The 144,179-nt window shown below is 41.0% G+C and overlaps 1 protein-coding gene and 1 pseudogene across 6 annotated transcripts; both read right to left on the reverse strand.

Annotated features, from left to right (window-relative positions):
* Positions 1 to 17,049: 17,049 nt before the first annotated feature.
* RNASEH2B (ribonuclease H2 subunit B) lies at positions 17,050 to 110,374 on the reverse strand. Of its 6 annotated transcripts, none has more exons than XM_054719781.1 (11): positions 110,049 to 110,371; positions 87,376 to 87,447; positions 82,935 to 83,042; positions 73,383 to 73,459; positions 69,235 to 69,349; positions 52,915 to 52,979; positions 51,064 to 51,169; positions 41,057 to 41,138; positions 39,330 to 39,372; positions 33,142 to 33,222; positions 29,146 to 29,571 (listed from the first exon to the last, which is right to left on the reverse strand). In XM_054719781.1, the coding sequence occupies exons 1-11, from the start codon at positions 110,110 to 110,112 to the stop codon at positions 29,464 to 29,466; spliced, it is 921 nt and encodes a 306-aa protein (XP_054575756.1). In that variant the 5' UTR covers positions 110,113 to 110,371; the 3' UTR covers positions 29,146 to 29,463. The 6 variants fall into 6 exon arrangements, with proteins under 6 accessions (XP_054575760.1, XP_054575756.1, XP_054575759.1 ...); XM_054719784.1 differs by lacking the exon at positions 110,049 to 110,371 and adding an exon at positions 109,073 to 109,089; XM_054719783.1 differs by lacking the exon at positions 110,049 to 110,371 and adding an exon at positions 88,077 to 88,208.
* An 11,526-nt stretch (positions 110,375 to 121,900) lies between these two features.
* LOC129150033 (40S ribosomal protein S3a-like) lies at positions 121,901 to 122,704 on the reverse strand (annotated as a pseudogene).
* Between the last annotated feature and the right edge of the window lie 21,475 nt (positions 122,705 to 144,179).

Below are 144,179 nucleotides of genomic sequence, written 5' to 3' on the forward strand. Positions count from 1 at the left end.
TGGCCCTGGTTGAAAATGGAAAGGATTTTGTTCAGTGTTTATTACAGGCGTCCTCAAACTACGGCCCGCGGGCCACATGCGGGTGTTTTTGCCGTTTTGTTTTTTTACTTCAAAATAAGATATGTGCAGTGTGCATAGGAATTTGTTCATAGTTTTTTTTAAACTATAGTCCGGCCCTCCAACGGTCTGAGGGACAGTGAACTGGCCCCCTGTTTAAAAAGTTTGAGGACCCCTGGTTTATTATGGATGAAATAATCATTTCCCACCGTAAACGCACGGCTATCTCCTGCATTTGGTGTCCCCAGGAGCCTACCATTTACTCTGGAACAAACACTGTAGAGTCCAACTTCAGGGCCCAGGGAGTCCAGCCAGGCGGCTGGTCTGCTCTGTGGCTCCCAGGGGAGCGTTCTCTCTCGGGTGCACCTGTCCAGGTTGGAGCCCTCTGGAGCCCCTGAGTGTGTGAACATCCACTGAGCCTGCAGAGTAGCTCTTAGGACGCCTGCCCCTCTGCAGCCTCTGCAAGTGCTCTAACTCCAGCCTCCGGTGTCTGCTTGGTGTCCATCCGCCGGGCCTCTGGCTGTCTTTCCAGAGAACGGACTTGTTTATGAGAAGTGAATGCCTTGCTCAGCCGGGAAGGCAGGATGACTCCAGGCTGAGCCCTGCTCCAGCCTTAGGACCTTCCAGGCCAGGCATCTCCCTCTACCGAAAACCTGTTACATTCATTTTACCCGGAACCCTGTCTGGCTCCAAGCCCCTCAGCTCCCTCCACCCCAGGGCATAGCCCAGGGGCAGGGCAGACTCTGATCCAAGCAGATGGCTGGTCTGGCTTCTGACCTGGTCCAGCAGGCCAGACTATTACAAACTCACAGGCCTCCAGCCCGTGAAGAGAGATGGAGATTTTCATTAGTAAGAACTTAAAAACTGTCCACCATCCTTCCCCAGGGGAGTCCAGAGCTCCATCCCATGTGCCTTCAGCTGGTGCTGCCCACCTCTCATCCTCTCACACAGCAAGCCTCTGGAGGTGGAGTTCATGGCCGAGAGCAGAGGGGTAAGGATCTGTCAGGGGCCCTTTGCCTCCCCTTTCTCCTTCCTTTGTGGACATCCGAGTCCTGTTTTCGAATGTTTGGGCCTGGCCAGGGGCTGGCATCTCACCCCTCCGCTGGGCTATGACTGGCTCATTCTTTGTAACAACCCAACCTCCCCCACCCCTTCTTTTTCACCCTTTCTTCTTTTCCAACTTTCCTTCAGCTGGAGTCGTGTGTGAGAGAAAGAAGGCAAATCGTGTATGTGCCCGGCTGAGGAATGAGATCATTGCTCTCCCTTCTCAGCGGGCTTGCCGTCTGCTGGTCGGGGTCACTGGGAGAAAGCGGGGCCGCTCCCTTTCCACAGAGAGCCATCTGGCTCCACCAGACTCACACGGATGCTAATCTGTCGATTTCCTTGACGTTATTCTTTTTTGTTGGTGGTGTTGTTCCCAAGGACCACTTCACTGCAGCTGTAAATTCCGGCCCGGTCCAGCTGAAGGCGAGGGTGCGCTTGGCATCACGCCCCCCGGGCCGCCTTGTAGGTGTCAGCACGTCATTGTTATCACGGGTGGGTCCATGTAGTTGTAATGTCAGGGCTGCACTTTCAAATGGAAATCAGGCAATTATGCTGCGCATGGGGCAATCTGACAGAGGCAGAGGTTTTACACCACTGGTCCTGTCACGGGGACAAAGGCAGCCAGTGCTCCCAGGGGATGGGTAAATAAATAAAATATGTTTTAAGAGCCCAGAAAAATCCAGGAATAATGAACTGCGTGATGGGAGTTCATAGGTCCTGTGGCTGTTTAACGTCAGAATGTGATGATGATATGTCAATGGATCGCTTCACTCACCTTTACAAAGGCAGCATTAGAACACTGATTTCAATGTGCATTCAAACGGAGGCAGCCGCTGCCCTACGCATCTGCTTTCCAGTTCCCAAATGCAAAGCTTTTTAACTTGTTTCGCTTCCACCACAGAGGGGGTGGGGGGGAAGGGCTCCAGTTGGCTTAAGGAGAAGAGGGGCTGATAGCAGCCTGATGTGTACCTCACGGAGCAGCTTCCTGTCAACATTTAGTGTAGATTCATAGGCGCTTACACAGAAAAGTATGGTAACAGGATCATGGCTACCAGTTCAGTACCTGAGTACTTGTTATGGGCCAGGCCCCAGCCCAGTGCTGTAGTTCTGTGCGTGTGAGGTAGGCATGCTGTTACCCATGTTTTACAGACAGGGTGCTGGCACCAGCGGTAGGTGGGAGAGCTGGGTTTCAGATCTCGCCTTGTTGGTCTTTGGTCTTAGCTCTCAGCCACTGAGTGGCCCCCTCTCCAATGTTTCAACAGAGAATAGAAAGAAGGATACACACTCACTCATGCACCCTTCACAAGCACCCTATGTCAGACACATCCAGGTGGAGTGAATTACTAAATAGGAGAGACTTCAATAAAACTTAAAACTTAAGTTTTCCCCTAAAATACCCCACTGTTTAAACAAATGGTTAATTTGGAGCCTGAAACCTGCGGTAAGATTCAACACTCAATGTGTCCCAAACTGGACTTATATGAACTTACATTACACTTACAAAAAGGAAAGTGCTCCCAAATCCTGGCCATTTTTCTCTTCTGTAACAGAGGAAGCAACTCAGAACAAGCTTAGGTCCATGGCTTTGAACTCTAACAGTCCCTGAATTTCTTTATATGCCGCTGCCGTAGACTAACTACAGCTGATGCCAATGAGAGCGGAGATAGACAGCGAAGACATTTTATCTCTCAGAAAAAGTACTCTTAAACTAAGCATATGACAAACTAAATAAAACAGGTTTACATGGGAATCTCCGATGATTTCTCAGATGAATATGTTCCCTGTGAAAGTCCACGAGGCCCACTGTAGTTAGAATGCATCAATCAAATAAAACTGGAAGTTTCAAGAGACAAAATGTCTACTAATTTGCTACTAACTAATAAACGCAGATCACACACACAGCACCCTCTGATCATGACTTGTTTTGCCTTATCCACGGGTAGAAAAACATTTAGACCATTAGCTTTGTCTTATGTTGGGGAAAAATTAAATTTCTGCTTATGGAAAATTAGTTTTTCTGGTTTCATCTCTACTGAACACATTTGTTTGAAAATATTAGAATAATAAGCTCACATTGCAGAAATAATATCATTAAAGCATACTCTTCATTAAAGATCTTAATTAAAAAGGGTTGAAAACACTAGTGATGAGCACAAAAGAGACCAAAGTCACAAGTCACTCAAGAATGGATCACTCAACAGAGCAATGGAGCTCAACAGAGCAATCAGAGCATCATCCCATGGGGGGGGCCAGCCAGACCCAATCACCCACTGACACAGCAAGGCCTCGTTCCACATAAACCAAGGACTGATGCTCTAAGAAGAAAAAATCAGAGGGGAAAAAAAAAGGTGAAAATCAACTAAAAATAAAAATTTTAAAAATTAAGAGCTACAATGGAGGTTAACAACCTCAAAATATATGTCATGGCTAAAGTCATTCATTTAGTTAATGTTCATGATCAGTTATTAGCATATATCTTTCCCACAACAAATTTTGACTTCATTATAAATTCTTTATCCATCAGTATTTCAAACTAAGCATTTGACAAAAAATAATCAATTAACAGACATTTCTAACACTTTCCCAGATTTAAGAAGTGCCATTTTGAAAGTTCAAGATGCCCCAATTTGCAGAGAAAATTTATTAACTAAACCTGGTGTCCATGATTAATGAGCATCAGAAACACACACACACACACACACACACACACACACACACACACACACACACACATTTGTTATTCCAGCTTCCCAAATATAGAAAAATCTTTTGGGCCATTAAATTATCTTATCATAGAAAAAAATTTTTAAACCCTCTGATTAAAGAGAAATTAGGTTTGCTTTTTCCTTCTCTTTTTTAACACACTTATTTGAAAACATTATTGTAATAATCTTGTGATTGTGATTGATTAGAAATCACAATCACAAGATTGAAAATTAGAATTGATTTTGACCCAACTCTTTCAAAAAATAGTGTGTGTGTGTGTGTGTGTGTGTGTGTGTGTGTGTGTGTGTATTTAATATTAACCAAGCTTTCAGGTAACATATGTATTGTGACTGTGTATGCATATCACCATAATACTTAAGAAAAGTAAAGCAAATTGCTGGCCAACAAGTGTACAGATAAATCAGTAGGGATGCAACAGTACAGAAAAGCTTTCCATTAGTCATTACAATACAAACCTCTCAAACTTTCTTACACTTGATCATGGACAGTGTGAACTTGGAAAAACCATGCCATTTATTAGAAGAAAGGAAATGAGGCTGTGGGCAGACTATATAAAAAACACAGATCTTCTTTAGGAGCTGGAATTATGGGTGACTTTATTTTTCTTCTTCATGTGTTTCTGAGTTTTCCAATAACATGTGATGGGTCTCCAGCATGATGCTTAAATGAGTGGGCACTGGAGCCAAGCCACCAGATTGGGAGCCTGGCTCTGCGGCTCATTGGCTCGTGCAAATCACTTTCCACCTTGAATTCTCAATTTTCTCTCCACAGAATGGAAACCATTATAGTGCCCACTTCACGAAGGTGTTATGATGCTTAGTGAGATAATACTCACAAAGTATGTAGTGCCTTGCACATATAACTGCAATAAAATGTTAACTACTTAAGGAAAATCCTTATACAGCCCATGTCAGTACTTGTTCTTACAGTAACAGAAAAAGTGGAAATCCTAAGTCCCATTGATAAAATGAATATAATTTTCATATGCCACATTGCTGGATCGATCACCTGGTGTAAACAACACCCTCCAGTTCTTTCTCTGCCGAACTTACCTGTGTTTTATTTATTTATTTATTTATTTATTTATTTATAACACTCATTGCAACATGAAATTAGTTTATTTGTTTATATTCTGGAATCAGTCACCATGGTTGATTTTAAACTCTGAATGGTTTAACAAATGGCTTGCAAAACTCCTGAATATGCAACAACTGGCTCTCATGAGCCAGCATACCACCAGCTAATCTACTCTGACAATTTCAACATTTTAAAGGGTAGTTTGGGTTTGACAATGAAGGAAAATAACCCTCTACCCCATACCCTCAAGCCAGCACAAATATGACAATTAATTGGTAGGCAGTATCATCAGTGGAGGCTGTTAGCTGTAACTAAACTTATAACCATGTGGACCATTTTCTGGGTTGATTTTTATTACAGTGGTGGTAAAATGTTAGATTCCTTGGAAACTGATGAAACTGCAAAAATAGGATCCATTATTACTTTCCCAAATAGCTCCAGCACCCCAAGGAAATGAGCAAGATTGAGCATTTTTGGAATTAAGATCTAAGTACTTTCTCTTTCAATTCATTTTGAAAATCAAAATAATTTTAAAAGGCATACATTAAGATGTCTCTCTCCTACCTCTGAACCTATCCACCCATGCTCTCATTATTGACAATCATTTGTTTGATTTCTTGTGTAAATATATATGCATGCACACAAGTCCTTTGGTTGATCTCTCCCCCCTCCCCCCAACCTCCCCTATCCTCCCTCTGAGACCCGATAGTCCGATCGATGCCTCCTTATTTCTGGTTCTGTTCTTGTTCATCAGTCTATGTTGTCCATCATTTCCCCTAGATGAGTGAGATCATGTGTTACTAGAAATATAAGAACCGAATGTGAGACGAGCAATAATAGTTATGCTGACAGGCAGATGGATCAGTCTGTAGTGAGTTTCTTTCTGGACCAACAGTTCTTTTGAGACCCAATTTCAATGTCACCAGTTCCTTATGTGTACATGTCAGCACTGACCCCTCAGCTCTGGTTGTGGACAAATGGTGGTAACGGAGGTCCGACTCCCTCTGGTTTGTCTCGGCCGGACCCAGGGGCACGGCTTCACCCGGTCTCAGGGGCACGTGGCCTCACCCAGACCCAGGGGCGCGTGGCCTCTCCCATGAAAATAGAAGCAAACACACATAGGTATTTTTATGCCCCAGTCCTGTTTTGCACAAAAGGTATTGTTCACATTGTTCCGTACTTAGCTTTTTTCACTTAACAATAAAACTTAGGTTTTCCATGTCAGTATATAGAGAACAACCTCATTTTTTTTTTACAACTGTGTATATTTTCATTATGTAGCACATTAAAGATGGCCCCAAATTCTTTGCTCCTCTTCCATTGAGAGGCAGATTCTAGTTCCTTCCCCTTGAGTATGTGCTGGCCTCAGAGAATAGTGCAAGGGAGGCTATGTCAGTAGGTCAGGCATGAAGAGGCTGGCCACTTGCACTTCCTGCCACTTAGGACACTCCTGGGGCAAGGAGGATGGATGCTTAAAGAGAAGTCTGACTCCGCTGAGACCACCATGCTGTGAGGAAGTCCAAGCGGCAAGCCCCCAGCTATTTCAGCCATGTTGGCCTTTGCACCAGGAATGGCAATGAAGACAGAGGAGGCTTCAGATGATTCCAGCAAGCCAACATCTGACTGCAATTCCATGAGAATTCCTAAGTGAGAACCACCGAGCTAACCCACAGAACTATGAGAGAGAATAACCCACTGCTGTTCTAACCACTATATTTTGAGGTCACTTGTTACATAGAAATTGATAACCTGAATACATTATGAAGGTACATATAGTTTGTTTAATTAGCCCTGTATAGATAAACATTCAAGTTGTTTCCAATGTTTTGAAAAAACATTCAAGTTTTTTCCAATTTCAACCAATGATTTAATGAATAATCTTGAGTATAAATTGTTTTGCACAGTTGCAGGTATATACATTTCCAGAACCATGTTAGTCAAAAGAAAAATGCATTTGCATTTTAGTGTACTTCCATTCATTTAGTGTCAATTTCCTTGCTTATTTTTCTATTGGCTTATTCTTTTACTTCTCAATTTCTAGAAAATTAGTTCTTTGTGACATGAGGTACAAATATTTTTTCCCAGTTATCTTGTCCTTTGGATTTTGTTTATGTTGATTTTTTCCATGAAGAAGAATTCTATTTTTAAGACTCCTCTATATTTTCTTCATTACCTCTACCTTTTAACATTTAATCTTTGATCCATTTGGAATTTGTCCTGATGAATGCATCTAACTTTATTTTTTTTCTAAATTGCTATTTAATTGTCTTTAAATCATTTATTTAATCTATATATTTTATACTGATTTCAAATGCTACTTTTATCACATACTTTTAGTATGCATATGGGTCTATGTGTATTTCTACTGATTATCTATCTTAATTTTTGTACATTAAAAATATATTTTAGCCGAAACCGGTTTGGCTTAGTGGATAGAGCGTCAGCCTGCGGACTGGAAGGTCCCAGGTTCGATTCCGGTCAAGGGCTTGTACCTCAGTTGCGGGCACATCCCCAGTAGGGGGTGTGCAGGAGGCAGCTGGTCGATGTTTCTCTCTCATCGACGTTTCTAGCTCTCTAGCTCTCTCCCTTCCTCCCTGTAAAAATCAATAAAATATATTTAAAAAATATATATATATATATATTTTAACATGTGAGATGGCTAGTGTGTGCTTATCCTTGTTTTAAAGAAGTCTTCTGAATATTTTTCCTAATTTTCTCATATGAATTTTAGAATCAACTTGTTGAGTTACAAGAATATCCTGGTAGTGCATTAATTGAAATTACACACAAGGAGATTTAACATTATTATGACATTCACTCCTTTTATCCAAAACTATGGTATGCTTTTGCATTTAAGACTGCTTTTTTTTTTTTTTGTAATCCTCACCTGAGATATGTTTTTTATTGATTTTAGAGAGAGAGTGGGAGAGAGGGAGAAAAAAACAAACATCGATGTGAAAGAATGTGAGAGAGAAACATTGATTGGCTGCCTCCCACATGTACCCTGACTGAGGATCAAACCCACAACCTGGGTGTACTGGCCAGGAATTAAACCCATGACCCTTTGGTGCATGGGATGATACTGCATACAACTAGGCACACCAACCAGGGCTGTTTAAGACTGCTTTTTGTCTCTCAGGATCAATTTAAAGCATTTCTCATATACAGTAGATCTGGAATAATTACTAAGCCTATTCTTGGTTATTCTAGCTTTTTGTTTTGTTTTGTTATTATAAGTGTAAAAATGTCTTTTCATTTTTTATTTCTTCTAATTATTTGTTTAAATGTATGAAAGCTTTTGAAAATTATATAGTGATTTAATATTAAGCCACCTTACTGAATTCTTATTTTATAACCTTTTTCAGATGATTCCCGGGTTATTCAAGTATAGAAATAGGTAATTTGCAAATAATGATAATTTTGCTTCTTTTCAATTTTTGCGTGTCCAATTTCTCTCTTTCCTGTTTACACATTTATATTTTATCCCTGACTTAGTAGAAATGCTATTGGAATTTCTCCTTTAAACATAATGTTGATTTTCAATTAGGTTTATGTTAGGAAAGTAAACATCTATTGCTTTTTCATTACATTTTTTTAAAGATCAAAAATGAAAGTTGCATTTTACTAAGCATTTTTAAGCATCTAAAAAGATAAATACATATTTTTGTAGCCATTAATATGGTGAATTCATATAGACTTCCTAACATTGAATAAATCTCATGTTGTTACATTTTATTACTCTTTTATTGAGTTGCTTGAATCTATTTTATATATATTTTTATGTTTATTTTATTATTTTATTTGTTTTAATTTAAATTATTTATTGTTTATAGTATTACATAAGTCTCCTTTTCCCCCCATTGACCTCTCCCTGACCACCCCAACCCACCCAGTACATCCTCCCGGCCCCGCCCCGTCTGTGTTCATTGGTATTTTATATTTTGTTTTGTAATTTTGAATCAGTATTTTTAAAGTGACTTTGGTTTTTTAATAGCACAATTATTACTAGGTTTTTCTATCAATATTATGCTCTTTTTGAGTCTTTCCTGTTTAATAAATCTTTCTTATATCCATTTCATTTTGCTTGGTTTTCTCGTTTTGATCCTCTAAGCTCCTTCCTGTGCTTTTATTGTGGTCTATTTCCCTTCCAATTCCTCCTGTTCCTTTGATGTTTTATATTTTCTCCCAGTTCTACCCTGAATCTCGCCAGCTCATACATTGTCTCTTGTCTCACTATCACTGCCAATGGCTCCTTTGCTTTGTGCCCAGGCTTCATCCAGGTAACTGATTCATTAAATATTTTACATTTGTAGTAAAATACTTTTTGCTATTTCCACCTGCTATTTGGCAACATTTAATCTACCATTCAATTTTCCTAATCTTTTTCTTGTTTTATTTCTTGAATCTTTCAAATGACTTGGGTTGGTTCTTTTTGATGTCTCACCTTTGAGACAAGTAAGTTTGTCTTGGACCAAATATTTACAGGACCACAACCCAGAGCAGTAGGAATCCTTTTTATGGGCCAGGGTTTTAGATCCATTTTCCCCAGCCAGTAAAGAAAGGCAGCTATGAGGTTTTTCAAAACCCATCTTTCTTTCTTCCTGTTGCTTACCAAGGGGCATTCCCTACAAGTGTGTGATTTTTTTTTTTAACCCCATAACCCCTACTTTTCACAACTAAATTAGGTTCAAGAGATTCCTGCTTCCCTATTTGTATGTTGTTCCTTCTGTAGAAGCATGAAACTTAGATTCTGTTCCTCACCCCTTCTCTCCCCTTTAAAAATATGTTTTCCTGACTCATTCTGATTTCTGCAATCATGTGCTCATCTCTCCTCTTCCTCCTCCTGTATGCTCCCTTGCTTTCCGGAGCCCTTCCATCTACTCTGTTCTTTGTGGTTTTAACTCCCTCCTAGTTTTGCTGAAAATGAACATCTTGTTTTCATTTCTTATTTTCTTTTTGCTTTCCACAACTTCCAATAAGAGAAGGGGAAAGACTGATTTCCCACCTTCCTCTTCAAATAAAGAAAGTACATGGGCACCAATATTTCATATTTTAATGTGAATAGTCTAAAGGATTGAAGTAGCTAATGCTGAAAATATTTTAAAGAAAACCAGTATGGGGCTCACTCTCCAGAGCATATATTTTGAAGCTTCCAAGTGAATTTAGGTACTCAAGGTCTTCTCTTAGCTTGTCCTTTGGGAAAGTTATCTTATCTCTCTGGACCTCATTTTTCCAAAGAGGGGAAAGGATCTCTAAAGCCTTAAGGCAGAGTGGTAACTCCAAGAAATAAATCACTGGTGGTGGAATTTAGCTCAAAGATACTTGGGTGGGAAAGACGTATGAGACCCTGAAGTGGAAAGAGGAGACTTAACCTGTAGAGAATTACCTTGTAGCTGGCCCTGTGCTAGGAACTTTACATACGTTAATATACCTGAAAGACAGGTATTATCGTGAGCTCCATTTCAGCCATGGAAAATGAGGTCCTAAGAGGTTAGATAACTTACTGAAGATCATAGTCAGGATGGGAGTCCTGGCCTTCCTGGTTTGGGAGCCCAGTGTTCTTTCCCAGAGCAACTCTCCTAGGTGCCCAAATGCAAGGGCTGTGGTAACACGGTTCCCATGGCCCACACTTCCCTGCCTTCCTTATCTCCTGGCAATTAATTAAAAACCAGGCTTTAAAAAATGTTTATTTTTCAATTACAGTTTACATTCAATATTATGCTGTATTAGTTTCTAGTGTACAGCACAGTGGTTAGCAATCACATGCTTTACAAAGTGACCCTCCTCCCCCAGATATTTCAAGTGCCCTCTGGCACCAGAGGTAGTTATTGTAATATTGACTATTATTGACTTAGTCTCTAATCATGAAGGCCACCAAAATAATTGTATGCACTCTGCCATTAGTCTCCTGATGACCAAATCCAGGCCGTGTAAATTAGGTAACATTTTCTGCCTGTTCAGGCTAGTGTTCTGGAAACTACACTCTAAACAACAGGATATTCATTTACTAAAACTTAGATACAATAATTTTAGGCAAATCATCCATTTAAAAAATAGACCAAATGGGTATCTTTAAAGATCCAAAGTATCTTTTACCCAGATCATTTCTTGAAAACAAGACAAAACCTATGAAAACACATTGGGGTTTTGTTCACATTAAAAACAAAACAAAAACTTTGGCTGGTGTGGCTTGGTTAGCTGGGTGTTGTCCCACGCACAGAGAGGTTGCTAGTTCAATTGCTGGTCAAGGCACATGCCCGAATTTTGGGCTCAATCCCTGGTGGGGGGCATGCAAGAGGCAGCCAATCAATGTTCCACTCTCACATCAATGTTTCTCTCTTTCTCTCCCTCTTCCTCTCTCTCTCAAAATCAGTTTTAAAAATCTTAAAAAAAATAAGATACTGTCTTTTGACCATTTTCCATTGTTCACCAATGGAATCAATGCAGATAACCTTTCATATGTGTTAAAAGAAAAAAAGGTAAAGAATTCATTTCCTAAAAGTACATTTGCTTAGAAATTATTTTACTTTCTGAATTTCCTTGGCCTTATGGATGAGTCAGCAGGGCAAACTTGGAGCTCATTTCCTGCAGCCATAAACCCCACCACTCTTTTTAAAAGTCTCCAGTCTTTGGAAGTGTAAACACTTGTGTTGAAAAGCATTCACTGGGAAGATAAACGAGCAGCAAAATGATTCGTGTCCACTTAGTGATTAATTACCCTGGTTGGCTTGTTAACAATGAAAAACTGAGATGATGGCTTTGAAAGTTGTCACCTTTCTTCACACCTGGGTAAAGGTCTCCTGACTTTGTTCCTCCCTGCCTGGGCCTGCCAACCGCAGGGCCCCTGGACAGGCCAAGTCCTTGCAGGCCTGTTCAGTCAGCTTTTGTCAAGTCAGTCTCCTTGGAGCTGAGGTTCTCATCACAGTTTATCCCGGAATTCTACTGCAACCTTTAGGTGACAGCACCAGGCAGAGAAAAAGTACAATTATATCCTAAAGAGATTCTCCAGCCTCCTCCTGAGTTCTACTCCCTTCTAGGTCTGAGTAGGGCAGATGGGGTGCACGGGAAATGCATGCGCTGGTAACTCCCTTCACCCCCTTGGGTCACACCTGTCTAAATCCCAGTCATCCCAGCTCAGGCCAACCTTCTCCATGGAGCCCACCCTTCTACACCAGGCAAACTTTATATTCTCTCTCTCTCTCTCCTATTCTGTTTGAGAAAAAAACACATTTCCATCCACGTCAAAGCCTAACTCCTCTGCCTCGCTTTCAAGACCCAGATAACCTTACCTCACCCAATTATTAGCCACTGCTCCTGGATTCCCTGAGCAGCCATGCAGGTGCTACAAAGGAGATAGATCACAGCTCTGCCAATTAACAGCTGATGCATCTCAGAGTCCTGTCTTCCCTAGAGAAGAGTTAAAATGGAAATGGGTGTGCTCACATGTACTGGAGGGGGAAGCATCCCTAAGACAGTAGGTAACATACGCATCTTCATCACTGCTAATGAGCTCTTACCAAATATTCAAAATAAAATTAATGAACTTCATCTTATATAGTGTATAACGTGAAGTGTATGTTGGCGGTGGGGGCGGGGTGGGGCTGAGTGGTGGTGTAGACTGCGAGTCATCGTTAGAAACAACATTCTCAAGAATGACTTTGTTGTGCACCACAGGGATGTTCTTACCAGTGACCTTTCTGAAATTGGCCTGCTTGTCCCAGCTGCCCCCTTCTTATACTGTTCCGATAAACGGTGTTATTTCCTACTCTCATGAGTGTGCCTGCCTACTAGCTGTGAGCCAGGAAAGCAGAGAGGAAGCCTGTGAAATATGATTGTCAAAGGCGGGGATTGGACGGTGCCGGAGGGATGGTGGGTGGGGGTGCCAGCAGGGGCCGCACAATGAAATCCCTGTGCCCAGACTAATTATGTCAGAATCTCTAGGGCTGAGGCCTGGCATCACAATAGTGTGGTGAAGGCCTAGTGGGAGGGGAGCCGAGAGGAGGAGACCAATGGGGGGAAAAGGGGGAAATCTGTAATACTTGCAACCACATTTAAAAACACACACACAACCTTCCAGGTGATCCCCAAAGTGCCACCAAAGCGGAGAAGCACTCAGCTCTGAATACTGGGTGTCGCTATTCATGGGACTGGCCAACACTGCAAGGTGCGGGGGGGGGGGGGGGGGTCAGGAAAGCCAGGGCAACCTCCTGCGGGACAGAGTGAAGGTCTTGCTGTCTCTCCACTCCTCCCCCAGCCCAGATACAGATTCATCTTCGTGGAAAAAATTCTGATAGGCTTTGACCTACTAGATTTCGTCACTTTTTTTTTTTAAATTCTGCCTTTTTCAGAAGTATGTACATTCTTTATTTGGGTCATTAGGATGGAGTTGATAAATGACAGTATTTCTTAGTTCTGTTGAGAATTTCCACAGGACATATTTAGTCTTAGTCCTCAGGTCATTTTCATTTTCATTTCAACAGATAGGTAATGAACCACTTATTAAAGGTCAAATACTGTACAAGGTTCTGGGGATATGATGGTGCATTGAGGGTCCCCAAGACCACTCTCATGCTTGAATGTCTGCTATAAGGAGTCTGTGGGAGTCGGCACAGCTAAGATTTACTACAGTGGTGTATGTAGTAAGGATACACAGTCAAATCATAAGAGAGAAAGACACCAGTGGAGTCTGGAGAAATCATGCGCAAGCTTCCTTATGCCCTCTCCCTCCTGTGAGGGTCGCAGAGTGCACCCCAGCAGCGACATGTATGTAGTGTTTCTGCCCAGGGCCCATTAGAGACTCCAGCCTAAGGTTTTCCCTGGGGCCTGGTCACACTAGCACCCTCTGCCTAGCACGTTCCAAATATCCAGATCCCAGAAGGAAAGCAGGTGTTCAGCATAAAGCACATTGTTTGTATAAGCCGTTCAGACACAGTGGGCCACTCTGATCACATCAGTGTAAAGAGCTGTTTACCAGCCAAGTTCTCAGGGCCAAGGGCCAACCTTGCAAGCAGGTAATGACAGCCATCTCAGCCCCACTGTTAACTCTTCGGCCTGAATGGTAAGCTGAAATGGTCTCTGCCTTTTGGAAGCTCTGCTCTGTGAAACGGAGGAGGGGAACTTTCATCCCATCACTATCCCTGCAGACGTAAACATGTCTCTGTGACAGTTTCAGGAAGAGAGGTGCAGGGTGCCAGGACAGCTCACACAGGAAGGTCGGCCCTGGCCGTGAATTTCAGGGGAGTCTCCCTAAGGCTTCCAGATGGTGGACCAGGGAAGATGAGAGGTGAGGGAAGAGCAGGGCGTAGGGAACCAGCGAGGGGCTTGATGAACAGCACAGTCTAACAGCCAGAAGCCAGTCAGAGAAAGACAAGTATCACATGATCTCACTCCTATGTGGAATCTAATGAACAAAATAAACCGATGAACAAAAATAGATCCAGAGCCATAGAAGCATGGAACAGAGTGTGGAATCTCAGAGGGAAGGCAGGAGAGGGTCAGTGGGAAGAGATCAACCAATGAACTTGTATGCATATATGCACAACCCATCCACACACTCAGTAGGGTGGTGAATGTCTGGGGTGAAGGGTGGGGGTGGGCTAGAAGTCAATGTGGGAAAAAAGGAGACTTATGTAATACTTTCAACAATAAAGATTTAAAAAAAAAAAAAAAAAGGCAAGTGTGAGAAACTGTCACAGCCAAGAGGAGCCTAAGGAGACGTGAGGATTGAGTGTAATCTATCCTGAATGTGATGCTGGGGAAAATGACACTGGGTAAAGATGAAGGAAATCTGAATAAAGTACAGACTTTAGTTCATTTTAATGTATTCGTATTGGTTCATTAATGGTAACAAAAGTACCACACTAATGTAAGATGTTAATAATAGGGGAAACTGGTTACAGAGTATATGAGAACTCTGTGTTCCCAATTTTTCTGTACAGCTAGAACTACTATAAAATAAAAAGGCTTAGCCCTAACTGGTTTGGCTCAGCGGATAGAGCGTAGGCCTGCAGACTGAAGGGTCCCAGGTTTGATCCCGGTCAAGGGCATGTACCTTGGTTGTGGGCACATCCCCAGTAGGGGGAGGGCAGTTGGGGGCGATCAGGCCGGCAGGGAGGAGGCAGTTAAGGGGTGAGCAGGCCGGCGGGGGGAGGGTAGTTAGGGGTGAGCAGGCCGGCAGTGGGGGGGGGCAGTTGGGGGCAAGCAGGCCGGCAGGGGGGGCAGTTGGGGGCGAGCAGGCCAGCAGGCAGAGTGGTTAGGGGCGATCAGGCAGGCAGGCAAGTGAGCAGTTAGGAGCATCGGTCCCGGATTGCAAGAGGGATATCCCCTGAGGGGTCCCAGATTGGAGAGGGTGCAGGCCAGGCTGAGGGACACCCCCCACTCCATGCACGAATTTCGTGCACTGGGCCACTAGTATATAAATAAAATAAAAATTAAAAATAAAAAGGCTTATTATTAAAAAAAAGAGTAAATAAAGGCCATGTAGCCAGAGTAGGCAGGGTGCAGCGAGGACCTAAAAAGTAGTGTGGCTCTAACAGAGAGGAGGGCTGGAGCTCCGTGTGGCATGGCACAGAGATCATGGGGAGGAGGAGGCTTCAGCCGACAGGTTTCACGGGGAGCTGGGTGTGTGTGTGCGTGTGTGCGCGGCGATTCAGTTACTGTTGTAAAGTTGAACAATTTGGTCACTATCTGCTAGAAGAAAAAACAGCAAAGGCTGCATAGTAACAAATGTGAAACCTTATTTCCTGCTCTCTTCCCTCAGTCCTGCTTTTTGTCTCACCTGAGTTTTATAGACAGGAACAGTACTTCTCAGGTATGGTGGTGAAATACCCCAGAGCATTTGCAATGATCTCTAAGGCTCTTAGTAAATCTTCAAAGCAAAATTAATTAACTTCACCATCTATACTCATGTCAAACACACACAATTTAAAGCAAAACACATATTTTTGACCAGGAAAGAGAAGTCAAGGAATCAATAGCAGGGGTCTGGAACCTTTAAGTGTCTGAGGACAGAAGAACAATTACTTGATTACTGGTAGTACTTGGTCAGCATCCACTTGAATACCAAGCACAGAACAGTAAAACATAGATTTTTTTCCTCCAAGAAACTTACTAAATGAGATGTAAGACTTTTTTAAATTATAATTTTGAGAAAAACTAATGACACAAATGAACTATTTTCCTGTATTAACATAATAGTAGTATGTATTTATCATGGAAGAGTCCTAACATCAGAGAGAGGCAGGCAGAGGGCTGACATTGTTGATAAATGGAGCCTGTAGAAGGTACAGAACTGTCCCAGCAAGCCTTCTCAAACTGGGGGAGCCTCAGACATGTGGGAGCATGGTGCCACCCCGAGGTTTCCCAGAGGTAAGTCCTCCTGGAGGAGGGAGATAAGGGACAGCTATCACACTAGCAGCTCTCCTGCTTGAGATGCGGTCCCGAGAGGCTGACCAATTCGTTTACGGACGCACAACATACTGAGCAGGAAAACTCCAGTGTTGGCAGTTGCTTTGGGCCAAAATATACAGAGACCTGCAAGGGCAATGTTTGGGACTGTGCAAGGTGAAGACAGAAGCCAAATTTTAACTCCACATCTGTATATAGAACTATGTGTCAGGCTTTTGATTACCCAAATGGCCTGGATTTGAAACAGGTAATTTCTGGGGAGCACTCCCTCCTGAAAGCCTGTAATATATCCTGAATTCCGCAAATGACTTCCTAGAATTGGGTTTTTGGAGAGAATTCACTTATCAACTACAGAAGCACAGAATGTTAAAAGTTACTCCAGATTAAAAAATTCTATGTGTGAAAGGAGGTGTGTAAAAACACTACAGAGTACTTTCCAGAATCAGGTTCTACCACTTGATGGTGTTAGATAATCAGAAACAAAAATTATTTCCTGAAGAAGAGGTTTGGGATCACCAGTGTGGCTTCTACTCCATTCCTCTTGCATGTCAAGTGGATGAGCCAGCTCAAACCCTTGAACATTTCTGCGCAACCCCCTACCCCCCACTACCCCGTAACACATGTTCACTGTGTGTCAGAACTCCCCACACTAAATTACTTTTTGGCATCTACTTCCAACTTTCCCCCATACCTTTTGCCCTCACTCTAAAAAGTAATAATACACATACTGGATAAATCTTTTAGAAATTAAGCAATGTTTATAACTCCAGCAGATAATAAAATGCACATGTTCAGGTATTGTTATGAATTAGAAGCAGCCATTAAAAAAAATAAGGGTAGAAAATCAGTCCATCAAAGCTTTTAGTATAGAATCTAACACTTACAATCACCATGCATGCATGGTCACACATGGTCACCACACATCCACCACATGCTTGCCTAAGCCCAAGAAAGCAGAACAGGCCAAGGTGGTCAGGCTTAAGAAATGACCTGAATTTCACAATGAGCCTTCTTCTCCCAATATTTTGAAGTCTGAAGCACTCTACTGTAAAAATCCACACCTTTATGGGACAGGTCTGGGGCGGAGGGGCGATGTGGCTTAAATTTCGCAGATTACAGACAGGCTCACACTCTGGGAGTGCCACAGCCCACCTCACCATGCAGTTGATCAAAGAAATAGAGCATTTGTGGTTATGTCTTTAATGTACATGTTTGGCATCTGGTGATTTTCTAGGAAGTGCAGAAGTAAAAGCTGTAGCCCTTTGGGAGAGTCTTAAATTACACCAGAAGCAGCCGAGTCTTGAGTGGATTTGCTGTCACTTGTCCCTTTTCTGTCTTTGTGCTGCCACCTATAGAGAAAAGGAAAACATGTTGTATCCCGAAGAAGGAGTCCCCTGAAGTCCCAAGCACCATCTGCACCTCCTAGAACAGAAAAGCAATGCTGGCTGGTTTAGGCTTCTGAGTATCAGCCGAGCATTTTTGCTCCTGAGAGAAGACCTCAGGTGAGGGAGGGGTTTTGGTGGTGGCCAGCCTTGGCGATTTTTATTTTCTTTCCAGTGTTTAAAGGAGGGAAATACAAAATAATGTTAAGGTTGCCCCAAACTTATGGAGCAAATACCATCATTTTAGAAAAAAAAAAAAGAAAATACATGAAACACACAAAAACAAGATTCTAACAAATAATTCTTAAACCATTACTCTCTTTCCCTTTTGTTTTCTTTTTAAGAAGTGGATCCTTTTTTTAATTTTTAAATAGTAGGAAGCCTTATGGAGACTTCCAATGTACAAAAAGTATACATATAGACTTGCTGAAGTAGTAGTCCCTAATATCCTCTGAAGAGTGCCACCGAACAAGGTTAATCACTATAAGCTGGTTTCTCACCGAGTACAAAGTCAAGCATACTTTATTCTGAAGCTAAAAGTTACCAGGAAAAAAAAGTTGATGTTAATCAGATTTCTATGCCATAGCGTAGATAAGATGTGACAGAGGTTAGACCTTTCTGACCACCCACATCCCCAGGGCTATGTCCACTTCCCGGCCCAGCCTTCCCCATAGCCCCAGGACTACCCCACATGTCCATCTATCTGCTCTCTAGAACAGAAACTTCCTGAAGGCAAGTATATTGCCCACCATGCTGACAGCTACGTTCATAGTGCCTAGAACATTTGGCACATAGCAGGCGTTCTTAAAGCAACTAATGGATCTAAGCTTATTCTTTGGCTTCTTTTTTCTTTTGAAAGAACTAATAACATAACTTTAATTTTCATATATTCTGATTAAAACAAGTGTAAGATAACAATTCATTTAGTGTCTGTGAAGAGGCTGAGTCCTCTGTAAATCACATTTGGTTTTTTTCCCTTCTCAAACAGGCTGGATTAATGTGAGGCCATCAAAATACATGTATTAACGAAAGCACAGTAAATGCAAAGAAGCTGACAGCTGAATTAAATATTTGACATGTGAATGCACCAGCTAAGAAGAAGCTTTACTGAAATTCAGGCTCACCACTGCTGAGGATAAACTGACCTGCAGAATTCATTATGAATAGAGCAAGAAGATGAAGCAGAAGAAATCCGAGTTTTCTTTCTTAAAATAAAATTCACAATTAAATCAAACTACTGAAGAGTGAAAGGCCATCGAGCCACATAACCAGTGGCATGGATAAGAATATTGAGGAGCCAAAAAGGAAAGGGGCCTGGGCCTGAGGGGGATGGTCAGCACAGCACTGCACTGCCGGTGTGTGCGACCTCACTCTGACCATCTCTAAAACAGAAACCCCGTTGTGGCCTGCCTTAGAGGGTTGTTGTGAAGGTTAATCTAGCTGCTGACGTGGGACAGCGGCAAACACTGTAACGTACTATTAAACGTAAGGTAGGAAACCTTGCTGTAAGCCTACGGGCCCCGAGGACTATATAAATCTGTATAAAAAGTGTATAAATCTAATCATTTCCCCCATTATTCAGGCAAGGTCAAAGCCTGTAGGCATCTTCCAAGGACACCAAGGAAAGAGCCCTGCACTCCGCCTTCCTAGACAGGGAGCTCTCTGTCTCCACGGAGAGGTTCGGTGCAGCTCACTCTGGAAACGGCCACATTTTTTATTAATCCTGGAGAAAGAGCTGTTTGGGAGAAAATATGCAATACATGGAAGCTAGTCAAGCAAGATCCACTTTAAGAACAGAGAAAGTCAACCCGCACCTATGTGAAGAGGCTATCTTTCAAATCCGGGGAGGGGTGGCTTCCCAGGATGTAGCCCAAGTTAGAGAGAAGGGGAATTTGGTGCAGAGAGTCTGGGAGTCTGAGGTCCTAAATTTAATTTCTGGCTCAGTTCTTTAGTAGCTGTGTGACCTCAGGCAAATAAGCTGACTTTACATTTTCAACTGAAATAATTCAACTGTAAAATAAACCAAGTGTGTCATATGGTTTCTGGAAGTATTAAACACATAAGGTCATGTGGAAAATGCTTAAAAATTGCAAAGCATTTTGTCAGTCTTTATTACTTTCAATAATTGTGCTCTTTGCATTTCTTTCCACTGCAAAGTAATATAATCTATGGGAAATAAAGAAAAGAAATATATAGCCTGAAAAACACAACAGCCTGTATGGGCACGTTGGTGTATTTCCTTCCGGAGAAACATATGAGATAACCCATCAGGAGTTAGAGGGGGACCTGGTACACAGTAGCACTGAGGGATACTAACTCTAAACGCATTTTCCTCACAGGTACAAAGGAGATGATGCTCCCCCAAGTAGCGACTCAGGGAAGGACATAAACAACTCAATGGTCAGGTCTCATCTCACACAGATGACTGCTGGCCAGCAATGCTGGTGACTTGTTCATGGATCATGGGATTAAGGCGGGCCTGGGACTACTGCCAGGTATGATCCAGCTAATTTAAATTGGCCTTTTTAAAAAATAAATATATATTTTATTGACTTTTTACAGAGGGGAAGGGAGAGGGATAGAGTTAGAAACATCGATGAGAGAGAAACATGGATCAGCTGCCTCCTGCACACCCCCTACTGGGGATGTGCCTGCAACCAAGGTACATGCCCTTGACTGGAATCGAACCTCGGACCCTTCAGTCCCCAGGCTGATGCTCTATCCACTGAGCCAAACCAGTCAGGGCTAAATTAGCCTTTTTAGACCAGTCACTTTTTTCCCTCCTTCTTTCCCTCCCTCCCTCCCTCCCTCCCTCCCTCCCTCCCTCCCTCCCTCCCTCCCTCCCTCCCTCCCTCTCTCCCTCTCTCTCCTTCCCTCCCTCCCTTTTTCCCTCCCTTTCATGTTAATCCTCACTGAGGATTTTTTTAGAAACTGATTTTAGAGAGAGAGGGAGAGAAACATCAATGTTAGAAACATAGATTGGCTGCCTCACACACAAACCCCAACTGGAAATTGAACCCGCAATACAGGTATGTGCCCTGACTGGGAATCGAACCCGAAACTTTTTGATGTATGGGGCATACAATATAGACAGCATTGTACATTTAGTATGTAAACAGATACATTTTAGTTTCTCATTCCAAATTGCCTTTGTGCTTTGTTAAGGCCCCAAGTAAGAGAAATATGATCCCAGGAATGGACTGCAGCACACTAAAAATAGACCTTGATCAACAAAACATAATTCCACTTAACATTCACATTAAACCTGATGCAGGAGCATGTCCTTGGGCGTGCGGAAGTATAAATCTTTGAAGATGAAAGAGCCTGAGCCAAAGTACAAGGAAATTTAAATTGAAGATAATCCAGACTGAAAAAGGAAAGAATGTTGGTAATCTGAGATTAATTTCAGAAATATATACTGTTTGATGAAAAGGATGGGGGCTCGTGTGTGTACAGTAGTTTTATAATTTGTGGATAGTTTTTGAAGCTTTCCCCAAACTCAGCACATTAATAATAAAAAAATAATGTAAGAGAAGCAAAGGGCCGAAGGATTTGAATAAGCTCAAGAATCCTTATGTTTGGTATGATAAAGTCTAAAAAGGCTCTAGTTTGAAATTCCTTAAAGAGTTTGAAAACATGGATATACACTGAGTGGCCAGATTATTATGATCTCTGAATGCATGAATTTGTGCATGGGTGGGGTCCAGCCAGCCTGGCCAGGGGGAGGGGACATGGGTGGTTGGCCAGCCTGCCTGCTGGTCGAACTCCTGGTTGAGGGGACAATTTGCATATTGGCCTTTTATTATATAGGATATGCGGATATGCACTGAGTGGCCAGGTTATTATGCATTCAGAGATCATAATAATCTGGCCACTCAGTGTATATGTGTGTGTGTGTGTGTGCGTGTGTGCGTGTGTGTGTGTGTGTGTGTGTGTGTGTGTATATATATATATAAAACTAGAGGCCCAGCGCACGATTAAATCATGCATGTGTACGGTCCCCTAGGCCTAGCCTGACATCAGGGCCATGGCCGCTGCCCCACAATGCCTTGCACGCTCCGCGGATGCTGCCTGCGCCCTGCGATGCTCCGCGGACGCTCCACAGACACTGCCAGCACCCTGCAACACTATGCCAACACTGCCGGTGCCCCGGGGGGAGGTTAGGGGGTTGAGGGGAGGACCCGAGAGGTGCTCCATGCATCTCCTGGTGACTGGTCATTTGGTCGTTACGGTGTTACGGCCACAGTGTGTGGATATGCAGGGAGTGTCTGCATTTGTGATTGAGGGACAGTTATATTCCACAGGACTGTTGAGGACTGGCAGAAAGGCTCCCCAGTCTGGGCAGCCTCTACTACTGCTGAAATCTCTCCTGGAGCAGCCGGATCTGCTGCAGAGACACACCATCTTTAAGGGGAGAGCAGCTGTGATTGGAAGCCCATCCTTACCTTCAACTGGCGAAACCTCGGATACCTCCTGAGACACTACAACCACAACACCCAGGGACCAGCTGCCTCAGCTGAGAACCCACGAACACTGAGACTCCAGCCTCCCTGGCCGTGGGCACCTAAAAAGTGTCCAAGGGGAGACAAAATGGAGGCCAAATAGGTGGATGGGTCCGGCGCCTTCTCATGGAGCAGATAGAAGAAACAGCAGAATCGAATAACATCCACCTGGAATTGGTGAATTAAACACCCAGGAATGGACTGTAGCACACTAAAAATACACCATCTGTGGACAGAAAGGTCAGAGGTCTCCTGGAGAGAGGTGGGATCGGGGTTCTGGGCTGGAGGCAGAGACACACACAACTGGGACTAGAGTCTCAGAGGGAGACTGTGCTGCACCAAGTCCGTGTCCCTTGAGGACTGTGTAGCTCTTGACTGTAGAAGGGGTCCACAGGGTTGCTGGCAGCTGGGGACTCTAATCTAAGCCCACAGCCATGGGAGGCTGTGCTCAGAAAGGTAGCCTGAAGTTCTGCACTGGCCATGCAGTGCCAGGGGGGAGAGAGACATGCAGCGGCGTAGTTGTTCTATCTTTATAGTTTCCTTGCTTTTACTCACTATACCCAGTGCATAGGATCTTTCAATTACAAACACTAACCAAGACTGTAGGGGAAAGTTTTTTCTGTGGAAATTGGGGATCAAAATAAGGAGAGGCGAGCAGGAAACCAGCTTTGGGTCAATCCATCCCTCCAACTCAGTATTAAGTGCGGCAGGGAAATAAGAATCTAAACACCGGGTTGAGGGGCCATTTGATCCCGGAAACTAATATAAAAACATTGCCACCCAGGGGTTGTGTTAGAAATTGAAGCTTGAGTAAATACAACTGAAGACAGACAAAGAAACAAAGTGAGCAGAGAAATCCCACCTGCTTGAAAACAAGGTGTGGCTTATGGCAGAGGAGCGGTGGATCGCAGGGAACTTTAACACTGTGCAGACTACCTGACAGGAAACAGATGTGCCATACAGAACAGTAGAGAGGGGTCTTAAACCAGCCCCCAGAGGTCACTGAAGCTCTGCTGAAGTGAACGACTTTCACTATTTCACTTTTTTATTTTTTTATCTTTTACTTAAGGAACTAAATTTTTTTTTCTCAATTGATTTTACTTTTTTATTATATTTTTATTTTTAATTATTACTATTATTTTACTTTAAGTTTTATTTTATTTTTACTTTTGGATTAGTGTTCTACATTCTATTTTTATTTTTATTTTAGCATTATTTTACTCTATCTCAATTTTTTTGTATGCCAACACTCTCTTCCTCTTTCCCCCCTTTTTTTGTCCTGTTTCTCTTACCTGGTTCCTGCTTTAGTTTTTCTCTATCCTTTCTTTTTACTCCCTGTTAAAAATTGATCTTACTCATATATCTAATTTCCTATCCCCAGCTCCAAGTCCATGCACACTTCTGTCATCTCTTTCTTCATTAACCAAAATATATTTTTTTCCTTTTCTTTTTTCTTCCTTTTTCTTTCTTTCTGTCTTCTTGTTGTTTTTTCTGATTTTTTTTGCTTCTGTTTTTCCTCTCCTCCCTTGTTCTCTTCTACTAATAGCTTAATTAGTTTCAATCACCAACTCAGGCCTATCTACTCTCTATAAATTTTCATATATATATATATATATATATATATATATATATATATGTAATTTTTCTCTTTTACTACTTTGTTTTTTACTTTTCTTACTATACACACATTCTCTTTCTACCTCCTCAATACTGAATTGTGGACATTTCCCCATTCATTCAATTCCTTGACCTTACCTCCTGGAAATAAACTCTGCTTCTTGAGATTCATGTGGATGTTTGTTGTTTCGGTGTTTGTTGTTTGCTATTTTGGATTAGTTGTTGTTTGTTGTTTAGATTGTCCTTCTCTGGGTATTTGTTGTTTGCGTTTTTTGGATTAGTTGATGGTTTTTTGGAGTTTTCTCCCCATATATATATATTTTTCCGCTTTCTTTTTTATTCTCTTTCTTTTCTCGCTACATTTTTTCCTTTTCTCAATATCATTTTTGCACTTCTTTCTCTTCCCTAATTCTCTTTTCTCTGGTGGTCACCTTTGTTTGGGTTTATTGGTATCGTGAATACATTTGTGTTTGGTGCCCTGTGTATTGTGTCTTGTCGTGTTTTATTTTGTGCCTTTAAGTCAATGCAGGAGAGAGATATATAACCAGACACCCTGAGAGGAGAGATCATGTGGAGAAAAAGAAACAGCCTGCATAGTAAAGAAAAGGAGGAATCACCAGAAAAGGAAGTAAATGAAATGGAAGCAAGCAATATATCAGAGAAAGAATTCAGAGCAATGGTCATTAAGGACGCTGAAAAGGATGGAAGACAAATTCAACAATATACATAAGAACCAAGAGGAAATGAAGAACCAAAGAGAAATGAAGAATGACATAGCTGCAGTAAAGAACACAATAGAGAGCATCAACAGTAGACTAGAAGAAGCGGAGGACTACATCAGTGAGCTAGAAGACAAGGTAGAAAAAAAATTCCCAAGCAGAGCAGCAACTGGAAAAAAAAAAAACTTAAAAAACAGGAGGACAGCCTAAGGGAACTTTGGGACAACCTGAAATGAAACAACATCCGCATAATAGCAGTGCCAGAAGGAGAGGAAACTGAGCAAGGAATAGAAAACCTGTCTGAAGAAATGATGACAGAAAACATCCCTGATATTTGGGAGAAAAAAGTCACACAAGTCCAAGAAGCTCACAGAGTCCCAAACAAGATGAACCCAAAAAAGCTGACACCAACACACATCATAATTAAGTTGGCAAACACCAATGACAAAACAAGAATCTTAAAGGCTGCCAGAGAGAGACAGAAAGTTAACTACAAGGGATCACCCATCAGACTATCGACTGATTTCTCAACAGAAACACACTAGGCCAAAAGGGAATGGAATGAAATATACAAAGTCATGCAAAGCAAGGGTCTGAATCCAAGAATACTCTACCCAGCAAGGCTATCAATCAAAATTGACGGTGAAATCAGGAGCTTCACAGACAAAAAAGGACTAAGGGAGTTTATTACCACCAAACCAGCAATGCAAGAAATATTAAAGGGTCTGCTGTAAAAAGAAGAAATAGGAAGCGAAGAAGGAACACAGACATAAAGAAAAAAAATGAAGATAAACAAGTACCTATCAATAATAACCTTAAATGTAAATGGTTTAAATGCCCCAATCAAGAGACATGGGGGAGCTGAGTGGAGAGGAAAACATGACCCATATATTTGCTGTTTATAGGAAACCCACCTCAGAACAAAGGACTCACACAGACTGATGGTGAAGGGATGGAAAAAGGTTTTTCAGACGAATGGAAAGGAAAAATAAGCTGGGGTAGCAATATTTATATCTGACAAATTAGAGCTCAAAATGATAGCCATAACAAGAGATAAGTAAGGCCACCTCATAATACTAAAGGGAGCAATTCAACAAGAAGATATAACTCTGGTAAACATGTATGCACCCAATATAGGAGCAACCAAATACATAAAAAACAAACATACAAACAAAACAATACAAAACAAAACAAAAACAAAAACCTTCTGGAAGATATAAAGGGAGAGATAGACTGCAATAGAGTCATAGTAGGGGACTTTAATACCCCACTAACACCAAGGGGCAAATCCTCTAAACAAAAAATAACCAGAGAAACATCAAGCCTAAATGACTCACTAGATCAGATGTAATTAATTGACACCTTTAAAACATTCCACCCCAAAGTCACAGAACATATGTTTTTCTCAAGTGCACATGGGTCATTTTCAAAGATAGACCACATATTGGGACACAATCAAAGTCTCTTCAAATTCAAGATAGAAATTATATCAAGCATATTCTCAGATCACAATGGCATAAAATTAGAAATAAACTACAATAAAAACAATTGAAAAAAACCTGGAGGCTAAATAGCATGCTATTAAATGATGATTGGGGTACTAAAGAGATCAAAGAAGAAATAAAAAGCATCATGGCAACAAATGACAATGAAAACACAACAATCCAAAATTTATGGGACACAGCGAAAGCAGTCTTCAGAGGGAAGTTCAAAGCTCTACAGGCCTACCTCAAAAAAACAAGAAAAAATGGCAATGAATTATCTAACCCTACATCTCAAAGAGTTAGAAAGAGAGCAACAAGAAAAGCCCAGAGTAAGCAGAAGGAAGGAAAGGGCAGAAATAAATGACACAGAGACCAAAAAAAGAAAAAACAATACAAAAGATCAACAAAACCAAGAGCTGGTTCTTTGAAAGGGTAAACAAGATTGATGAATATCTAGCCAGGTTCACCAAGAAGCAAAGAGAGAGGACCCAAATAAACAAAATCAGAAATGAAAGAGGAGAAATAACAACAGATCCCACAGAAATACAAAGGATTATGAGAAATACTATGAACTCTATTCCAAAAAAAAAATGGACAAGTAGACAAAATGGATATATTCTTAGAAAAATACAAGTTCCCAAAACTCAATCAGGAAGAATAAAAAAACCTGAAAAGGCCGATAACTACCGAAGAAATTGAAGCAGTGATCAAAATTCTTCCAGCAAACAAAAGCCTTGGTTTGGAGGGTTTTTTTTATAGGGGAGTTATACCAAGCATTCAAAGAAAAACTAAAACCTATCCTCCTCAGACTATTCAAAAACTTCAAGAGGAAGGAACATTTCCATGCTCTTTTTATGAAGCCAGCATTACCCTAATCCCAAAACCAGATAAAGACATGACAAAAAAAGAGAACTACAGGCCAATATCCTTGATGAACATTGATGCTAAAATGCTCAACAAAATTCTAGCAAATCAGATTCAGCATTACATTAGAAAGATAATACACCATGACTTAGTGGGATTTATTCTGGGGATTCAAGGATGGGACAATGTCTGCAAATCAATAAATGTGATACATCACATAAACAAATTGAGAGACATAAATCACATAATCTTATCAATTGGTGCAGAAAAAGCATTTGACAAAATCCAATACCCTTTCTTGATAAAAACTCTCAGCAAAATGGGAGTAGAGGGATTATATCTCAACATAATAAAAGCCTTATATGACAAAACTACAACCAACATCATACTCAATGGGGAAAAACTAAACTCATTTCCCCTAAGAACGGGAACAAGTTAGGGATGCCCACTTTCACCACTCCTGTTTGATATAGTACTGGAAGTGCTAGCCAAAGCAATCAGACAAGATGAAGAAATAAAAGGCATCCAAATTGGAAAAGAAGAAGTAAAACTGTCTTTATTCCCAGATGACATAATAGTATACATAGAAAACCCCAAAGACTCCATTCTAACTCACTAATTCGGTTGCCTGATTCTTCTAGTCTAGTGTTGAACCTCCCCTTGCATTTTTTATTGTAGCTATATCACTTTTGATTTCTTCCTGGTTTTTGCACAGGTTGTTGATTTTCTTGTCCATCTAGTTTATGAACTGTACGACCATTACTCTGAATTCTTTTTCTGTCTTGTTGCATGCCTCAGTTTCACTTATTTACTTTCTTGGTGATTCCTCTTTTTCTTTCCTCTGAGGATTGTTTCGTTGTCTCCCCATTCTAACAATCACCAGAGGGTCCAATCACTGAGTTGTGGTGGCCTGGGCCGTGTGCTGTGGGAGCTTCACACCACCTAAGTGTCACTGAAGAGCTCTGACACCCAGATGTGCGGCTGCTGTGGGTCTCTGGGAGTTCCGCTTGCCCAGGATCAGAGTCAGTGGCACTCAGTGCGGCCTCGTGCATACATTTAGAATCAGGGACTCAGCCTGTACCATGCTGAAAAAGAGATCCCGCTGTTGTGTGAAAATCAGAGTCCCCTAGCATGCACCAGGAGTCAGTGGCCCCCTGTGCCCATGCCAAGAATCGAGTATTTGAGTCTCTTGGTGTGGCATCACGCTGAGAATCAATCAGGGATCCCGTGCTCAGGCGATGAGTAACAGAGTCAAGTCACTGGTGCTCAGTGCTGCCTCTCATGTGGAGAATGAGGGTCCCCAGTCTGCTTGGGAGACAGGGTTGCACAGCCACCCTGAGCTGGGGAGACAGACTTCCATGTGCCCTCACCCAGAATCAAAGTTAGGTGGCACAGCTGCCCTGAGTATGCCTGGGGTCTGGTCACAGGAGTGTGCACTGCAGGAAACAAACTGTGTCTGTGCACCCAGGCTCAAACCCAGTGCAGCCTCCCTGTATGGGTGTGGGGTCTGTTCGCGGGAGTGCGATCTGTGGGAAACAAACTCCCTGTGTCTGTGTGCCCAGGCTCAAATTCAGCCTCCTTGTGTGGGCAGGAGGCCTGCCTACATGGAGAGGGTCCAGCAGTTCTTATGGTGCTACAGCATGCCAGCAGGGAGGGGGATGGGCTCTGGACTCAAAGAAATCCACAGTCAGTTGCCTGGAGTCTTGGTGTCCCTGGGTCTGCAGTTGTGGTCGCAGGTCTTTTACCCGAGTGGCTGTAGGGTTCCAGTTTGTGTCTGAGACCAGATTGGGTGGTGGAAAGGCTAGGTTCCTAGTCTCAAGCAGCTCTGTTCTTCAAGATGGTGTGGTTTCTGTGCTGGTGGTGTCCTCCCTGGATTGTATGCAGTGACAGCGGGGTTTTGCCATCCAAGACTGCCCAGTTTGGCAGCCCCCTGGGAGACCCGCAGGATCTGACTCTCTCTCTCTCTCTCTCTCTCTCTCCACACAATTTCACACACTCCTCTATCGCTCGCTCCTTCACTCTCTCACACACTCTCCCTCCCTACCTTCTTGCCAGTCACCATCCTACTTTTTTCTATTTTCTACAAAGAACATGTTTTCATCATAAAACCGAAAATGCCATTAAACAAAGCCAAAAACTAAAGGCTTTTAAAAAGTAGTTTTTTCAGATAGCTTTGCTATCTGATTTCTCTCAGTATACTGAAAATCATATTGCTATAGCTACCATTTGGCAAAGTTGCATAAAATAACAGGCACACACTCAGATGTTGTCACATGTCAGTTTATTGAGAAAATTGAGATGCTAGAGGTGGACTCTAGTCACTTGATTACTTTTCAGTATGTCAAAGAAGACTCCAAAGTCCACAGCCATTTAGTTACACAATCACTTTCCCATATTTTGTTCAGGAACATAAAATTCAAATACAAAGAAATGTTCAAGTGAATCTAAAAACTGCTCTTTTTTTTATTTCAAAGGATGGTGATTAAGGGTCAGGAAGTACAGTGACATGGAGGAAGGACAAAAGTGGAACATGTAAAAGATAAAACATTTTTGCTGGATTTCATTTTCAAAGTTTCAAATCTTTTCAACTTTTTTTTTTATTTTTTGCACCAAAAAAGGAATCAATACTTTTCATTCCAGACTTGTCAACTTTAGCCAACGCCTTTTGAGCTGCAGTCATTTTGCCATTTTTCTGTTCATAAAAATAAGAGAAAAATTGTTTCAAATGCAACATTTATAAATCACACATGCAAATCAAACCAGACCATGCATGGCTCAAGATTCATTAAGGGAGGTAAGCATTTGCTAACATGCTTCATAAGGGAGTGTTGATTTTAAAAAGTCCTGATTTCAATTCAGAATTCAAACCTAAGAGATAAAGTATGTTAAAAGAGGCAGGGGACAAACTGCTGCCTTTCCTGAAGTGGAATGTCACAACCAACGGTTTACTATAGGGGAATAATTCTGGAGGGCGCATTAAGTGCAATAACACAAACAATGGAACTGACACAGGCAGCAATTGCCAGAGGAAGGAATTACAGCCTTGTATTACTACATGATGAATAATTCACACCAATTTACCATCTGATTTTATTCAGAGGCTCCAGGGAAACCAAGAACATATATGGTGATAGAAGGAGACTTGATTTGGGGTGGTAAACACACAGTACAATATACAAATGATGTATTGTAGAACTGTATACCTGAAACCTATATAATTTCATTAACCAATGTCACCCCAATAAATTCAGTAAAAAATAAATTTAAGAAAATGTTACCATATTCAAAAGATAACAAGCTAGCTGGCCTATTTTCCCCTCTAACAACAAAATACTTTCCAAAAAGCTGACTCCAAATATCTCTGCTTTGTAAATTGCTCTCTCTTCCTGGTCACTGTTTTTTTGTTTAGTTTTGTTTTCTTTTTTTGACACGTCCTAGCAGAAGGTAAATAGCAGCTGATTTTATTTTGATGCATCACAACTTGTTCAACAGAAGCATAAATAATGGGAATCAGCAAAGAAAAAAAAAAAATCAGCTGCCTCTCTGGGAACTGTGAGACAAAGTTATTGCCAAAGTATCTTTTAGGACACAATACATGATCCCTGAAATTTTGCTTCTTACATTCTGTCACTTAGAATTTAGTAGGGTTAGTGACAGTCTCTGAGGTAAGTCATCCCCTGCATTTAACTGACATCCTGTTAGCTCACTGGTGCTATGCCCTAGAGCAGCAGTCGCCAACCTTTAGGACCTCATGGACCACCCACCGGTTGGCGACTGCTGCCCTAGGAGATACAATGGGCAGTTAAAAGTGTGGGGCAGAAATACTTCTCACAGAGAATCTCAAAAATACCCCTGCTTACAGAAACCATGGAGATAACCAGGTATTTATCCATATCTCAAATTGGATTATCCCCTGATATCACATGCCCAGATAAATTATATATACAGAATAAAATTTATTTTAAAACTTTATATTATAAGAGGAGAAAATGTGAAAATCTAAGTGGAAGTTAACTCCATTTGGGGATAGGCAAGGTCTTTCTAAGCATAAAAATAATGAGAAAAATCATAAAGAAGAACAATTTCTATATTCAATACTGAGAAAAACTTAAAACTATTTAAAAATGAAAAGGCTGAACACAAATTTGAAAATTCTTTGTACCTTCCTTATATGTCATGAAAAGTATGAATAGCCTCAATTTAGAACAGGCTCTTACAAATCAACAAGGAAAACATTACTATCCTAATATAAAAACAGGCATAAATGCAAATGGCCAATAAGCATTTGAAAAATACAACTAACTTTATAGTTAAAGAAATGGAGCCTAACTACACAGGCAAATAAAAACAATACTCAGTGTTGTCAAGAATGGAAGATGAATACTCATCAGAAATAATGGTTAGGAGTACAAATTTCTACTACATTTTTGGAAAGCATTTTATTTATATCTATACTAATAAAAGGGTAATATGCTAATTAGACCGGGTGGACCAGACATCTTCCGGTCATCTGGTCCTCCTTCAGGACAAAGCCACGGTGGCGGGGGCTGAGGCAGAGGTGGTTAAGGACGATCAGGCTGGCAGGGGAGCAGTTAGGGGTGATCAGGCTGGCAGGGGAGGGCAGTTAGGGGTGAACAGGCCAGCAGGGGAGGGGAGTTAGGGGTGATCAGGATGGCAGGGGAGGGTGGTTAGGGACAATCAGGCCAGTAGGCAGAGGGGTTAGGGGCAATCAGGCAGGCAGGCAGAGGCGGTTAGGGGTGACCAGGCAGGCAGGCAGAGTGGTTAGGGGCGATCAGGCAGGCAGGCAGGTGAGTGGTTAAGAGCCAGCGGTCCCAGATTGCGAGAGGGATGTCCCTGTGGGATTGGGCCTAAACTGGCAGGCTGGACATCCCCCAAGGGGTCCTGGATTGGAGAGGGTGCAGGTGGGGCCGAGGGACCCCGCGCCTCATGCACAAATTTCATGCACTGGGCTGCTAGTATCTCAATAATTATGGAAGGAGCTCATGTTTTCTAAGTTCTTACTCTTAGTTCTAAATTGTGTCTAATGAAATAATCAGATGCAGACTATAAATCAGAATGTGTATCACTTCATAAAAACAAAAAATAAAGAAGTTAACTATGTGTTCAAAAATAGGGGAATGAATGAATAATCTATATTTCATATGGTAAAATAACACACAAGTGAATTTGATGAAAAATTAATAAATTTTCAAAGCATGCTTAATAACATGTAAACATTCTCACAATATAGTGATAAATGAAAAAGCAGAACCCAAAACTATATATCAGTGCCAATTTAAAAACATGATATAAATTTATAATGCATGTTTAAGATAAAACTTAGTAAGAAATATTATAAAAATATTTGCCTAGGTGATTATTAAATGATGGAGTTATTATCAATTTTTGAAATCATCGTAATTTCTGGGAAGCTTCTGGACAGTAGAGTTGAAAAAACATTATCTATGGCAGCTCCCTCCCACTACCCCACACTATCCCTCTGAATACACGCAAAGATTAGGCACACTTTTGCTAAGTACATTGCGCCTTTCTTAAGATTCCTAAAGGCTTCCTTGCTGGACATTTTCATTGTCATTCACAATTTTGAATTGATGTTTAAGTCAAAAAATAAATTTAAGTCACAAGTTAATAATTCCTCATGGTTAAGATGGTAAAATGAGCCCTAACCAGTTTGGCTCAGTGGATACAGCATCAGCCTGCAGAGGAAAGGGGTCGCAGGTTCGATTCCAGTCAAGGGCATGTACCTTGGTTGCGGGCACATCCCCAGTAGGGGGTGTGCAGGAGACAGCTGATCGATGTTTCTCTCTCATTGATGTTTCTCTCTCAATGTTTCTAACTCTCTATCCCTCTCCCTTCCTCTCTGTAAAAAATCAATAAAATATATTAAAGAAAAAAAAAGATTACAAAATCAGCCCTAGTCAGTTTGGCTTAGTGGATAGAACGTTGACCTGTGGACTGAAGGGTCTTGGGTTTGATTTCAGTCAAGGGCATGTATGTTGGTTCTGGTCAGGGCATGTGCCTGAGGCAACCAATCAATGTTTCTCTCTCACATGATGTTTCTCTCTGTCTCTCCCCATCCCTTTCACTCTCTAAAAAAATCAATGGAAAATATCCTTGGGTGAGGATTAACAAAAAACAGAAGAATTGTAAAATCACAATAGCATGCAATTGCTCCCAGATGTCCCCATGCAGCATCACTCACTAAGTCCAAGTGTATGCCACCATGTCTGGACACACATACCTTTTCAGTCTTCATATCTTTGGTATTAAACTTAGTGTAATCTTCTTTTGCTTCTACAGGCTCATCTGATAACTTTACCTTCTGCAAATGTTAGAGCAGTGAAATGGTGTAAAACGCCACCTTGACATATCAATCAATTTAAAAAGAACCAATGTGCAATTTGGACCCACACTAAGGCCAAATTAAGCAACTGACCCTGCAAATGGCTTTTTCTTTAACAAGCTCCTTTACATTTTACTGATTATCTAGAGAACTAAGCCACACAGCCCTTCTGAGGAACAGTTTTGGTAATGGGGGATATAAGTAAGAAAGTCCTAGCCCCAGTCTCTAGGGGTATTAATCACATATTTTACATGCACTAGGGACAGAGACTGCTGACTTCCAGGAAAGTTTAAGGGGGTGAATGCAGGCACAAAAGCAAAGACTAGAATTTCCTTTAAGATGTTCAGCCAGAATCTCCACTTCATTCACCTCCTGGGCTGGTGTAATGTCCATTTAGAAACAGCACTTACTATCATCTTTATATAGTTTCATGTTGTTACCTCCTTTCAATTCAATAATCTCATTTTATCACGTAAGAACAACTTCACAGAGCAAGCAGCCAGAGGAAGAAGGAAGCACAGAGATGTTAAACAAAAAACTTAAGGCCACCGAGCAGAGGACATAGGGTGAGAGCTCAATTTCTGTACAAGTGCTCTTTCCATTAGGCACAATGCAACTAAGTTGACCTTTACTTTGTGTTTTCCCCTTTCACATGAGCATTTTGCACCAATGAGCGTGAGAATCCTGTCAAGAGCTAAACTTAGCCTTAATGTTCACATTATAGAGGAATCATGCCACATTTATTATGAAAAGGGCACATAGCAGGGCTGATAAGTCTTCAGCATAGAGTATTGAGTACACACAGATCCCAAGTCAGAATTTTACAGATCTTCAGGTAAAGGGGGGATAAATGGTGAAGAAAAAAATAATAATAAAATAAAGAAAAGAAAAAAAATAATTTTGCAGATCTTCAAGCTCTTGGTGGACACCAGGTTGACAAGACCCAATATGGATCCACCCTAGGAAATACATATTTGCTCCCAGCTTCACTCTTCGCACCCCAGCTCTTGCTGAACACAGGACTGGGAGGGCGTTAGAAGATGCCACAGCCCATGTACATCGGGGGTAAAACAACGTCCTTGAAATTCTTCACTGGAACTAACAGAGGGGCATCTGGGAACATGTCACCTAATGGGGAAAACCTTCTCCTGACCACACAGTAACCTCTAGCAAATGAATCTTCAAAGAAAAAGACTAGTTTATCGTGTATGAACTATGTACCAGCAAAGTGAATGTAAGTGATCAAGCAACATTCTTAAGAATACATGTTTCTACTAAAGTTAAGACGTGTTTAGGTGATGCACATTTTTACTAGGAAAGTATCTTCAACTGGGAGAGTAGAACGCATGGGTGATGATGAAGGCTATAATAGTTTCACAATGAAAAAACCTTAAGATTCTGAGGATGTTTGCTTTTCTCCTATGGCAAAATGTTCTAATACGGATGATGTCATAAGCATATGGGCTTATTTGCTTTTCACTGATAAGTCAAATAAAAATGGCAAGAGATTTAGATGACAGGTGTTTCCTTATAAATATTAAATATATAAGAAGATGACTGACTTGTGTAGGTGCTTTATCAGCTCACTATCATACAAGACACCACTTGTAAGTACTTACAAAAAAGAAAATGATGGTGGTAGTCTCTGCACATAGCTAGGTTTCATGTTATTCCCAGCACATTGTTGAATATATTGAAAAACCAAACAAACCCATAATTGTTGTATTGACTTATTTTTGTTGTTGTTGTTATTTAAAAGACTGGAGTTGAGTAGTTGCAAGAGATCATTTGCTTCACGAAGCCTAAAATCCTAACTGGCCTCTAGATTTGGGGGACTGTTTCAGAAGAAAAAAAAAGTGACTCAGAAAGATGTATACGCATCGGTAACAAAGGGTCTGACTAAATGGGTACAGCTCTGGAAAGAAAAGAGCAAAGGGCAGAGGACCACCAGAATTAATGCTAGGATGGATTGGTCTTAAACAGAAACATCTCCAAATCCACTGATTGCCTTAGGCTCTGCTAGCTGACAGTGTTAATTCAAAAGATGGGAGAGGATGAGGGCTGCAAGCTGAGTTTCAACAGAGGCACACATATGATAGTAAGAAAGTAATGCAAAACATGGCTCCATGCTATCGATTACAACACTGATACAAAGACACCTATGAGCCATTAGAATGTATTTTCTGAAAACAATATACTAAATTACTGTAAAAATCAATCAAATCCTGGACAGGAAAGCTAGCAGAAGACATTGTCCTATGCTTGTTTAAAATGTGGTACTTCACCCAGTGCAGTTTGCACTGTGCACACTGGAGCCCCAGGAAGACACAATAGAGGAGGAGACCTCGAAAAGCAGCTAAAATAATTCAGTAGGCAAGGCTGACATTTAAGAGAAGCAGGATGCCAAGACCTAAATCGGGGCTTTGCTAACTACTGTCCCTGGGCCAAATCCAGCTGGCCACCTGCTTTCATTAATGAAGTTTTTCTGTAACACCGCGCACTGGTTCACTCATGAATTGTATGTGGCTGTCTTTGCACTTTTAACAGCGGAGTTGAGTAGTTGCGACAGAGATCACCTGCTTCATGAAGCCTAAAATACTAACTAAAATACAAACTTAGCCTTTCTAGGATAAGTTTGCTGACCCCTTGGCTAAATCATAAATGAAGAAATCACAAACAACTTACATTTTGGAAATTAAAACAAGAAAACAGAAAGCTGGATCTAAGAAGAGTAAACTTATGAAGCATATCACCCTAGACAGAATCAAAGGCTAAAAGCTTCAAGCATAGGTTCAGAGCCATTCATAAATAATCTCTTAGTTACCAAGGAAGATGGATATTTTGGAGAAAGATATATTCTTAGTTTTGGAGAGAGAGAAATAAGAAAGACGCCAACATGCCTGTCCTCTCAGTTAGACAATTATGTCTCTGTCCCCTAGCGCCATTTTCAGAGACAGTGGACCACGGGACTGGAAGAAGTGTGGTTTGACTTCTGCCCAGTGCTATTCCCCCAGAGAGTGAAAGATAAACCTCCTTTCATAATCAGCTGAAAATGGCCCACAACTCCCACTGATGTACTGTAAAATTTCCATCCTTTCTAAAAATCAAAGTAATAAATGTTTTTAGAGCTACCACCACCTCCAAACAGGACATGATACAAAAAAGTCCTGAGAATGTTGGCCACCTTGAAGGCAGGGAAAAAGGAAAGTTGTTCAACATCCACAATATGTCCACTTTACATTCTAAGGCATTTGCTATTTTGCTGGCAGGAGAATGGCCCTACTGACAGACTGGCACGTGTGTCTATTGCCCTGTCACGGAGGTCAGGCTAGACTGGATGCCACAGTGTGCCACCCGGTGTGGTGAGTGCCTGACTTCTCTACTCTCCAATCGGAGACAAACACAGCTGCAGCCCACAGTGCAGAGGAGCTAGGGGTGGCAGTTTGAGAACATCTGAAAAAGGAAAAGGCTTTCCACCAACAGATAAATATTATACATAAACTAGAGGCCCAGTGCACAAAATTTGTGCACAGAGGGGGAGGTCCCCTCAGCCCAGCCTGCACCCTCTCCAATCCAGGACCCCTCGGGGGATGTCCGACTGCCATAATCCTGGACCGCTGGCTCCTAATCACTCACCTGCCTGCCTACCTGGTCGCCCCTAACTGCCCCCCCTGCCAGCCTGATCACCCCTCAATGCCTCTGTGTGTGGCCTGATCGCCCCTAACTGCCCCCCGCTGTGAGCCAGGTCACCCCCAACTGCCCCCTCCCTGCCAGCCTGGTCGCTCCTAACTGCCCCACCCCCCGCCGGCCTGGTCGCCCCCAACTACCCCTCTCTGCCAGCCTGGTCGCTCCTAACTGCCCCCCCCCACCAGCCTGGTCACCCCTCACAGTCTGCTGCCGGCCTGGTCACCCATGCAGCCTGCTTGTTCAGTCGTTTGGTTGTCCCTCACTAATCCCCCTGTAACCTAGTTGCCCCACACAGTTTGCTTGTTCAGTCATTTGGTCATTCCTCGGGCCGGCCCTGGGTGGCTGGGTAGCCAACATCCGGGGCTTGCCTGTGCCTTAGGCCGGCCCTGGGTGGCTGGGGGGCTGAGAGGACTGGGGGACTCTGGAGGCAGGTGTGCAGAGCGGCTGGACCTGCCTGAGGGCGGGCCCAGCTGTGCCACGCGCCTGCTGCCCCGGCAGGGCAGAGGGGACTGGGTGCCGCCATCTTCTGGCTGTGGGCGCCACCACCTTTGAGGGTGTGACAGTCAATTAGCATATTCCCTCCTTATTGGCTGTGGGTGCCGCCATCTTTGAGGGTGGGGCAGTCAATTAGCATATTCCCTCCTTATTGGCTGTGGGTGCTACCATCTCTGAGGGCAGGCAGTCAATTAGCATATTCCCTCCTTATTGGCTGTGGGTGCCGCCATCTTTGAGGGTGGGGCAGTCAATTAGCATATTCCCTCCTTATTGGCTGTGGGCGCTACCATCTCTGAGGGCAGGCAGTCAATTAGCATATTCCCTCCTTATTGGCTGTGGGCTCTGCCATCTTTGCAACGGTCTGAGGGTCAATTAGCATATTTTCTCTTTATTAGATAGGATATCTACTATATTTTTATATAGGTATCTGGCTAACCAACTCTTGAGTTTTGACAATACGTTATTATTCAGGTAAAATCTACAAAAATAAAAAAAAAATTGATGGTGAGCTCAGTACAATCTTTATTCCACATAACATCACTCCATGCAAGATGGATTTAGAATGCTTTAAAATACCAGGTGTGCCTGTTAATAATGCGGATTTTTTTCAATAGATGGAGTTACACATATGTTGATATATATGTGATTTGATATGTATGCTATTTTGTTGTATTGGCAGCAAGCTTCAAAACTTCATATGTCAAATTCGCTGAAGGTGTGATCATCATAGATATTTTTACGATTAAAAATGTCGAATTTCGTGCCAAAAAAAGAGCATTTGCGGGAAGTTTTAATTTATTACTTTATTTTGAAGAAAAGTGCTGCTGAAAGTTATCATATACTTCGGGAAGCTTATGGTGAACATGCTCCATCTCAAGATACTTGTGAATGCTGGTTTAAACGCTTTAAAAGTGATAATTTCAATGTGAAAGACAAAGAATGTCCAGGTCAATCGAAAACGTTTGAAGACCAGTAATTACAAGCATTATTGGATGAAGATGCGTCAGCAAACAATTTCCAATCGTTTACAAGCAGTGGGAAAGATTTTAAAGGAATGAAAATGGGTCCCACATCAACTGAACAAAAGACAAATGGAAAACCGAAAAGTCATCAGTAAAATGTTGCTTCAACAGCACGAAATAAAGTCTTTTTTGCATTGAATTGTGACTGGTGATGAAAAGTGGATTTATTTTGAGAATCCCAAACGCACAAAATCATGGGTTGATCCAGATCAACCCTCAACATTGACTGCAAGGCCAAATCGCTTCGGAAAGAAGACAATGCTCTGCGTTTGGTGGGATCAGGAAGGTGTGGTGTATTATGAGCTTCTAAAACCAGGTGAAACCGTTAATACTGATTGCTACCAACAAAAAATAATCCATTTGAACCACACTTAGATTGTGAGACGACCAGAATGTGCCAGAAGACACGACAAAGTAATTTTGCTTCATGATGACGCACCATCACACATTTCAAAACCAGTTAAAGACACTTAAAAGATCTTGCCTGGGAAGTATTAACCCACCCGCTGTATTCACCAGACCTTGCTCCTTCAGATTACCACTTGTTCCGATCGATGGCACACACACTTTCTGAGCAGTACTTCAAAACGTACGAAGAAGTGGAAAATTGGGTCTCTGAATGGTTTGCCTCAAAACAAGAAAAGTTCTATTGGGAAAGGATCTACAAATTACTTGAAAGATGGGGGAAATGTGTAGCTAGCGATGGACATTACTTTGAATAAAGCACTTTTGATGTTTCTCTTGAAATTATCATGTTTTCTTTGATTACAAATTCTGCATTATTAACCGATACACGTGGTATACTACAGCAAACTAAATGTATGTGGTAAAAGTATAACATTTTTCCAAGTTCTCCAAGAGATCTTAGTCACAGCTTCTTACCTTTGATGGAGGTTTTGGCAACGAAGCTGAATATTCTGGAAGCCTACGGAGTGAAAAATAAGATTTCTAGTCTTGGTTTTTCATAGACAAGCAAACAGAAAAGCTGGGCCTATTTAAGATTCAGTAAGTCTTCTTTCTTCTGACAGCTTCACCTCTATATACTTTAATGTACAATCATTGCAGTGTAAAGAATGAAATTTATCTAAATGAATAAATCTTCGCCCTAGCTGGTTTGGCCCAGTGAATAGAGCATTGGCCTGCAGACTGGAAATTCCTGGGTTTGATTCCAATCAAGGGCAAGTATCACGGTTGCAGGCTCCTCTCTGGCCCAGGCCCTGGTCAAGGCACATGCGGGAGGCAATCAATGTGTTTCTCTCACATCAATATTTTTCTCTGTCTTTCCCTCTCTCCTCCACTCTATCTAAAAACCAATGGAAAAATATCCTTGGGTGAGGATTAAAAAATAAATAAATAAATAAATAATAAATTACAAAATTTATATCAATCAATAAATCTTCATTTCACTGATTCCTTGTATTGGAATTGTCTGAACTAAAAAATAAAATTAGAACCCACTTGTTGAAATCAAATTGCTTTTCTTTAGCCTCCATAAATTTGCATTTTTGGCATTATAGTATTTCTTCTTCATAAATAATGAATCTAGCACATACTTAAAAGTTAAAATTATATTAACTGTTGACAAAAAGCCACACAAAATTTACCTTTTTTCCACCAGAGAGAAGTTTAATTGACATATCTTTCTCCCTAAATCTTTAACTTAAGCTTAAAAATTTTAGTTGAAAGAAAGGAATGTGAAATATAATGGAGTACAAAGACATAAGGTATCTAACTAGATAAGGAGCGACTAAGTAATCTAGGGAAATATTAAACAGAAGGATATGGTTATCAATTTAAAGCAGGCTTTCAACACATTTTAACCACGACAAAAAACAATTTCTGTTAGTTGTTTTTTAAAGTAGGACCTATGTAATTTGCTAAAAACAGCAACTATATCTATTAAAAAGTCATTTTATCTTCATGTATGGGAGGAAAACGTAATTAATTATAGGGATGAGAAAGTACATTAACTCATCACACACATGAAATCTGAAAAACAGTTACCTAAATCTAGAAAAAAAAACACATTTTTTTTTAAAGGTAAAGTCTTATATTATAAAGGAACACAAATGAAGTCATTCTTAAACCCTTCTGTCCTTAAAGACACAAGACTCTACTTTTTCCTTTTCTGGATTCCAAGTGCTGGGTGTAATAAAGTTACTCAGTGAACATCTTATTTTTTAGTTCAGACAATTCCAATTTCAACATCTAATGAAAATGGTACAAATCTTTAATGTAACTTTCAAAAATATTCTACACACCACCTATTTTCTTTGTCACTTTTATTTCTATTAAAATGATCAAAAGAACCAAATTTATGAAGTCTAAGGGGGGATAAAATTGTAACATAGTTCACTGTCTAAAATCACACCAACCCATAATTCCAATCCTAACACGAGTTCTCCCAATTAGTATCCACTAAATCAATTCATTTTAATCAAGGAATGTCCATTAAAAATCAATTCCAAACCATAGAGTTTATGACATAATTCTAGAATAATCTCTTATCGGAAACAGTGATATGATAAGCCATAAAGAAATAATATTTCTGGAACACCAAGAAGTGAAAAGGTACTTCTTAATTATGACTGAAGATGAACAATACTCACTTTAAATATTTAGATAGGTCATCACTTAATTCTTTAATGATGTAATCAGATATCAGGCCATGGGCATAACGAACATAGTCCTCTGAAAGAAATAGAAGAGTAAAAAAAAAATTTATAGTAATAATTATGAAAGATTTAAAGTCAAATTGACCAGAGTTCAAATTCTGACTTTATCTGGCCTTAAAAACTCAAGCTTCTCACCCGTTTCTTCATGTGTAAAATGGGGATGATAATGTGTATCTGTCAGAGTAGTGAGGTGATATGATGGATGAAGATATAAGATATCCAAGATATGATCATGTAATATAAGTACAACACAGTAGATGTCCACTAAATGACAGATAAAACCCAAATCCCAGGTTGTTTTCTTAGTTGAAGCCCTTGAATACAAATAAAGTTAAAAAATCAGCTATAACAATATGAAATATTGTTAGCTCTTTGAAAAAGACTAATTGTTTCTCTAGGTCTGTTTCAATATAATATAAATGTAATTATTGAACAGTAATGAGTATGCTCATTTAACTAATAAGCTTTATAAGAGTCCTAAACATTATATTATACTAGAGGCCTGGTACACAAAATTCGTGCACGGGGGTGGGGGGGTGGGGGTGGGTGTATGTGTGTGTCCCTCAGCCCAGCCTGCACCCTCTCCAATCTGGGACCCCTCAAGGGATGTCTGACTGCCCATGTAGTCAGACATCCCTCTTACAATCCAGGACTGCTGGCTCCCAACCGCTCACCTGCCTGCCTGCCTGATTGCCCCTAACCGCTTCTGCCTGCCAGCCTGATTGACACCTAACTGCTCCCCTGCCAGCCTGATTGCCCCTAACCACTTCTGCCTGCCAGCCTGATCAACGTCTAACTGCTCCCCTGCCAGCCTGATCAATGCCTAACTGCTTCCCTGCCAGCCTGATTGCCCCTAACTGCCCTCCCCTACACGCCTGGTCCCTCCCAACTGCCCTCCCCTACACGCCTGGTCCCTCCCAACTGCCCTCCCCTGCAGGCCTGGTCCCCCCCAACTGCCCTCCCCTGATGGCCATCTTGTAGCAGCCATCTTGTGTCCACATGGGGGCGGCCATCTTTGACCACATGGGGGTGGCCATCTTGTGTGTTGGAGTGATGGTCAATTTGCATATTACCTCTTTATTATACACTGAGTGGTCAGATTATTATGATCTTTAAACGCATAATAATCTGGCCACTCAGTGTGTGTGTGTGTGTGTGTGTGTGTGTGTGTGTGTGTGTGTGTGTGTATTAGAGGCCCAGTGCATGAATTTGTGCATGGGTGGGGTCCGGCCAGCCTGGCCAGGGGGAGGGGACATGGGCGGTTGGCCGGCCTGCCTGCTGGTCAAACTCCTGGTCGAGGGGACAATTTGCATATTAGCCTTTTATTATATAGGATATACACTGAGTGGCCAGATTATTATGCGTTCAGAGATCATAATAATCTGGCCACTCAGTGTATAGGATATTCTTCCAAACTAATAAAATGCAGAAAACAAAAAACAAAACAAAACTAAACTCAGCAGAGTATATAATCATTGATTTTAAAGCATCTGGATCCTTGGTACTGAGTGTTAATTAAATGCAGTTACATAAGACAATAAAATCTGTTTTAAAGCCTTGTTCCTTAATTCAGTATTTTATACAAGGGAGAATCAAATTTAATCATAAGATGGGATAATCACATCGGGATATAAACTATCAATATCCCAGGTTTGTTGCTAAGACATTTATTAGCTTCTTTTTTTCTTTCTCTTCTACCTTCAAGTTAAGGTAACAATTTGCCTCAGTAGTTTGTTAGAAAGTGTCTGCTTCTTGGATCACCTGATCTCAAAAAGTCGTAAGAGATTTTTACTGCCAATGTAGAAATGGAACACTTCTCAAAATGTGCTCATGGTTCTGAGCTAGCAATTATCCAATGAGTCATGAATGGACAAAACAATTTTAAGAATGTCATCATATCCTTTGTTTGTTTCTTTTCGTAGCATATCAAGCTAAAGATCTTGGAAAAGGAACTAGCATAAAGAGTGGCTGGGACACTAAATTGCAATATATTCTTATATTTACTAGTAGAGATTAGTAAAAACACTGGACTAGGAGCAGACGACCTGGCCTCCTAGCCAGGATGGTGACCTAGAATAGTCGTCCACTTCCCTGAGACTACAAATTCTCATTTTGTATTTATTTATTTTTTAAATCTTTATTGTTGAAAGTATTACATATGTTCCCTTTCTCTCCCATTGACCCCCTCCACCACACCCACCCCAGGCCCTCACCACCCCACTGTCTGCATCCATGGATTATGCATATATGCATACAAGGTCTTTGGGTGATTACCTCCTACCCACCCACCCTCCCTGCCTTCTCTCTGAGATTCCATACTCATGCTTCCATGTCTCTAGATCCACTCAGTTCATCAGTTTATTTTGTTAGATTCATATATAAATAAGATCATGTGATACTTGCCTTTCTCTGACTTATTTCACTTAGCATGATGCTCTCCAGGTCCCTCCATGCAGTCTTACCCCTACCAGACCTGAGGCCCTGAACCTAACTGTCCCCTATACCTGGGCTCCTTGAGCATTAAAGAGAAAAAATCAACATGATATAGAAAAATGTTAGTTACATGCAAACAAGTGGTTAGAATAAGATGGAACTTGGAGACATTGTAGAAAATAGGTCTACCTTTCATCTAGCACCAATATTCCACCTTTGTGTGCCAATCCAGCCAGCAGGATGAGCCTTGTTTCACACAGAGGTACTTCTTGCAAAGTGAGCACCAGATGTTGCTCTTCACCTTCTTGCATGGATTGTCTTTGTAAGACACTCCAGGATTTTGCTTGTTGTACCTGGAGTGCTTTTCCATGCACACAACACAGATATGATTAGACGATGTCCCAGGGGGAATCTCTGGAAAATGATTGCCTGGGGTCATCCGTTGAGGGCAGGGTTCCTTTTGTGGGTGGCGGTGGGCTGATGTCCTGTATCCACCAATAAGTTGCAGGCACAGTTTCTGAATATATCTGGTGAAATAAACTGGCTTTTTTGAAGCAGCTTGCTGCTTTGAAGCATACAAGATATAAGAATTACAACTGGCCCACATAAAAAATTTTATGAAAAGCCACCGGGGCCAGCGGTAATGACAACGAGACCGGTGAAGGCGGGTCATCTGGTCATTTTTGTCACAGCCACCCATATATTTATTATAGTCCTTCACCAGCTGTGGCATCTGTATTTCTTGCACACTGCCATCTTTATTTCTTCTGTTTATTACTACATTTTTGGCTGGATCGTGGTAGTTTGAAATAAATGTGATGGGCTTTCTATCCTGCCAAACTAAACATGTCACACTTTCTTGACATAGATAGTGACTGTCACCCCTAGCAAGTTTTTTTACACTTTTCAGCGACTTAGGAAACTGCTTCCTGTTTTGCTGCAGGGTTCCCACAATTCCTGTGTGTAATTCTGACAGTGCATATTTAGCAAGGGTTACAGAGTTGTAGAACTGGTCCATGACAAGCACATGAGATTCATTTTCCATTGCACATGAGGTCAGGAGACGAACGACTGTATTTCCTACTGCGCCCAAGTCTTTTATAGGCATTGGTGCAGCACCAGTGTAGATTTCTGCATTCAAACTGTAGCCAGTCTCACCTTCACAGAGAAGGAAAGACTTGATGCCCCACTTTGTGGGCTTATCCTTGATATACTGCTTGATGGCCAAGCGGTTTTTTGTCAGGATCATCCCCTCATCTAGGCTCAAATGTTGCTTTGGCAGATAGAAGTGGAGAAACTTGGGGAGCAGACTTTCCAAGAAAGGCCTAACTTTATATATTCTATCTGTCTTATCGATATCTGTGTCTTCCTCATCAATTATGTGTAAAAAACTCCAAAGGGCCAAGAATCTGTCTCGAGTCATAACATTTCGAAATCCGGGAGTAAGCCCAACAAAGTCAGAGCCCTCATTTGTCCAATAATCCCGATAGCTGGGCTTCATACATAAGTATTTCATATGGATCCTCAGTCCAAGAAAAGCCTTCATTTCTTCCACTGTAGCATCCTTGAAATTTTTGGCATTGTAGGAGTTGGGCTTTGCTATATGCAATTGGTGGGCCCGGAGGTTGGTTTTCTCTGTCAAATTTTGCCAGAAAGTATCATCCAAAAACAAGGATAAAAAGTCAATCGATTCACTCTCCTCTGTGATAGATCCAGGAATGTCCACTGAGCCTTTTCCATCCTCATTGAAATTCAGATCTGTATTTGGTGATACAAAACTCCTTGTCCAACCTTCATCACCACCTAGATCTCCCCCATCAGCTGTTTGAGGGACACGCCCCCCTTCTCTTACTATCGATCTAGCTCTAGATCTATAAGGTTCAAGATTCTCCTCATCACTCGAGCTCTCACTGTCTGTGTCACTTGAACTGGAAACATATTCTTGATGAAATTCTGACTCCTCAGAGTCTGAATCAACCAAAGTATCAACCACCTGTTGGACTGTGATAAGCCTAGACCTACTTCACTTTCCTGTTGAAGTGCTTGGTTCATCAGCCACTCGTTTCATTGTGAATTTTCAGAATTTTTTCACGTCAAACCACACAAAGTCAATTCAAACACATGGGGGCAGACATTTGCAATGGCTAACCATGAGGTTTGACCACAATTGGTTGGTTATTTTTAGTTTGTGACACATATTTTTCAAGTACTAGGCAAAGTACCGAAAATTAGGTACAGCGGTATAGTGGCAGATTCGGAAATTACCGAAAAATCGGTACAGCGGTCTGGTAGGGTTAAAGGGTAAGTGATTCTTCTTTTTTACTGTTACATAGTATTCCATGTTATAAATGTACCACAGTTTTTTATCTCATCATCTACTGATGAGCATTGGGCTGTCTCCAGATCTTAGCTATTGTAAATTGTGCTGCTATGAACGTACGGGTGCACACATTCTTTCTGATTGGTGTTTCTGATTTCTTAGGATATATTCCTAGAAGTGGGATCACTGGATCAAATGGCAGTTCCATTATTTAAGTTTTTGAGGAAACTCCATACAGTTTTTCATAGTGGCTGCACCAGTCTGCATTCCCACCAGCAGTGTACTAGGATTCCCTTTTCTCCACATCCTTGCCAACACTTGTCATTTGTTGATGGCAGTCATTCTGACAGGTGTGAGGTGATACCTCATTGTCATTTTAATTTGCATCTCTCTGATGATCAGTGAACTTTGAACATTTTTTCATGTCTGTTGGCCATCTGTATGTCCCCTTTGGAGAAATGTCTATTTAGGTCTTTTGCCCATTTTTTAATTGAATTGTTTGTCTTCCCTCTGTTAAGTTGCATGTCTTCCTTATATATTTTGGATATTAGGCCTTTATCAGACGTATCATTGCCAAATACATTCTCCCATACAGTGGGCTCCCTTTTCAATTTTGTTGATTGCCAGAAGCCAATTCCAGCATGTCAGCAGCGTTGAATCATCTGGGATGGCTGAGGGCATCTCCCCCAAACCTGAATAGGATAATTGCTTGCTGCCAGACAGCTCAGGGCATTTTATTGCTTCCTGTTGGTCGAACACCTGAACAGCTGTAGGCTATTCCTCAAACTGACAATGCTTCTGTACCCTTTGAAACCTTACCCTTTGAAGTGTTTATCTCCACCTTGCCTTAGGACAGTGGTCGGCAAACTGCGGCTTGCGAGCTGAGGTTTGCCGCTCTGTTGACTAATGAGTTTGTCGACCACTGCCTTAGGACAAATTGTGTTAATAAATAGCACAGGGGTCCTTAGACAAGGGGTAGTCTTCAGTTCCTTTAGCTGAAGATCCTCTGACCCCCAATGCCTTTCAAAATTATCTTTTGTCATTGGACTCCTTGAATCTATGCATCAGCCCCTTTCTCCAGATTGCTGAACCCTTTGTAAGGCTGGGACAAGAACCCCGGCAGTTGATGGTTTATTTTGCTGTGCAGAAGCTTTTTATTTTGATGTAGTCCCTTTTGTTTATTTTCTTAGTTTCCTTTGCCCTAAGAACAGTGGTTCCCAATGTGGGGCACACACCCCACAGGGGGCAATTTGATTTTTAAGGGCGGCAATTCGAGAATGAGTTATTAACAGTGAATTTTTTGCATTTCTTATGGTTCTAGGGGCCTCATATACAGAATATGAATACATATTGTGTCATATTTATGCATTTCAGTTCTCTATTATATGTTATGAAACTTTATTTGCTATTTTTTCATATCACTTCATACTGTTATTTTTTTTTTTAACAATTTCTAGGTGACATCTTCATCAGTACTTCAACTGTCCTTTTGTTCTTTTATTTTTCTCTTTCCTGGATGCCATGTTCTCTGGAAGCTTGTTTAGACCAAGTTTATGGCCTTTTAGGCTTCCTCCACCACATGAAGAGGAGTTCACTTTTTGAATAATAAGAATTATATGTCACAAGGGGGCATCAGGATTTTAGAGATGCTTAGGTGGGGCATGGCCAAAAAAAGGTTGGGAACCACTGCCCTAGGAGATGTATTCGTAAACGTATTGCTACGAGAAATGTCTGAGATTTTGCTGCCTATGGTTTCTTCTAGGATTTTTATGGTTTCCTGACTTACATTTAGGTATTTTATCCATTTTGAGTTTATTATTGTGTATGGTGTAAGTTGATGGTCTAGTTTCTTTTTTTGTTGTTTTGTTTTTGCTTTTACCTAATTTTCCCAACACCATTTATTGAAGAGATTGTCTTTCCTCCATTGTATAATCTTATCTCCTTTGTCAAATATTAATTGAGCATGATGGTCTGGGTTGATTTCTGGGATCTCTGTTCTGTTCCATTTATCTATATGCCTATTCTTGTGCTAGTACCAGGCAGTTTTGATTATGGTGGCTGTGTAGTATAACTTGATATCTGGTATTGTGATTCCTCCAACTCTGTTCTTCTTTCTCAAGACTGCTGTAGCTATGGGGGTCTCTTTTGGTTTCATATAAATTTTTGGAGTATTTGTTCCAGATCTGTGAAATATGCCGTTAGTATTTTAATAGGGGTTGCACTGAATCTGTAGATTGCCTTTGGTAGTATAGACATTTTAATGATGTTGATTCTACCAATCCATGAACACAGTATACTACTCAACTTGTTTATATCTTCTTCTATCTCTTTTCAATGTCCTGTAGTTTTCCGAGTACAAGTCTTTTACCTCCTTGGTTAAGTTTATTCTTTAGTATCTTAATTTTTTTGTGGCAATGGTAAACGGGATTTTTGTTTGTTTGTTTGTTTCTCTTTCTGAGAATTCATTATTGGTGTATAAAAAAGCCATCCATTTTTGGGTATTGATTTTGTATCTTGCTACATTACCAAATTCATTTATTAATCTAGTAGTTTTTTTGTGGAGTCTTTAGAGTTTTCTATGTACAATATCATATCATCTGTGAATAATGAGAGTTTGCTTCTTCCTTTCCAATTTGGATGTCTTTTATTTCTTCTTGTCTGATCGCTGTGGCTAGTACTTCCAGTACTATGTTGAATAAGAGTGGTAAAAGCAGACATCCCTGTCTTGTTCCTATTCTTAGGGGAAATGGTTTTAGTTTTTGCCCACTGAGTATGATGTTTGCTATAAGTTTGTCATATATGGCCTTTATCATGTTGAAATATGCTCCCTTTATTCCCACTTTGCTGAGAGTTTTTATCAAAAATGGTGTTGGATTTTGACAAATGCTTTTTCTGCATTGATTGATATGATCATGTGATTTTTGTCTTTCAATTTGTTTATGTGATGTATCATGTTTATTGATTTGTGAATATTGTACCAGCCTTGCATCCTTGGAATAAATCACACTTGGTCACAGTTATGATCTTTTTAATATATTGCTGGATCCGATTTGCTAATATTTTGTTGATATCTCTATTTCATTTATCTTTTCTTCTGGAGAATTCTTTGGTTCTTTCATTTGGGGGTTGTTTCTTTGTCTCCTCATTATTGCTGCCTGTTTGGGTTTTTGATTATGTATTAGATAGATCTGCTATGCCTCTCAATCTCTAGTGCAGAATAGTGTCAAAGGCTATTTCTGACTAATCAGATCAGGCAAAGACTCAAAGACTCCAGAGACCGCCTCTGCCTACAGACTTAATAGGATTTTGTCTTGAATAGCCCTCAGGCAATCATCCACAGGTGTGGTGAAAGTTTTTTCAACAGGGTAGGGCAATTGCTTCTGCCTGGAGGCTAATTGCTATTTTTAGTCTTTTAATGGGCCTCAGATATTCTGGTGTTTTCTAATAGAGTGGGTCAACTATATTCCCCCACAGGTAAAACCGCTTAGATAGCAATTGTCTTCATGAGAAAGGTGACCTCCACAATGCGAGGGAATGACTCAGCACAGGAAACCAGGGTGTCTGCCTTCTGGTTTCTAACCCCAGAGCCCCCAATCCTGGCTTCTTCTCACACAGCTCCAGTCCACTATGTCCTCCCTCTGCCAAAGTACAAGGGGAGTGGCTCCAGAGGGAATTTTGTGTTGGCCCTTTAAGAGGGTGCTTGCATTCCTATCCATCTCTCCCTGGTAGACAGCAACCCCGCTGCTTTTCACAGCCAGATGTTATGTGGGTACCCTTCTCAGTTCTGGTGCTCTCTGCTGGAAGGCCCAGCTTGGGGATTAGACCCTAGAGTTCTCAGTGGCAACCCTGCACAGCTGAGATATCTCATGTGGAAGCCCGGGACTTCATTGTGGGAGCCCAGCCAGCCCTTTTGCGCCTCCGTCCCTCCTACCAGTCTCTATGCGTTCTCCACTTTCTATGCTTGGTTTCCAGGGTTCTCTCCAGTGAGTCTTCAGTTGATTATTCAGGAAGTATTTCTGTATTTTAGTTGTAATTCCACCTTGGTCCTGGGAGCATGTCCGTGCAACATCCACTTACTCCACCAACATTTTTAATCACCCAATTTTTCATTTTTTAAAATGACATCTGCCTAAATAACCTCTAACATCGCTTCTCGTACTTAAAAAAAAAAATACTATGGTTTTATCCATCTATCCATCCACTTATCTGTTAAAACCTTTCCTTTTGTTAAAACCAACCAAAGAACCTGATGGCAGCTGGTATAGTGAGGGTGCTGTCCACCATCCCAGAATGGCTGGAGCCAGCTATCATCTGTCTGTGCTAGGTGTTCAAGGCATATTTCTGCAAATCAAAGACTGCCTCAATTATGATAAATCACAAACAGGGCACTGTTCCTAATTTTTACTTTTTTATGACTAAAGTCAGGTGTTTCACAATTGTATACCCAGAACAGGAGAACACTGAGCTGAAGGTTGAAATCAGGATAATTTCTGCCCTGCCATTTGAGAATGTTAATTGCATTATATAGCTGTTTTTATTCAATAAGTAAGAGTATACTACACTAGAAAAAGCAAAATAATGCACTTCAATAACCCCAAAGAATAAAAAATTGCTAAATGAATCAAGTTTTATCTAAAATTGAAGTACTGAGACCTAATGTAGGACAAATGCTTCTGTAGAGAAAGATGCGAACAGATGCAGCTCGCTAGACAGCCTATACCACACAAATAATACAAGAAGAAGCTTGAGTGTGGGCTTAGGACTAAACCAGCTCCTTAGCAGCTTAGCTTCACCATTTAACCGCAATGCAACTTTGGACAGAGCCTCAAGAATGAGACTTATTGGAGTCAGGTGAGATAATGTGTGTACACTGGCAACTTAGCAAAAGGCTTGGCATATGATACACTCTCAGTAAACGAAAGGCAGAGCTGTTAGGGTTGTTATTATTAGTGCAAAATAAATATTTGCTGAATGAATGATTTAAAAGTATCAATTAGTGACAGACGTGACTTATGGTAGAAACATTACGTGGTTCTGAAATAAAATGCACACCTGTCACAAGATGAGAAGACATGGTAAGAATGTAAAGCTTCTCAAACATTAAGATTTTAAAACTATAAGGTAGGCATTTATAACATAAGCAACATACTCCAGATAAGAATACTTTCTGATGAGTCTATTTACTTACCTTCTCTGTCACTGGAAATCTGGTGACCGGAGAAAAATGCAGTTGATTGTACCCGGGCACCGACATTTATGTTATTGGTTTTTAATGCTGCCACAGTCTGATTAACCTATGAAATAACCAAAAGGGGAATATTAGGGTATTTTGAACTAACTCCAGAAATCTACAAGTTTCCAGATAAGTATTCAATCCATTTAAGATCCAGGAAGAAAAATTTCTTCAGGAGATATCAGAAGATGAGAGACAGCTGCATATTTGGGGAACGGTTGAGCAGCAGCCATAGCATTTCAGGATGATCTCTATATACTTCTTAAGGGCTACACAATAGACAGCACTGATTCTGGAACCCGGCTGCTTGCTTGGTTTGCTCTGTGACCATGGGCTATTTACTTAACCTCTCAGTAAAATGGGGATAAAAACAGAATCTACCTCATAGGATTGTTATAAAGATTAAATGAGTTAATATACAGGGTGGGCAAAAGTACATTTACAGTTGTTCGTATGGAAAAAAAATACACGTTAATAAATAATAATACAAGTATAAACTCTGCTTCACATACTCACAACTGCAAACTTACTTTTGCCCCACCCTGTATGTAAGGGCCCTTAGATCAGAACCTGGCATAAAGTTTATATGTAATAATTTTCTAAACAAAGTAAATAATGTAAATTTCCCAAATCCTAGGAATTTAAGAAAGGAAACATAATAAATATAAATTTCACTTTGCTATTCATGTCATTATTATTTGTTAAGAGCAAAAACTAAATGTCAAGATTCTGTTCAGGACTTACACTCATTCTTCACTAATAGTAGACTATTACTAAGGTGAATGAAAAGTGAAACATAGAGGCACCTTTAAAATTTTTTCACTACGCTGTACAGGAGCCTAATTAATTTTACTTTTATAGGTTCATTTCCATGCTCCTAGGCTCCTAATATGTCCAATAACATATGACACACAAACAGGTTTTTCACAAGATGGAAGACAGTAGATGAGAATCCTAGGAATCAGTACTGTAACTACTGGTATCATTGACTTGCAAAAACTCTCAGCAACAGATATCCTCTGGTAAGATTCTTAAGCAATGTCAAAGTACACTGCATCCTTAGACTAATGGGTTTCAAAGTATTTTTTTGTGTTGTTGTCTTTTTAGCCACAACCCACAGTAAGAAATACACAGCAACCCAATACTGAAACACATATATAAATATGTTTCATAGAGCCATACTTAATACTTGCCCTTACTTTATTAAATTTTAACACATCCTATCTATCCTATCCCATTCCAATACTGATTGTGATTTACTAAATCAATTTGGAAACACTACCAGACCTTACATGCAGTCGGTCTACTTCTTAGGATCACTAAGTACAAAGGGTGCCTGGAAGATGACTCTTCTTCAGCATCCAGATACAGAGCGGGACACACGTCCTCTAAGCCTGAATCCAGTCGGCCTCAGGCCCCTGCCTGGCTGCTGTGAGCAACACCCACCTCTGAGACAACTGTAGGACCAACCGCAGCAAATGCACATCAGGCCCGGTATAGTCTAGCTTGGAAGATTCAAATCTATACCAACAAAGAGCAAGAACTTCTTTCATTCAGTGGTGCAGATCATGGGAAAATGGGGATGCAGATCAAAACAAAAACAAAAAAAAAACCATCTAGCAAACTCCAGAGACATGAGTTAGGATGAAAAGTGAAAGATTTCTTCTCATATTGGATATCCTTAGACAGTTTTCCTGTCTTAGTTGGAAATACAAGATAGTCTTTGGTTTACGACTTACCACATTCTCTAGTTTTAAAAAGGTGTACTGAATTCTTTCTGCCATAGGCACTGGAGAGGTACTATACCTTTTTTTCCAGCCACTTTAATGTCTTCTCTTTGCTGTACTTGTAATATTTCTTTTTGCCTATTTCTGGATTAAATTAAAAGAAAAAAAAGAAGACTGAGCATAGTAGATTAAAGAGAAATAAAATGCATAAGGTTATATCATATACAACAGGGGTGGGGAACGTCTGGCCCCAGGGCCGTGTAAGGCCTTCGAAATAATTTGGTCTGGGCCTGTCAAGGCATTAGGGGTGAGTTAATTAAATGTTTGACCAAACATAGCAGGCTAATTTTTAAGTTGATAATTTTGTATGGCCCACAAATGATGTTATAAATATCCAAATGGCCCTTGGCAGAAAAAAATGTTCCCCACTCCTGATGTTCAAGATAATTTTAAAATATTTTATATTAGTGTATATTCTTGAAAAACTCAATTTGCAAACCTGTGAGTGTACTGGAGACATTAAAAAAATTCCAAAACAGCCCTGGCCAGGTGGCTCTGTTGGTTGGAGTGTCTTCCAATACACAAAAGGTTGTGGGTTCGATTCCCATTCAGGGCACATACCTAGGTTGCTGGTTAAGTCTCAGTCGGGGTAAGTGTGGTAGGCAACTTATCCATGTTTCTCTCTCATATCCATATTTCTCCCCCACCCCCATCTCTAAAAATCAATAAGCATATCCTTAGGTGAGGATAAAAAAAAAAATCCAGAACAGAATTTGGTTGGAAGTATCCAACCATTAAAGGAGTGGGAATTTAAACAAATCAGATTATACACACAAATCTGTAGAAAAGATAATTTTTAAAACAGAAAATTAGCAAGTGAAGAAAACTTCATTTCTCTGCATAATTTTAAGCTCACTTCAATGTTTTCAATGAAAGACTACTTTTGTAAAATAAAAACAAAAATCCCATAAAAGAAAATTGAAACTAAATGCAGATGCCTATGAACATTCCTTTATCAAATATATGTTGTTAACTACTCAGTACTGTCATGATGGGATTAGTGGGGAAAAAGAAAAGATAGATCTCTCTTTCACTGTATTCCAGTATAAACATTGCTTTCAGGGGAATTTAGATTTATGATACGTTCAACCCAGCCCTTTTATATATGGGATAAAAGTTCCATGTCTTATAATTTATACTTCCTGTCCTCACAATCTACCTAGTATTACCTACCATGTCACTGAACCACTATTTCCTGGGTAACTCTTCATTCATGGGGAGTCTTGGTTTCTGTGCAATCAGTGCAGGGACACATCCACTCCCACTTCCTGCCCCCACACAGGAGTTACCCTGTGACCACTGGATAAGGGCAGATGCAAACACCAGCTTATGGCTCTGTCAGAGCCATCCTAGATTACACAGAATGACATTTTCTCTTTCTCTCCTCTGTAATAGTAGTGGGAAATGGAAACTACCCTATTTTTCCGGGTATAAGACACCCCCATGTATAAGACGCCCCCAACTTTTCCAACCCCAAATTAAGAAATCAATATTTTAAACATTTTGCTGGTTTTCCTCTTAAGGCTTTCTTCTTTTTTGGCATCTTAAGGAGTTGTTCTTCCTGTTTTATCCATTGTCTGATCATACACTCAGTGAGAGGAGGTCCAAATTGTCTCTCTGCAGCTCTATTTCCATGCTCTTTTGCAGAGCTGATTACATTCAGTTTGAATTTTGTAGAGTAAGACAATCGCTTACCAGTATTTATCTTTTTATTTTTGACATCTTTATGGATTCAGAACGCTCAGTTCCCTGTTGCATCTGTGCACTCTCCACCTCCACCTCCAATTATGGCATCAGCTGACGTCAGTAATAAGGCTCGTGATTGGAGGAAGCCTGTTTGACTTGTCAGTTTGCCTTTGTAGCTGGGCTATATGAGGCACTTCATATATCCCAGTGTGGCTCCCTCCTCAGCTGACTTCCATGTATAAGACGCCCCTTGTAATTTTGCTACTGTCACGACCCACAGGTTGAGAACCGCTAGCAGGGTCGCCTAAGACCATCGGAAAACACAGATATTTACATTATGATTCATTAACAGTAGCAAAATTACAGTTATGAAGTAGCAACGAAAATAATTTTATGGTTGGGGGTCACCACAACATGAGGAACTGTATTAAAGGGTCACGGCATTAGGAAGGTTGAGAACCACTGCATTAGGGGAATTCTAAGAGCAATGCTGCAATCACTCAAAAAAATGTACACTGTTCAATGGACTTTAAAAGTGCTGTTCATTGCCTAGACAAATAATCACTAAAGAAGCTCAGGTCTCTCTTAAGAAATCCTACTTTGGCTACTCACTTCGCTCTTATCTCCATCTCCAAATTCCCTGAAAGAATGTTCTACAATCTGCCCATTTCCTTCCTCCCTCCCACTCCCTGTGCCCCTTGCAGGCTACTTCTTTCCCTCTTGAAAATGCTCTTTCAGAAGAAGAGGAGTCAGTCTCTGAACCATATTTCCTGGGTTCCCACACTCACAGAGCACAATTCACCTTGGGAAGTCACTTAATAAATGGGATGATCCATACAAATCCGATTGCACAACACCAGGCACATGACAAATACGTAATATTAGTTAAGAACAAATGAGAACTGACAACCTGTTCACGATAATAGCATCTGAAACTAATGTACATTCAGGCCTGTGCTACATTCTTTTTTCTTTTTTTAAAAAAATATTTTTATTGATTTTTAGAGAGAGGGGAAGGGAAAGAGAGAGATACATTCGTGTGAGAGAGTGAAACATCAATTGGCTGCCTCCTGCATGGCCACTACCAGTGGGGCGGGGGTTGAGCCCACAACCCTGACATGTACCCTGACCAGAAATCGAACCAGCAACCTTTCTGTACAAGAGATGACGCCCAACCAACTGAGCTACAATGGCAAGGGCTGTGCTACGTTCATTATACACAGTTTTTTTCACTGAATGCTCAGAATGAATGGCTAGTTCAAAGGCTTATTTGTCCCCATCTTAATGGACTGGGCGTGAGTGAAGTTCAATAAATTGTTCAGAGTCACTGAGCTAGTAAGCAGGAGCATCAGGATTCCTTTTCAAGCTGGCTACAAGCTGTGGGTCTGATGCTCATTTTACCAAAATCAATTAGCTATTCATTCAACTGCCTCAGTACTTGTAACCCTGTTATTTGTGAGTAAAAACCTCTCCACCAAGGTTCTATAAAACCTTTCTCTCAGTTTTTCTACATCTCTGATAACTTTTCCTCGGATTCTTTTCTAGCTCTCCTTCCTCCTCCTCTGAGACCAATTGTACCTTTCTCCTGGGTGACTTAATCCTGTCTCAAGAACACTAAACAAACCCAACCAGGAAGCCCACAGTCCTGAGCTGAGGCCCTGAGTGCCTAAAGCCAAACTGTGCACCTTCCTCACAAACAGCCCTCCTGGACACTCAGCCTCGAATCTCAGAGCCAGTACTCACTCCTGTCTTCCTCCCCACATTCCGTCACTAGACTCCACAAGAGATGGGAAGGAGCCAACATTACCTTGTAGGGCACAATAGGGAAGGAAAAAGCAAACAAGGAAAAAACTATGTCAGAAATCAGCAGGTTTAGCTTCTTGAGCTGGATCATTTTTTAAAAAAATTATCTTGCCCTAACTGGTTTGGCTGAGTGGATAGAGTGTTGGCCTGCGGACTCAAGGGTCCCAGGTTCGATTCCGGTCGGGGTCATGTGCCTTGGTTGTGGGCACATCCCCAGTGGGCAGTGTGCAGGAGGCAGCTGATGGATGTTTCTCTCTCATCGATGTTTCTAGTTCTCTGTCCCTCTCCCTTCCTCTCTATAGAAAATCAATAAAATATATTTTAAAAAATAAAAAATAAATTATCTTACCTAATAATAGACAAACATGTAAATTGACTGTACCTCCACTACACCCACAGCCAATCAGAGTGAGTATGCAAATTAGAAGTCCAAAGATGGCAGCCGCCCAGCTGTTCCAGGCAAGGAGTGGCCAGGCGGTGCAGGATGCCTGCTATGAGAGGGAGGAAGACAAGACTGCAGACTCCGGCCGGAGTCTGCAGCGAAGACGAAGATGGCAGACTCTGGCCGGAGCGAAGGCCTGGGTCCCAGGTGCCGGAGGAAAACCGTTGCTGGAAGCCAAGGGAAGGAAGGCCTATTGCAAAAATCTCTTCGTGCAACGGGCCTCTAGTTTAGTAATAATGTTTATATGATAAGTACACCCATTTTAAGTATACAATTTGAGAGTATGGACAAATGTATACATACAGTCATGTAACCATCACCCAAAAAGTCCCCTTGAGCCCTTCTGCCATCAGTCTCCCCATCCCTACACAGACCTCAGGTGACCACTGATCTGCCATCATCATAGAATCATTGTTGCTTTATCCTAGAACTTCATAGAAATAGAATCACACGGTGAGTACTTCTTTGTGACCATCCTCTTTTGCTCAACATCATTTCTTTGTGAGTCTTCCATTTTGTTGCAGTTAGCAATAGTTCCTTCCTTTGTATTATCAAGTGTATCCTGTGTATGGATTCCCACATTTTGTTTACCAACTCATCTACTAAAGAACATTTAGGTTGCTTCCAGTTTGGGGCTATTTTGAAAAACTTGCTCTGAAATCAAAAGGCTGCTCTGAACATTCTTGCACAAGTCTTTGCACAGATCTGTGTTATCATAAATCTTGGATAAATATCTAGGAAGAGAATTACTGAGTCATAAGAAATCTCCAAGTAGTTATATATCATTTTATGCTTCCACTAGCCAGGTAGGGGAGTTCCAATTGTTCCTTAATTTATCATATGTCTTATTTATTTTAGCCACTCTGTGAATACTGATATTTTCTTGTGATTTTATTTACATTTTCCGGTGATTGATACTGAACATCTTTTCATGTGCCTATGGGTTAGTCATAAATCTTCTTTACTGAAGTGTCTGTTCAAACTGCTTGCTGATTTTTTACTGGGTTTTATATCCTCTTATTATTGTGTTAAAAGAGTTCTTTATATATTTGAGATACATATTTTTATCAGATATATGCCATGTAAATATTGTCTTCCAACTGTGGCTTTATCTTTTTTTTCTCTCAGTGGTGTCTTTCAAAAAGCAGAAGCTATTGATTTTGATGAAATGTAATTTATAATGTTTTTCATTTTGTATTAGTTTCAGGTATACGGCTTAGTAGTTAGACAATCATATACTTTACATAGTGTTACCCTTGATAATCCCAATACCCCAAATGGCGCCATACATAGTTATCGCAATATTATTGACTATATAATTTTTTTATGGTTAGTGGTTTTTATGTCCTAAGAAACCTTTGCCTCTCCACACAAGTTTTCTATTAGACATTTAAGTTTTTGCTTTTGCATTTAAGTTAGTAATCCATTTTGAGTTAATTCTTCTGTATAAAGGTGTGGTGAGGATCAACGTTAATTGATTTTCATATGGAGATCATTTTTCCAAGTCATTTGTTGAAATGACTAACCTTGTGCCCACTGAATTATCTACTTCTGGATTCTCTATTCTGCTTCATTTATCTATATATTTATTCTTATAGCAATAACACACTTTCTTGATTATTTTAGCTTCACAGTAAGTCTTAAAATCAGGTTGTGTAAGTTCTCCAACCTTTTTCTTCTTCAAAATTGTTTTGGCTATCATAAGCCCTCTGCATATATAAATTCTAGAATCATCTCATTAATTTTTGCTAGAAAAAAATGGACATCTTAATATTGAGTCTTCTAATTCACAAACGTTGTCTATCTCTCCATTTATTTAATTCCTTCATTTCTCTCATCAGTGTTTTGTAATGTTCAGTGTATTGGTCTTATACATTGTGTTATATTTATTCCTAGAACTTCATGATTTTTTGATGACATTATAAATGGTATGTTTTGTTTTGTCTTTAAAATATATTTTATTGATTTTACAGAGAGGAAGGGAAGAGAGATAGAGAGCTAGAAACATCGATGAGAGAGAAACATCGATCAGCTGCAGCTGCCTCCTGCATGCCTCCTACTGGGGATTGAGCCCACAACCAAGGTACATGCCCTTGACCAGAATCAAACCCAGGACCCTTCAGTCCAAGGGCCAACGCTCTATCCATTGAGCCAAATCAGTCAGGGCTAAATGGAATGTTTTTATTCCATTGCTCAATTATTCACTGCTAATATACAGAAATACAATTGATATCTGTATATTGACCTTGTATCCTGGTGCCTTTTTTATTAGTTCTAATGATTTTTTGTAGATTCTTTTGAGATTTTAATATACATGACCATATTGTTTATGAGTAATTGTTTCATTTACTTCCAATCTATACACCTTTTATATTTTTCTTGTCTTATTAAAACTGTTAGGATTTCTACTTCAATGGTGAATAGAAGTGATGAGAGTGGCCATCCTTATCTTGTACCTAATCTTAGGGGAAAAGTCTGTTGTCTTTTACAATGAAGTATGATTTAGTTTAGGTTACAGATGCCCTTTACCAGACGGAGGAAGCTCCCTTCTATTTCTAAGTTGCTGAAAATTGATATTCTGACTGAATTTTGTCAAATGCTTTTTTGTATCTATTGAGATGATCATACAGTTTTTCTTTTATAATGCATAAATATGGTGAATTATATTGACTGATTTTTCTAATGTTTAACCAACTTTGCATTACTGTGATAAACCCTACATTTTTCCTTTATCTTTTTAAATAAAATTATATATATGTTGATGTGCATATAAATACATAAAACAGACACAGTGCAAGTGGACACTGCTGTGTGGTTACTCCCAGGTCCCTGGCACCAGGCAGAACGCTGAACCCCTCCCCATGTGCTTTCCACTCAGGCCTGACTCTGCATGCTTAGGGTAGAAAATCTAATCTGTCAGGTAAGGAACTTCTGAGGCCAGTGTCTGATACCATCTGCCCCCACTACCTCCCACAAGAGCATAAAGCAGAGGGTTAAGGCTTTATGATAGCGAGTTTCCCAGCTAATATTTAGTTAAAACTTTTCTGTCTATTATCATATGAGATATTGGCCTAGTTTTCTTTTATAATAATTTTGATGTTGGTATGACATAATTCTGGCTTCATAAAACTAGTTGGGAAATATTCCTGCTGTATCTAATTTCTGGAAGAGTTTAAGTATCATTATTATTATTATTATTATTTTTAGCATTATTTCTTCCTCAAAGTATGGTAGAATTCACAAATGAAACCAGCTGGGCCTAGAGTTTGTTGTTGTTTTTCTAGAAAGTTTTTAAATTAAAATTTATTTTAAATGAAACACTCCCTGAACAAGATGACCACTAAGAAATATCAAGGAGAAAGAACCAAGATGGTGGCATAGGTAGTACTTGCCACCTCTCACAGCCACATCAAAATTACAACTAAAATACAGAACTGTCATTCAGAGCCATCTGAAATCTAGCTGAATGGAAGCCCTGCAACTAGCGAAGTAAAGAGGAAAGCACACTGAGACTGGTAGGAGGGACAGAGGCGAGGAATGGGCTGGTCCAACACCCACATGTGGCGGGATTTTAATTGGGAGGGACATCTTGGCCGCAGAGGCCTCCTGTGAGGAGCAAGGGGTCCCAGCACAGGGTTCCAGTGATGGGAAGAGAGAGAAGACCCCATAACTTCCAGTGGGCATTGGGGCTGAGTGACACAGAGGCTGCCGGAGTCCCAATAATTCCTCTTAAAGGGCTGGTGCACCGACTTACTCGGACTGGCTCCCCCTGAGCTCCAGCACTGAGTCAGTGCTTGGGGAGACTCAGGTACATACGGGGAGATCCAGGTACATACGGGGAGGAACTGGATTGTCTGGCATCAAAGCAAGAACTCAGGGGCAGCTTTCTCCCAGACAGAGGTGCTTATAGGGGTCATTGTTCCTATGCTGAGACCTCCCCATCACAGAGCCAACTGGCCAGTGACCTATCTGAGTCTCTATCAACCTGAGTCACACTGTTGGCTCTGCCCTGGTAATTCCCTGAGACCCAGCCCTATCCAATTTGCAACCCCACCCAAGCTGTTTGCAGCAGCTTTCCCATATGAATGGCTTGTCTTGGCTCAGGCTTCAGACTTTTCTAAACTCTCTTAAACAAGCAACAGCTGGTGACAGCATGTCCCATACCTCTCAATAAGAGGCCCCAGGTTCGGCACTAGCAGCAGTCAGCCTTGCTTCACAGGGCCCAACACAAGTAAGATTATCTGCAGATACCTCTGTAGCTGCTGACAGATGGCCATAGGCAGGGCAGAGACAGTGGCTGACTTTGCACCTCCAGGAGGTCCCCAGAGTCAGTGCACCCACTGGACAGCTTCAGACCATGCCAGATTACATCTCTACACATACACAAGTAACACACTTAAGTGGCAGACACAGTGAGCACCAAAGCCCCACTTAAACAAGTCTTGTTCCATAGGGTGTCTCCTGCACAGCAGCTCTTCCGCTGGAGTCACAGATGATCCTCACAGCCAGTTGGCCTGGGGGTCCAATTCCTCCCAGTGACACCAACAGCAATCAAGGATCAACTACAGTAAGACAGTGCACACAATCCACAAAGGGGCACATCTACAGCACCCAGCTCAGGTGGCTAGGGAGACTGAGGCCCTGGGCCCTACAGGATACATATTACACAAGACCACTCTACCATGTCTGGGAGACATAGCAGCTCTACCTAATACATAGATGTTTACAGGGAAGCATCAAAAATGTGGAGACAAACTTGTCACAAATGAAAGAACAGAAGAAATCTCAAGAAAGAACTAAATGAAATGCAAGCAAGAAAACTACTAGATACAGAGTTCAAAACAATGGTTATAAAGATGCTCAAGGGTTTTAATGAGTTTCAAGGAAATTAGTGAGAACATCAAAGACATGAAAAAGGACCAGTCAGAAATGAAGGATATACTAACTGAAATGAAGAATAATTTACAGGAATTAACAGTAGAGTACAGGAGGCTGAGAATCAAATCAGCAATTTGGAATATGAGAAAGCAAAAACACCCAATCAGAACAGCAAAAAGAAAAAAGAATCCAAAAATATGAAGATAGTGTAAGGAGCCTCTGGGACAACCTCAAGTATACCAACATTCACATCATGGGGTGCCAGGAAGGGAAGAGAGAGAGTAAGATACTAAAAATCTATTTGAAGAAATAATGACAGAAAACTTCCCCTACCAGGTGAAAGAAATAGACTTACAAGTCCAGAAAGCACAAAGGGTTCCAAATAAGAGAACCCAAAGAGGGCCACACCAAGACACATCATAATTAAAAGGTTAAAAACAAAGAGAGAATCTTAAAAGCAGCAAGAGAAAAGCAATTAGTTACCTACAAGGGAACATCCATACAACTGTCAGCTGATTTCTCAACAGAAACTTTGCAGGCCAAAAGGGAGTGGCAAGAAATATTCAAAGTGATGAAAAGCAAGGGCCTACAACCAAGATTACTCTACCCAGCAAAGCTGTCATGTAGAATTGAAGGTCAGATAAAGAGCTTCACAGATAAGAGAAAGCTAAAGGAATTCATCATCACCAAAAAGATGAACAATAAAATGGCAATAATTACATATCTATCAACAATTGAAACTATAAATCCAAATAAACCAACAAGGAATCTAATGAACAAAATAAACTGATGAATAAAATAGAACCAGAGGCATGGAAACGTGGAACAAACTGACCAATCTCAGAGGGAAGGAGGGAGGGGTGCGGTGGGAAGAGATTAACCAAAGATCTTATATGCATGTATGCATTAGCTATGGACACAATAGGGTGATGAAGGCCAGGAACTAGGTAGAGGGGGGCAATTGGAGGAAAATGGAGGACATCTGTAATACTCTCAACAATAAAGATTTTAATAATACATACATACATAAATAAATATCACACTTGAATATCCATAATGCTACATAAGGACCAAGTGCATAAACTACAGCTCACCTTTATTTGTTTGTTTGTTTAGTCATTCATTTATTTTACACATCCATGCTTTTATTTATTTATTTATTTATTTATTTATCTTTTTTTTATCTTTTTTTTCCTGAGTGTTTTTATTAACTCTATTGAGGTGACATTGGTTAATAGGATCATGTATGTGCCCTAACTGGTTTGGCTCAGTGGATAGAGCGTCAGCCTGTGGACTGAAGGGTCCCAGGTTCGATTCCAGTCAAGGGCATGTACCTTGGTTGCGGGCACATCCCCAGTGGGGAGTGTGTAGGAGGCAGCTGATTGATGTTTCTAACTCTCTATCCCTCTCCCTTCCTCTCTGTAAAAAAATCAATAAAATATATTTTAAAAAATAGGATCATGTATGTTTCAGCTGTGGATTTTTATGTTACAAGATCTGTATATTGCACAGTGTGCCCACCACTCAAAGTCAAATAATCTTTCGTCACTATGCTTACCTTTAAAATTCACAAATTTTTATAAGCAATGTTTAAAATACTCATGAAGGCCACAGATTACCCATGTCCTAAATTTCATACTTACGAGAGTTGGTGATTAGATAATATGGACATATGCTGGAAAGGTTTCTTTCCCTAATGTGTCTGGTACCTATAAAACTGGTTTCAAAACATCTCAAAAGATTGGGCTTACAAAATAAAGATAGAATAAAAGTGAGTCCACTATTAAATAACATGTCCAGCAATTGGATAATCTGTTCACAAACTTGAATTTTCCTGATGGATTGTAAAACAAACTGCCTAGAGCACATTTTTACATCTACTTTCTCAATGTTTCCTACAATTGAGAAACTCATATGGTCTCTTTTTTTCCCTGCCTCTTGGGGATAGAAACTTGGCAACTGCACTCGGGACATTTTAATCAGGTAAGTTTTCCTGACTTCCTGTTAATCACACTGGACAGCGCAGTGTAGCTTTTGCTTGCAGTATGAAACAGTGTTACACTCAAGATGAAGTTCCTAACCCTTTATAGTCCTTTCCCCTGTCATCTCTCCATGACTGTGAGCTTCTTTGGCAAGAAACGTGCTGAGCCTCAGAGCTAGCAAACAGAAACATATAATTTCCTTCACTAATAAAGCTGGCAGTGCTAACTAAGGTCACCGCCATCATCATTCAGGATACAAACAACTGTGGCAGGGTATATTTGGCAAGAAGAAGGCAAGGGAGGAAGGTTTTCATAAAAATGTAACCAGATCTTTAATGACATAATCTTTTAAGACAGCATCTGGAGTCCAATATCAAAATAGCTGGCTGGGTAATTTGAGTATTTGAGCTTTTATTCTATCTGCACAGTGCCTGTGGAGAGGATGGAAGTTAAAAAACAGCAGCTTTCTTCTTTATCTTTGCTCCTTATCATGGATATTACCTGACCACTCTTGAGCAGTCTTCTTTGTTTCTTATTTAAAAACTAGAGGCCTGGTGCATGAAGTTTGTGCACGGGGGAGGAGGTGTCCCTCAGCCCGGCCTGCAACGATGCAAGCGTTCTGCGCCCAGTCTGACCAGAGGCCCTCTGCGGCCGGGCGGGGAACGCTTGCCTTGTCGCCTTGGCAACAACGCAAGTGTTCCCACCCCCCTCCCAGCCACTCCTTGCCCACTGACCAGAGGCCCTCTGTGGCCGGGGTAGAACGCTTGCCTCGTTGCTGTGGCGACAAAGCAAGCATGCCGCCAGGCCGCTCACACTGCCTGCTCTCAGCGGCCGCCCCCCCGGGACTGGGGGACTCCGGCAGGGCTGAGAGGACTGGGCACCGCCATCTTGTGGCTATGGGCGCTGCCATCTTTGTGGCGGAGTGACTGTCAATTTTCATATTCCCTCTTTATTAGATAGGATCCTAGCAATAAAATGCAAAGACTGGAACCAAACAACTTATAAATGGACAATCACCCCAAATCAAATAAGCAGCCAGCACCGAGGGAATCACTAAAACAGGATAACACAGTGCCTTGAGCACAGAAAGCTCATTGCCAGGATTAGTCAAATTGCCTTTTCTTACTTGATTAAAGTTCTGTCTGTCCCTCTCTTATGGCCTCACAAAGGGAAATTAAGAGGTGATACAAGATTTTTAAAAGGTTTCTATTTTTACATATGGCAATACCTAAGCATTCTAACAGAGTATTGTGGAAGTGTTAACATAGTTGTAAGAAGAAAGGTTTGGAAATAGAAATAAAGAATTCCCTAGCAGGTAAGTTCCCCAAGGATAAAGGTGAAGGAATTTATTCACTGATATATTTTAAGCTCCTAGCATGGTCCCTGCCATAGGATAAGCTTTCAAGAGTATTTGTTAAATGATTGAATGATAAATAAGTGAAAGAAAAAAAAAAAAGCTATTTTCACACACAAATTAACCTAATCTGGACAATCTGCTGTGATTTTGCTTTTCTGAGTTTGTAAATAAGTTGATGATCTGATGCCAAATAAATGCATATAAGGAGATACCTTTAAAAAATAAAGAAAAAAGGGAAAGAGTTACTGTCATACAGACAGACATGAATTCAAATCTCAATTCTATCACTTCAAGTTCTAGGATTTTAGTCAATTTACTTAAACCCTGTGAGCCTCAGTTTCCTCATTTGTAAAAATGCAGGTTATAAAAACAATGAAAGGAAATTACTGTAAGGATTAAATAATCTATACAAATCAATAAGTATAGATACAGTATAGAATAATTTGTTAATACATGGAAGATATTTTTATTATCTGATTAGAGGCCTGGTGCATGAAATTCGTGCACGGGTGCGGTCCGTAGGCCTGGCCAGCAATCAAAGTGCAAGCATCTGGCGTGGAAGGGCAGGTCCCAGCTGACCTCTGGGCCCTGGGCAGCACCTGGGTCCCCGGGCCCCCGCATGCCCCCCCTCCATCTGAGTCATCAGGCCTCTGCCCAGCTCCCTCAGCGCCTGGGAGCTGGGCAGCGGCCCTGCTCCCCGTCCCTGCAACTGGTTGCTGTCTGCAGGGCTATCAGTGGGGCGATCAGGCCTGCTCGCACCCGCCTTGACCTGGCACCACCCGCTCACTTGCCCCACCATCCTGCTGCAGTCCCACTCTCATCAGGGTCCATCAGGGCCGGCAGCGCCTCCACTGCCACCTGATGCCAGCGCCGCATTGCCGACACCCACCATGTTCTGCATCGTCCCCTAGTGGTCAGCACACACATAGCAAGCAGTCGCACTCCCGGTTGAACTCCCAGGCGAAGGGACAATTTTCATATTAGGCTTTTATTATATAGGATTATCCTCACTCTCCTATTTAAACCATCTTTTTAAAAGCCTAAGCAACCATTCGACTGTTAGCTATGACACGCACTGATCACGAGGGGGCAGACATTCAATGCACAGGCATGGAAATATGGAACAGACTGATGAATCTCAGAGGGAAGGGGAGGGGAGGGCAGGAAGAGATTAACCAAAGATCTTATATGCATATTAGAGGCCTGGTGCACGGATCCATGCACTAGTGGGGTCCCTCGGCCTGGCCTGCCCCTCTGGTATATATAAAGGTTGATAATATATCTGCTTTGAAAATGAAAGTACATAAGCAGCTGAAGCAATTTTTTTAATTAAAAATTTTAAAGGTACAGAAAATCTCAGAGGAAAACACTACAAATATTATTTGTACAAACCTCAATAATAAAAAAATGTTAATATTTTGTTATATTTGCTTCTTATCTCTTGAGTAATCTGATGTCCTGCAAGGAAAATTAAAAATGTATATGCTATGTGATTTTGAACAAATCATTCAAACTTTTCAGCATCCTTTATCTGTCAGATGAAGAGTTTGAATGGTTGAGAGTATCCTCTGTATTCTGTCACACATTATAATTAGTATTCTGCAAGGTTGTTCTAAATCATAAAATAAAATTTTCACTCTCTTAACTTCATAGTGTTGAGATTTACGAACGACCAACATTTGAACATTATTTAAGTATTGCAGTTTACAGTATCTAGTATCTGCCATGAACAGATGCTTCATGACTTAAATAATGTAAGTAAATGGATGCCCAGAGAGTGTTGGGTATATATAGTAAATGCTCAATAAATGTCTTGGCAGTCTTGGCAGTTTTCTCCATAATCAAATTCTTCCCCTAATGAACTACAGTCTGCAAATCTTAAAATAATAGGTTTAAAAACAAAATCAAAACAAGAAAAAAAAGAAAATAATAGAAGGTTTAAAAACAAAATCAAAACAAGAAATATCTTTATGCCTCATACTCAGAAAGACATCTTCATCATAATACACATAAGCAATTCCACATTACTTGCTTCAACTCTTGACCCAAAACACAAATACATACAATATTTTCCTGTATGTGAGTTCTATGGACAAGGACAGCAAGAAGCTCCCTCCAAAAGAAAACACACAGTATTTTGATGTATACAACTGATTATTTAGAGCCAAACAAGGTAAATATAGCATATGCACTTCCAGTACAGCAGAACTTCCAAACCCAGGCAATGTTGAGAAGTGAAAGATTAGGACAGGAGTTCAGATAATGATTCAATAAGAGGTCAAGGATTTGGTGTGCAGGAAGGAAAGAATGAGAAAGGCAGAAGCTCCTGCTTTGAAACAGAGTCTGTAAGCTAACAAATGCCAATGCATTAACACTCTTTCTGAACCTGGGTTTCTGGGTTTGGGTTTAACTGTTCATAGACAGCTAACCCAAGAATTTTGGATAGGAGTTCATTGTATTTTCAACTGTGTTAACAAAATTAAAATGAATTATAATTATTCCTCATTGCTTTAGCTTTCAGAAATGGTTATGAGCTACACATTTGTCACCAGAAAAAGACTGCTATCTCCTGCCAAACTCAGATCAGGGAATGTGTTTAATGGACTGCCTTGATAAAGCCTTGGCACCACACATCTCTCAGATACAAAATGGAGTGTTAGGTCTGGCCAAGTGTGAACTTAGTAGACCCCTCAAATGTAAAATGCAGTCAACGAGGCTCTCCCCTTTCCCACTGTAAGCTGACACTTCTGGGAATCACCACTTTCTTGGTCCCAGAACTGTCATAGTCGGCCAAACTGTCTGTGACCCCGAACAACCACAACTTATCAGCCTGTGGTTATAGTCCCTGTATGGTTTCCATATTAACCCTGAAATTACTTGGGGCACTGATGCTAAATTTGTATAGTACTTCTAACTGTTCAAAACACATTCACACACACTGCCTCACTTCTTCCTTTCAAAATTCCAGTGAATAATACCTAAAATTCATCTCTTCATTACCCCCAGCCTGCTCCTCCCACCCATGTTTCCTGTCTTCAGGATGCTACCACTACACAACCTGCTGGTCAAGAGACAAAACCAGAAGTCATCCTTGCCTCCTCCTTCTCCTTGATTACTATCCAATTACCAAATGAGGTTGGTTCTACCTTCAAATTGCTGATTATTTCTAGTTCCATTTCGTAAAGTCAGGCTACAATCATCCTCTGCTTGGATCACTGCAATGGCCTCTGTGAATCTGGCCTCAGCTTCTCCAATATAATCCACACTATCGTACTTTTTGCTTAAATTTTTGCTGACACTCCAGTACCATTAGGTAAAGTCCAGACAAATGTAATGCCCTTCACCATCTGAACCCTTGCCCAATATTCCACCCCATTTCTTCCTTACTAAATCTGTGCCTGACATCCTATATCTTGGCCACACTGAACTCCTTGGAATTTCTTGAATGTGACACATTTGCCATACACCCATGCCTTTTTTTTGATGCTATTCTGACGGTATCCTTCAGGACTCCACTTATAGGTCATTCCCTCTAAGGAGAGAAACACAATACTCAATGACCTGCATTCCCACCCAACCCCGGCCAGGTTACAAACCTGTCCTGCAGCCCCAGAAACCCGAGTTCACTTCCATCAGTCCCTGTTGTTTGCCTTACTCGTCGTTTGCTCCTATCAAACTCAAAGCTAAGTGAGAGAAAGAACAATGTCTTATTTATAAATACATATTGCCAGAACTAGTGCTCAATGTGTGTTTCTTAGAAGATGCTCAATAAATGCTTCTTGAATCAATAAAAGTATGGGCTTTATGTAATTTTACAAATGAGAAATCTGAGTAAGAAAGCAGTTAAAGTCACAGACTAATTCAAAGAACTGAGACCAAAGCCCAAGCCTTGCGAATCCTGGCCCTGTAAGAGACAAGCCACCACATTTCGCTGGTCGGAATGTTAAAGACTGAACAATCCAAAGCACCAGAGGACTAGAATTGACAACTGGGAGCAAAATCTGAATGACAGTTTCCCCTATGACCCACATAGCCTAAGCATTACACTCAGTGGGCCTTCAGGCAGCTCCATTCTCAGACAGGTGCCCGCCTTTCCAGTAGCCATCAGCCTGATTTCATAGTTGGCCAAACTGTCTGTGACCCCAAACAACCACAACTTATCAGCCTGTTGTTGTGGTCCCTGATGGCTACCTTTTTCCTCTGTCACGTGTTGAAGTAACTTCTCAAGTTCAGGAAGTTTCAGCAACAAGATGCAATTCGGAAACATATCATCCACCACAACTTGATCTAGAGGCTGAAACTTTCCCTGAAAAAAAGACTTTAGTCAGTAAGAATGCAAGCACACCAGTCAATAAATCCACACATTAAAAAAAAAAAAAAAGATATGTTACCCCATAGCTGGACTTTTAAACTAAGTCCAAAGTCACTTGTTCATGTAAGGAATCCCTAAACTGGGACAGGCTCCAGAACTGACTCTCAGCTCCCCTTCAGGAAGCCCTTGAAAGAGTTTCAACCTCATGAGTACAATAACTGCATAAAACAGGGCAGCACAATTCTGGAAAAGTACTGGAAGTTATGAAAACTTGCAAAGATGGTAGATTACCTGGGGCTGGTCTAACCCATTTAATTTGAAAAAGAACCAGCTGATGTTACAGAGCAGGAGTCCTGACCATAATCCACAAATAAGCCTAGATCAAGCCCAGCGTGTACATCTCCTCTCCCCTCCTCACATCTCCAGTGCTTTAAACACCACAAAAAAAAGAAACATAGCAAAAGTGAATCTATTCCTGTCAGAGCTGTCTGACGATGCTTCCAAATTTAGACCATAATGAAAGAGGTAGGGGGATGAATATAAAAACTTGCAGACACATTAAATCAGGCTCAGCTTGATAAGTGTATGTGGCCTGGTAGCCAAGTGCAGGACACAGAAATCCAGATCATCCTTCACCTCAATCAGGTTTAGTTTTTCTTAACTTTACTTGTGACCTGGAGAGAAGTCTAAGTTATTAGTCCCCTGACTTAGGGATATCAGACTTTGTAAAGGTGTATGGTTTTGCTCATGTCCCACTTCTAGCTCACTCTACTTTTCTGTGTTAATGACAGTTCCACTTGAAGACAGAAAACCTGTGTCTAATCAGTTTTCCTTCTGCAAATACAGCATTCTTTGTCTTAAGGGTAAAAGCTTCTCATTCATTCAGTAGCATGTATGATAGCTTGTCATGCTGTCAGTTAGGTTAACAAGTGGCAAGAAGTGCCACAATTTAAATATTCTCTTTTTCCTTCAGATAGTAAAAATAATTCACAGATTTCCTAAGTCTTACTGTGTTTAGATTTCTACCTTAATTTATATTCTTCCATGATCAATATTTTAAATCTTTTACTACCTTAAAACAACATTCTACATATATATAATGGACTACTACTACACAGTCATAATATAATATAATTTCAAAATTAATGTTTCACTTCTTTTTTCTTTACCATCTATATTATAAAAGGCCAGTGGCTGTAACACCATAACGACCAAATGACCGGTCACTGGGAGGTGCATGGAGCACCTCTCAGTCCTTCCCCCAAGCCTGTGAGCCGCTCGCGGTAACGTGGGGCGGTTCGCGGCTCACACAGCACAGCGGGGCTCGCAGAGGGGCTCACGCGGCATGGCAGGGCTCACGCGGTGGTTCGCAGCGGTGAGCTATTTGCACGCGGCAGGTCTGGGTCTCATGCGATTTGGCGCACTGGGTCTCTAGTCTATGTATATAAAAGTCTAAGCAACCATTACGACCAGTCAACTGAACAACCGGTCGCTATGACGCGCACTGACCACCAGGGGGCAGACACTCAACACAGAAGCTGCTCCCTGGTGGTCAGTGCACTCCCACAGCCAACCTACTTCCCACAGTCCCTCCCCACCACTGGCTGGCCAGCCCCAATCAGCCCTGATTGGGACTGGGTGAGATGGTCCTGATCAACCCCGATGGCCGGCCAGGCTGAGGGACCCCACCCGTATACAAATTCGTGCACTGGGCCTCTAGTATATACATAAAAAGGAAATGTAATAAGCAACTTTCTTTGAATACAGTTAATAATAGTTGGGATAGCTAGAATAAAAAATATTTCTTCTGATGCTAAAATAAATCTTATGATTAAAAAAGAATAAGTCAACATTTTAAAAGTATGTACCAATATATATTTTTTTAACTAAATAGGAAAAGATCATGTCTAAAATGTAGGGAAGGAAATACCTAAACACCTACCTCATTGGTTACTTTAAAAGGCATTTTTAGTATTTGAGAGAAGAAAGACAGTTTACAATGAAAGCCATAAGCATTTAAACTATATGCAAACATTAGAGTGAAAACACACACACACACAGATTCTTCTAAGCAGTTTAAATAACACTTATTCCTTAAAATTGTTCAAAGGCTTTCAAACTGAGGTTGGTGGAACCCGGCGAGGCCCCAGTGTCCTTTCAGGGGACACACAAGCTCAAAGCTATTTCCATAATATTGCTACGACGCTATCTGTGTTTCCACTGTGCTGACATCTGCACTGAAGATTCCAATGCAAAGGTGGGTAAAACTGCTGGCTCCTCAGCATCCATTGGTTAGGGTGGTGAGAACAAACTGTCCTGGTAACCACTGAATTCTTCACATCCACGCACAAGCAGTTAAAAACTGGCCAGTTTCACTTAAGGACATGCTTGATAAAGAGTAGTAGCTTTTATTTAAATCTTGACTCAAGTGCAAATCTTTTAAATACTTGGTATGATGAAAGTAAAGTTTCGCTAAAGTGCTAATGCTGCCAGTGAAGGTGCAGGACTGTTGCAAGCTGAACTAGCTGCTTTTGTCGTGGATACCGTTTTTACCTGGGAAAAAAAAAAACCAACAACAAAAACCCGCTACGAACTACGGTGATTCAGATTTGAATATTTGGCAGAACATAAATGAAGTGAACCTGTCACTTCAAGGGAAAGACTGACAGTACTTGTAGCCAATGATAAGATGTTAACTTTCAAGCAAAAATTAGAATTGTAGAAAATTTGTTATCTGCCATTATGACAGCTTCCCAATACCTAAGTTTTCTGATAAGACCAGTGATGCTATCAACAAAGTTTTATGTGTGTGTGTGTGTATGTGTGCGTGTGTGTAATGAGATGTGTCAACATTTGAAAAATCAGCATACTTCAGTGAAACAATATTTTCCAAAGTTACACATGAGTAAAAGATCCATTCTTAGTGCAAGACAGACCAGTAGATTTTCATGTAACAGAGCATGGAGAGTTCACTGACAAGGTTTCAGATTTCACACAGCAACTGACTTTTAAGAAACTGTGCCTTGTTGATTTCTAGAAGAGTGCCAAAGAAGAACATCCACAATTATCTGAAAAGGCTATTGTACCATTTCTCCCTTTTCAGACTACATATCTGTGAAAGGCTGCATATTCTTCATATACTTCCACCAAAAGAACGTAACAGAATGCAGAAGCAGATATGAGAATCCAGTTGTCTTCTATTAAGCCACACATCAAAGAGACTTGCAAAAATGTAAAATAATGCCACACTTATCACTTAATTTTATGGAAATTGAAATTTTGTTTCATTGAAAATGTGTTATTTATGTTAACATGTACTGGGCTTGTTATTTTTACTTAAAAATAAATTAATAACATTATTTTTTAAATTTCTGTTTTAATTTCTAATTAATTAAATATTGATAGATAAAACCCACAGGAACAAAAAGCTCTTTGGTATCCTTAATAATTTTCAGGAGTGTAAAGGTATCGTAGATCGAAATGTTTCAAAACCTATGGCTGAAATTATTACTATTAATAAACTCTGTCGTAAGGTAAATTGTAAGGTCAATCTGGAATTCCTTAAGTCTCAACTAGAGTTTCCCCATTAATGAGGTTTTTTACTAGACATGCCCCAGTTTACCTAATTCATGGTCTCTCACAAATAAGAAAATGAAAAAAGCTATTATCTTCTTTCTTAAGACTTGAGATCAATTTCTTAACATTTTTACTATGTTTAAAAACTACTGAGTACTTAATAAAATCTTTCATTACTAGGTTGTGCCAAACAAGTAAGGCACATAGACAGCATTAGAGGGTCAGGCAGTGCTCAGAAATCCCGGGTAAACTAGTCCAAGATTAAGGTAGTGGTTCTCAGGTCTCGCTAATCCATACCAGCACACGTGATACACGTGTTCTATATCAACCTATCTAAATCTGAATTGTGGGGAATCTACATTTGAATCATTAAAAGGAGAGAGAGGAGATCAAGCAAAAAAAAATCTATTCTGTTTCCTCACTGTTATTTTTCTTAAACTGGGAAACTTACCTCTTTATCAGCCTTTATAAGGTAGTGGAGGAGCAGAAATAGAGGGTCCATGGGTGTGACAAAATGGAGAAGACCTCCTATAGATTAAAAAGAACAAAGGAAATTAATGTCTGAAAAGACAATTTAGTCATTTCACCTTAATCCCAAAGTGGAAACGATTCATTGAAAACTATATGTGAAATTCCACATATAGAAGCTCTTCTTACACAGGCCCAAGATTCTATGAGTCTCTCAAAAGGCAGAATGTGGTCCATAAGATTTTACTCTAAAGACCTTCAAATTTCTGTGTGTAGATGAGACTCAAGACACTGAAATCAATCTTTAACATTCCATTTCTCTTTCAAAATAATTTTTAACAGAGGTCCTCCCCACTGTCCCAAAAAAGCAAGGGTTGGAGAAATATGAGTAGAATATGAACCATGCAAATATAGGAAATCTATACAAGTCTATTTGTAAAGCTGCAGTAAAATGCAATTTCCTGTGCTTCTGAGGATAAAGCCATGGGAAAGCAATATTCTCTCTGTACAGAGCTCCTTCTCTGGTCTGTGGGCTCACTGCTCTGCATTGTTAATGACTCAGAGCTCAGAAGGTGGTAACCCACCCCAGACACTACCCCATCCCTTTACCCCAAAGAAAAAAGTAAGAGGGCAGGAGTTTAACAAGACTGCACACAAGAAACTGGAAACTCCACAGTAAGATTAATGGTGCTCTCCAAGCTGAAAGGAAAAAGGCAAATCACACAAACTAGCATAATTACTCCTTGCTTGTCTTTCCTCTATCACATGCCTCTCTAAGCTTCCCCAACTTCCTCTTCCACAGAAATGAAGCAGAAGAGGAATTGCATCAAAGGGAACAGTAAACAATTCATTATCTCCATATTTATAATTTTGGTTTTAGGAAATACACATACTTACTTTTATTCTCTAACAGAGCAATCTAACTATACGGCCAAGAAATTCTAACCCTCAATTATATATATGAATCCATTTCATAGTAAGAAAAAAATTAAAGTAATTTCATATTATAATATTAGTTGACTATTTTTTTAAAAGTAAAAGGTTATAAAAACAACCTATCAGGTTCTCTAAGTTCATTTTATGAGTAGGTTTCTAGGTCTAAAACAATATCCTGGTGACCACTCTTAAAAACAGCTCTTTAAGGTTAAATTTATAAAGAATACAATAATGAAAAAAGCAGGTCCTTTTGCTGTGAACCTAAAACTATTAAACAAACAAACAAACAACTCAGTCTAGGGGAGATGAGCAATATTTTCCAATTTCACCTGGATACTACTGTGTCTATCTAGCTAGACCCAACTGCAAATATACGTATTACATTAGAAGTTGGAACTCTCATATACAGCCAAATGAATAGCATAGCAGCAACAACAGAAAGGAATACATATATTCCAACTACCAGACTATACACAGACTACCATTGCATTTTGGCAACTAAAAACCACTTTAATTCTTCTCATACACATAGGATTTGAAATTTATCATCAGCATGAAACCCTTTTTTTGGAATGTCTTAGAATAAAGGCAAAGTGACCTTTCTACCTTAGCACAAAGTAGCCACATACACAGTCAACAGAAAGCAGCACTCTGTGGAAATGATGAGAGAATAGGCAGGCAATGCAGAGTGCCTCAACTATCCCATGACTCCCCACACCACTCCACATCCTCCCTCTTAGAAACATCAAAAAACCATGTGGTATCCTTTTTCCCTCTGAGTCAATACTACTCCAAATTAAAGGAACATTAAAAAATATATATAACTTTGGTGTTAGGTGTGTGTGTGTGTTTGGGGAGAGGGGTGGCAGTAGTAATTTATATAACAAAGCATTAAAAAAACTTCATTAGGAGTTTGGAAGATGGCTGCCGACAGGAAGGCAGGCTGCAAGATAGTGTGTGAGTGAGAGAACAAAAGGAGAGTGCGTGAACGTGCAGGGAGTGTCTATTTGTGAGTGAGGAACAGCTATACTCCAAGGGACTGTTGGGAACTGCCGGACCGGGCTCCCCTGACCCGGAAGCCCCTACTGCTGCTAAAATCTCTCCCGGAGTGGCCAGCTCTGCTGCAGAGACTGCACCATCTTGAAGGGGAGAATGCCTGTGATCGGAAGCCTAGCCTTACCTTCAACCAGGAAGAACTCGGATACCTCCCAGGACCCTACAACCACAACACCCAGGGACTAGCTGCGAACCCACGAACACCGGGTCTCAAGCAGCGCGAATACGCAGACGCAGACAAGCCCTGCACCTTCTCACGGAAAGGTCAAATATCGCCTAGAGACAGATGAGGTCCTCAATCCAGGCTGGATGGAAAAACGCGCACAGTGGGACCTAGAATTTCAAAGGAAGTCTGCACCCCACAAAATGCGTGGCTGTTGGGGTCAGCTTAGCCCATGAATGTGGGAGGCGATCCACAGGGCTGCTGGCAGAAGGGAACTCTAGAAATCAACCCATAGCTGGGCTGGGCACAGAAAGGCAGCCTGAAGTTCTACCAGTACACCGGCTGCACAGTGCCAGGGGAAAAAGACTTGGGCAGAGACGTGCACAGAGAAGAGCACAGTGCTGGGGGGGAAAAGTTGTGAGTCCATGCGCTTACTCTGGCTTTTTTTTCTCTTTAAATCCTTGCTTTTGATTACTAAGCCGAGTACATAGGATCTCCCAATTAAAAACACTCTCGGAGAACACAGGGGAAAGTTGTTTCTGTGGAACCTGGGGATCAGAGCGGGGAGAAATGATCAGAAAACCAGCTCTGGGGCAGTCGATTCCCCAAACCCAGTATTAAACACGGCAGGGAAAACAAAACCTAAATACTGGGTAGAGAGGACTTATAGCCCCAGATGTCAATACAGAAACACTGCCACCCAGGGGTTGAATCACAAATTGACTCTTGTGTAAATATAAATAAAGGTGGGCTGAGAAACAAAGAAATACCGCCTGCGTGAAAACAGGATTGTGGCTTACAACACAGAGGTTCAGTGCAATGTAGGGAACTTCAATACTGTCCTGACTACCTGACAGGAAACAGGAGGGACAAACAGAACAGTAGAGGAAGTGAATGACCTTCACTATTGCACATTTTTATTTTTTATCTTTTACCTTAGAAACTAAATTTTCTTTTCCTCACTTGATTTTACCTTTTTAATTATTATATTATTTTTAATTAGTATTATTACTACTATTATTTTACTTTTTTTAAAGTTTCATTTTATTTTTTCTTTATTTTATTTTATTTTGGGATTAGTGTTCCACATTCTATTTTCATTTCTCCTTTAGCATAATTTTACTCTATCTCAACTTTCCCTTTATGCCAACATTCTCTTCCTCACTTTTCCCCTTTTGTTGTCCTGTTCCCATTACCCTATTCCTGCTTTAGATTTTCCCTATTCTTCCTTTTTACCCCGTTAAAAATTCATCTTACTTACATATCTAATTTCTGCTCCCCTACTCCAAATCCATACACACTGCTCTCTTCTCTTTCTTCATTATCCAATTCTTTTTCTCTCTTCACTTTTTTCTTTTTGTTTTAAGTATTCTGTTTTATTTTGTTTTGTTTTGCCCTTCTTTATCTGTCCTATTGTTGTTTGTTTGATTGTTGATTAGTTTGGTTTTTTTGTTTGTTTGTGTGATTATTTCTCTCTCTCTTTTTTTTTTCCTTCTGTTTTTCCTCTCCTCACTTGTTATTAGCTATTATTTGTAGTTTGCATTCATTTCTGGGTGTTTGCTGTTTGCAGTTTTTTTAGATTAGTTGTTGTTCTATTGGAGTTTTCTCCCCATATAAATAGTTTTTTTATTCTCTTTTCTCTCTTACTTTTTTTCTTTTTGTCAATATCATTTTTTGCACTCGTTTTTTATCCCCCCTAATTCTCTTTTCTCTGGTGGTCACATTTATTTTTGGTTATTAGTATCACGGATGCATTTGGTTCAGTGACTTGTGCCTTGTTGTGTTGTATTTTGAACCTTTAAGTCAACACAGGAGAGAGAGAGCTACAAAACCAGACACCCAGAGAGGAGAGATCATGGGGAGAAAAAGAAACAGCCCGCATACGAAAGAAAAGGAGGCATCACCAGAAAAGGAAGTAAACGAAATGGAGGCAAGCAATATGTCAGAGAAAGAATTCAGAGAAGTGGTCATAAGGTCACTGAAAAGGTTGGAAGACAAATTCAACAATATGTGTAAGAACCAAGAGGAAATGAAGAAGAACCAAGAAGAAATGAAAAATGACATCACTGCAATAATGAACTCAATAGAAAGCATCAACAGTAGACCAGAAGAAGCGGAGGACCGCATCAGTGAACTAGAAGACAAGGTAGGATAAAATACCCAAGCAGAGCAGCATCTAGAAAAAAAATTTAAAAAGCAGGAGGAGAGACTATGGGAAGTTTGGGACAACATGAAACAAAACAACATCCAGATAATAGGGGTGCCAGAAGGAGAGGAAACAAAGCAAGGAATAAAAAACCTGTTTGAAGAAACAATGACAGAAAACTTCGCTGATATAGGGAAGAAAAAACTCACACAAGTCCATGTAGCTCACAGAGTGAACCCAAATAGACCAACACCAAGGCACATTATAATGAAATTGGCAAACACCAACGAAAAAATAAGAATCTTAAAAGCAGCCAGAGAGACAAAAAGTTACATACAAAGGATCCCCCATCAGACTAGCGACTGATTTCTCAACATTCTATTCCCAGAAGGGGATAGAATGAAATATACAAAGTCATGCAAAGGAAGGGACTGAATCCATGAATAATGTGCCCAGCAAGGCTATCACTCAAAATTGAGGGAGAAATAATAAGTTTCACAGACAAAAAAGGACTAAGGGAGTTTATTACCAAAAAACCAACAATGCAAGAAATGCTAAAGGGTCTGCTGTATAAAGAAGAAATAGGAAGTGAAGAAGGAACACAGGAGTAAAGAATAAAAATGGTGACAAACGAGTACCTATCAATAATAACTTTAAATGTAAATGGATTAAATGCCCCAATCAAAAGATGTAGGGTGGCTGAGTAGATAAGAAAACATGACCCATATCTGCTGTCTACAGAAAACCCACCTCAGAACAAAGGACTCACACAGACTGATGGTGAAGGGATGGAAAAAGGTTTCTCAGGCAAATGGAAATGAAAAGAAAGCTGGGGTAGCAATACTTATATCTGGCAAATTAGACCTCAAAGTGAAGGCCATAACAAGAGATAAAAAAGGCCACTTCATAATACTAAAGGGAGCAATTCAACAAGAAGATATAACTCTGGTAAACATGTATGCGCCCAACACAGGAGCGCCCAACACAGGAGCACCCAAATGCATAAAAAAACTTCCGGAGGATATCAAGGGAGAGATAGACAGCAATACAGTCATAGGAGGGGACTTTAATACCGCACTAACACCACTGGACAAATCCTCTATACAAAAAATCAGCAAATAAACATCAATCCTAAATGACTCACTAGATCAGATGGAATTAATTGACATCTTCAGAACATTTCACCCTAAAGCCACAGAATATACATTCTTCTCAAGTGCACATGGGTCATTTTCAAAGATAGACCATATATTGGGTCACAGGCAAAGCCTCTTCAAATTCAAGAAGACAGAAATCATATCAAGCATCTTCTCAGATCACAATGGCATAAAACTAGAAATCAACTACAATAAAAACAATAAAACATAAAACACCTAGAGGCTAAATAGCATGCTATTAAACAATGACTGGGTTACCAAAGAGATAAAAGAAGAACTAAAAAGCATCATGGCAACAAACGAAAATGAAAACAAAAGAACCCAAAATCTATGGAACACAGTGAAAGCAGTCTTGAGATGGAAGTTCACAGCTCTACAGGCCTACCTCAAAAAAACAAGAAACAATGGTAATAAATTATCTAACCCTACAACTCAAAGAGTTAGAGAGAGAGCAACAAGAAAAGCGCAGTGTAAGAAGAAGGAAGGAAATAATAAAGATCAGAGTGGAGATAAACAACATAGAGACAAAAAAAACAATACAAAAGATCAACAAAACCAAGAGCTGGTTCTTTGAAAGGATAAACAAGATTGATGAAACTCTAACCAGGCTCACCAAGAAGCAAAGAGAGAGGACCCAAATAAACAAAATCAAAAATGAAAGAGGTGAAGTAACAACCGATCCCACTGAAATAGAAATGATTATGAAAAAACACTATGAACAACTCTATTGCAACAAAATGGACAACCTAGATGAAATGGACCTATTCTTAGAAAAATACAAGCTCCCAAAACTCAACCAAGAAGAATAAAAAAACCTCAATAGGCCAATAACTACCAAAAAAATTGAAACAGCAATCAAAAATCTTCCAGCAAACAAAGCCCTGGTCCGGATGGTTTTACAGGGGAGTTCTACCAAGCATTCAAAGAAGTACTAAAACCTATCATCCTTAGACTATTCCAAAAAATTCAAAAGGAAGGCCCACTTCCAAGCTCTTTCCATGAAGCCAGCATTACCCTAATCCCAAAACCAGATAAAGACACCACAAAAAAAGAGAACTACAGGCCAATATCCTTGAACATAGATGCTAAAATCCTCAACAAAATTCTAGCAAATCAGATTCAGCAATACTTTAGAAAGATCATACACCATGACCAAGTGCGATTTATTCCAGGGATGCAAGGATGGGACAATATTTGCAAATCAATAAATGTGATACATCACATAAACAAATTGAGAGACAAATATCACATAATCATATCAGTTGATGCAGAAAAAGCATTTGACAAAATCCAACACCCTTTCTTGATAAGAACTCTCAGCAAAGTGGGAATAGAGGGATCATACCTCAACATAATAAAAGCCCTATATGACAAACCTACAGCCAACATCATACTCAATGGGCAAAAACTAACAAGACAAGGATGCCCACTTTCACCACTCCTGTTCGACATAGTACTAGAAGTACTAACCATAGCGATCACACAAGAAGAAAAGGCATCCAAATTGGAAAAGAAGAAGTAAAACTATCCTTATTAGCAGATGACATGATACTATAGAGAGAAAACACCAAAGACTCCATCAAAAAACTACTAGACCTAATAAATGAATTTGGCAATGTAGCAGGATACAAAATTAACACCCAGAAATCTATGCCCTTTTTATATGCCAATAATAAACTCACAGAAATAGAAATGAAAAATGAAAAAAAAATCCCATTTACCATTGCATCAAAAAATTAAGATACCTAGGAATACACTTAACTAAGGACCTAAAAGACCTGTACTCGGAAAACTACAGGACATTGTAAAAAAGAGATAGAGGAAGACATAAACAAATGGAAGAACATACCATGTTCATGGATTGGTAGAATCAACAGCATTAAAATGTCCATACTACCTAAACCAATCTATAGATTAAATGCAATACCCATTAAAATACCAAAGGCATATTTCACTGACCTAGAACAAACTCTCAAAAATTCACCTGGAATTAAAAAAGACCCCGAATAGCCACAGCTATCCTGAGAAAGAAGAACAAAGTTGTAGGGATCACAATACCAGAAATCAAGCTATATTAATAAGCCACGGTTCTCAAAACTTCCTGGTACTGGCACAAGAACAGATATATAGACCAATGGAACAGAATAGAGAACCCAGAAATTGACCCAAGCCATTATACTCAATTAATATTTGACAAAGGATGCAAAGAGCATACAATGGATACAAAACAGTCTCTTTAATAAATGGTGCTGGGAAATTTGGTCAGATACATGCAAAAAAATGAAACTAGATCACCAACTTACATCATACACAAAAACAAACTCAAAATGGCTAAAGGCCTTGAATGTAAGACGGGAAACCACAAAAATCCTACAAGACTCCATACGCATCAAAATTGCAGACATATGTCATAGCAATATCTTTACAGACATAGATCCTAGGTCAAGAGAGACTAAGGAGAAAATAAACAAATAGGACTACATCAAAATAAAAAGCTTCTGCACAGCAAAAGAAACCATCAACAAAACAACAAGAGAGCCCACTGCATGGGAGAACATATTTGCCCATGTTATCTTCGATAAGGGTTTAAACTCCAACATTTACAGGGAACTCATACAACTTAACAAAAGGAAGATAAACAATCCAATCAAAAAATGGGCAAAGGACCTAAATACACACTTTTCATTAGAGGACATTCAGAAAGCCAAGAGACATATGAAAACATGCTCAACGTCACTAATCATCCTAGAGATGCAAATCAAAACAACGAGGTACCACCTCACACCTGTCAGAATGGCTATCATCAACAAATCAACAAACGACAAGTGCTGGAGAGGATGCGGAGAAAAAGAAACCCTTCTTCACTGCTGGTGGGAATGCAGACTGGTGTAGCCATTATGGAAAACAGTATGGCATTTCCTTAACCTTTTGCACTCGGATGTCGAGTGTGACTCGACACGGTTAGCATTAGAATAAAGGAATCAAGAAAAAAGCAAGCGAGTGCAAAGGGTTAAATATTTAAAAATGGAACTGCCATTTGACCCAGTAATACCACTTCTAGGTATATATCCCAAGAAAACAGAAACACCAATCAGAAACACCCCTATGTTCATAGCAGCACAATTCACCATAGCTAAGATTTGGAAACAGCCTAAATGCCCATCAGCAGAATAGTGGATTAGAAAACTGTGGTACATCTACACAATGGAATACTATGCTGCTATAAAAAAGAAGGAATTCTTACCATTTGCAGCAGCATGGATGGAAATGGAGAGCACTACACTCAGTGAAATAAGCCAGTCAGTGAAAGAAAAATACCACATGATCTCACTCATTTAAGTATAATAAAGAACATTATAACCTGATGAACAAAAAGATAGATACAGAGGCAGAGAAGCATCAAACAGACTGTCAAATTACAGTGGGAAGGCTGGGGAAGGTTGGGGCGGGGGAGGTAAGAGATCAACCGAAGGACTTGTATGCATGCATATAAGCATAACCAATGGATGCAAGACACTGGGTGTTGGGGTGAGGGCATGTGCCGGGCGCTAGGGGAGGCTGGGGGAAGGTCAATGGGGGGAAAAAGGAGACATATGTACTATTTTTAATACTTTAAACAATAAAATAAAATTTTAAAAAACTCAAGAAAAAATATTTAAAAAAAAACACAACTTTGTTAGATTCTATTCTATTTTAGAAGCTATATCAGTATCCATTTTCAAGAAAATAAGATGTTAAAAACTTGAAAAGCCACAAACATGGCTAAGAGAAGAGCAAAGAGTTTCTGGTCAAGATAATGTGCACTCCATGGTACAAAGGTCACCTACCTTCTGAAAAGATGTCAGTGTTTTAAATTCGTTGGGTAAAAATTCCCTACCATTTAAGATACATAGGTATTGATATAACTTGCTCAAATTATCTTTCCTTTCTCCTTGATTAAACCCTGCTCTGATGCCAAGGAAGAAAACAACCACTGACCAGACTCCAAACCAGGAGGACAGACTTGTTCACCTGTGAAGGATGGAAAAGCTAAAGTATATTGTTTAGTTAATGGAAATATATACACTAGTCACTTACCTGATTGAACTGATTGATTTATAAACCAAGAATGGTGTTTTTCCTTGAAAACTTTTATTTCAAACAGCTGCTGTAGACACATATTGAACAAGTAAAGGGCTCCTTCCCCTGTTAAGACAAATGTTTTTTATTTGCACGTTTTCACACAAAAAAATAAAAATAAAAAGACTATCCAATTGTTCTGAGGAATGTTCCTAATATAAACATACATAGACATATATTCTATACAAACTGAGTCCAAGGAAAGCTTACACTATTATATACAAACTAGTGGCCCGGTGCACGAAATTCATGCACATTAAAAGGGGATTAATTAGAGGAAATATTTTAATATTGCTATTTGCCCTTTCTCTATAATAGAAGTGTCAGAGATGAAAGAAAATTAGTAAAATGTATATGAAAATCTTCCTCCTGTCAGACTCTGGAGCGTGCCGCGGGACCCAGAGTCAAGTCCCTGCCCACCCGTGGCGCCTCAAAATTGCGCGAGAACCCAGACCTAGCCGGCCCCACCCCACTGAGCGAGATCCAGACCCAGCTGGCCCCACCCTTGTCAAGCCCCGCCGGGTGGGGGGCACAGTCTCAGGTCCCCAGTCAAGCCCCGCCAGGCAGGGGGCGCAGCCTGAGGTCCCCCGTCAAACCCTGCCAGGCAGGGAGCGCAGCCTGAGGTCCCCTGTCAAGGCCCACCAGTCGGGGGCGCAGTCTCAGGTCCTCTGCCCCAGCCCAGCGCCATGCAGCCTCAGGTCCCTGCTGATTGCTCATTAAGGCTCCTTATGGGAGTGCAGTCATCTTGTGTTAAGGAAACCCCGCCTCCGCTGTGGGCGCTGCCATCATTTTGATGGCGTGATGGTCAATTTGCATATGCCCTCTTTATTAGATAGGATGCTTGTTTTCTAGCCTTATTATCCTCGCTGAACTTAAACCAATCCTATATAATATAAGGCTAATATGCAAATCGACCGAATGGCGGAACGACCAGTCGCTATGATGTGCACTGACCACCAGGGGCAGACGCTCAACACAGGAGCTGCCCCCTGGTGGTCAGTGCACTCCCACAGCGGGAGCGCTGCTCAGCCAGAAGCTGGGCTCACGGCTGGCGAGAGCAACAGCACTAAGGATGTCCAACTGACGGCTTAGGCCTGCTCCTGCCTAAGCTGGCAGTCGAACATCCCCCGAGGGCTCCCGGGCTGTGAGAGGGCACAGGCCAGGCTGAGGGACACCCTCCCCCGCCCCCCGCCGAGTGCACGAATTTCGTGAACCGGGCCTCTAGTAAATAATGAAAGGCAAATTATTTATCTTAAACTGTTGCACAGCCTCCTACTGAATCCTCCATCAGACCAGGAAGAAAAACCCATTCTCAAACTACCCAAATCTAATGGTTCAAGCATGAACTGAGCTGACACATTGGTCCCATACTCCAGGGCAGCATGTGTCTTACCACACACAGGGACCAAGAGAGGGACTGAGCCTGCCGACCCTGAAGGCCAGCTCTAAGTGAGAAAGGCAAAGGCCCTTTAATGCATGAAATTTTTTTCTAAACACAAAGAAATCAAGGACTTTGAATCTATCTCTATCACATGCTGGGCCTGTGCCCTTGGTTAAATTATATAAACCCTTCTGTACCGCTGTTTCCATATCAGTTAAATGGGAGCAACAGTGAACCTACCTCACAGGATTTTTTATAAGGATTAAAAAGGTAACACATGCAAAGTTCTTAAAACAGTACAGTACTTAGCACAGCATAAATGCTCAACAAGTCTTAGCCTTTACTTTTTCCCTAGTCAATGCAGCAAATACAAACATTTGTTCAAACGTCTGTTGTCTATGGACGTTTAGACAACAAAGAAATTTTACAAGAAGCCTGACATTTCTGAACCTTTACTTTTGTTAAATGCTTTAGAACTTTTGCTACTACCTAAAACTTCCCTTGAAAAAAATATTTCTCACCTCAACTTATGCATAACAGAGAGGACAAATTATATTCAATTTCATTTGGAGAAGAAAAGAAAACTGGAGGAAGCCAGAAATTTTTTCTTCTCTTGTTGCTTCTACCTTATATTTTTTCCAACAACAATAACAACAGCAAAGTACTACCCACTTGTTTCCCCTTTCTTTTACTTTTATATTCAGTACTAGAGGCCTAGTGCACAAAATTCATGCACGAAGGCAGGTTCCTCAGCCCGGCCTGCACCCTCTCCAATCTGGGACATCCCTCTCACAATCCAGGACAACTGGCTCCTAACCACTCGCCTGCCTGCCTGCCTGATTGCCCCTAACCCCTCTGCTTGCCTGCCTGATCACCCCTAACCCCTCTGCTTGCCTGCCTCATTGCCCTTACCTTGCCCCCCTGCCGACCTGATCGCCCCTACCTTGCCCCCCTGCTGGCCTGATCACCCCTACCTTGCCCCCATGCCAGCCTGATTGCCCCAACCTTGCCCCCCTGCCAGCCTGATCGCCCCTACCTTGCCCCCTGCCTGCCTGATTGCCCCTAACCTCTCTGCCTGCCTGCCTGATCGCCCCTAACTGCCCTTCCCTGCCGGCCTGATCTTGCCCCTAACTGCCCTCCCCTGCAGGCCTGATCTCACCCCCAAGTGCCCTACCCTGCTGGCCTGATCTCCCCTAATTGCCTCTGCCTCGGCCCCCACCACCATAGCTTTGTCCGGAAGGAAGTCAGATGTCTGGAAGATGGCCAGTCGACCCGGTCTAATGAGCATATTACCCTTTTATTAGTATAGATAGATTATATAGGATAGGATTGCTTAAATGGGAGGAGCCTTTTTCAGCAGGAGATGCTTCGGGCAGACAAAAACATAATCCCTATATCTGGACTGATAGCCAGCCATATGCACTATACTGCCAAACCAGTCATTAAAAAAACTGAACCACTTTCTTACACCTTACACCAAACAGCTGTTGCTCTTAAAACCCCTCCTCAGCCCCCACCTTAGGTTCTGCCTTCGCAGTTCACCCAGATTTGGTTCTGATTGGTCGGTTTCTATGCTAGTCAGCATAAAAAGCTCCACCTCCTAGGCAGCCATTGGCTCCTTGCTATTCACCCAGATTTGGTTCTGATTGGTCGGTTTCTATGCCAGTCAGCATCTCCGGGCCTATCTCCAGGCCTGATCATAGAGGCGGGGCTGATCAGCAGCCGCCCCAGGCTGCTGGCCAGTGGGCTGAACTGCTGACCTCTGGGAGAGAGAGAGAGGCTTGGCTGCTGGCAAGGCCGAGAGAGATAAGCAGGGTCTGATCACCTGCTCCTCTCTCCGGCCTCGCCAGCAGGAGCTGCCGCTGATAATCAGCCCTGCCTCTCTCTCTCTGAGAGGTGAGTTCAGCCCGCTTGCCTGCTGCACGCACAGCCTGGCATTTGGTCCAGGCTGCTAGTGAGCGGGCTGAACTGCTGACCTCTGGGAGAGAGAGATAGGCTTGGCTGCTGGCGAGGCCCGGAGAGAGAAGCAGGGTCTAATCACCCTGCTTCTCTCTCCGGGCCTCGCTAGCAGCCGCTGCCACTGTTGATCAGCCCCACCTCTTTCTCTCTCTCTCCGAGAGGTAAGCAGTTCAGCCCGCTCGCCTGCTGTGTGGGCAGCCTGGCATTCGGTCAAGCCTCCGGTCATTGTGGATGTTACAGACCCTGGCTCTTTATATATATAGATTATAGTCACTAGGAGAATCCTCTAATTTACTAAGTATCAGGCATCTACTCAAACATTATAAAATTAACAATAACTTTTTAATGTAAATCTTATAAAATATGTTTACCTTAATGGAAAAACAATTCCATATAGAAATAAATAACATGGTCAATTTTACTACATATCTATTATATAGTTTAATATTTTTGTCTAAAGATTAGAAGATAAAATAGAAAATACACTGAATATAAAGCTAAAATAAAATTATTTCTGATAAAATATGTATCTCTATAATATACAATGGTTTTGCTACCAAAAAATCAACCATTGACAGGAAAAAAAAAAAAGTACTATTTTCTGGTCAGAACAAAATAAAGAATGTACAGCTAAAAATGAAACCACTCATAATCTTGGCATTTCAGGTAAAAGCCTTTTTTTAACTCCTATATATTTGACTGTATAGGAGGCTAACTACTCTAAGAAAAGCTGGCTTAGGTAAGCCAAAGAAAATTAACCTGTTTTCAGAGAGAAATCAAATATGTTACTATGTTTTGCCATCATTTCTCATAAACAGGTCTATGGATTAAAACTATAAGGATAAATAAAAAATGTTTAGGTCCAGTGAATCATGTGGAGAAGACTAATAATGTCAATAGCTTACTTTGGTCACCAGGTAATGCCATTTTACATTAAAAAGCTATTCAGTTAGAACCAAATACAAAGGCAAATAAGTACATACATTTTTTAGCCACAATGTTAAAAAAAACAACAACATTCAAGTTACTATTATTGCAGGGAAGGGAAAGGGAGCTTACCTGAACATGGGTTAACCAATTTTACAAACATAAGCCCACTTTTCATCTTCTTGGAAGCATCTTTTAAATATTCTAAAAAGAAATGGTAAATTTGTAAAATTAAGATATTTGCTTTTTGTTCTTCTAATTTACTTCACCCTGATTTTGTTTCTTCTATTTATATGATTTTTCTTTCTATTATTTATAACTCAATTCTATTGCTTAGGAGCTGTGTGATATTGAGCAAATTAACAATTGCTCTGAAAAGTGCAATGGGGTTTTAGGTCATTTTAATTTATTTCTTTGAGAAGTGATGAAGAACAGGACTCTAAGTCAGATGGCCTGAGTTATAACCTTGACTCAACCACTTGATAGCTTGGTTGCTTTGGGCAAGGTTCTTCATGACCTGTCTCAATTGTCCCATTAATAAAATGATAACATATATACTTGCCTTTGAATGAATTAAATTAACTAATCTGCTGAAAGCTCTTAAGATATTCAAACAGAAACACATAATATAGTTATAATTATTATTTTAATTACCATTATGAAATAAAACATTTTAAAAATAAATATTTCCTGAACATTTATATTTTTTGCCCCTAATTGTGATTACCTAACCTTGTCCTCTGCCCATTTTTCTATTGGGGTATTCATCTTTCTTCTACTACTTTATGAGGATTCTTTATACAGTAAGAACAGGAATTCTGTTTATGTCATACTTAGAAAGGCCTCCTTGATCTCAAGATTATATTTTCTTTCTTTAACCTATCTGGAACATATCTGGGTATAAGATACTAGTAGCCCTGCGCACGAATCCGTGTGCCAGTAGCTCTCTGCGGGGTCTGGCCTCTCCACGCCCGCTGCCCGGAGGCTCTCCGCGGCCCAGAGGCCCTCTGCGGCTGGGCACAGAACGCTTGCCTCGTCACTGCGGCGACAAAGCAAGCATTCCGCCAGGCCGCTCACGCTGCCCACTTTCAGTGGCCGCCCCCCCGGGATTGAGGGACTCTGGTGGGGCTGAGAGGACTGGGCGCCGCCATCTTTGTGATGGAGTGATGGTTAATTTGCATAGTACCTTTTATTAGATAGGATGGGAAGGAGATCCAACTCTAATTTTTTCAAAGAGTTATCCATTTATACCAACACCATCTACTGAATGACCCATCATGAAAATAATTCCTTTATGCTAAATGTTTAAAATACATTTATAAGTCTGTCAATGTACATTCTATTTTGATCCATTAATGTGTTTCTATATTAACATTAGTACTTCAACATTTTAATCATCATAGCTTTAAAATACATTTTAACATCTTGTGAGGCAAGTCCCCTCATTATGTTTCCTCTATAATGTTGCACTGTAAAAATTTTAATCAAATAGTTTAAAACATAAAGACCATGACAATTTTATTTATAACAGCCTCTATACATTTTGAAGGGCATATTCATAGAACTCATTTAAAGAATCTCTCTCCAAAAGAAACCAAGGGCCTCTGACGATTAAGGGAACAGAACTACCTACCAAAGAGCAAATCAGAAAGCTTTGGGTAAGGAAGGGAACTTGTAGTCACTTTTATTCTATGGCCCACTCCCTTCACCCTGTTTAGATCTTCATAAACTTATATAGAGCAAGCATGTTTAGAAATTGGCTTACCCAATAGTTAAAATACAACTTTTTTTTTCTGAAAATAATAGTGGCATTAAATTTTTTTTTTAAAAAAACACACCCAAATTTAGAGATTCCTATTTATAATCAAGTGAAATAATAGGAACCCTCCCACCTGATGCAACAATAACAAAATAAAGATAAAATATACAAAACAATGGACATGAGCCAATCAGGATGGTGGTCTCTGAAAGATGGGACACAAATAAGGTGAGCCCTGTGATTGCCCAAGCTTACTGCCTTGAGAGAGTTTCCAAGCCATGGAGCAGAATAGGAGAACCCAGGTGAAGCCTAGTGGACTCCGAGTTGAACAAACGAAGCTGAGAGTTCTGGAGATACCACGGTTAGAGTTCACAGGTCATATACAGGAAAGGAGAGAGCTACAAAGAAAGAAAACCCCAGAGGTCTGCAAAGGGTACTGATCAGTGCATGCATATAAGCACTTGAGGGCTGGGAGAAAAAACAGCTGAACTGATTTGATGGAGTAGTACCTCACATTCACTCAGGGCTTTGAATTGGGCCTGTTCCCAGGCAGACTGGAAAACCTCATAATTCAGAGAGCATTGGGTAAAGTCTTCCAAAGGGTCTTGCCTCAGTAATATGGAACAAATAACTATAGACTAAAAGCTGCTCTGGTCCCACTGAACTGACTATGAAAGTAAGACCTAAAAGAACCAAACTGTTTCAAAGTACCTTCACTGTGTCCCAGAATGAAGCTCAAGATTTTTTATAGGAATACAAAAATATTCATCAGCCAAACAAGTAAAACTCACAATGTCTGGCATCTAATCAAATATTACTAGGCATTCAAAGCAGCAAAATATGGCCTATAATGGAAAAAAATACAGAAATCAATGACTGAGAAATGGATATTGGTATTAGACACAGATGTTAGAATGAAAAGATAACATTAAATACAAAAAGTTAAGTATAGACATAGTCAAAAGAACTAAGTTGAGACAGGATTGATGGCAGTAGATTAATGAACTTGAAGACATCGCAATAGAAACTATCTAAAATGAAAACATTTTTGAAGTAAAAAAAATAGTATCAGTGAACTGTGGGACACTTCAAGCATTCTAACAATGTATATGTAAGTGGAGTTTCTAAAAGACAGGAATGGAGACAGAAAAAATATTTGAAGAAAGTATGGTTGAATATTTTCAAATTTGATGAAAGCTATAAGTAAGCCCACATATCCAAAAAGTTCAATAAACCAAAGATACATCAGAATCAATAGTTCAAAATTAGTAATAAAGAGGAAATCTTAAAAGCAGAGAGGAAAAAATGACTTTATGTTCTGAGGCATAAGGCTAAAAATGACAGTAAATTTCTTGTTGGAAACAATGCAAGCCAGAAGACAACAGAAAAACATCTTCAAAGTACTAAAAGAAAATATGATGAACCCAGAGAGAATACCCTTGAAAATGAAGGTGAGAAATAGACTTTTTCAGACGTATAATAACTGAAAGAAATAATCACCAACAGACCCACACTACAAGGAATATTAAGGGAAGTTCTTTTGTAAGAAAAAATACGGCACCAGATGAAAATATGAATCTAAACAAAGGAACAAGGAACACTGGTAATGGTGACTGCAGGGATAAATAAATAAGAATTTTATTATTATTTAAATCTCCAACAAAATTACTAATAATTTAGTGCAGGGTGTATAATATGTATAAATAAAATGTATGACAACAATAGCATAAAGACAGGAAGGGAGAAATGAAAGCATGCCACTGTAAGTTTCTTATGCAATATGTGAAGTGATGTAATATCACTTGAAGGTAGATGTGATTTAAATATGCGTACAATAAACCCTGTAGCAGCCACTAAAATTCTAAAACAAAAAATGCTGTCAATAAGGCAACAAAAGAGATGAAAGAATCATAAAAAATATGCAATCCAAAAAAAGGCAGAAAGAGGGTTACAGAACTACAAAGAACCAATGAGACAAATAGAAAACAACCAGCAAAATGACAGACACAAACCTAACCATGTCAATAAGCCTATTCAATGTAAATGGTCTGTACACACAATTAAAAGGCAGTAATTGTCAGGTTGGATAAAAACAGTATGCTAAAACTACAGAGTGGGGCAAAAGTAGGTTTATAGTTGTTAATATGGAAAAATAATAATCAATACTAATAAAAGGGTAATATGCTAATTAGACCAGAAGACCTTCCGGGAGACCGGCCAGGGAGGGCAGTTGGGGGCCATGAGGCCAGCAGGGGAGGGCAGTTGGGGGCCATGAGGCTGGCAGGGGAGGGCAGTTGGGGCCATGAGGCCGGCGGGAGGGGGGCAATTGGGGGCCATGAGGCCAGTAGGGGAGGGCAGTTGGAGGCGATCAGGCCGGCGGGGGAGGGGGCAGTTGGGGGCGAACAGGCTGGCAGGGGGGGGCAGTTGGGAGCAAGAAGGTCAGCAACGGGGGGGCAGTTGGGGCGAGAAAACCAGTGGGGGGGCAGTTGGGGCGAGAAAACCAGTGGGGGGGCAGGTGGGGGCGAGAAAACCAGTGGGGGGGCAGGTGGGGGCGAGAAAACCAGTGGGGGGGGCAGGTGGGGGCAAGAGGGCCGGCAGAGGGGGGCAATTCGGGGCGATCAGGCTAGCAGGGGGGGTTAGTTGGGGGTGATCAGGCTGGTGGGGGGGCCAGTTAGGGGTGATCAGGCTGGAAGGGGGGGCAGTTGGGGGTAATCAGACAGACAGAGTGGTTAGGGGCGATCAGGCAGAAAGGCAGGTGAGTGAGATTGGAGAGGGTGCAGGCTGGGCTGAGGGACACACCCCCTCCGTGCACAAATTTCATGCACCAGGCCACTAGTAATTAATAAAATAATCCTATATAATAAAAAGCTAATATGCAAATCAACCAAATGGCGGAACAACCAGTCGCTATGACATGCACTGACCACCAGGGGGCAGACACTCAATGCAGAAGCTGCCCCCTGGTGGTCAGTGCGCTCCCACAGGGGGAGCACCGCTCAGCCAGAAGCTGGGCTCACGGCTGTTGAACGCAGGAGCCTCTCACACAGGCCTAAGCCATTAGTCGGATATCCCGGATATCCCCTGAGGGCTCCCAGGCTGCCAGAGGATGTCTGACTGCCAGCTTAGGTCCAATCCCCTGGGGACATCCCCGAAGGGCTCCTGGACTGCGAGAGGGTGCAGGCCTGGCTGAGGGACTCACCCATGCACGAATTCGTGTACCGGGCCTCTAGTATAAGAATAAACTTTTGTGCACTCAAAACTGTAAACCTACTTTTGTCCCACCCTGTATATTCTGCCTATAAGAAACACACTTTACATATAAAGACACAGTAGATTAAAATAAAAATGAAGGAAATATAGTATGCTTATCATGCTAACAATAATTAAAGATGGAATGGCTCTGTTAATAACAGATTATTTCCAGGGATAAAGAAGGTCATTTCATAATGATAGAAGGCTAAAGAAATAATCACAAATTTATGCTCATGACTACAGAGCTTCACTATGTACAAAGTAAAAACTGATAGAAGCCTCTGCCCCACCTCTAACCCCTGGCTACCACTAATCTGTTCTCCATTTCTGTAATTGTCATCTTGAGAATGTTATATAAATGAACCATACAGATTCAGTTTTAAGAATCTTTTAAGACTTTCGTTTCTGCAACTTATAAAAATGTAAAGGATAAAGTTTAACTCTTTTAAAAACTTCCCCCCAAAACTAAAACAGGTTCTGGTTCTCTCTCCTTTTCCTCCTTGCTGTTTCTCACATTTCCAGAATCACGTCTTCATCATTCAAGGCATAGAAAAGGGAACTTCTCTCTTCCTCAGCAATACACTGTTTTGGTTCTACTGTAAATCTTTTAACTTTAAATTGGTAAATTATTGATTTTTGTTTTGCTTTTTTATTTTGGTAAAAAATTTTAATTTTAGTGAGTCTTGCCAGTTCTCCTTCAGCATTCCTATTCCTCCAGAGCTTAAAATAATTAAAATTTATAAATGCCAAAAGTCTAAAAAAATATTTTTAATAACTACACAAGGAGAGCAGTGTTTCTATTTTTCCCAGGAAGAGCAATAAATCCAGAGGATAAGCAATAGCCTAAAATGTCAAATTCTAATAATTTTAGAATTACTAAATACAAATAAATATTGACATTAATGTGTTCTGCTGTAAATGCCAGTGTTCTTTGAAATACGCCTAGAGATATGTTAGTGTAGATAACACTGAAATGTCTATGTCGTAGGGGGAAAAGTCATCTTTCTCATACTGTGCCGACAAAAGAGCGTACTGTTGGACTGAATCTTTCAACACAGAATTTCTAGTGAGATACTACACTCAGGTTGTTTTCGACTCTCTTTAACTATAGACTGCATTTCAAAATTATTCTCCTGACCACTTAATTAATTAATTACTGATTAGCAAATATAGAATTAGCCCTTACCCATGGGGAGCTTTTGGATGGATGTTCCATGGTAGAGACAGATATTGAATTAAATAATCACACAAATGTAGACTGCAAATGTAACAACTGCTATGAATAAAAAATACATGGAATATGAGACCTTATGACCGAGGATATAATATAGAGGAGGAAGTATGGGAAGCCTCCCTATTCCTAGTATTGGTTAAGTTCTTTGCTTTGATGTTAAGGAGTCAAAGGAATTATACATTCGTTTCATTCCTGAGCCAAACCCAGTCCACAGAAGGGTTTTGTTTGATGTGCACATTTTTAAAAATTTGAATTAGGTGCCAATATTTGAAAATCAGCTGATTTTTACAGAAAGTACAGACTTCAAGTATATTTCCCTAAATATGAAAAACAATTAGGCAAAGATTTTGCTTTGCACAATCAAAAAACATGGCAACGTATTCACTTTGTCCAATAGTAACTACCCACTCTCTAGTTGCACTTAGTCCTATAGCATGTTGTATGCTCAGCTTATGGTTGGATGATTATCAAATGCCACGTGTGTCCTTACCAAACTGCCTCTCACTTGCTAGCTTCTAGTTCCCCCTTGATCATGGTGTATAATCCTTTTTCCATACTCCTGGATTTGGTTTACTAGTTGTGGAGGATATTTGTATCCATGCTCATAAAGGATATTGGTCTGTAGTACTCTTTTTTTTTTTTTTATCATGTCTTTAATTTATGGATGAGGGTAATACTGGACTCAGAATGAGTTGAGTTTTCTCTTTTTTCCATTTTTTAGGAAAGTTTGTAGAGGATTGGTACTAATTTGTTCAATGGTTAGTAGAATTAACCAGTGAAGTTATCTGGCATTTTTTTTCCTATGGAAAGGTTTTATTTTATTAATGTAATCTCTTTAATCGTTATAGATCTATTCAGAGTGTCTATTTCTTAGTGAGTCAGTTTGGTACTTTATGCCTTTCTAGGATGTTGTTCACTTCATCAAAGTCATCTGTCATTCATGATTTTAATAATTTGAGTCTTCTCTCTTTAACAGAAATAAAATGCATTCCATAAATGTGAGTCACATATGTCATTTAAAATTTTCTAGGTAGACACAATACAAATAGGTCAAATAAACTTCAATGCTATATTTCTTAACCCAATGATATATTTCTTGAGTCTTCTCTCTTTTATTCATGGTCTAAAGATTTGTCAATTTTGTTTCCAAAAGGTCAACTTTGGTTTCATTGATTTTTCTCTGTCGTTTTACTGTTCTCTACTTTATTTCTGCTTTAATATTTACTTCCTTCCACTTGCTGTGGATTTGGTTTGTTCTTTTTCTAGTTTCTTAAGGTAAAGATTAGGTTACTGACTTGAGATCTTTCTTCTTTTTTAAATATAGGCATGTACAGCTATATATGTTCTAAACACTGTTTTACCTGTGTCCTTTATGTTTTTGATATGTTTTATTTTCATTCATTTCAAAGTACTTTCTAATTTCCCATGTAGTTTCTTCTTTAATCCATTATTTATTTAGGAGTGTATTATTTAATTTCCACTTACCTGTGAATTCCCCAAATATCCTTCTATCATTGCCTTCTATTTTTATTTCACTATTATTGAGGTTTGTTTCACAGCCTAAATAATGGTTTGTTTTCAGTCTGTTCTGGAAAATGTTTCATGTTCACTTGAGAAGAATGTGTAGTCTACTGTTGTTGAATGGAATGTCCTATAGATGTCTCTTAGGTTTCTTTGGTTTAGCGTGTTGGTCAAGTTTTCTATTTCCTTCTCCCAACTGTTGTATTGATATTGAAAATGGGTTATTAAAATCTCCCACTATTAGTGTTCAATTGTCTATATCTCCCTTAAATTCTGTAAGTTTTAGACTCATGTATTTTTGGACTCACACACACACACAAAAGCCTAAGCAACCATTTGACCGGTAGCTATGATGTGCACTGACCACCAGGGAACAGATGCTCCGACTGGTAGATTTAGCTTACTGCTGGGGTCCAGCCCATTGGGACTGGGTGACATGGGCGGACACTCCTGGAATCCTCCCGCAGTCCCTCCCCGGCCCCGATTGTGCAGTAGTGGGGTCCCTTGGCCTGGCCTGTGCCCTTTCACAATCCGGGACCCCTCAGGGGATGTCCACAAGCTGGGCCAAGGGACGCCACTGATCATGAATCTATGCACCGGGCCTCTAATCCTATATTATAAAAGCCTAATATGCTAAGTGCCTGGTGACTGGTCGACTGTTCAACCAATCAAAGCATAATATGATGATACTAGAGGCCCGGTGCACGAAATTCGTGCACGGAGGGGGGGGCGTGTCCCTCAGCCCAGCCTGCACCCTCTCCAATCTGGGACCCCTCGACGGATGTACGACTGCCCGTTTAGGCCCGAAACGGGCAGTCGGACATCCCTCTCACAATCCAGGACTGCTGGCTCCCAACTGATCACCTGCCTGCCTTCCTGATTGCCCCTAACTGCTTCTGCCTCCCAGCCTGATCACCTCCTAACCACTCCGCTGCCAGCCTGATTGATGCCTAACTGCTCCCCAGACAGCCTGTTTGCCCCCAACTTCTCTCCTCTGCCGGCCTGGTCACCCCTAACTGCCCTCCCCTATAGGGTTGATTGCCTCCAACTGCCCTCCCTTGCAGGCCTGGTGACTCCCAACTGCCCTCCCCTGCTGGCCATCTTGTGGTGATCATCTTGTGTCCACATGGGGGCAGGATCTTTGACCACATGGGGGCAGCTATATTGTGTGTTGCAGTGATGGTCAATCTGTCTATTACTCTTTTATTAGATAGGATAGAGGCCTGGTGCATGGGTGGGAGCTGACTCGTTTGCCCTGAAGGGTGGGGGTTCCCTTGGGGCGTGGGGCAGCCTGAGCGAGGGGCCTTTGGTGGTTTGCAGGCTGGTCACGCCCCCTGGCGACCCAAGAGGAGGCCCTGGTATCTGGAATTTATTTATCTTCTACAATTGAAACTTTGTAGCATGGAGCAAAGCCAAGCCTGCTGCTCGCTCTGCGGCCAGCAGCGATTTCTGTTGGAGTTAATTCACCTTCTATAATTGAAACTTTGTAGCCTTGAGTGGAGGCTTAGGCCAGCAACAGGAGGCGCAGAAAGCTTGGCTTCTTTTGTTACCACCGAAACCCTCCCGCTCTCAGTGGCTGTAGCCATCTTGGTTGGGTTATTTGCTCCTGATTGGCTGGTGGGTGTGGCTTAGGCATAGCAAAGGTGCGGTCAATTTGCATACTACTCTATTATTAGGTAGGATACTAAGACCACTCAACTGCTCGCTATGATGTACACTGACCACCAGGGGGCAGACATTCGACTGATCAACCAGTAGCTATGACGTGCACTGACCACCAGGGGGCAGACGCTCCAACCGGTAGGTTAGCTTGCTGCTGGGGTCCGGCCGATCGGGACTGAGAGAGATGGGTCGGACACGCCCTGGAGCCCTCCCTAAATCTCTCCCCAGCTGGACAACCTCCCACATCCCTCCCTGGCCGGCCAGCCCCAGTTGGCCCCCATTGGGACTGGGTGAGATGGAGCCAGACATGACCTGGAGCCCTCCTGTGCTCCCTCCCTAGGCCTGCCCTGCATCCACTCACAATCCAGGACCCCTCAGGGGATGTCAGAGAGTCAGTTTCATCTGGATCTTGCAGGCCACTCCCCTTGGGAGGGCACCAGATGCAGGGCTCATGGCTGGCAAGTGCTGCTGCTGTGGCAGCGCGAGCCTCTCCCAATTGGGACTGATTGGGCGTGAGCCTGCAGCAAGCGCAGTGGGGCTGGGATGAGCGGGAGCAGCAGGTAGGAGCTGCAGGCGGCATTGGACTGCGGGTTTCAGCCCGATCCCCGCAGGCCATCCCGAGGAACCCCACCCATGCACAAATTTGTGCACCGGGCCTCCAGTGTGTTCATAATTGTTATATCTTCCTAATAAACTGACCTTGTTATCATTATAAAACCTCTCTTTATGTCCAATAACAACTTTTGTCTTAGTTTATTTCATCTGATATTAGCCACTCCAGCTCTCCTTTGATTACTGTTTGCATGGTATATCTTTTTCCATCTGTTTATTTGCAACCTATTTGTGTCTCTAAATCCAAAATGTTTGTCTTATTGATAGCATATAGTTGGATCATGTTCTCTTCCCTACCATTCTGCCAATTTCTACATTTAATAGGAATGTTTAATGCATTTATATTTTATGTAATTATTAGTAAGGTAGGATTTACATCTGCCTTTTAACAATTTGTTTTCTATATTCATATATTTTTGTTCTTCTAGCCCTTTACTAATGTCTTCTTTTGTACTAAAAATATAATTTCTAGTGTACCATTTTAATTTCCTTGTTTCTTTTACTATATTTTTGGGAGAGTTTTCTTAATGGTTGTCTGGGGAATTACAATTAGCATCTTAAGTTACAAGTTAGTTCAGATTAATACCAAGTTGAAAATTTCAATAATATATAGACTCTTACCTGAAATATATTTCTTTTCTTCCTCCCTCTTTGTGCCATTATTATAAATTACATCTTTATATAAGCCCATTAACAGTTTTATTATTATTGCCTTATGAAGTTGTATTTTAAATCAGATAGGAGAAAAGAGTTACAAAAATACATTGTACTGCTTTTTATATTTATCTATGTATTTACCTTCACTGGTGCTCTGTATTCTTCATGTGTTTTAAAATAACATCTAGTGTATTTTCTATCTGAAGGATTCACTTTATGATTTTTATGTGTCGGGTCAGGTCTACTAGTCATGAATGAATTTCCTGTGTTTCTTTATTGAAAATGTCTTTGCTTCTCCATCAGTTTTAAAGAAGAGTTTTGTCATATACAGAATTCTTTAAGTATGTTTTTCTTTCAGCATCTTGAATAACTTCTGGCCACTATGGTTTCAAATGAGAAGTCAGCTATTCATCTTACTGAGCATCCTTTACCATAATCTATTGCTGCTTTCAAGATTCTCTCCATTGTCTTTTGCTTTTGACAGTTTGAGTATGATGTCTGTAGGCATGGATCTCTAAATTATCCTACTTGGAGTTTGTTGAACTTCCTGGATGTGTAGATTAATACTTTTCATCAAATTTGGGAAGTGTTTGGCTATTAATTCTTCAAATATTCTTTTTGCCCCTTTCTTTCTTTGTCTTTTGGGACTCCGGTTATACATGTGCTGGTGTGCTTAATGGGGTAGTACAGGTCTCTGAACTATGTTCACTTTTCTTAATTCTTTCTGTTCCTCAGGCTAGATAATCTCAATTGAGCTATCTTCAAGTTTGCTATTTCTTTGCTCTGCTAGCTCTTGAGTTAAAAGTGGATTTTTCACTTCAGTTATTGTACTTTAACTCCAGAATTTGTATATTCTTTCATCAGTTTTATCTCTCTTTATTGATATACTCTATTGTGTGAGACCTCATTGTCATACTTTCCTTTCATTCTTTACACAGGTTTTTTTTTTAGTATACCTATAATATCTGATTAAAATCTTTGTTGAATAAGTCCAACATCTGGGCCTCTTCAGGAACAGTTTTATTGACTCTTTTTTCCCCCCTGTGTATGAGTCATACTTTCCTGTTTCTTCACATATCTCATACTTTTCTTTTGAATGCTGGACATTTTAGATAGCGTAATAATTCTGGATATCAGACTCCCCTCCTCCAACTCACCAAAATTTGTTGTTGCTGCTTATTGTCATCATTGCAATGGCTGCTGTTTGTTTAGTGACTTTCCTGAATTAAACCTATAGTCTGTATTCCTTGTAGTATGCAACCACTGATGTCTGTTATCTTAGTGGTTAGCTAGATCTGACAGAGATCTGACATTTCCTTAAGTTGAAAATTTAAGTGTTTTGAAACAATAAGTCTCCTAACATTTGCTGAGGGTTTCTGCCCCTGTGTTGGGTCATACCTTCAATACAGAAGCACTTTAAATTTCTGCCTTAGCTTTAAAAAAAAAATAAATAAATAATAATAATAATAATAATAATACTTTATTGTTGAGAGTATTACAGATATCTCCCCTTTTCCTCCTATTGCCCCCTCCACCCAGTTCCTGCCCCGCCCCAGGTCTTCACCACCCTATTGTGTCCATAGGTAATGCATATATGCATATAAATCTTTGGCTAATCTCCCTCCTCCCCCTTAGCTTTTAATTACTGCTTGCCTAGGGCCTCAAAGTCAGTCAGAAATGAGGATTAGGGCCCTCTCAGGTCTTTCCTGGGCATGCACATAGCCCTGCATAATTCTCTAGGAATATGTCAGAGCTCTTTAAAGCCCCTTATGAGTATTTTATTGCCTTATCTTCCTTTTAAGTATTGTCCCCTCAGCAGCTGATATGTTAAACAATTGCCACTGATTTTTTTGACAAAGGCCCTGGGGACAGGGCTTTTTCTGCAGAGCAAGTTCTGAGCTCCAAGAGGGCCAACTGATAGCAATATCCTGTGAATGGGGCTTTTCCAGTGAGCTGTGAGACAGGTCAAATAGGGACATGATCTGAGAATGGGACTTTTTTTGAAGAGTTCCAAGCAAGGCCTGCCCCATCCAGTGGTTGCAAGGCAGCTGGTTTTTACAAGTAGTACCATGTTTTCAAAACTGCTGGTTTTCAAGGCTCCTGCAGACCTGAGCAAGTTCAAGTTGTATGCCACAAACCTTGCTTAATGAGATTCAGCAGTTTTTCTTGAATAAATATTCCTAAGATTATTGGAGGAAGCCTTTGGCTAATATCAAGAGTCTGAAAAAGTTGATTTTGGCCATCTTTGTCAATGTTTTCATTACTTTTATGAATTTAACCCTACCAGATTTTGAATGCTTAGTATAAAAAGAACTCAGATTGCTATAATACTTCTGATAAATTTATTGGTCTATACCTGGCCTTAGACACACAAAATTACCTGTGACTATAAATTAAAGGCTCTATGAAAGAGCTTTTAATTTTCATTTAAATTTGGGAAATCCTGGGTCATCCCACCAGACTTGGAAGCTCTGTCTTTTTTCTAACTTTTACCTGCATTAATTACGAAAGAAAAAAATCTGCTTTTAGAATAATGAGAGAGAAAGGGAGTGTAGAGGGAAGGGGTCTCCTCTATAAATTTCCTTTGAGCTGATGCCTATTTCTTTGATAATATCAGCATAGGAAGTACACAAGATCTAGAGTCAGACAGATGCATAATCTAATCCCTGCTTTTCTCCTTACTCAGCAGATATCCAACCTTTCTGTGCCTCAGTTGTTTCATTTATAAAATGGATATGACAATAATTATTGTATAGGCTTTTGTTAGGCCCACTTCCAGGAATACTAATTTCAGTCATAACTATATGTCTTCTCTTCCTAAGATGTTAGCACTGCCATATGCTCTGAGTCATTTTCCTGACTTTGAAGCTCTCAACTTTCTCAAACATGACAAGAGGCAAACCAAGAAAGCTAGAGAAAGGCATAAACTAGAATAATAATTCCCAAGTAATAGGTTCTTCTAAGAATATCCTTTTATTCTGAAGCTTTGAAGATAAAACAAAAACTGGCCTTAACCAAGACCATAGAAGATAAAATCTCCGTTCTTCCAGGGCTGTCCCTATAACAGATCAACAGCCTTGTTTCTCGGAATGCCCTGTACCGGGTGGGGAACGTCAGAGGGCCACAGAAGGCCCACAGAATCATTTGGTCTGCCCCTGCCAAGGCATTAAGGGAAGTTAATTAGATGTTTGACAATATACAGCAAGCTAATTTTTAAGTTGATCATTTTATATGGCCCATGAATGATGTTATAAATATCCAAATGGTCCTTGGCAGAAAAAAGGTTTCCCACCCCTGCCCTATACAGTCAGAGAATGAACTAATGAAAAACTTCAGGTTTGCAGCCAACTCAGAGCCACAAAGACCAGCAATATATAGAGATGGCACGAAGGCCTTGAAATATCTGGGAAGCAGGAAAATTCTGAACAGATAGAAAGGACGGACCTGACTGGAATGTCAATAACAACCGAGGCTGGCTCCAGGAAAGGTGTGCCCAGTCCCTGGTCATTAAACAGAGGGAACCCCAGCCCTTTCTGATCTTCCCACCTCTCCAACAGTGGCAACTACCACCTTCCATTCTGCAGAGTGGCCTTTGGCACATAGGAGTTCAGGAGGACACAGAAGAGCCATCAGTCTATGCCACTAATTCCTATTGATGTTGGACAGATTATTTGACTTCTGTGAGTCTTGTAGAATGGTGATAATAAAGTCTGCCTTGACTACTTCCCAAGTTCAAAAACAATAACTTACACCCAAGCGCATTGTAAGAGTATAAGAGCTAGAGGATGGGCTTCCTAAAACTTACATAAACCCTGGCTAAATGAAAGAGAGTATAAATTACAACCAAAATAAAATTCTCCCTACAAATAAATCTCTTCCATAACTGTATGTCACCCAAAGAAACCACCAATAACTGAGAAACTCAGAATGCTGGACTGAAACAGGCCTGGTCGTACGTGGCTCAAGCTTTTGAGCAGAGCTCAGTCACACTGGTAACTAACTGAGGGCAGTGGCTGCCAGTTGTGCTGTCTATTCCCACTCTTCCAGGAAAGCACCCTCTACCCTTGCGTACAGCTTCTTCTGCCCCCTCTCCCACCTTGTGCTTGCAGTGGAGTCTGCTCCTCCCTGGATACAGGTAACAGGGGTACAGGGTGCAGAAGGCTATTTTGAAAAGGTTAAAACTAGAATTAAAAGAAGAGGGACAGCTTCTCCCAGCAGACACCAGGAGATGTGAAGTTTGGGTGCAGTGTGCAGCCAGGTTTCCACTAAAGAGAGGAAGTTCGTTTGAGAAGCAGTTAATGCTCAGAGAGGCAAAAACCCTGGACCTTCTGGTGCTGCAAACCTGAGTTCCAGATGTCTCTCCAACACCCCCCCCCCCCCCCCCCGCCAACCCTGCCCCCAACACACAGCTGGCTCTTCTAGGAATATGTTGATCCCACTGTGGAACTCCTAACAAAGTGTTAAGTCAGGTTTTGTAACACAATCAGGACTCACTGGCCACACATTAAAGAAATACTATGCAGACTCATGGTCCATTCAAACTGGCATCCTATTTATTCCAAGGGCTGTCTGCAGGAAGCCATGGTTGTCCTAAATAAATTTAACCTCAAATGCCTTTCAAAACACCCTAGCTTGCCATGTGTCCACTATGGCTCTGTGAATTTATCTTTCCCTGTCTTGCATCTATTTGTATTTTCAGCCTCAATCCACTCTTAAAGATAATCCATTCTAAGTAGGTAGTCTACTCTGTGAAAGCAATGCTTATGTGATATATTTGTTACAATATAAATAAATTCATAATATGCCTTTTGAATGCAAAAAGTATGACCTACAAATCTTTGTCAACTTTGTTCGTATTGGCTATGTGAGTTTCTATCTTTCCTAAAATTAAGAGAAAAAATATCTCAGTCCTTTACCTCTCCATCAAATCAACTTAAATGTCTTTCTCTAATTCCATGATTAGGTACAGCAAATAAAACTATATAACACTCTGGTAAAACTCCAATACCTCTGAGAATTTTGGTGAGTGTTATAGTAAATAAGTAGAAAGAGTAAATAGTGAAACGGAGGCAGAAATACAAATATCAACAAAAAAAATTAAGAACATGTAATTCATTCTGTGATACATACAACATAAAAAGATTAGAAAATATATTTCCAAATTGTTACTTCTAGGTGGTAAAATGATGGACAAATTCTTTCCTTTTTTTATATTGTTTTGCATTACTAAAATTTCTTTATGGAATATTCCTATTCTAATAAAAATTTTACTAAAAATATATGGGAGAAAAATGTGTAAACGAAGAGATAACTAGTCAAAACTGAGCAACTGATCATGGCAGAGCCTCACCAAATGTTGTTGGGACGTTAGGCCCCTGCAGGGAAATCAGCTCTGGCCAGAGAGACCTCAGCCAGCCTGGGTCCTCCTTGTTTCAGAGGCAGATAACAAAACAGGCACCAGAACATGCAGATCTGACCCTTTTACCAGGTAGAATGGGCTACTTTAGCAGACAGAATACCTAGAAAAGAAAGTCACTTTTAAAGATATTTTAAAATCAAATATAAAGGATTTCTGAACAAAAAGGCTGAGAGTCCTAAGTAGCATGCTCTAGTTTCAGAGGCACTGGGCAACTCTGGGTCTGAAGCTTAAGGCCAAGGCTCCACCACTCAGAAGCTAAAAGTGGCTACTCAGGGAGAATGGACCTGGATTCTCCCCAACCACTGGCATGTACTGGGCATTCAATACATATTTATACAAAAATGGCACAGTGAACTGAATAATCACGAGGAAATGTGTAGGTGACTGCAGAGGTACCATTAACTTGAACACTAACAGGAAAGGCCCAGAGGGTAGGCTTCCTGGAGGCGGTGACATTTGCATTTGTTTACCAGTAAAGAATAAACAGGCATTTGGCTGGTAGAGAACACAGAAGAGAGCTGGCAGGTGGGGGTCCAAGCAGACACAAAGTCAAGGATATTAAAAGAAAAAGAAGTTGGATTGGGGCAAATGGATTATCTTCTCAGGAACTAAAGTTGAAGCAAGCCTTGAAGAGTAGAATTTGGATAGAAGTGAAAGAAGAAAAAGGACAGTGTAAGCAAAGAACACTGCAGGAAGAAATGAAGTGTGAGGTATTCATTCTTTCAATAAATGTTTATTAAATGCCTACTCTGTCCCAGACCCCAGGCTAAGAACTTGGGGAGCAAAAAAGAGCTTCTGTGTAACTCAAACCCATGAGACTGGTACTGCTCTCCCCAATGTAGAGATGAGTAAATTGAGGCTTGACACTGAGAGCACAATTTCTCCAAGAACATAAAGCTAATCAATAGCACAATCTAGTTTTAGGTGTGTGTTTTTATAGTCAGGCTTCAAAGAACACTGGTGAGTTGTTTGTTTCTTAGGAAAACCTATGTAGCTCCTATTCTGCTTTTCAAATAAAAAAAATTATGAACGTTGCTTACTTTGCTTTTATGATTTCTCTTCTGCCCTGGAGGATAAACATGCAGGACTCACAAGTTCTTATAAAATGTACTTGGTCATTGGAACAATTACTAGCAGGGCAAGATCAGGCTCCGGAAACAGCCTAATTACACCAGCTGGCAAATATTTAAGTCCATCCACTTCAGAACGTGCTCAAATAGCAAGGGGAGCAGATCCAGTGGCCATCTGAGAAAGGTCAGTCTGGTTCCCACCAAAAAACTTTTCATAAAGGCAAAGCCAGACTCGGTATTTGTGCGGAAAATATTACACATGCTCCATGCTAGAAAACTCGGAGACTCCCACTGCTGAAGGCCTACAGACCACTATTCAGTAAATGTCCTATTTTCCCAGAAGCTGAGCTTAATTATTCAGAGGTTGTCTACTAAAATCAGCACTTGAATTGGCCAGATCTCCCCATGCCTCCCTTATCCCCTCCTCCCACCTCCCCACAAGGCTAGCCAAACTAAGCGCAGGTTCCTCTCCTGTGAATAAGCTCTTCTGAAAGTAAGGAAGCTTTCAGCCCACAAGGTATATTTCTAAACACAAACAGACACACATGCAAACAGTCTGACAAAGAACAAAAAACCTGCTTAAATATTCTTTCTGAGATTAACCATGTGCACTTAAGGAGGAAAAATGAGTTTTTTGTGTTTTGTTTGTTTTAGGGTCACTGGAAAGAAAAGTAATTATTCTTTCAATACATATTTTTACTTTTTTTCCAACAAGAGGTGTTTTGGGGGGCTTATTACAAAGCTATACGCCCTAGCTGGGTTGATCGGTGGTTAGAGCATCAACCTGCAGCCTGAAGGGTCAAGGGCATGATGCAAGTTGTTAACGAAAAAACCATTGAAACCTGTAAAGAATTTTAGTGAGTTTATTTGAGCCAAAATGTCGACATATGCCGGGAAGCAGAACCTCAATGAATTGAGGTAATGCTCCGGAGAATGCAGGGTTACATCTATATTTATACCTTGAAATCAAAGAAAAGGGACGTAGGTGAGTTACATGAAATCCATTGGTGACAGATTAGGGAGGTGGGACAAAGCAAAGCGGGGAAACCTCTGGGATTGGGTGAAAAGTGAAATGATGGACATGTGCTTCTCTTACAGAGATAGATACAGGATACTTTAACGTAATTAACAGTTGACAATTAACTTGATAACAATAACAATGAAGGAATGTCCCGGTGCCATTTGTTGTGCCCTGAGGGGTCCGGGGTAAAAAGGAAGTTACAAGTTACCCAGACATCTCACAGACATCTCACAGATATGTTATCTTAGAGGCAAAAAGGCAAATGGGCTCAGTAAAGATCTAAGTTGACCTTTGTCAGGGAAGATATCGGCCTAGGACATGACTGCCCACCATAACCTGTTTGTAGTTAAATATTTAATTTTCAAACCATCCTTTGTGGTTATTTCAGGTCTCTGAGTTTGCAAGACTGCCACGCAGGCCTCCCCTGAGCTTGTCAGGTTAGCATGTGGCTCCTTCCGTTCACAAAGTTCAATCCCCGATGGGAGCACATGTGGGAGACTACCAATGCATGTGTCTCTTTCATATCTATGTTTCTCTCTCTCTTTCCTTCTCCCTCCATTCCACTCTCTCTAAAAATCAATGGAAAAATATCCTTGGGTGAGGATTTAAAAAAAAACAAAACCCACAAACTACAAGACTCTAATCAGTAATAGCACTGATATGAATTTTCTCCATCATTAAACAGAAAAATTTTTTCTTTTAAAGTTTATTTCTCTTTAATTTTTAAATTAAGAACATAGTTCTAAAGTTTGCATTCACACAATTCTTTCAAACCTATCTTTGCATTCCATCTGGAGAGGCCTATCATTATTTGTGATTGTTGTGGTGCCTCACATGAAAGACTCCTTACTATACTTGGAGTGTCTAAGGCAGGCAAGCAAGCCTGGAATTCTTATCTCCCAAAGTCTATCTTCTACCACCCCACTTCCCCCCCCCCCCCCCAAAAAAAAAAAAAAAACTGGCATTACTTATGATGGCTGTGAGGAAATAAATAATACTACCCTTCCTAGAATGCTTTTTAACATGTATATGCAGGAAATACTTTATTGCAAAACTTGTCTATGGTCGAAGTCCAGTTTAATCAGGGGGCTGATTAAAGGACCTTTTCAGCTTAAGTAGACCCGAATGAGTTTCTTAACTGGTCCTGAGATCATTTCTGTCCTTGCTTTACCCCCTCACATTAGGGTTTCCCAATGCTTTAACATTTCCTTGGAGATGGCTAAGTAGCAGGGTTCAGCCACATTAACAATCAACGCAGTCTTCTATCCTACACTTAGTGAATCTGTTCCCAGCTGGCCTTTCACACTAGAGTCCACTCAAACTTAATAGAACTGACAAGCGTACAAAACTTGGACTCAAGAGAAATATTTAAAATATGACTTAAACTTTTTCTTTTAGGGTAGCAAAGAGGGATGGAAACTTGTACCATATTCCAAAAAGTAGAGATGTTAACAGTCTCTCATAGTAACTGAAACGGCAAATACGTAGACTAGTATTCCCAGGCCATGTTTGAGAAATGTTTAAGACCGTCCTAAACTACAAGCAATGCTTACTCTGCTGAAAAGGAAGGCAATTCAGTCTTCACCGGCCTATGAAAATCAAGACTCCAAGTCTGATTAGCTCACAAGTATCCCTTCTAAGTCCCAGCTTTTTTTTTTTTTTTTTTTTTTTGCGGGGGGTTGGAGGGAGAGGGGAATAATCTACTTCTTCAGGAAAATGAGAGGCAAAGATACCTAAATAGTACTTTTACGTTTACCCTCCAAGATGTAACACAATACTATGGTAGGCAACTTGATAAATAAAGTAAATTAAATGTTGGGGGGAAAAGAGTCATCTCAAGGTTTTGGTGCCCGTACATCTGTCTCATGGATAGATCTCTAAAGTGCTGTTGGCCTGATGATTAATTTGCTCACTTTTCAGTATGTAGAGTGAGCGCTTCAAATTCTTCTGCCAGAAGTTTTCTAAAACTTAGTAGAGACTGTTTCCATCAAATACTTTTGAAAAATTTCATACAATCTTCGTTTCTTTTATGAAGGGCCCAACTTTCCTGCAGCTATGGCGCTCACTCAGACAAGGGTACAGTCTCCTCCTTTCAAATGCATAACTTACTGGAGCTGATTTCCTAACAAATACCAGTACCTGCCATCCCCTGTGCTCCCATGAACTCCCCTGACCATGCACATTCTGGCCCACTCCAAAGAGAGAGAAACCTCAAGATGGCCATTCCTGTCCCCCAATCCAGCTCTCCAGGGCTGGTCTCACTGCAGTGGCTCTGTGTGTCCCCAGACCAGCAGCATCACGTGGGAACCTGTTAGACATGCACATTGTCAGGCCCATTCCAGACCCACTGAATTAGGAACTCTGGAGGTGGGGATCGGCTCACCTGGTGACAGGTACCCTCAAGTTTGAGAAGCACTGTTGCACTGCAGTCATATCAAGCTCCAGTGTTCATACCCTCAGAGCCTGCAGGGGGCACTAAAGACCGGCTAGAAGAATTACATGAGCAGGAAGCTGAAGTTCTGTTACAAAACCTGCTGGTCTGACAGTTCCTTCTATCGGTTCCTGAACAGCTGCCTCCGCCTCCTCCGGTGAGTTTAAAGGTCACATAGCACATCTCAGTTTGGAACAGGAACGGGACTGAAATTATTCTCACAGCCCCAGCAGTAGACATAGTAAGCCTGCAATTTTATGGGATGCAATCAATACTTAATTTTTCTGAAGGTCTTGTGTTTAATATCATGAAGATACAAACAGACTTTGAGAATGAATGTCAATACTGATTAAACAGAAAATAAGAAACTTAAATTCTCCTCAGCCATTGTGTGTCTCTGAATAAAAATAATGCATTTGATTTGAAAGAATAGAGTCCCTACCCTTTACCATCTCATTGAATTGATGTAACAGAAGTGAGAAGAGGATTTTTCTAACGTAAAGCGGTGTATAGGCAGCCCTTTATTAGATTGTCAAAACCTGAATTTTGCATTAACTGTTTTACTACACAAGCATCTCCAGTGAGGATGTGGAGCAACAGGAACTCTCACACACTGCCGGTCGTAATGTGAATCAGTACAACCACTTTGGAAAACTGTTCAGCAGCACCCACTAAAACTGAACACACAAATGCCTAGGACAAGCGATTGCACCCCCAGGTGTTGCACCCTACAGAAACAAGTTCCTCTCTTTCCTAGAAGTGTAATTCACAATAGTTACCAACTGGAAATCCAATGTCCATCCACAGTAGCGGAGATAAATATTATGGATATTTATGCAATAAAATACACATAGAAATAAAAACACAAATCAACCAACAAACTGCTCCACCCAGTATGGATGAATCTCACAGGCATAATGCTGAGTGAAAGCAGCCACACACAGAGGAGCGCACACTGACCGCAGCAGGTGAAAGGAATCTCAGGTGACAGAGGTCAGCAGAGAGGCTACCGGGGCATCTGCCGACAGACATGGGGAGCCCCGAACAAGTTCTACATCATGACCGGAGGATGGTCACAGGGGTGTGAACATATGAAAACCTCATTGCGTTGCACACTTAAATGTGTAGATTTTACCGGACGTTACACCTCTTTATAAAGGTTTACAAGGTTAGACACACAAAAATACTTACAAACTGACATGTGACACTTTTCAATATCCACCATCAAACCTGCAGGTCTGGACAACTCTATCGTCATTAGCAACTACTTTAAAGCATTTGCCGAGCTAAAACTCAAACACAAACAACGTGTTTTCCTTATTTTCTATGTGATGCCATCATATCCATAGAGTCTAAAAAGTGCCAGACTTTTCTGGCTTTCGCTCCCTAGTCCCAAACTCCTTTCCTGCTGCCATTTAACGGGGCCCATCCCAAGCCCCCGCAGGCCCCGGATGGCCGGCGGTCAGGGTGGGGTGCGCGCGGGGCTGACGGCAGCCCTCCCGCCTCTACCCGCCCACCGGAGTCTCTCTCCACCCTCGCCCCGGGCCCAGCCGCCGTCCAGCTTCTCTCCCGCCTCCCCACCCGGGGTTTGTCCCGGGGTTTGTCCCAGGACAGGGGCCAGTCCAGGCCGCCTAGACCCTAGCTTCCGACCAGTAGGAGCCCCGGCGGGGAGCCGGCTGCCCAGGGGGAGCCCCAACTCACACCCCGAGGGCAGGACACCGCCGGCGCCGCACGCACCACGGCACCGCGGACCCACGTCGCTCCCCACAGGCCGAGGCCGCACGCCCCCTAAGGCCCAGCGACCCCCACAGGAGGAGAACGGGGCTGGGGGGCGGGGGGCAGGGGGCAGCGGGCACGGGGGCAGCGGAGAGGTGGGGCTGGGGGGGGGGGCGGGGGTCCGGTTTGGCGCTTCCGGTTGTGGTTTGAAAACCGAGCGGGCTGTACAGTGACCGATGTGAGGGCGGCGTGTTCCGGGGGACCACCGGGTCGGCACGCGGGCCCGCAGACGGGGCGCGGCCCGTGGGGCCCGCAGGGGAGCGCGCGGGGCCCGCGGGCGTGAGGGCGGCGGGGGCGGCGGGGGCGCCTTCCGGCGGGACGCTCCGCGCACTCGGGGGCCGGCCGCGGGGCTGGGGCCGATCGGCTGCCGGCCGGAGGCGGGCCCGGTTACCTGGAAGCAGGAACACGTGCTCCCGGGCGCGGGCGCCGTCCCCGCAGTCCTCGCGGCGCGCCATGCAGCCGGCCTCCTCCGCCCGGGCGCGGCGGGAAGTGGCGGGAGAGGGGTTGTTCCGGTGGCGCGGCGCCGAGGGCCTGGCGGGGCCCCGGAGGCGGCCCGCGGGGCGAACTTGGTTTCGTTTCCGGTGCCAGCCGCGGCCACGTTAACTTTTTAAACTTGGCGCCAGGCGGCGGCGGCCTGAGCTCCGGCGCCTCGCCGCCCGCCCGCGGGGTAAGGCCGCGGCCGCTCCCCTCCCGTCCCCGCCGGGTAGGTGCCCAGTTGAGGCGCTGGTGACGCCGCCTGCGCGCCGGCGGCCGCTCAGGGACGGGGCGCGGGAGCGGGCGGGGCCGGCCCGGGAGGGCACTGGGGCGCCGCGCCGAGACGCCCGCCACCCCGGGGGCTGGAGCTCCGGCCGGAGGACACGCGGGGAGCAAGTTCACGTCCGTGACAACAGCAACCACATCGGAATCCTCTGTTCTCTTAGTTGTCAGGGTATCGTGATCACCGGTTGCATTCTGCGTAGGAATTAATGTCAAAAGAGTGTGTGCTTCAAATGGGCTGAGTCCTCATTACTAAAAAGAGGTTTCACAATTTGGGGCTCACAGTATGAATCTGTTCTTTTGGGCGACTTCGTAATGAGTTAAAAGTTAAGACATTTTAAAAAGCAATGTTTAAAAAGTCAGGGTCATGAAATTGGGGAACTTAAGCTTTTAAAAAAAAGTTTAATTGAAAAGGTGATGCTTGGTGTAACGTGGTTTTAAAAAGGAAATAGCAATTTCTCTCATACTTTAAAGGAAAGTATGTCTCCCTCCTACCCCAGATCCCTAAACCCACTCCCCAGGGCAATGACTGGTGACAACTTCTTGTCTATTCTTCCAGAAATTTCCCCTACACTTACAGATTCTTATGTCTTGCTTTTTGCACAAATGGCAGAATACTATATGTAACTCTATGCACTTAAATTTGACAACACTGGATCTGTCTCAGCCTTCTGAAAGGACTTTTTATTTTCAACCCTGTTTCCCGTGGAAAGGAGACCGCTGAAGTTCGGCGCAGGACACGGTGGTAGAGACGAAGACTTTCTGACTGAGGAGGAGCAAGGAAATGCCAAGTCTGGGGCAGGCAGAGATTAATCTTACCCTGATCTATTCTGTCCACTAAGATTATACTGGGTAAAGCTCTAGTGTGTAGGTCAAATACCCAGGCACACCACAATCATGACTAACAGCTACAAGAGACATGTTACAGTTCCAGTGTTCTGACATCGAGCTGTTTTTATTTCCTCTGCTCCTTTCTAGCCATTGGCTGTATAAACATGTATTTTTACTAGTATGTGGTTGTTTTCACAGGATAAATACAATTCTGTTTGCTTTTCTCCCTTTACATTGTCATAAAAACATACCCCATAGCATCCAGAACTGTCATTCTTAATGGAGGCATGTTATTTCACACTACTAATGCACCAAGATTACTTAACTATTCCCTACTGTGCAATACTTAGGTTATTTCACAGTATTATTATAAACTAGAGGTCCAGTGCATGAATTCATGCATGGGTGGGGTCCGGCTGGCCTGCCCTGTTCGGGGCCAATTGGGCCTGGCCCGGGGGGAGGGGACACCCGAGGTTGGCTGGCCAGCCCCACCCCCGATCTGGGGGGGGGGGTGCGATCTGGGGTGGAGCCAGCCTGGGGGAGGGACCGTGGGAGGTTGGCCAGCTGGCCCTGCCCCCTGGTCAAACTCCCGGTTGAGAGGACAATTTGCATATTAGGCTTTTATTATATAGGACTAGAGGCCCGATGCACAAAAATTCGTGCAAGAGTAGGCCTTCCTTCTCCCAGCTGCTGGCACCGGCTTCCCTCCAGCACCCGGGCCCAGGCTGCCGGCACCGGCTTTCCTCCAGGACCCGGGCTTCCCATCTGGCCACCGGCCAGCACCCGGGACCCAGGCTGGCTTCCCCCTGGCCCCGGCTTCATCAGGAAGGATGTCTGGAATGACGTCCGGAAGACGTCTGGTCTAATTAGCATATTAGCCTTTTATTATTCTAGATAGTGCTACAAAGTATACAATATATGGATTATGCAGCAGTTAGAATCAATTAACTAGATGTACACATAACAACATGGGTCCTTTATATCATGAAAAAAGTTAGGCATAGATTTATAGCAGAATACCATGTAGGTAAATTAAAAACACACATTAAAAAAACATGTTTTATAAGGATACATGCACAGTGAAGGCCAATTATCAAGCACAAAAGAAATGGGTGTCTTAAAATGGAGGATAATGGGATAAGGAATGAGGGGGACAAGGAAAATCAAATAAGAGAGAGACCAGGACACATAATATGGACCACTGTCAGTATGTCCTATTAATGAGATTATAGCAAACTTTCTCATGTTTAGATCCAAGAGCAAAAACGATTTTTTTTTAATGAGCTGCAACAAACATCTCTGAACAATTTCCTTTATCCACTTAAAAAAAAAGAAGTACCTTCTTGGAAGGGGGACCAGTGGTGATGTTGGAGACAGACTCTAGATCCCTATTGTCCTCAGGGTAAGTTCCAAGGTACTATGCTTTGAACAAATGGCCTTGAAATCTGGTCCTCATTTGCCCCTTCAACCACAGGTCCCACCATCTCTCTCTCTCCCTACTCTGCCCACAGTCTGGCCAGGAGGAACTGCCTTCTGTCATGTTTGCATTGTGTTCCCAAGCTGAGGCTGCCCTGCTCTCTACTAGCCTCATTCCTCTACCTCCTTCCCTCCCCTCCACCTCTGCCTTCAGACCTTCTTTAGACAATGCCTTCTCCATAGCACTCCTCTTGCTGCCTCCCAACACCCTCCCCAAGAATGAGTGAGATGCTTCCAACCTTCTCAGTTATCTTACTAGGTAATAGAGCTTCTGATTCTCTTCAGTTCCTTGAGGAAGGACAGCATCTAGTAATTCACTTTATCCTCAAAAAATAACAATGGCTTTAACTGAGTGCTGTGACAAGCTCTTTCAGTCCTCCAGTAGCCTTAAGGGGAAGTATTAGCATGATCCCCACATTTTACAGAGGAAGAATGTAAATTTAGAGAAATAAACTAATTGTCCAACATGCAAAACCAGCAAGTGGCAGAGCAAGAGGTCCAACCCAGAGATTGGGCTCTTAATCCCCCGCCCCTTCCTCCTACCCTAATGTCCCAATACCTAGGAGACATCATGTGCTCAGCAAATATTTTCTGAATGTATATGTGGGTAGATATGGCAGTTATGGTAAGAGTCAGTGTGGCTTGTGGTATTCCTAAGTTTTATAAACAAGAACAAATTGATTATATCTAGTATATCATAAAATATCCTATAAATTAAGTTTTAATCTAGTCCCACTAACATGCAAAGAGATAAGCAAGTCATTCTGAAAAAAAAAGGGGGGAATAGCAACCTTAATACCTGTAAGTATAGAATCATAGAAACTTTTCTAAAGGTAGAAGCAAGAGGTATTCATTTTCTAGTACAAACAAACCAAAAAAAAGGAACATGGGAAAAAAACAGTTCAATGCAAATGACCTTTAGCAATGCTCAGTGATGAGATCAGAGAGAGCTTGAACTAAAGGTAGTAAATTTTTTTTCCTCATAAATTATTAAAGACATGAGAATTCTTCTGTCATAACAAAATAAAAATGAAAATCCACATTTATCATCACTTTTGTCATGTTTCCAAATGCTCATCTAGAGACAAAAGAGAAGGCAAAATAACACCCAAAGCATGTGCTGAGAATGAGAAAGGATCAGCTCTTGAAAGGTGTTTACCCAACTGTTTAGAAACAGGACCAATGGATAGTACTGAACCATCCTTTCTAGAAGGAGAGTATCCTAATATATAAAAGCCCAGGGTCCGTAACAACCAACCGAACACCAGAAGTCAGTTCTGCAGTCAGGCAACCCAGCACTGACTGCCGAGTGTACTGCAGATCAGGCCGGAGAGAGGCTCGGAGAGAGAGGCAGGGTCTGATCCGCAGCCTCCATGGCAGCTGTTGATCAGCCATTGCCTCTCTCTTTCTCCCCGGGCTTCACCAGCAGCCGCTCCTCTGTTTCTCTGATCAGGCCCGGAGATAGGCCTAGAGATGCTGACTGGCATAGAAACCAACCAATCAGAGCCAAATCTGGGTGAACTGTGAGGAGCCAATGGCTGCCTAGAAGGTGGAGCTTTTGACGCTGACTGGCATAGGAACCGACCAATCAGAACCAAATTGGCCTGCAGGGGAGGGCAGTTGGGAGCAAGATCAGGCCAACAGGGGAGGGCTGTTAGGGGAGACCAGGCAGGCAGAGGCAGTTAGGGGTGATCAGGCTGGCAGGGGAGAGCAGTTAGGGGTGAGATCAGGCTGGCAGGGGAGGGCCGTTGGAGGCAAGATCAGGCCAGCAGGGGAGGGCAGTTGGGGGCAACCAGGCCAGCAGAGGAGGGTAGTTGGGGGCAACCAGGCCGGCAGGGGAGGTCAGTTAGGAGCGATCAGGCAGGCAGGCAGAGGCAGTTAGGGGCTATCAGGCAGGCAGACAGATGAGTGGTTAGGAGCCAGCAGTCCCAGATTGCAAGAGGGATGTCCAACTGCCAGCAGTCGGACATCCCCCAAGAGGTCCCCGATTGGAGAGTGTGCAGGCTGGGCTGAGGGACCCCCCTCTGTGCATGAATTTCATGCACCAGGCCACTAGTTTCTTTTATATTCACTCTCTTACTTAAGCCAGCCTAAAATTGGATTGCACTTATTGCAAAAGGGGCATTGTGACACATACCCACATATAAACATGTAAGATCTGCCAGTTATAGAATAAGAATGACTGAAGCTTTTGAGAAAGAAGAGCAATCCCTGACAGAAGCTGGCCCAGAGCTCACAGCCAGACCATGTATTTCCCAAAAAACATTCTCCCAGAATACCAGTCTCAGACAAGGCTGACCAGGAAATAAATGAAACAAAACAAGTGCACTTCATGATCTTGCAAAGCACACACACACACACACACACACACACACACGCACACACACACGCACATGCACACACACACACACACGCACACGCACACACAAAAAAACAAAAAAAAACAGGTCATTTTGCCACACTCTCTTGGCCAAAATAAGTGACTGCTACTTCTTTATCAGTTACAGCTTTATCCTCATTCCAGCTTCCCCTCCCTGTAGACAAGATTTATTGAGATATCCAATCATAGAATTGCCTCAATTTCTAACAGCACCCAATCTAGAGTGAATCCCTGCTTCCTTAGATCCTCCTCTAGTCCCCCAACCAAAGCCCAAACCCTCTAACGAGGAACAAATCCATCTTGTTCAACTGCAGGCGTGTTCCAGGTGGTGTTTGTTTACACATTTCTCTCTGTGTGTGTGTGTGTGTGTGTGTGTGTGTGTGTGTAGCTATAAACATAACATATACTTATTTAATTGAGGTAATTTAGGCTCCAAAATATATAGTTTTGTGCCTGCACTCTCTGTAGAGATACCATGATCAAATGAATCATATAATCGTATAATTGCATATTTTTCTGCATGTCAGCCTAAGCAATCTCCATACACTTCAGAAATTGTTATAACTTTTAGTTATCCTGACTTAATTTGCTTTATATATGTTTTTGGTATTTCCTACATTGCAATACTTTGGAGATGTGTTTTTAAGTAATGCATTATTTAACAAGTTAATAAATTGAGAAATGCCAAAATGTGGGCTTTTTAAATATTTATTTTCAAAATCAGGATACAAACTTATATAGATAGTATGAACCAAACTATGAAGAAAAAGGAAAGATTGGTGATTAAAATCTAACCATAATAGTTCTACTTATATTTTCCAAAATTGCTCAGTTAATATTTTTAATTTGATAATAGGAATATTATTAATTTCTAGTTTTATTTTACTCTGTGCTTCCTCCTAGGTGTGTCTGCCCCCCCCAAGAGGGAGGCGACTAGTGGCAGCGATCAAGGGGTGGGGCTGGCCAGCAGGCAGCGCCAGGCCACCAGCCAAGGCAGATGCCAGTGGGGGGCCCCCAATTGCCCTGCCCGCTGGTCATCCCACAGATGACCCTGATTGCCGGCCAGGCCTAGGAACCGTACCCTATATATTGGGAGCAACCTCTTAGATTTAAAATTTAAACCTGGCAAGGCTACTCTAACACTGAAAAAACAGAACGATGCAGTGATGACAGCATGGACTCTGGCTTGCACATTTTGTGGTCAGCCCTGATTCTGACACTTATAACTGCGTGACAAAGCCAATTACTTAACTTCTCTCTGCTTCATTTTTTCCACCATAAGATGGGGAAAATGGTACTACTGCCTCAGAAGGATCGATCATGTTATGAACTACTTTTTATAATCAGGGGGGAAAAAATGTAGCTGCCCATACAACAGCAAGATGCCTTTCACCTGTATGAAAAGTATGGTCACTGGTGCATGCAGCGTCCCGGATTGCGAGAGGGATGTCTGACTGCCGGTTTAGGCCTGACATCTCCCAAGGGGTCCTGGATTGTGAGAGGATGCAGGCCAGGCTGAGGGAACATTCCCCCCCCCACCCTCAACACACACATGACTTTCATGCACCAGGTCTCTAGTATTCTAATAAATATGTATGATGTCAGGTGGGTATAAGATTTATCAGTATGACCACTTAGTAAGTTATGTAATGTCTAATCACTGGAGTGTACACCTGAAACTAATATAATATTGTATGTCAACTGTAATTGAAAATTAAAAAATGATTTTTAAAAAAGAAATGTACCACTAGGATATTATAAATGAATGTGTATCCTTAAGCCTCTTAATTGTGATATTATTGGTAAAAGTAATCAGGACTTACCAAAGAAAACCAGAATATTATTGTTGAGCATCTGTCCCCTGGGGGTCAGTGAGCATCATAGCAACTGGTTGTTCCACTGGTCGTTCTGCCGTTCGGTCGATTTACATATTAGGGTTTTATTATATAGGATTATCGACCATATTCCCTGTGCTCTACTTTATATCCCATGATTATTCTGCTACTACCAATCTGTACTTCTTAATCCCTTCACCTGTTTCACCCATACCCCTAACCCCCCCTCCCATCTGGCAACCATGAAAAAGTTCTCTGTGTGTTTGAGTCTGTTTTGTTCTGCTATTTGTTTATTTTATTTTTTAGATTCAATTGTTGATAGATACATATTTATTGCCGTTTTATTGTTCATATTTTTAATCTTTTCTTCTTATTATTCTTCTTAAAGAAGTCTTTTTAACATTTCATGTCATACTGGATTAGTGGTGATGAACTCCTTTAGCTTTTTCTTGTCTGGGAAGTTCTTTATATGTCCTTCCCTTCTAAATGACAGCTTTGCTGGGTGGAGTAATCTTGGTTGTAGGTCCTATGACTTTGAATATTTCTTGCCAATCCCTTCTAGCCTGCAAAGTTTCTGTTGAGAAATTAGTTGACAGTCATATGGGAGCTCCCTTATAGGTAACTAACTGCTTTTCTCTTAATGATTTTAAGATTCTCTCTTTGTCTTTAACCTTCTACATGTTAATTAGGATGTGTCTTGCTGAAGTCCTCTTTGGGTTCATCTTGTTTGGGACTCTCTTTACTTCCTGGACTTGTATGTCTAGCTTCTCCAAGTTAGGGAAGTTTTTGGTCATTAATTTTTCAAATAGGTTTTCAATTTCTTGCTCTCTTTCTTCTCCTCTGGCACCCCCAGGATATAAATGGTATGCTTGAAGTTTTTCCAGAGGCTCCTTTCACTGTCTTCATTTTTACCTTTTGCTGTTGTGATTAGATGTTTTTTTCTTCTTTATATTTAAAATCACTATTTTGATTCTCAGCTTCATCTACTCTACTGTTGATTTTTTGTAAATTATTCTTCATTTCAGTTAGTGTATCTTTCATTTCTGACTGTTTCTTTTTCACAGCTTTCATGTCATTTTTTATGCTGTTGGAGTTTTCTCTAAGTTCATTGAACATATTTATAACCAGTATTTTGAACTCTGCATCTAGTAGATTGCTTGTCTGTATTTTGTTTAGTTCTTTTTCTGGAGTTCTATTCTGTTCTTTTATTTGGGACATGTTTCTTTGTCTCCTCGTTTGGGCAGCCTCCCTGTGTTTGTTTTTTTGTATTAGGTAGAGCTGCTATGTCTCCCAGGCTTGGTAGTGTGGCCCAATATAGTATGAGTCCTATAGGATCCAGTGGCACAGGAAAGCATTGTTGACTTCATTAGGTGCAAATAGTAGACCCTCCTTCTATGTTGAAAAATTTGAGGTGGGAAATAGATGAAATGTGCCAAGTATGTAACCCTCCTGTTGGAGTAGCAGATCAGCTCCACTGGGGACCTTTATTCCCTAAACTGGGCCACTCCAGAAACAAAATTTCAGGATACATCACATTGAACCTTTTACTTTCCTACCTAAGTTTTATGTTGTAAATCAACTGACCCTGTTACTTATTTTCTGACCTCCTTTACTATTTCATTTTCAATATTGGATCAATAACTTCAGTAGAGTTGCAGCAGTGATGATCTTGCCTCCATTAGCTGTCTTAAATCTATAAATTGTAACCAGAGGCTTATTTGTTACCTTGTGCTATACTCCTCTGGGATTGATTCCTAGAAGTTAGTGGAAGCTCTTCCTCCAACATCTTGTAGAACCAGAGGAGGAATAGGCCATATAAGGAGAAAATATAAAATAGACTGGCTGCTTCTAAGAAGTTAGAAGTTTTTGAAAAAAGGCAGGAAATAACCAAAAAAATGCAGTAACAACCTCCTGATAACTTTGTTTGGTCATTCATTAATTTTTCAAATAGGTCTCGTCTCTCTCTCTCTCTCTCTCTCTCTCTCTCTCTCTCTCTCTCTCTCTCTCTCTCTCTCTCTCTCTCCTCCCCTCCTTCCCTCCCTCTCATGCATGTGCAATGTGGACCAATCTAATATTTATAGACATTGACTCTGTGCCAAACATTGTCTGGTTGATTGGTTGATTGGGCTATATCAGTAAATAAAACACAAAAATATCTGCCCTCCTGGAGTTTACATCTAGTAGAGAGAGAGATAGGAAAACAATATACACAATAAGTAAATTCTAGAATACAGTAGAAGATGGCTAGTACTGTGGAGGAAAGAAATACAACAGGGAAATAGGGTTTGTGAATATGAGAACAGTTGCAATTTAAATAAAGCAGTCAGGGTGGGCTCAATTAGTAAGTTAACATCTGAGCATAGACTTAAAGGAAGATAAGGAGTTAGGTGGGTACTCTCCTTGTGGGAAGGGTTCCAGGCACAGGAAACAGCCAGTGTAAAGGCTCTGCAGTATGGCACATTCAAGGACAGCAAAGGAGGCTGTGTGGTTGGATGTAGGAGATGAGGTTGCAGCAGTGAGGACCTTGCATGCCATTGATGGGAGTAAAATGAGATTCCCCCTGAGGACTGACTAAGGAGTGCTAAGAGTGTAATAATGTGTAATAAAAGGACTTTGATCAATATGTGGCCAAAAGAAAAAAGTAGACCAACCAAGAGTAGTTGCATCTAAACACCTGAAAGAAGCCCAGTATTGCATAAAATATTTTCACTGTAATCCACAGTAAGAAATACATTTTATAGCATGACCCAGCAGTCACACAAAAGACATGCTGATAACATTGACTAAGTTTATTTCACAGCCTAGTAGTAGGTTGTTATCTGCAGTTGAAATAACATTGCTATCAGAAATGTGATCATTTTGATTATGTTCTAACATTTGGATATCATAATCAAGAGCGTTGTCAACTTTGAGCATGTTTTGGCTAAACACCACATAGGGCCTAATGACTTTAAACAGGGACCCACCATTAACCCATTAATCAAAATCCTCTGTATATATAAGATGTTCTGCTTTTATGACAGCTGTCATGATATAAAAATATTGTGTGGGTTGGGTCACTATTAGGAAATTTAAAACATATGAAATCTGTGTATATCATTTTTGACAGGCAGCCAATATTTATGGTAGTTAGTTAAAGAAATTTTATGTCAAATAAGCAATTGTTTTATGTTTTCATTAAGGCATAGACCTGACCCTAATTAGTAAATTTGCTAATAGATTTTTGCTCATTATCTCCAGACCAATCATTAGATATATTTGTTTTTAGAAAGCAGTGCAGATTTTAGAACTATATCTCAAAATGTTTGAGAGTTTCTCAAAAGGTTTGAGAATAACTTGATTTTATCCTGTATAATAAAGAGGTAATATGCAAATTGATTGCCACACCCTCACAAGATGGCTGCCTACGACCAGGCCTGCAGGGGATTAGTGAAGGACGACCAAACAACTGAACTAGCAGGCTGTGTGGGGCAACCAGGCCAGGAGGGAGGGTAGTGAGGGATGACCAAATGACTGAACAGCAGGCTGCGTGGGGTGACCAGGCTGGCAGGGGGTCTGTGAAGGGCAACCAGGCCAGCAGGGGGGGTGCAGTTGGGGGCAACCAGGCCAGCAGGGGGACAGTTAGGAGTGACCAGGCTGGCAGAGGGGGCAGTTGGGGGCGACCAGGCCAACAGGGGGGCAGTTGGGGGTGATTAGGCTGGCAGGGGGGCAGTGAGAGGCGACTAGGCTGGCAGGGGGGGCAGTTGGGGATGACCAGGCTGGCGGGGGGGAAGTAAGGGGCGACCAGGCCGGCAGGGGGCATTTAGGGGTGACCAGGCTGGTGGGGGGGCAGTTGGGGTCGACCAGGCTGGCAGGGGGGCAGTAAGGGGCGATCAGGCAGGCAGGCAGGTGAGCAGTTAGGAGCCAGTTGTCCCAGATTGTGAGAGGGATGTCCGACTGCTGGTGTAGGCCTGATCTCGGGGATCGGGCCTACACCGGCAGTCGGACATCCCCCAAGGGGTTCCAGATTGGAGAGGGTGCAGGCTGGGCTGAGGGAACCCCCCATACACAAATTTCATGCACCGGACCTCTAGTCCTATCTAATAAAAGAGTAATATGCAGATTGACCATCACTCTAACACACAAGATAGTTACCCCCATGTGGTCAATGATCCTGCCCCCATGTGGACACAAGATGGCCACCACAAGATGGCTAGCAGGGGAGGGCAGTTGGGAGGGACCCAGGCCTGCAAGGGAGGGCAGTTAGGAGTGACCAGGCCTGCAGGGGAGGGCACTTAGGGGCAAACAGGCTGGCAGGGGAGTGGTTAGGGGGTGATCAGGCTGGCAGGCAGAAGCAGTTAGGGGCAATCAGGAAGGCAGGCAGGCGAGCAGTTGGGAGCCAGCAGTCCTGGATTGTGAGAGGGATGTCCGACTGCCCATTTAGGCCCGATCCCACCAGGTTCAGGCCTAAACGGTCAGTCGGACATCCCTCTAGGGGTCCCAGATTGGAGAGGGTGCAGGCTGGGCTGAGGGACGCCCCCCCCCATGCATGAATTTCGTGCACCGGGCCTCTAGTAAGTATATAAACACAGATATTTTTCTGAACTGTTAAATCTCTCTTTCAAAACTCAAAATTCATTTTCAACTAGATTATAATTAAAAATTTTTTTCATTTCAAAAAGTTCTTAGATATACTATTAGATATATTCAAATTTTATAGACACTGCAATTGTTCCCACCGACACGCTTACCATACAGTTGAGTGTCCAATATTTTCAACAGTGTTATCCAATGGATCTTTCTGCAGTGGTGGAAATGCTCTATATCTGTAGTTCCTATTAATGAAGCCACTAGCCACATGTGCCTTTTCAGCACTTGAGATGTGGATTGTGACTGAGAAACTGAATTTAAAATTTTGTTCAATCTTTTTTTTTTTTTTTTATCACAAATAGTTTTTTTTATTTGTCACCATTAAATGTCTGAATTTTAAACAGATTATTGGACTGGAGGCTCATATCCATCAGCTCGTTCAACTTTAGCACCTGTCTCATCCCCAGTAGCTTTTCCAGAACTGCTACCTTCACCATGAAGCTCCATGAGTTTTCCCAATTCAAACGTGGGCTTCTTCAGCATTTTGACTTTTCTAACAAAGACATCATGAAGCGGATAAATAGATTGGCAAGCCTTTACTATGTCTTTTCCAATGCTGTCTGGAATCAATTTATTGACCACTTCTTTCAAGTCATTTGTCTACACCTCTTGGGTCATGATTTCCATCATTTTCTTCCGGATTTGGCGAACTTGCTGATGCTGAGCATAAGAGGTCTTCCGAATCTGATTGTTGCGTTTTTTAGTAAAACCAACACAGAAGAGATGAAGCAAATAACCATCGGTAGTCTTGACATCGACATGAGCTTCAATCATGGTCTGCCAGTTCTTGACCATAGAGCACATTTTGTCATGGGTAAGATCCATGCCATGGAAATTAGTCAGGCAGTTTTTGCCCTGAACATCCTCAGTAATTAGCTTCAATTTTCTAAATGCAACTTCATCATTGTGCAGGTCAGCTAGGCTCACTTCAAAAACACGACCCTTGAGACCATCAGATGCAATTTTGGTTCTTGAGTTCTCGTAACCAGTGTTTTTCCAATATTTCTTACATTGAACATAGCTGGTGCTTTCACATCGTACCAATCTTTCTTAGAAAATGGATCAACCACTTTCTTCTTGGCTCCCTTTTTGCCGCCTTTCGTAAGGCGCTTATTCTTGCCCACCGCCATGGTGCTGTTCAGAGAGACTGTTCAATCTTAATTAATTTAAATTTAAATAGTTGTGTGGGGCTAATGGCTGCCATATTGGACAGAGCAGTTTCAGAAAGAAAATTTAGCAAGTCACTTTTCTGCTTAAACCCCTGCAATGGCTTCTAATGGCCCTTCAAATAAATTTAACATCTTCAGTTTGGCACTCAAAGCCAAGACAAACTGACCCCTGCCCACCCCTTAGTCACTGCGACTTCAGCCTCTTGGGTCTTCTTTCTGCTCCTGCAGCATGCCACACTCCTTCTGCTCCCAAGGACCTGACACAGGTGCTCCTTCTGCCAGGAAAGTTCTTTCCACTCGCACCCAGCTCTCCTCGCATATCTGGTGAGTGATAGCAAAAACAACAAGATAGACAGGCTCTCAGCCATTGTGCAGCTCAGTCTAGTTAGGATGACAGAATTTAAAAATTAAATGAGCAAAATAATGGTAAATTGTGATAAGCATATCAAATCCGGGCTCTGAGTGGACCAGAGAATAATGGCACATGGGTTGGGGAGAGGGTTATCAGAGGATATTACATTTTATTTTATTTTTAAATATATTTTTATTGATTTCAGAGAAGAAGGGAGAGAGAGAGATAGAAACATCAATGATGAGAGAGAATCATTGATTGGCTGCCTCCTGCGCCCCTCCCCACCCCCCACTGGGGATCGAGCCTGCAACCTGTGCGTGTGCCCTGACCGGGAATCGAATTGTGACCTCCTAGTTCATAGGTCGACACTCAACCACTGAGCAATACTGGCTGGGCAGAGGATATTACATTTTAAATGAGGCCCTAAAGGGAAAGAAGGAGCCACATATGTGAAAATAGGAAGAAGGGCACTGAGGAGGACTTATTACAGCAGTGTTTAAAGCTTGTTCCTGTAATTATTTATTTAACGTCTGTATGCTGCCTATCTTACCTTATTTCTCATAGCACAGAGCCTGGCATGTAGTCAATGCTCAGGATATTCTCATTAATAAATAAATAAATAAGTACATAATTTGAATTCTAATAAAAATAGAACAATTGCTGTAGAATAACGGAAAGGGAAAAATCATTAGTGATTATTAATTATGACTTCCTTTGGCTTATAAAGATAATTTTATCCAAAGGTTTTTTTTTTTTTTCACATGTTTTTTTATTGAGGTATTATATGTGTATATATCTTACCATTGCCCCCCCCCACCCTATCCAAAGGTTTTGAACCTTTAAAGTACAGCCTGTAAAGTACAAATAATAATATCAGGAATTAAGAATTTGTTGATATTCCACAAAATCCCAGAATACCTTGTTGATGCAACTGTTTCTTGTTTTTCATCTTTAATACCTTAGTTCCTACTAGTTACTATACTAATCACAAAGTAAGCTTAAGTGCGGCATGCCTTCCTTCTGTGCTCAGGATTCTTTCCATCTCGGCTGCTCAAGATAAGGAGTATGCCAGCTCAAGATTGCACAGTAAGTGCATACTTCAAGTCCTCACCTACACCAGTACAAACAAATAACATATATAGGTATGATACAAAAACTGAGAAAGCAAAACCGTGTTGTAAAGCAAGACAATCATCTCTATGAACTCTAAGTAGAGAGAAAACACGGAACAGTAAGTTGTGGCTGGCGCTCGCAGGCAGGTAGAGGCAGCTGGCAGTTCCACTGTGGTGGTTACCAGAATTAAGGGTACTCTATGTGAGACAGGGGTCAGGGCAGGCTCATTATTTCAAACCAGGAAGTGAGGTAGGGATGACAGGGAGAATATTTATAAGAGGGAAGGTATAGACATAACCTCTCAGACAGGGGCCTGTGCAAGGCCATGTGTGACTCGGTGCCTGGATCTTAGGTATTTCCAATATGACCAAGGATAGGATCCAGGAGCACCAGATATAAGACTTGGCTTTGAGCTGGGAGCTGGGTGGAGGTGATCAAAATTTCTAGATAAGGGGCATGAGTGGAGCAGGAGGTAGGGATGAGGAGGACAAACAAAAACTATATTCCAAAATAAGCCTGCAACCTCAACTTCTAAAAACACATGAGGAAGTAAGGACTGCTTAAAACATGGTTCACAGAATCTGCAGGAGTTATATGGTTTCTTTGTTTCTTCTTAACAGAGCAATCTGAAAGTGATGCTAAAATAATTTGTTTCAAAGCCCCAAAGAGATAAAGGAATACTTTCATAGAAAAGACAATGGATTATAAAATAAAAACAAATGGAAATAAAATGAGGACAAGGTTATATTAAAAAACAAGTCCAGTTGGATTCCTCAAAATGCAAAATACAGCCATTGAAATAAAATGCATTAAGTAGAATAAATTCTAGACTAGACATAGATAGAGAAATGGTCAGTTAGAAGATGGTAATGAGGAAATAGTGGCTAAAGCAGCATACATACACAAGGAGGTAGAAACATGAAAGAGCAGTTTGTAAAAGTGGTGACTAGATTGAGAGGCATCAACAAGAGTTCTGGAAAAGAATGGAGGGAATGGTAAAGAAGTTAGACTTGGAGAAATAATGGCTGAGCATTTTCAAAAATTATTGATGGACATGAGTCCTGATCAAAAAGCACACACAGCCTGCCCTCCCAGTGTGGCTTGGTTGGTTGGAGTGTCTTCCAGTGCACCGAAGGGTCGCAGGTTGTAGGTTCAATCCCTGGCTGGGGTGGGTACGGGAAGCAATCAACTGATGTTCCTCTCTCACATGGATGTTTTTCTTCCTCTCTTTTCCCCTCCCTCTCTCAAATAAAAAAACATATCCTTGGGTGAGAATAATTAAAAAAAAAAAAAAAAAGTACAGAGTTTCTCTCAATGTCCTGCCTCTCTTCAACCGCGGAATTTCCAGTGTGCCACCAAAACTCACCTCAGGCTCTTTTCTGAACATTCTCTTCTTTCCCTAAAGCAGACCTGGACCACCCTGAGGACAGTGCTTTCCTAGAGGCCCTCTGCGATTTTCTCTCTCATGCCACCAGGCTTTGAGGTGGGGGGAGTATTTTTGTTCCTTATTGCTAGGAAAAAAACTTTATGAACTTAAGATGAGACTTAAAAAGCAAAAACTTTTGAAAAAGATTGATTAATTTGACTATATTAAAACCTATAAAATATGACATCTAGAGCTAAAATCCAGACTGGGAGAAGATATTTATAATGCCTATAACTTACAGAGGATTAGAAAACTAGAATGTACATATTTTTAAAGCATACAAATAAAAATGAATGATAAAACACACAAATGGATAAATGTCACAAATAAAAAATTAAGAGGAGGAAAACTGAATAATCAATATGTAAGAAACTATGCTTAATCCATAAACAATCAGGGAAATGACGAACAAGATACCTATCTGACTGGCAAAATTTTCAAAGTTGCCAAAAAAATAACAAAAAACTCTCAGAAACATCTTGTGGAAGTGTAACTCTCCATATACTATTTGGACAGCAACTTTTATCATCTGGTAAAATTCAAGATGTACAAATCCTGTAATACGGCAATTACACTTCTAAGTGACTTACAGATACTTAGAGAAACATTCAAACACATACACACAATACAAGCACACTGTATCATGTATGTTCAACATACAGTTTGTAGTAGATGAAAATTAGATACTATTTAAGTGTCCATCAATAAAAAATGAGTAAATAAATGGAAAACCAGTGAATGATATAGATCCATATTGTCAACCTGGAGAAATCTTAAAAACATGCTCTGACATGCAAGTAAATTCCAGAGTGATACATATATTGTGATATAAATACTATGAACACTCAAAAATGCATATTGTACAGCATATATATATATATATATATATATATATATATATACACACACACACACACACACACACACTGAGTGGCCAGATTATTATGATCTCTGAATGCATAATAATCTGGCCACTCAGTGCATATCCTATATAATAAAAGGCTAATATGCAAATTGTCCCCTCGACCAGGAGTTCGACCAGCAGGCAGGCCAGGCAACCGCCCATGTCCCCTCCCCCTGGCCAGGCTGGCCGGACCCCATCCATGCACGAATTCATGCACCGGGCCTCTAATATATATATATATATATATATATATATATATATATATATATACACACATACATATATATATATATATACACACGCACACACACACACACACACATACATACATACATATATATGTATATACACACTGAGTGGCCAGATTATTATGCGTTCAGAGATCATAATAATCTGGCCACTCAGTATATATATGTATATGTATATGTATATGTATATGTATATGTATCATAATATATGTATGTATATTGTTGGGGAGCACAAGAGACTTGGTTGGAAAGTTGTAAGGAGGACATTCTGAGAAAAGGGAAGTGTGTGGAAGGCCGCCTGCCCTGTTTATCGGAATTCTGACTTAGGGGAGACTTAGGGGAGTGTAGAAGGTGGTGCCCCTAATTATTCCTTGACCTTTCCAAACAAGTCTGTGCATGTGCAGCGCCCCCTGGAAGCCTTATGCTTAATCCCTGGATGTTCACTGGAAGCCTTATGCTTAATCCCTGGATGCCCTTTCCTAGAGGACAATGTAAACACATGTGTCCTCCCAAGATTACTCACCCTACTGATTGTATCTAAAGATAAAAATTCCAATAAAAGCCTAATGAGACAGACAATCAAGGCTGCCTGGCTGCTATCAGCCAGGTCATTCCTTAGCCTTCTCTTTCACAGTGAAACTGTGTCGGGGTAATCTGTTCATCCATCATTCAGGGGTTGCTGGTCAGCCCTGGCATATACAATATGTATATACAATTTAAAAACTGGACAGGAGGAATATACACTTAGCTGAAGATAGTCATAACCCTTTAGAAAGAAAAACAGGCAATTGTACAAAGGAAGCATCAACTATATGTATAATATCTTAGTTTTTAAAATCAAATATTTAAAGCAAATGTGACAAAGTTTCTCTGTACTTTCTGAATGTTTGCAGATTTACAGAACTTGCCTAATTATAATCAGTACTGCAGATGGCCTTTTACTTTAAAACTGAGACCAGATAGAAAACATGACACCACATCCTTAGCTTGTGAAGAAGATAGGCTGATAAATACATTCTTGAAAATCAGTTACATGGTGCTTAGCAAAGATAGCTCTAATCCCTGTTTCCATTTAGGATTGTGATAAAGAGAACAGACGTGAGTTGCAGCCAAAGAGATTTAGATTAGACATTTGAAATAACTTCATGTCTCTGCAAAACATTCAAGACGGCCTGGGAATTTTTAGAACAAGAGCTTTGTTGAAACAGCTTAGATCCTAGCCTACTTGGAACTAGAAGGTTTATCAATGTCATAGATGTCCTTTGAAATTTGAGATTCTGTCTGCTAACTCTATAGATATAAGGACTTTAATTGCTTTACTTGGAATCTATAGCAAGGCAGAAGGTCACCGAGGAACAAAACAAGGAAGCTTGGTCCTCAGTCCTCATAAGAACCTAGCTTCATCGGAGAAGCTAATGGTATCCCGGTAGGACCAAGGGCAACCAAGGCTCTGGGGGGCAATGATGCAGGGTAAGGCACTACTTTGCCTGTACTCCACCTTATTTCTACCCGTCCATCAACAAGCATTTGCAGAGGAGCATTCAAATTCCACGCTGTGCAAAATGCTCAGAAGAATGAATACAAAAAGAATAGCATCATTGCTTATACTTCAAGTTTACAATTAAATTGAAAAGACCCACACAGATTAAACAATTAGAAGAATATAGCTCAACAATTGATAATTACAGTAAAGAAAGATCAGCATGGACCGGGCTCATTGTGTGTGAGGGGGTCTATAATGAGCCCTGTGGGTGGATAGAACTTGAACAGTCACAGACAAGTTGAAGGGATTCCAGATGCTGGCTAAATGTGGACTAAAACCTGAGGGAGGAATATTCATGAATATCAGAGAATATTTGTAGAAGTTTTGTAGAGGTGATGAAGTAAAATAGTTGATTAGTGGTGTACAGTCACAGAATGCTTTAAAATCAGCCAGAGAATTCTAGACTTTAGGATGGAGGGGAGAGAGAAGCCAGTGTGTGTTCTTGAGTAGGACAGAAATATATTGAAAACCACGTACATATCCAAGATTTGTTTGGCAGCAATTTTCATAATTATTATATATGGATTATGTATAAAACAAAAGATCAACATACTTTTATGTTCCTTTTTTATATTAAAACTGGAGGCCTGGTGAAAGAAAATTCGTGCACTGGGGGGTCCCTTAACCCGGCCTGCCCCCTCTCACAGTCCGGGAGCCCTCAGAGGATGTCCTACTGACGGCTTAGGCCTGCTTCCTGCAGGGAGCAGGCCTAAGCTGCAGTCTGGCCTCCCTCTGCAGGAGGCAACTGGGCCAATCAGGGGAAGGCACCGCCCCCATCACCCTATTTCTGCTGCCACTGCCGGCCACAATGGCTGCCAGCCCTCCTCGGCCCTCACAGCTGCTGCAGCTTTGTCCGGAAGGACATCCAGAAGACTTCCAGTCTATCCAGTCTAATTAGCATATTACCCTTTTATTAGTATAGATATAGGATTTTTATTGTTAAAAGAGGTCTGTTAATTATTTCAGAACAAATTTAAGAAACAAAGCCTATGTATAATTGGATAATCCTATCATTAATCAGACAGTTATGTTGAGCCTGAGATGTGTGGAAGAGGGGTAGCTTTCTGAAAAGTACTTTGGTTCAGTAAGGTATTAATGAATAGTCTGCAGGCAATGAACATCTTTCATGACTGACCTAGTGTCTGGGGAAGAGAGGGTTGAGGAGAGCAGAGCTAGTGGGTTAAAAAATTGGAGGTTCCAGAACACAGAGATTGTTGGCAAGTATGGGTGTGATATTTTATAAAAGTCAAAGGACTTAAGTTCTTCAATCTAATAGATGGTTTAAAATGCAGTTTTGGTAATTCTGATGTTTTATATTCTTTAATATAAATTGAGTTTCTCATTCACTACTATTGTTTGGGCAAACATCACATGTTCTAGGCAGTTGGAAGGAAGTTGCCTCAGATAAATGATCAAATATGTGTAAGGATTGGAGACTATGCCTGGGATTTGGGATGAATGAAAATTCAAGAGGTGCATTTACACAAACCAGTGGGGATTTGGCTAAAGTAGAGAATAAAAGATATTTCTAAAAATGTTTTTTTTATTGATTCTTGGTATAATTATACTTTGAATCATAAATGCAGTCTATTTTTTTAAATTGATTTCAGAGAGACAAAAGGAGAGGGAGATAGAGATAGAAACATCAATCACCAATCAGCTGCCTCCTGTATGCCCCCTACTGGGGATCAAGCCCAAAATCCAGGCATGTGCCCTGACCAGAAATCACACCATGACCTTCTGCTTCATGGGTTGACACTTAACCACTGAGCTTCACCAGCCAGGCTGCAGCTTATTTCTTGATAGGTAGGTTTGAACTGCAGAAATTCTACTTCAGCTTTGACCTCTGCTGGTGGCATCATTTTAATGTTAATGCCAGTTGATATAGGCCTCATTTCTTTAGCAATAATAATGCTAAGCATCCTTGCACTTATTAAAGGAGCCTCTTTTAATGCATGTACTTTTCATGTTAACGGGGAGGTTGGCTGTGGATGAACTGAATTTCTAAGCACATGTGTGGTATCCTGATACAGAAAATGAAACCTCATCTCCACGTCATTAGGAGATGCATGCTGATTTTCTTTTTAAACTGTGCATCCAACCCACACTGAACAATCTTATTTCTATTCCAAGGAGGGAAAAGGTTAAATCATGTTACATGCCTGTAAGGTATTTTAAAGTTAATCAGGCCCTTTGGGTCTAATTTAATTTCTGTAAGATTGCTGTTGATGATTAGAATACCTATTTAAGATTTTTGTTAACAGTCTCTTACGAGGACTTAATGGAAACAATCTAAAAGCAGTCTGTTCACTTTCCCCTGTCAAATTCGGGTTACATAGCCTTCACAGATGTTGCAAGTAGACATTGATATGAAAAGAGGATAGAATACAAATTAAAATCATAAGTGTACTCAAACTGCCAACGTTGAACTTTGGTTAAAAACATCTGTCACATAAAAGCAAACATTCAGAGCTATTTTGTCTTGTAATAGTGGTCTTTATTTTTCATATCTTTGGCATTTTCATTATTTTATGTTACTGCTCCCTTTGGATTTTTTTTGAACAAATGATTTCTCTTTCTTTCTTTCTTTCTTTCTTTCTTTCTTTCTTTCTTTCTTTCTTTCTTTCTTTCTTTTTTAACATCACTGACTTTTCTATAAGAACTACATTTGTAAGACACTGGTACCACGTCCCAAGCATAGCTGAAATCCTAATAGTCTCATAGAATGAAAAAGGGCAGCTGACTCCTGCAGAGTATTTGTAAGATGTGCATATGTTTAACTTGTACAGTCCAATATTAAGTCAAACTGACTCTTTGATTCTTTCTAGAAGTTTATGTTTCATCATTAAAAAATTTACAGTTACCATCCTTTAGACACGAAGCTTCCATGAAAAACACATCAGTTCAGTTCTCCCTTTTGTGCAATCAAGGAGACTTCAGAAGGTTCTTGAGCCAGTCTTCTGTTATTTGTTATAAATCATATTTTAAAAAAATTTAACATTTTATTTCTTTCATGACTTTGTTGCACAGCTTTAAAATTCTTATTCCTTTGTTCTGTTTTCATTTTCTTTTATCTAGGCTTTATATTTCAAAACCACGGCCCTTCTACTTCATTTTCTCTCTCCTGGATTTTCTCTCCCAGCTCCCCTTCTACCTTCCTTAGCTCTGATTCCTTTTATGGAGGGAGAGGTTCATCTGAGAGAAAGTTAAGTGTCCTGTGAGCTGCAGTGAAGCACCTGCACCCCAGCATCGAGGGCAGAGGACAGGGAGCACTTCCCCTCCCCAGCATCACAGTCCACTGCCCAGGAGCACGCCTCTGCTTCTTGTGTGGCAGGAAAGGGCAAGGCGGGCACACCAGCACAGAAGCCAAGAATTGTAGGCAAATAATTTTAAAAGAATCGTTATTCATTGAGTATGAAACAGTTATAAACCTTATTTATTCTTGATTTAACCTGAATAGGGGTCTTGTAATATATACATTATGATTAATCAGATGATTGAGACCTTAAAACTTAAGTGGAATGAATTACCTTGATAGGCATTTGGCTGAAGGCTTACCATAAGGTGATCTTACTCTAAAATTATTTTTAAAAGTGTATTTATGCATAAAAGTGGAACATAAGATTTAGATTAATTTAGAAATCTCTATTTTATAGTGTTTTATTTATGGACTAGAGGCCCGGTGCACGAAATTCATGCATGGGGGTGTGTGTTCCTCAGCCCAGCCTGCACCCTCTCCAATATGGGACCCCTCAAGGGATGTTCGACTGCCTGTTTAGGCCTGATCCTGGTGGCAGTTGGACATCCCTCTCACAATCCAGGACTACTGGCTCCCAACCACTTGCCTGCCTGCCAGACTGATTGCCCAAAACTGCTTCTGCCTGCCAGTCTGATCACCCCCTAACCACTCCTCTGCCAGCCTGATCGATGCCCAACTGCTCCCCTGCCGGCCCGATTACCCCTAACTACCCTCCCCTGCCAACCTGGTCACCCCAAACTGTCCTCCCCTGCAGGCCTGGTTGCTCCCAACTGCCCTGCCCTGCTGGCCCGGTCATCCCTAACTGCCCTCCCTTGCCAGCCTGGTCACCCCTAACTGCCCTCCCCTGCCAGCCTGGTCATCCCCAACTGCCCTCCCTTGCAGGCCTGGTGCCCCCAACTGCCCTCCTCTGCAGGCCTGGTCGCCCCCAACAATCCTCCCTTGCAGGCTTGGTCCCCCACAACCACCTTCCCTTGCAGACCTGGTCGTCCCAAACTGCCCTCCCATGCATGCCTGGTCTCCCCCAACTGCCCTCCTCTGCCAGCCTGGTCCCCCCCAACTGCCCTCCCCTGCAGGCCTGGTTGCCCCCACAACTGCCTTCCCCTGCTGGCCTGGTCCCCCCCAACTGCCCTCCCTTGCAGACCTGGTGGCCCCCAACTGCCCTCCCCTGCAGGCCTGGTCCCTCCCACCTGCTCTCCTCTGCTGGCCTGATCGCCCACAACTGCCCTCCCCTGCTGGCCATCTTTTGGTGGCCATCTTGTGTCCACATGGGGGCAGCCATCTTTGACCACATGGGGGCGGCCATCTTGTGTGTTGGAGTGACAGTCAATTTGCATATTACTCTTTTATTAGATAGGATAATTGATATTTTAAAAAGAAATTTATAAAACTAACAGAAAAAGTTGTGGATCATTCCACCTCAATCCACTTTCTTCCTGGTCACCCAGGTTAGTCACCACACTCTCCTTGCTGTCCCTTGTACCATCTATGAGATTATATCATCTCCAATTCTTTTTCATTCAAAACAAAATCCCTTTTATACTAAAGCTGGAAATAAACTAAATGTTATGAATGTTGAGACTCAAATCAAAGGCCCTACAATCATATTTCCTTCCCATAACTCATTATGTAATTTTAAAGTTTGATCAAGTCTTTGTAGTTTAGACTAACCTTTCATTTCTATGCCTCTGACAGTAATGAGTAAAACACTCTTACCTCCTCCATTCCCATAACTCTATCACATGTCTAATACTCTTGATGAAAACATGAGATCAGTGTGATTAAAGTAGAAAGATATGGTGGCCTTTTCATATTTACTTAAATCAGTGATGGGCAACCTTTTGAGCTTGGTGTGTCAAACTTTGCCAAAAAACTGAGCATAACTCGGGTAGTGTGTCACTTTGAGGAAAAAACATTATTTCGCGATATTTATAGTTTAAATAACTTAAATGTTTCATCCTTGGCATGCGGCCGCTTCAGCGGCTGCGTGTCATCAAAAATGGCACTGACACGCGTGTCAGAGGTTCTCCATCACTGACTTAAATCATGGCCATCTAATTTGAAGATGGGCACTCTTTAAAAGGCTTGATCCACCCTCCTGCATGGAGGTTTATCTGCTGTGACTCCATCTTAGCTGCTGTGTTGGCTTCTCTGTTGCAGACCTTCCTTATATCTGCCTCAGTGCATGATGTGCTCCTAAATGTTAACAGCTGGCTCAGTGTGTGTGTGTAAGTGTGTGTGTGTGTGTGTGTGTGTGTGTGTGTGTGTGTGTGTGTTGTGGGGTGGGGAGTGGGTAGAATGATTTGTAGCATTTGCTGGTTTCTGTGTTGTACATACTCCCAGTACTACCAATTTCAAGTTACCAACTTGACATCACTGAACCCCAACATGGGAAGTGATATGCACAATGAGCTCTTGGAAATAGGTACTAGTACATGCTGGCTCACAGATTATTAAACTGTTAAAAACAAAACAACAGGCCCAAAATGGAGTTACTTATGCTAAGCCCATGTCACCAAAACAAGATTTAATTGTAGTTTCTTCTCTCCCAGAAGTGGAATCTTACACCAGTTAATTAGGAATTTCCAAATCAATACTTGTTAGGCAATCTGCCCAATAGCACCCCTGCCACACCCTAAAGAAAAGTAACCTTGTAATAACCAACCTGCTATTTTGCCTAGCATAACTTCCGTTTTCCAGTTCCCTTCTGTCTTTCATTTTGTACAGCTTCTCAGAGCTCCTTTCTATCTGCTATATTGGATGCTGCCTGATTCAAATCAATTTTTGTTCAAATAAACTCTTAAAAATCTTAATATGCATTAATTTATCTTTTAACACTATTCAACACACATTTACCTCCTATGAGTCCACAGCTTTTATTATATGCCATGACATTAAAGAAGAGCATATGTAAAGTATTTCTGACAAGGGAGAAAGAGACCCAAAGCAATGACCAGAGAGACACAGTAGGCAGTAGTGATCCACACACTCCATTGAAGGAATTCAGAGAAAAGCTCGAAAGAAGGGGAGCTCCGAGGAGGAAGTGTGCTTGAAGAACACTAAGAACTTGTAGTGAACATGGAGCAGAGGGAAGAAGGCATTTCAGACGAGGGAAGGTTTAAAGGCTGAAATAGTCATAGCATGTTCTTAGAAAAGACACAACAGATTTTCAGTCATTAAGATTGCCCTGATAACCCAAATGAAAAGCTTTTTGTACTATTACAGAATATTTGTTTCTCACTTATGAAGCATTTTTTAAACACACAGTGTTTCTTGTGATCCTCATATAACCTTAGGAGAGAGGCAGAATAGAGTAGCTGCTATTATCATTATCGTTATTGTTATCATCACCATCCTGCTCGTTTTATAAATAGAAAAATTTAGAAAAAGGGAAGTTAGGAGCCTTCACGGACTCTGATAAGCCCAGGTTCAGAATGCTTTATCACACACAATACTGCCAGTCTGAGTGTCCTCACTGAGCAGTACATCCATATAGTGGCCTCTCAAACTGCTTGACCAGTCAGGTGCAAGAACATGACCCATTTTTATTTATAAGAAAAATGAAGAACTACTTTAGTGGGTTTATAAAGAAGAACAAAGTCTTCTAGTGGAGTCATTTTATATACATTTATTCAAGACTAGAGGCCCAATGCACGAAGATTTGTGCAAGAATGGGCCTTCCTTCACCTGGCTGCCTGCACCGCCTTTCTGCTCCGTCCCCGGAGCCACCTTTCCATCTTCTCATGCTGCCCAGAGACCCGGAGCAGCTTTCCGCCTGGGTCCCGCCCCGCCCCACCCCCAGTTTCTTGTATGCAAATTAACCTGCCATCTTTGTTAGGTTAATTTGCATACTCACTCCTGATTGGCTGGTGGGTGTCATGAAGGTATGGTCAATTTGCATCTTTCTCTTTTATTAGTGTAGATATTGTGAATCTACTTTGAAAATAGACCAGTTATTTTAAAAAAGTGTATAAATAAGTAAATAATTTAAAAAATAATTTTTGAATCTTTTAAATTTTACTTTATTATTACTCCTCTGTCTACTCCAACAAAATATTTCAGACAGCTCACAGTGAAGTGCTCTGTATTGTATAGGTCCTTTCAGTTGCAATTGACAGAAAGTCAATCATAAACTAGCTGAAGCCAGAGGAACATTTATTGGCTCAGTTAACTTAACTGGAGGATGGGCAGGTATGTATATAATTTTAGCATATATTAATATACATAAACAACATACAGCTTTTTGTGTGTTTATATACTATATAAATATTATACTATTCAGGTTATTCTGTGTAATCTCACCCAAAACTTCAGGACAAAGCACTCATTCCCCCTTTTGGGAGTGTTGACCACAGTTGAATCCTTCACTGGGAATTTCTTGCTCAAAGTCACACCCTTCCCCAAGGGCTGTTGGATAGGGAATGCAAACCAGTGGAAAGACTGGACTTCTTACCTCAACACAGGGCAACGCTAAAGGGAAATCTCAGCTCCAGATCTCCCCATGGAATTAAGTGAGGCCTCTGTTGCAACTAAGTTGTGGTTCAACTTCTTGCTCTGACAGTTCTGCTTCCCTCACTCCCTCCCAGGTATTGATCCTAAGGACATTCCTCAATGAACCTCCCGTGAGTTATCAAAAGTGGCAGAATCTTTTTCCCAGGGAACCTGAACTATAGCATTCTACAACTTGCTTTTGACATGGATCATATTCTAAGGATAAATCCACATTGGTGTGTATCCATTATTCTAACTGCTACATGGTATTGTATTCTATGGTAAATCACTCTTTAATCATTCACACATTCAGTTAAGTTGTTATTATTTTATGCAGTTACAAAAGGGTTGCAATGAATACATGTGAATATGTCCATTTGGCCCATGTTGAAGAGATTCTTTAGGGTCTATACCTAGATGTGGAGCTGCCACCTTGTAGATTATATGGGCCTTCAAATTTATTAAGTAATATTATTTTGGAATACAAGTTTCCAAAGTGATTGTAAACATTTACTCCCTAAACAATGGTTTTTAAGTTTTTCTTCTCTCACATCCTCACCAACATTCTGTGTTGTCAGGTTAAAATATATTTTTTCCAAGCCAGTGAGTGGAAAAGCCATCTCAATGTTGTTTTAGTTTTAATTTCTCTGACTACTGGTGAAATAAACTATTTTTTTACGTGTTTATTGGCTATTCAAGTTTCTTCTATAAATTGCCTATTCACATTCTTTGCCCATTTTTAATTGGTTTATCACTTTTTCTCACCAATTTGTTGAAATTCTTTACATGGTAATAGTTGTCTGCTTTGTGCTATACAAATAAATAGCCTAGTGTATGCCTTGCTTTACTTTGTAGATGGTATTTTTAATTTAAGATATTCAAGTTTATTATCTTTTATGGTTTGTGTTTTTGAATCTTATATAATAAGTACTTCCCTGCTACAATGTCATAAGGCTATTATTTTCTACTAGTAGCTCTTGGCACAAATCCATGTGCCAGTAGCTCACAGCTGCCCTCCAGTAGCTCGCAGCTGCCCTCCAGTAGCTCTCCGCCCGCTGCCCTGCCCTCCTGTAGCTCCCCCTGCTCCTCCTTATAGCTTGCTGCCCTGTATCCTTCTGTAGCTCTCTGCACATTTGTAGCTCGTTGCCCCACCCTCCAGCTGATCTGTGATCCAGTTGTTATGTGGTCAGTCGTTACGCTTCACGGCATAACGACCATTTGCATATTACATCTTTATTCTTATTTTCTATTTTCTCCAAGCTTTTTACAGTATTGCTCTTTTACATTTAAATTTTTCATATATCTGAGGAGACAATTTCCATAAGACTACTAATTTGCAATGCTGCTTCTGTCACATGACAAATGTCTATATATAAGTTGTTAAATTTCTAAACTTGTTTTGAGTGTTATAAATTTTCACTATGATATGTCTATCTATGGTTTTATTATTTTTATTCAAGAGTGAGGGTAAAATACACTTTTGGAGAAATGAAACATAAAAAAATGACTATATCCTTGCTGAAAGAACTACTGAAGGATATACTTATGGAAGAAGAAAACTGAAATCAGTTAAAAGAATTGGGATGCAAGAAGCAATGATGAGAAAGGAATGTGGTAAAAATGCAAGTAAAACAAAGTAAGCACTGACTACAAAACAATAATCACAATACGTTTGGCTATTCTAAGGGTTATTTAACAGCCAATCTTTTCTTAACCATATCACAAAAAAATAAAGGGAAAAGCATGGAAAATAACAAAGTGTAAATATAAGATGGAAGATTTTGATAAATCCGTGCTGGTTGAGATATAATTTGGTGCTTTTCTTTTTTCCCATTGTTAACGTAAAAACCATTGAAACCTGTAAAGAATTTTTGTGACTTTATTTGAGCCAAACTGTCGACATATGCCAGGAAGCAGAACCTCAAAGAATTGAGATAATGCTCTGGAGAATGGAGGGTTACATCTGTATTTATACATTGCAATCAAAGGAGGGATGTAGGTGGGTTACATGAAATTCATTGGTGATAGATTAAGGAGGTGGGATAAAGCAAAGCAGGGGTGGAGGAGAACCCCTGGGATTAAAGAGTAAAATGATGGACACATACTTAGGTGGGTGCAGGAACAATTAACAAGATAATGAAGGAATTTGTGGTATCTGTCCTGGTGCCCAGCACATTAGGTTGTGCCCCAGGGGCTCCAGAAAAAGGGAAGTTACAAGTTACCCAGACACTTCAAGGGTATGTTATCATAGATGCAAAAATACAGATAGGCTTAGTTAAGGTAAAGGTTGACCTTGTCAGTGAAGATACAGGCCTAGGAGGTGAATACCCATAACTGCTTTTAGTTAAAGTTTAATTTCAGACCATCCTTTGTGGTTACTTTAGGTCTCTGAGTTTTCAAGACTGCCATGCAGGCCTCCCCTGAGCTTGTCAGGTCAGCATGTGGCCCCTTTCATCCACACCATGATGGTAACTAGTGAAATAACAAACTCAGGTTTTTTTGGTGTTTTTTTTTTAACAAAATTAGAATTTGCAGATATTTTCAGCTTAGAATAGTGTAAGTTGTAATTTAAACTTTAAAAAGTAAATAGATAAAAAGGTGGAAGCAATGTCAAGTGTCCATCAATGGATAAATGAACAAAATATGGTACACATACAGTGGAATATTATTTAGCTTTAATAAGGAAATTCTGACTCATGCTACAAAAATGGACGGGCCTTGAGGACAGTATGTTAAGTGAAATAAACATCAAAAGATAAATACTGTATGAGTTCATTTATATGAACTATCTAGAGTAATCAAATTCATAGAGACAGAATGGAAATGGTGGTTGCTGGGGCTGCAGAGAGAAGAGAATGGGGAGTTATTATTTAATGAATACAGTGTTTCAGTTTTGCAAAAAATTAAAAAAGTCTTGGAAATATAGATGATGGTTGCACAACAATGTGAATGTAATTAAGTTACTGAACTGTACACTTAAACATGGTTAAGATGATAACATTTGTTATATGTATTTCAAGACAATTAAAAAATAATTTAAAGAAATCAGTAAATACGTCTTGGATTTAGATGTTTTATAATGTGTTCAGGGGTGAAAGCACTTCTGAGAGAGGATTCAATTGCTTTGTCAACTTCTAAGACACCAAGTCCAATCTGGTGGGATCATAACTTTTCCACCTCCCACAACACCACATCCAACTCATCCTTAGAGTCAGTGTTCCTATTTACTCTTGAACCTATTCCCCTCTTCATTAGCACTCCAAGTCTTAGGTCAGGCCTTATCACTTCTTACTTAACGAAAAAATCTTTATTGTTGAAAGTATTACTTATATCCCTTTCTCCCCCCCCCCACCCCCGCATTGAACCCTCTAGCCCACCCCTGTCCCCCAACCCCCGGCCTTCACCACCCTGTTGTCTGTGCCCATGAGTTATGCATATATGCATACAAGTTCTTTGGTTGATCTTTTCCTGCCCAACCACCCCGCCTTCCTTCTCATTTCTTACTTTGATCAACACAATAAGATCTTAGCCTGTTTCCCTATAATCCTGTATCTTCCATGCTTTAAATGGAGTAATCTCCCAAAGCATGCATCTATTAGAAAGGAAAAACAAAGAAAAACAGATAAAGGAGGGAAGAGAAGGAAATGGGGGTTAACAATGTGAAGTAAAGTTGAATAGTCACATAGAAAATGTAACCTGAGAAACACTTAATGGATTTGTGTCCTTCAGGAGAGAATAGTTTAAGTTGTGGAGACAGCCCAGATGACAAAAAGTAAGAAGAAAGTGGAGAAAGTAAAATGAAATTAAGTGTTCCCCACCCAGAGGAAGCTACTACATCAGAGTCCATTGAGAATCTATCTCCCTGACCAACCTCAGGCACAGGGTCATTATGCATGAATATGATATTTACTTACGAATCCTATCATATAGGTCTAGAAATATTTCCATGATAGAGTCATATTTTGTGCATAACACATAAGGAGGCACCAATTCTGCTCATAGCCAGACATGGGTCAATAACCTGTCATTTCTCCTAGAGAGTCTGATTACAACTCCAAAGCTCCCAACTCTTCTGTTCAGAGATTGGCACACTATGAACCACAGACCAAATACTGCCCACTGCCATTTTTAAAAATAAAGTTTTATTGGAACGAGTCATACTCATTTATTAACCTATTGTCTAAGACTGCTTTCATGCTACAACAGAGTTGAGTAGTTGAGAAGAGATTGCATAGTCTGCAAGCTGAAGCTATTTGCAATCTTGACCTTTAGAAAAAAAGTTTTCAGACCATGCTTTAGTGATAAGCTAAAACTGTGTGAGTAAGCATGACTTCATATCATGTTAGGTGAATAGTACAATCTTTTGGCTTAAGCTCTTAATATTATACCCAAATCATGTCTACCATGAAATACAGTTTTCCACTTTTCATAGTCTCAGTTGTTTAAATAAAAGAAATGAATGCAATAACATAATTCGTGTTGTTGCTATTTTTAGGTTAGCTCTTCACCCACTGTTCTTCTTTGTCATATACTAGTACATGATGCTCTTAAAATTGTAGATGAAGGTTCATGTTAACTTGTATTGCTAACTTCTGTTAAATTATACTGGATTGCTTATTAAGTGAGTATGGTTATCCACATTAAATCTGTCACCAGTGAAAATATTACACACAGAGAAGAGCATAATCTTCTCATTAGCCTGAGACCCCAGGGCATGCCTGACTATGCACAGAGGCCCTAATGCCCAGCTTTCCATGTGAAGCTCTGACTTTGCTGAAAGATGTCTAGAAACTGATGTAGTCAGGCAGTTCCCTGCTGGCTACACATCTGTACAGAGCTCAAAAACATTGTTTATTTCAGCAGAGATCTGGAATAAATTATCCTTAATAATTTGGCTTCTGAAATCACTGTTTCAAATGTCAGATTATGGTAAACTTGCACATAGTGGGAGTGCTCACTTCTAAATCATGATTCTTTTATTTTTACAGAAGTCCACTGGAAGGTAAACTCACATAGTAGGTACACAAGTAAATGTTTGTTGAACTAATTTATTCAAGTAAGTGTTTATTGAACAAATTTATTATATGAATTGTATCACAAATATGGGAGATCCCAGAGGGCATTTTTAAGTTCCTCACATTTAATAGGGGTGTTGAATCTTGAGGCTTTTTAAAGCATTGTTTAGTCATATTTAAAAGGTGTGTCTGGCTCTGACCGGTGTTCTAAGTGGTTAGAGCCTCAGAATATGCACTGAAGGGTCTCAGGTTCAATATCCAGTCTAGGCCACGTACCTGGGTTGCAGGTTTGATCCTGCACCAGTCAGGGCTCATGTGGGAGGCAGCCAATCAATGTGTCTCTCTCATATCCATATTTCTCTCTCTCTCTCTCTCTCTCTCTCTCTCTCTCTCTCTCTCTCTTCTCTCTCTCTCTCTCTCTCTCTTCCCTCCTCCCTTCCACTTTCTCTAAAAAAATCAATGGAAAAAAATATCCTCAGGTGAGGATTAACAACCCAAAAAAAGTGTGCCTGTGTGTGTATTTAAGGTAACTTTGTGAGAGGTACACAAACTATACCCTGATGATAATGCACAACACCTAATGAGGGGACACAAATCAATTTTCTTATAAGATATGAAAAGTTAAAAGAGTCTGTCACTCTTATTCTAACAAGAAAAGTCCAGAAATTAATACATTTCCAATTTTTTTGTAATCTACAACTATTTTTTTAAGTTTGTTTTAAAACACTCATGAGACAATACCAAATCATCTAATATACATGTAATTAGTGGCCCAGAAGGAGAGGTGAGGGAAAATTGAGCAAAAGATATATTTGAAAAATCATGGCCAAGAATTATCAAAATTGCTGAAATACACCAAGCCACACATGTAATAAGTATAGTGAATATCAAGCAGGATCAATACAAAAACAAAATAAAATAAAAAATAAAAAACACATCTAAGCACATCATAGTCAAACTGGTGAAAACCAAAGGTTAAAAAAAGATCTTAAAAACATCCCACAAAAAAAGCACACATTACATTCAGAACATCAATAAAAACAATGATTGCTTTTCTTTAGAAAGCAAATGAAGGCTAGAGACAATAGAATAATATCTTTATGGAGCAGTAAAAAAATCAACATAATATTTTATATGCACCTCAGAAGTGTGTGTGTGTGTGTGTGTGTGTGTGTGTGTGTGTGTGTATCCACTGCCTATATACTAGTATATATGTGTGTGTGTGTATATATAGGTATATGTCTATGTATATACATATACATATCTATAATAATAAAAGCATAATATGCTAATTAGACTGAACAGCCAAATGACCTTCCAGATGTCATTCTGGACAACCTTCCCGGATGAAGCTGTGGCGGCAGGGGCTGAAGCAGAGACGGCTGCAGAGGTGGGCAGGGGCCAAGACAGAGGCAGTTAGGGGCAATAAGGCAAGCAGGCAGGCGAGCAGTTAGGGATGATCAGGAAGGCAGGCAGAGTGGTTAGGGGTAATCAGGCAGGCAGGCAGGCAGAGGCGGTAAGGGGCAATCAGGCAGGTAGGCGAGTGGTTAGGGGTGTTCAGGCAGGCAGGCAGGCAGGCAGGCAAGCAGTTAGGGGTGATCAAGCAGGCAGGCAGAGGTGGTAAGGGGCAATCAGGCAGGCAGGTGAGTGGTTAGGGGTGATCAGGCAGGCAGGCAGAGTGGTTAGAGGTGATCAGGCAGGCAGGTGGGATCAGGCCTAAACCGGCAGTCCGAGGGGTTCCAGATTGTGACAGGATGCAGGCCAGACTTCCTCTGCGCTCCCCAACGCCCCCCCCCCCCCCCCCCCCCGCCGCAGTGCATGAATTTCATGCACTGGGCCTTGAGTATATATGTAATCAGCAATGTTTGGTGATTTTAACAATGTTTAAGATAGATAGAGAGATAGAGCAAGATATACTGAGGCCATGTTCATTCATAAAAGATTCAAAATAAGATGTCAATTATCTCCAATTTTATCTATAGATTTAGAAAAATTCTAAGAAATCCCCAAAAGGGTCTTTTGTGGACATGACAAGCTAATTCTTAAGTACATATAGGAATGTGAATCTATAATAGCCAAGCTAACTTTGAAAAACAAGAACAAAGTTGGAGAATCAACACTACCTGAATTCAAAGCTGAGTATAAATATGTATTAATCAAGACAGTCTAGCTTTGGAATCTAGATAGACAATGAGATAATGACACAGTTTAGATAGTCTAGTAATAAACTCTCACATACATGGACAACTGATTTTCAATACAGGTGCAAAGACAATTCAATAGAGAAAGGATAGTCTTTGCAACAATGGTGCTGAAACAACTTGGTATCCATATTTTAAAAAAATTGTGATGCACACCTCACATTATATACAAAATTCAACTCAGAATTAATCATATACATAAATGTAAAATGTAAAACTATAAACCTTTTAAAAGAAAGAAAGGAGAAAATCTTTGTTACCTTCGGTTAGCAAAGATTTAACTGAAGTGACAAAAGCATAATCTACAAAAAAAATTAAATAAAACAAATTGCACTACATTAAAATTAAAAACTTCTGCTCCTGAAGAGACACTGTTAAGGGAATGAAACAAGAACCACAGACTGGGAGAGAATATTTCTAAAACATATATCTGATAAAGGACTTGTATCCTGACTACACAAAGAACTTTCAAAGCTCAATAATAGAGAAAGAAATAACTCCATTAAAAATTGGGCAAAAAAATTGAACAGACACTTTACCAAAGAACATATATATGGTAAATAAGCACATGAAAAGATGTTGAACATCACCAGGAAATGCAAACTAAAACCATAATGTTATAACATCCTATCTAATAAAGAGAGAATATGCTAATTGACTGCCACACCCTCACAAAAGATGGTGGCACCCACAGCCAATAAGGAGGGAATATGCTAATTGACTGCCACACCCTCAAAGATGGCAGTGCCCACAGCCACAAGATGGCAGTGCCCAGTCCCCTCAGCCCCGCCAGGGCACCTGCCTCCAGAGTCTCCCAGTCCCCTCAGCCCCCAGCCACCCAGGGCCAGCCTGAGGGACAACCAAATGACTGAACAAGCAGGCTGCGTGGGGCAACCA

The sequence above is a fragment of the Eptesicus fuscus genome, chromosome 8 (genome assembly GCF_027574615.1).
Source record: "Eptesicus fuscus isolate TK198812 chromosome 8, DD_ASM_mEF_20220401, whole genome shotgun sequence".
Taxonomy (NCBI): domain Eukaryota; kingdom Metazoa; phylum Chordata; class Mammalia; order Chiroptera; family Vespertilionidae; genus Eptesicus; species Eptesicus fuscus.

What these genes read in the sequence shown, in the direction of transcription:
- RNASEH2B (XM_054719781.1), bottom strand. Translation starts at nt 110,112, where the DNA reads ATGGCGCGCCGCGAGGACTGCGGGGACGGCGCCCGCGCCCGGGAGCAC. An exon ending in ATTGGTTAACCCATGTTCAG is followed by an intron (nt 83,043 to 87,375) that starts GTAAGCTCCCTT and finishes TTGTCTTAACAG; the next exon opens with GGGAAGGAGCCCTTTACTTG. An exon ending in AAATCAATCAGTTCAATCAG is followed by an intron (nt 73,460 to 82,934) that starts GTAAGTGACTAG and finishes TTTAATCTATAG; the next exon opens with GAGGTCTTCTCCATTTTGTC.